Source organism: Eleutherodactylus coqui, chromosome 7 (assembly GCF_035609145.1).
Source record: "Eleutherodactylus coqui strain aEleCoq1 chromosome 7, aEleCoq1.hap1, whole genome shotgun sequence".
NCBI classification, from domain to species: Eukaryota; Metazoa; Chordata; class Amphibia; order Anura; family Eleutherodactylidae; genus Eleutherodactylus; species Eleutherodactylus coqui.
Window position 1 is genome coordinate 53179315 of NC_089843.1, and position 144179 is coordinate 53323493.

The following is a 144179-nucleotide window of genomic DNA, read 5'->3' on the forward strand; positions in this document are numbered from 1 at the left end:
CGAGGCGTTTCAGTTCAAGATTTAATTTATTCCTTGGCCTTAAAAGACACGTAGGACACAAAAAGACCTCTTTTTCTGCAGCTTATTCTATGAACTTCTCAAAATATGCTCTCGGACTCTCGTTGGAAGTACACAGCAGCTGTTCAGCAACACCTCAAGCTTGAAGTCGAATGTTTTGTTCCAACCACAATGATGTTAATTCCCCCTCGAGACTTAAGGCTATCAAGCTTACACAAGAATTACCAATGCACCGAGTGTAGTACCTATTTCAAGGGCCTCTAATAAACATGTAGAACTAAAAACCGGAGCATTTCACAAGAAGGGTTTTTTTTTATTGCCCCGGGGGAGCACCTTCCCTTTTATCCAGCCTCGATTTCCTCTCTCTTTTGCTTTTCCTCTATCCATCTTTGTCTCTCTCCGTACAAAGCTGTAATCTCATCCAATTTAAATGGTAAACAAAAGCTCATGAAGAGAAGCAATTAGGATGCACAGTAATTCCTCATGAAGAGATGGTTGTTACCAGGGGTTAACTACTGGTCCACTGCATCTCTTTACTGGAGACCATTCAGAAGGTGTGCTAACTGGACAATTATCGTTCTTCATTAGAATTACTAACGGCTTTACTGTAGGGGAAAGTTTTTAAGTTACAAAATTTAAACCTGAGTCTTAGACCTGCTTAATGTGACTATATCTGCAGGTTGGAATCGACATCAGAAACACTGCAAAAACTTACAATTTTTTAAAACTTTTTTAGGTTGGACAATTTGCTACTATACAGTATATGGCTAAATTTAATGGCTAAATTTATGGGTCAAAAAAGGACATAAATAGCAGTTCCAACAAATGGAAGTACTACAGATGGAATGGCCAACTTATTAAAGACCCCCATCTAGAGGCGTTGAACATCCTTTGGCCTTCAGTATCACAGCAATTCATTTTGAGATAGATACCAGGTGTCAAAATTGTTCAATAGGAATATCAGCCCATGTGGCCAGAAGAGCTTCATACACTTGACATAAATTATGTGAAGGTACTGACAAGCTCTGAACAGCTGACAGAAGGGTTCAATGATTCAAGTCCTTGCGTCAAATTTTGACCCTCCCATCAACATGATGCAACAGAAATCTGGATACATTTCACCAGTCACGAAAACAGTGTTTGGATGCTCGGCTATTTCCATCCTCCTGACTACCCCTGACCAATGCATTAATTCTGAGGGTATATAAAAGTCTGAAATAGGAATACCCCTTTTAGCTACTAAGCTCCCTCTTGTGATGGCTGCAGGCATCTAGAAGTTTATTAGTTACCTCCATGTCTGTGCAGGGAGTTTGGAGCTCTATCAGAAAAATAGATTTCTGACTACTCTAAAACAACAGATAGTTAAAGAGGAATTCTGGGACTTTTACAATTGATGACCTTTCCTTTGACTAGGTCATCAATAGTTAATCGGCAAGGGTCTTCCGCTGGGGATCCCTGCCAATCAGCTGATCACCTGACCTGCTGTGGGTTGGACGTGGTCATCAGTAATCAGGGCCGGAAGTGTAAAAGCTGCCTTCATACCCATTGAAAGCAACGGGAGTGATGCCTACTATTACACTTCCGGCTCCTCATTGCAGTCAAAGCTAGAAGTATAATAGGAGCCATTGCTCTCATTGATTTCAATGGAAGTGAAGTTGTCTATTACACTTCCAGCCCTGACCAGTCTGTCAGTGCAATGGACCAAACATCGGGTGGTGACGATGTCTGTCTCATTGCACTGACAGCAGGCTGATGATCCCCGTGTGGTGGCCCCCTGCAGAGCAACTATGGATGACCTACCCTAAGTATAGATCATCAATAGTAAAAGCCGAGAATACCACACAACAGATGCCATTGGAAAAGTCAAGATAAAGTGTGCTGCAATTGTACATTTACCAGTGTTAGGTTAACATTTACTACATCTGTAGTTTAGGAAATGACTGACTAAAACATAAATTAATTCCAAAAAGCGCAATAAAAAAAAATCTTTTAGAAACTCTATTCATTATTCACTGTCTTATTGTCCAGAGAAGAAGGCTCCAATCCATTTTTACGAATATTTGATGCTTTTGTTGAGATATAATTTGTAGGCAGCAAATGACCTTGGAGCATGCAAGGTCGCAGGTTTAATGAGCATGACTGAGCGTGGCTTGACTTCTATAACCTCCTATTGATGCCACCATGCCTACAGAGCACCAGCAGACATGAGAGAACATGGCAGCTTGGCCTGGACTTGGTTCTGCAAATTCTCCTTCCAAAACAAAAACTCCCTCTATTGTCTCGGTGGCCTCTCACATATATAATTACATGTGTGGTAACGGTCTTTATTTCCTGTCTTCCTGATTTGATGATGATCCTTCGCCCTCAATACTTTTTTGGAAGCCCTGTCATGTCACAATTGAATTTAGTACAGATGATTACCCTGAGAACGTGGTGACCCCCTCGGCTCATGCTGAGTGTCTTTCTTCACGATGGTGCTGGAAGCAGATCTGGAGGCTTGGGTATTACACAATGCTAATGAGGCGGTGTAGATTGTCGAATTTAACTGCCTGCTGCAGTATGCAAATACACATGTCTGTGGGCTAATGAAGTACACTGGAGATGGGACAGGAAGGAAACCCTGAATGGGCTGTAGCGCTTTGTGTTTGCAGCTCTTGAATTACATCTGGTATTTTTGGAGTATTTCTAATCAATAAAGATATGGAGCCGTTGGATATTTAAACAACATGTGTCCCAGATTCCCATAGCATAATTATTTCATTATTTTCATTTGTGGCCCATCCTGTTACAGAATAAGAACAAGATTTTGCATGTAAGTAAAAAAGTAAATCTAACAGACTATTTTGTTAGGAGAGAGCCCTAAAAGTAGGCTAGTCACACGGTGTTCCACTACTGACACTTTCAATGATTAGCTGTAATTGGTGTTGAAACCTGGAAGTTAATGTTCAATTGTCCTGCAGCTCCCCCACAGGGGAAATAAAGCATTACACAACTTTTCAATTGAGCTCAACGGACTGTGCGTGTAATGCATGGATGTGCGAGGTCCTCCAGTTCAAGGGCCCTATTTGCACCTGCTCTTTTCTCTTTAATAGAATATTGGAAACTAAAGGGGAGATTTACTAAAGACTGGTGATCTTATACCAGTCCATGTCTCAGAAAAGCAAATCTACGCCAGCTATGAGTTGGTGTAGGTTTCTGCTATAGTTTATGCCAGCTTCTGGTGAAATTTATAATAAATCTGTCATCAGGGGGAAACCACATCTTCTTCTAGTAAGCCCCACCCAATTTTCCCAAATGTGGCCTAAAAATTCACAAATCTTTGTACCAAAATTAGCAACTTTTTTCCTATTAAAATGTATTTATTTAACATTTACTGTATGTTATCAGTTCTGAGGGCCTCCCATTTCCCTTAATCATCTTTGACAGATGTCTATGCCCTGATTGGAGTTACTGCGGCAAATTTAGTTGATTGGACATTATTTTAAAAGACTCACCCATCCTATATAAGGTCTCACAGCTCGCAATGAATATCAGAGCCAAAACCAAGGTATGAGGAGCAAAAGAACTGCCTGTAGAGATCAGAGACAGGATTGACACAGATCTGGAGAAGGCTACAAAATGTCTGCGGCACTCAAAGTTCCTAAAAGCACAGTAGTCTCCATAATTCTTAAATGGAAGAAGTTTGGAATAACTAGAAGTCTTCCTAGAGCTGGTCGCTCCATCAAACTAAGTAATCGGGAGAGAAAGGCATTGGTAAGAGAGGTGACCAAGGACCCAATAGCCACTGTTGCTGAGCTGCAAAAATTTTGTGTGCAGATGGGAGAAACTTCCAGAAGGTCAACCATCACTGCAGGACTCCACCAATCTGGGCTTCATGGCAGAGTGGCCAAAAAGAAGTCTCTTCTCAGTAAAAGACACATGAAAGTCCTCCAGGAGTTTGCCATTAAGCATCTAAAGGACTCTTAGACTGTGAGAAACAAGATTCCCTGGTCTGATAAAACTAAGATTAAAATTTTGGCCTCAATGCTATGTGTTATGTCTGCAGCATGGTGGTGGCAGCATCATGATGTGGGGGTGCTTTTCAGTGACTGCGATTAGGAGACTTGTCAGGGTTAATGGAAAACTGAATAGAGCAAAATGCAGATCCAAAGAGCAAATGACCTCAGACTGGGCAGAAGGTTCAGCTTCCAACAAGACAATGACCCTAAGCAAACTGCCAAGACAAGACAGGAGCAGCTTAGGGACAACTTTGTAAATATCCTTGAGTGGCCCAGACGGAGCCCTGACTTAAACCCAATTGAACATCTCTAGAGACCTGATAATGGCTGTCCACAGACGGCCCCCACCCAACCTGACAGAGCTGGAGAGGATCTGCAGAGAGAAATGGCAGGAAATCCCCAAATCCAGATGTGCAAACCTTGTGGCATCATACCCAAGGAAACTGGAGGCTGCCAAAGGGGCTTCAACTAAGTACAAACAATTATTGTTCAAAAGATCATTCAAACTAGTGAAAATGAAGGAAAATCGTTCGGTCTAAACGTGAGTATTTTATTCGTGGCTCATTTCATGCAAGCATCAAAATAATTGTTGGCTGGTTTGTTCATCGTTCGGTTTAAACAGCAATTACTCTGTCCCTGTATCTGGTTATACAGGGACTGAACGATTCTGAACTATTCTCGCTTGAATGAGCCAATGATGTACCTGCTTGTCTAACCAGACTGCACAAGTGCGAAGGAATTAGTGGTGATGTCACTCGCTCGTTTGCTTGTTCAAACGAGAATTGGCTCATCTAAAAGGACCATAAGTGATTGTGTTGTGGGGGTGTCGATGGGCTGATAGCCCGCTTCACAAGACTGCCACACAGAGGAAGATCATCTGGCTGGGTGGACCTAAGGGTGGCGTTTCACTACAGCTTACATCCGCCTGGTGTCCCCCTACAAGCTGGTGGCTGGCACTCTATGCAACTGCATGGGTTACACATAGCAAAAGCTACGTGTGGAGGTCTGACTGTGGACATGGGATAAGTTAAAATCTTAGCACAACCCCTTTATGAAATACAGGATATTTGACCTAAAATTAACACGATAAATAATAAAAGACGGAAATTGAACTAAGACTCGGATAATCTGCCAATATCATTTGAGTCCTGGAAAATAATTCTTCCATGTAGTTTACGTCCACCAGACTTGCTTGTATTCTGCCATTGTATGCCAGTATTGTATATGGTCTGTATAAGACTGAACAAGGCCGATAAGAAGGTATTGTGCGGATGTAATCTAGACTGCTGAGAAACATCACTTTTCTTTGCTTATTGTCATAATTTCTATTCACATTGAACCCAGGGGTGTGGGAGAGGAGCAGAGCTGCTTCTTCATTAAAACATAATTGGTTATATACAGTACATACATGCCAAGCTGAGAAATTTCCATTCCGATAGCTGGTGTCTGAGTTGTCAAGATGTATATCCCTAGACATGGAATACACGCTTTATAGCAAGACAATGAGGCATTGTTATTATAATGTGTTGCCCCATCCCTAACTGCATTAAATACATAACACAGTGATGTCAAGGGGGCCAGGGACACTATATCAGAAGTGAATGGTATTTCTCCATTGTCAGCTCCATTCATTCACTCTATGGCCTGCTCATCTCACAGATGCACGTTGTGAATAATGGATTCTTCTTGCTTAATGGTGATATCAGTCCATCGTATAGACTTGTAAGCACCAGGCTACAAATGTATTGTAATATAAAAAAAAAACAGTAGTGCCCCCTGTAATGTGATCCATTATCACCTACTGTATACCACATCGAACATGACCATATGATATAATGTTACCCTTTTCTTTGTTGGTTTGTGATGGCTGATCATTGTAGCAAAATGAAAACAAATGGAATTCTTTAAACATACCTCTACTTTTCAGATGACTTTTCACAATTAGCTGTCATGTATGTGTACATGAGGAATGAGAATATGTATGTCCATTACATGACCTCTATCCTGCATTTATTACCAATTTTCCCCCTCTGCAGGCTCCATCTCCAATTTTCTATGAGCTGGAAGGTGTAGACCAGTGTAGCGGCCCAGTACATGCTTTCCTGGCCTCCTCCATGATGTCATACATGTCATGTCTTGTCTTGATGCACTGTGCAAAATGTCTTGTCATTCTGTTGTGTGTATTGCACAACTGCAGTGTGTGATGGGTTAATGTCTACAAAATATGAGCTGTCTACCTGTGAATGTAACAATTCTATCCTGTCACATGGTATGAGAGAAGGTATAAATGTGAGTGCTTGACAGCGGGAAAAGGTCTTCCATCTGGTCTTCAATCTGTCTTTCACCTAACACAGAGGCACATAGGGGCACCTTCAGACCTCATGTGTTGAAGATGGAAGAAGAGGAGAGGTGTCTTCAGTTCAACCTGTAAGTGAGCCCCAAAGAGAAAGAGTGAGCAGAAAGTAAGTCTAGTCTGTCAAGGCCTAGTGCAGAGGTATGCAATCATTTGTCTTACACACCCGCGTGTTTTTTTTTTTGTAGTCTGGGACCGTGGGTGGAGGTACTGTTCTGTCAGGGTGTCTGTGGAGTGACCCTTTCCCTTTCCTCCTCTGGAGTGTTCCCAATCCAGGAACGGTACCTAACAGATAATGTGGACTGTAGGGTCGGTGTCATCCTGAGTTTCCTCCCTAATAGAGATGAGCGAGCACCAAAATGCTCGGGTGCTCGTTACTCAAGACGAATTTTTCGCGATGCTCGAGGGTTCGTTTCGAGTAACGAACCCCATTGAAGTCAATGGGCGACTCAAGCATTTTTGTATATCGCCGATGCTCGCTAAGGTTTTCAATTGTGAAAATCGGGGCAATTCAAGAAAGTGATGGGAACGACACAGAAACGGATAGGGCAGGCGAGGGGCTACATGTTGGGCTGCATCTCAAGTTCCCAGGTCCCACTATTAAGCCACAATAGCGGCAAGAGTGGACCCCCCCCCTCCCAACAATTTTTACTTCTGAAAAGCCCTCATTAGCAATGCATACCTTAGCTAAGCACCACACTACCTCCAACAAAGCACAATCACTGCCTGCATGACACTCCGCTGCCATTTCTCCTGGGTTACATGCTGCCCAACCCCCCCACACGACCCAGTGTCCACAGCGCACACCAAACTGTCCCTGCCCAGCCTTCAGCTGCCCTCATGCCACGCCACCCTCATGTCTATTTATAAGTGCGTCTGCCACAGGAAAAGCAGGCACACACTGCAGAGGGTTGGCACGGCTAGGCAGCGACCCTCTTTAAAAGGGGCGGGGCGATAGCCCACAATGCTGTACAGAAGCAATGAGAAATCCAATCCTGTGCCACCTCCATCTGGAGCTGCACACGTGGGCATAGCAATGGGGAACCTATGTGCCACACACTATTCATTCTGTCAAGGTGTCTGCACGCCCCAGTCAGACCGCGGTTTTTTATAAATAGTCACAGGCAGGTACAACTCCGCCATGGGAATTCCGTGTGCACCCACAGCATGGGTGGCTCCCTGGAACCCACCCGCTGTACATAAATGTATCCCATTGCAATGCCCATCACAGCTGAGGTAGTAATGTCATGTTTAATGCAGGTGGGCTTCGGCCCACACTGCATGCCCCAGTCAGACTGGGGTTCTTTACAAGTGGAAACAGATGCATTTACAACTCCCTGTGGACCCACAGCATGGGTGGCTCCCTGGAACCCACCGGCGGTACATAAAAATATCCCATTGCATTGCCCAACACAGCTGAGGTAGTAATGTCGTGCTTAATGCAGGTGGGCTTCGGCCCACACTGCATGCCCCAGTCAGACTGGGGTTCTTTAGAAGTGGAAACAGATGCATTTACAACTCCCTAAAAATTATTTTGATTACACTGTAGGCGAGGGCCCACAAAAATTGCTGTATCAACAGTACTAATGTACATCAGAAAAATTGTCCATGGCCAACCAAGAGGGCAGGTGAAACCCATTAATCGCTTTGGTTAATGTGGCTTAATTGGTAACTAGGCCAGGAGGCAGCCCAGTTAAACTAAAAATTGTTGGAGGTGAAAGTTTCAACGCTTTAATGAGCATTGAAACGTGTAAAAATTGTTTAGAAAAATTATATGACTGAGCCTTGTGGGCCTAAGAAAAATTGCCCGTTCAGCGTGATTATGTGAGGTTTCAGGAGGAGGAGCAGGAGGAGGAGGAGGAATATTATACACAGATTGATGAAGCGAAAAGGTCCCCGTTTTTGATGGGGATACAGAACGATGCTTCCATCCGCGGGTGCAGCCTACGTATTGCTTAGGTATCGCTGCTGTCCGCTGGTGGAGAAGAGAAGTCTGGGGAAATCCAGGCTTTGTTCATCTTGATGAGTGTTAGCCTGTCGGCACTGTCAGTTGACAGGCGGGTACGCTTATCTGTGATGATTCCCCCAGCCGCACTAAACACCCTCTCTGACAAGACGCTAGCCGCAGGACAAGCAAGCACCTCCAGGGCATACAGCGCGAGTTCAGGCCACGTGTCCAGCCTCGACACCCAGTAGTTGTAGGGGGCAGAGGCGTCACGGAGGACGGTCGTGCGATCGGCTATGTACTCCCTCACCATCCTTTTACAGTGCTCCCGCCGACTCAGCCGTGACTGGGGAGCGGTGACACAGTCTTGCTGGGGAGCCATAAAGCTGTCAAGGGCCTTAAAGAGTGTTGGCCTGTCTGTGCTGTACATCCTGCCTGATCTCCGCGCCTCCCCTGCTACCTGGCCCTCGGAACTGCGCCTTCGGCCACCAGCGCTGTCGTATGGGAATTTTACCATCAGTTTGTCCGCCAGGGTCCTGTGGTATAGCAACACTCTCGAACCCCTTTCCTCTTCGGGTATGAGAGTGGAAAGGTTCTCCTTATACCGTGGGTCGAGCAGTGTGTACACCCAGTAATCCGTAGTGGCCAGAATGCGTGTAACGCAAGGGTCACGAGAAAGGCATCCTAACATGAAGTCAGCCATGTGTGCCAGGGTACCTGTACGCAACACATGGCTATCCTCACTAGGAAGATCACTTTCAGGATCCTCCTCCTCCTCCTCCTCCTCCTCCTCAGGCCATACACGCTGAAAGGATGACAGGCCAGCAGCATGTCTACCCTCACCAGTGGGCCAAGCTGTGTCTTCCCCCTCCTCCTCATCTTCCTCCTCCTCCTCCTCCTCACCGCGCTGAGATATAGACAGGAGGGTGCTCTGACTATCCAGCGACATACTGTCTTCCCCCGGCTCTGTTTCCGAGTGAAAAGCGTCTGCCTTTATGCTTTGCAGGGAACTTCTCAAGAGGCATAGCAGAGGAATGGTGACGCTAATGATTGCAGCATCGCCACTCACCACCTGGGTAGACTCCTCAAAGTTTCCAAGGACCTGGCAGTTGTCTGCCAACCAGGCCCACTCTTCTGAAAATAATTGAGGAGGCTGACTCCCACAGCGCCGCCCATGTTGGAGTTGGTATTCCACTATAGCTCTACGCTGCTCATAGAGCCTGGCCAACATGTGGAGCGTAGAGTTCCACCGTGTGGGCACGTCGCACAGCAGTCAGTGCACTGGCAGATTAAACCGATGTTGCAGGGTGCGCAGGGTGGCAGCGTCCGTGTGGGACTTGCGGAAATGTGCGCAGAGCCGGCGCACCTTTCCGAGCAGGTCTGACAAGCGAGGGTAGCTTTTCAGAAAGCGCTGAACCACCAAATTAAAGACGTGGGCCAGGCATTGCACGTGCGTGAGGCTGCCGAGCTGCAGAGCCGCCACCAGGTTACGCCCGTTGTCACACACGACCATGCCCGGTTGTAGGCTCAGCAGCGCAAGCCAGCGGTCGGTCTGCTCTGTCAGACCCTGCAGCAGTTCGTGGGCCGTGTGCCTCTTATCTCCTAAGCTGAGTAGTTTCAGCACGGCCTGCTGACGCTTGCCCACCGCTGTGCTGCCACGCCGCGCGACACCGACTGCTGGCAACGTGCTGCTGCTGACACATCTTGATTGCGAGACAGAGGTTGCGGAGGAGGAGGAGGAGGAGGGTGGTTTAGTGGAGGAAGCATACACCGCCGCAGATACCACCACCGAGCTGTGGCCCGCAATTCTGGGGGTGGGTAGGACGTGAGCGGTCCCAGGCTCTGACTCTGTCCCAGCCTCCACTAAATTCACCCAATGTGCCGTCAGGGAGATATAGTGGCCCTGCCCGCCTGTGCTTGTCCACGTGTCCGTTGTTAAGTGGACCTTGGCAGTAACCGCGTTGGTGAGGGCGCGTACAATGTTGCGGGAGACGTGGTCATGCAGGGCTGGGACGGCACATCGGGAAAAGTAGTGGCGACTGGGAACTGAGTAGCGCGGGGCCGCCGCCGCCATCATACTTTTGAAAGCCTCCGTTTCCACAACCCTATACGGCAGCATCTCCAGGCTGATAAATTTGGCTATGTGCACGTTTAACGCTTGAGCATGCGGGTGCGTGGCGGCGTACTTGCGCTTGCGCTCAAACACTTGCGCTAGCGACGGCTGGACGGTGCGCTGAGAGACATTGGTGGATGGGGCCGAGGACAGCGGAGGTGAGGGTGTGGGTGCAGGCCAGGAGACGGTAGTGCCTGTGTCATCAGAGCGGGGTTGGATCTCAGTGGCAGGTTGGGGCACAGGGGGAGAGGCAGCGGTGCAAACCGGAGGCGGTGAACGGCCTTCGTCCCACCTTGTGGGGTGCTTGGCCATCATATGTCTGCGCATGCTGGTGGTTGTGAGGCTGGTGGTGGTGGCTCCCCGGCTGATCTTGGCGCGACAAAGGTTGCACACCACTGTTCGTCGGTCGTCTGCACTCTCAGTGAAAAACTGCCAGACCTTTGAGCACCTCGGCCTCTGCAGGGTGGCATGGCACGAGGGGGCGCTTTGGGAAACAGTTGGTGGATTATTCGGTCTGGCCCTGCCTCTACCCCTGGCCACCGCACTGCCTCTTGCAACCTTCCCTGCTGCTGCCCTTGCCTCCCCCTCTGAAGACCTGTCCTCAGTAGGCGTAGCAAACCAGGTGGGGTCAGTCACCTCATTGTCCTGCTGCTCTTCCTCTGAATCCTCGGTGCGCACCTCCCTCGGACTTAATGCCCTTACTACTACCTCACTGATAGACAACTGTGTCTCATCGTCATCGGCCTCCTCACCCACTGAAAGTTCTTGAGACAGTTGCCGGAAGTCCCCAGCCTCATCCCCCGGACCCCGGGAACTTTGCAATGGTTGGGCATCAGTGACAATAAACTCCTCTGGTGGGAGAGGAACCACTGCTGCCCAATCTGAGCAGGGGCCCGAGAACAGTTCCTGGGAGTCTGCCCGCTCCTCAGAATGTCTAATTTTCATGGAGTGAGGAGGCTGGGAGGAAGGAGGAGCAGCAGCCAGAGGATTCTGAGTTGCAGCAGTGGACGGCGCAGAACTCTGGGTGGACGATAGGTTGCTGGAAGCACTTTCTGCCATCCACGACAGGACCTGCTCACACTGCTCATTTTCTAATAAGGGTCTACCGCGTGGACCCATTAAATGTGCTATGAATGTGGGGACGCCAGAAACATGCCTCTCTCCTAATCCCGCAGCAGTCGGCTGCGATACACCTGGATCAGGAGCTCGGCCTGTGCCCACACCCGGACTAGGGCCTCCGCGTCCTCGGCCGCGCCCACGTCCTCTAGGCCTACCCCTACCCCTCAGCATGCTGTATTACCAGGAATGCAGAAACACAACACTGTAATTTAATGTGCCGCTTATTGGCCTGTGGTTGGAGGCTGACTTCGCTTACGGAACGCCAGGAAATAATTTTGCGCAAGCCTGCTGTAGCACTTAGCTGGCTGCGTATTTATTAGGAGAACTACAACCCGCAGCAGACACAGACCCAGAACACTGAGCAGAGTGACAGGCAGGCCAAATAGTTTTTTTTCAAATATTTTTTTCTAAAGGACCACTGCGTATATTCAATCTATAATATATGTCTTCTGGCCCTGCCTACACACTTCTATCCCTGGAGTATTACTGCAGGGCGCAATGCTCTGCACGGCCGATATACCAAAAAAAAAAAAATGTGCAACACTGCTAAAAGCAGCCTCCACAGTACTGCACACGGTTAGATGTGGCCCTAAGAAGGACAGTTGGGGTTCTTGAAGCCTACACTAACTCCTAACACTCTCCCTATAGCAGCTCCAACACTATAGCACTGTCCCTCAGCTATCTCACAACGCATCTGAGGCGAGCCGCGGGAGGGGCCGATTTTTATACTCGGGTGACACCTGATCTCCCCAGCCACTCACTGCAGGGGGGTGGTATAGGGCTTGAACGTCGCAGGGGGAAGTTGTAATGCCTTCCCTGTCTTTCAATTGGCCAGAAAAGCGCGCTAACGTCTCAGAGATGAAAGTGAAAGTAACTCGAACATCGCGTGGTACTCGTTACGAGTAACGAGCATCTCGAACACGCTAATACTCGAACGAGTATCAAGCTCGGACGAGTAGGTTCGCTCATCTCTACTCCCTAACCTTAAATTCTCTGTCTTACCTGCACTAGTGTATCATTTGAATTTATGCCTTGTATTGCCTAAGTGAAGCTTACAGTAAAGTTGTTCCTAGGCCCTGACTGTTCCCGAGATCTTGAGGTACTTAAAGGGGTTGTCCCGTGCCGAAACTGGGTTTTTTTTTTTTTTAACCCCCCCCCCCCCCCCCCGTTCGGCGCGAGACAACTCCGATGCAGGGGTTAAAAAAACAAACCGGAGAGTGCTTACCTGAATCCCGGCGGTCCGGCGTCTTCATACTCACCTGCTGAAGATGGCCGCCGGGGTCTACTCCCTCCGTGGACCACAGCTCTTCTGTGCGGTCCATTGCCGATTCCAGCCTCCTGATTGGCTGGAATCGGCACGTGACGGGGCGGAGCTACACGGAGCCGGCATTCTGCACGAGCGGCCCCATTGAAGACAGCAGAAGACCCGGACTGCGCAAGCGCGGCTAATTTGGCCATCGGAGGCCGAAAATTAGTCGGCACCATGGAGACGAGGACGCCAGCAACGGAGCAGGTAAGTATAAAACTTTTGATAACTTCTGTATGGCTCATAATTAATGCACAATGTACATTACAAAGTGCATTAATATGGCCATACAGAAGTGTATAGACCCACTTGCTGCCGCGGGACAACCCCTTTAAACTGTCTGTGGCTCATTTATTTACCCCGCCAATGGCCATGCCGGGGGTATTGGAACGGTGGCGTCACACTTGACATATCCCTCTACACCTGTTACCCTGTTTATTGGGCATCCCCATGCCAAGGGTGTCCGGAAAAGGCCCAGCGCTGCCCTGGCCTTAGCTACGCGGGAGCCTGGTAAGTGCCACCATGACAAGCCAACACTTTACCCTCCCAGCTCCTCAATGTATATCATGTGTCCAGGGTCACCCTACAGGACGCTGCACCAGCTGCTATGACATCTCACATATACTGCACACATGGGGGAGCAATATAGTTTTTTTCCCTATCCCTCTGTAACACACTCTCAAAAGTAACAGCATTATGGAAGACATTATACAGCTGTACTGAGCAGTGTACATGTGATTCCAGTAGCTGTGAGACAGTAAAACACTTACTAATAGCTGCAGCTACATCTATATATGAATCATTTGGCTTCTTTCACCCTCTTCCGCAGCTAGCACGTCAATCACTCCCTCTCCTCTCCATAAACGTTTATAAGCACTATTAGATACCCCCTCCACACTACCTGTTACTGGACTTGTTAAGCACAAGTCTGTTTAGATCATGGTGACCATTTAAGTACTAGCTTATTTAAAAACCATGGGGAAAAATTATTAAAACTGGCATTTCAATTACGGGGCTTAATAATATTTCCACCAGCGCATAATGTGCCTAAAACATAAAACGGCGCACAGCACTTTATGTATTAGGTGCTTCTGAGCTCCTCTGTGCAATTAAGCAGACATGTACACCAATGCTGGCCTAGTATATGTCCTGGTATAATTTATAATAAATTGTATATAAATGTGTCAGTCTGGGGAGGATACACCCCCTCTGACAAGCCACACCCCCCTTTTTTTAATGTGGTGGAAAGTGGCACAGACGGCATAAAGTCAAACATTTTTGCGACAATCCCACTTGCACAGAATATGCAACTTTTTTTTACATCAAAAACTGGCACAAAAATGTTTGGGGATGTTCCCATATTCTTAGAGCTGTAAACTTTTACCCATATAGTTGTACGAAATCTCTTTTGTTGGGACAAAGTGTTTTTTTTTTTTACAATAGTCGGATTTTGGGGAACATATAAGTTAGAGATTCATATTTATTAATTGAGGGAGATGAAGTGAAAAAACTAAAATTCTATGGGATTTTTTAATACCATGGTGTAGATAAAATGATATGTTAATTAACCTGATGGTTATGTTTCACATGACTCTTCTCTTCAAAAAATGTATTTGTTTTTATTTTTCTTTTAGCTTTTTTTTATCCCACTAGGAGGCATGTATAGTTGCCAACAGATGTCAACAGTCCTCTATTCGCCAAGACTGCCCTTATGTTTTGAGGCCCATTTTGGCAAATATTTATCCCAGGCACTACTCTTAAAATGCAGTGGTAGCAGTTTTTTTTTAACTCGGCAATAGGAACACCGCTGTCTATGAGGCAGCGGCGAGAACGGAAACAGTGAATGAAACATAGTAGTGAAGTTATGGAAACAGCATAGTATAACACGTAATTCCCAACCATTTCTGGCCACTGCATACAGCCAGAATATTGGCAGTGGAGACCAACTCAAGATAGGTGTGGGTCCCAGAGGTGAAACCTGTACCTATCAGACTATTATGGACAAATCCTGTGGCCATAAAAGTCAACATGGTAACCCCCTGTAAAATCAGATGAATAGAGCTTCCACCAGAGTCAAGAACATGCAATTGCAGCCCAAATCTGTAATGGAATGGTGGTTGGTCATGCATAATCACTCTGCACTTAGAAATCACTCTGAAATCTCCCTGACAAATATTTCCTACTGCTCTGGATCTATTAAGGATCCTCATTTATTGGCCAGAGCAGAGAGTAATTACAAATAGCGTCTCCTGCCCTGGAGGACCCAGTATGTCTGTGTATTACATGATTTCTGTCACAGTGCCAGCTGCAGATTGAGGATCAATCCAGGGTGACATCACCAGGTCAACCCCAGTCTGTGATGTCATCACACCAGTACATACTGTCATTTCAGCACTGGCACCGACAGTGACCCATGTCCTGTTGTTCAGATTGGTTGGCTGGGATTTGTTACAACCCAGCCAGCCAATCTCTATTAGCCTGCATATATTTATTCTAGCTCCTCCTCTCATAGGGTGCCAGTTATACTCTTACCTTAGTTGGTCTGGTCTGACTTGCTTTCTAATTTCTCTATTGAAAAATCTGTCAATTCCTGTCTAGCTTCTATCAGTCTCCTGCCTGACTCCTGTCGAACTTTTGTCAGACTCCTGACTGGCTCGAAGCTGTGTCACATGGGCGTTTGTACGCGCGTCTGTCAGTTGCGTTTGCGATCCGCATCTATATAGATCCAATGCTTTTCAATGACAGCCGTCACGTGCAAATTTTACATGCGCCAAACGCATGCGGCAAAAATTATATGACACAACCATTCGCAAAACGCTGTTATCTGTGTTCAGCGTTTCAATGTTGCACAAAAACGCATGTTTTGAAGATGCCTGCGATTTTTATTTTTTGACCACGCCGCACTGTACTCCCGTCATGGAGCACGACGAAAAAGTTACGGCCGCTCAAAGATTCATGCGCATTTTGATGTGCACTGCGCATATACTCAGGTCAGACGGGCGTTTTATCAGCGAGGATAAACGCTGCTAGATGCAGATTTTTCGCCGTGACGCCCGCTTTGGTCATGTGATTTTTAAACACATCAGATATGTGCACAATAATTAGTGCGACAAAACGCCCGTGTGACTGAGCCCCGAAGCAGTGTCTGGTTCAGTTTCTTTTTACTGACCCGTAAATTTAACTAGATACTTTATCTGGGGTGCGGTTGTATCTTATTCTTGTTAATCTGTGGGTAATCTAACCTTTGCCACATTCTGTTTCCAACTTGGGAAAGTCAGGTTCACCTAGGTTCCTGACATTCTAGGGTCATCAAGATAAGGTCAGATTTCCCTCTTCTCCACTATTTGGTTTGTTTTTAATACCGTATATTCCGGTGTATAAGGCGACGGGATTATAAGACGACCCCCCAACTGTCGCCTTATACGCCTTGAATATGGTGTAAAAAAAAAAAAAAAAAGTACTTACCTCCCCCGGCGTTCTGCACCGCTGCTGCAGGCTGTCGCTCCCTCCTCGTCCCCGACAGAACATTGCTTACTGGATGCGGGGCTTAAAATCCCCGCCTCCAGAAAGCTAATGCTGTCATTGGCTAACTCACGCGCCATCAGCCAATCACAGCCATTCAGCATTGATTGGCTGACGCAGAACGCCGGGGGAGGTGAGTACTGCTTTTTTTTGACACTTTTTTTTTTGTAAATCCGGCGTATAAGATGACCCCCGACTGCAAAGCAGATTTTTGGGGGTTAAAAGGTCGTCTTATATGCCGGAATATACAGTAGATATATTGTGTTATCCACATTGTGTGTGTATTCTTCCATTAAGGATATCATATTTAAGCCCATGTAGGAAAAGCTTTCATTAGGAAGCATGTTTTTTTTTTTTGTTTTTTTTTTTAAAACTCTTTTATTAGCATTTTAAGGAAAAACATACATGCGCGGGTCGTAAAGATTACACAACATTTTGATCACATAACACACCTGTCTATTGCAGTAGCGTCTCCGCCTTTAGCTGTCAACATAAGCTTTCTTCTTAGCATTTTCTGTGTGTTGAGCAAAGTCTAGCTCACGCATATACCCTCCATTTTTGGGGGGTTCCCCTTGTCCCTCCTCCCTCAACTTCTAATGATTATTATAATACCATGTTATAATATCAATAACAAAACTGATAACTTTCAAACTAAACTACCCACCACCACCACCACCGCGATCACCTTCCCCACATGTCTTGTAGGAAATGTGTTTTATTTCATTCCCTCTGTAGTGACGCTGGGGAGAATTCGATGCTACCACTTGCTTCCAGATTCCCTCACAGATTAGAGCTGATTGCTGTGATCAAATTATTTTTGGCGGACCCATCTACCAAAGAGAAGTTATCTGATGTGGACAACAACTTTAAGCATCTCTCTTCGACCAAAGGAAAAGTAGAGAATAGAGTAGTTGGAGTATTCTCTGGTCTCCCACCATTTTCCATTGAACATAACACATGACCATCTCGAATGGCCCTACAAAAGAGACCATGTCACTTTTTTTCTTACAAACTCCATGGAATAATTAATGTTGAAAGATTTCATTTTGCATGTGTTCTGAAAACCATAGGAATGTGAGATGTGAGTTTAGCTCCCCACGGTGATATAATAATTAAAACCAACAGTTTAATTATTCACCCGATGGATCACCGAAAAACAGATGTTAGGTTCTCTCCAGTTCACACAAAGGAGTGACAGTGGAATATTCTTGCAATTCTCTTGCCTCGGACAAAGTCCCGTCAACCAGAAGGAAAATCTTCCCTTCTTTTCCCAGCTCTAAGTTGTCTGCTCAACACGGTCACGCCAGATTATGTCACTGTGGCTTAAAATATAGCCGAAGAACAATGAGTTGTGCCTATTGTGAGCTTGTCCTGACTGACAACGTGTTGCCATGAGATGTAAAGGAATTAATGCAAGCAAAAAAGCCCCGATTTCCTATTTTGCACATAAATTAGAATTGGCCATGATTAAGGCCACATGGTGCTTTACATACAGTATACAGTATATTGTATATATAGGTGCAGTATATCTGGAACATTAGTATGTTTACTGTTTGTAGTGCTCGATATGTCTTTGACGTTATTATATACAGTCTGTTAGCAGAACCTTTTGAGACCATATGTTCTTGATTTATTCCCCTTCCTGAACCCCATCATTAATGGCAATTGCATCAAAGTACACCTAAAAGGGCTCGGGAGGTCATCCGCAGCAAACCAACAGTAAATACTCACCAGTTAGTACTACAAAGCAAAAATGAGCAATGCTCTATAGAAAATGGGGCCCCTCAAGACTGTTTTTCTAATAAAAGCTCCATATATAAAATAATACTACCTGAATACACACTGACATGCCAAAAGTCATGGCATAGGAACTAATATCGTGTAGGGCCCCCTTTGGCCCGGGAAAGTGTAGCAACTCAGTGTGGCATCATCTCCACCACATCCCATAAATCATTTATTGAGCTTATGTCGGGCGAATGTCGGGCAGGACATGTAATTCGTAGGAACTCTCTAGAATGCTCTCCAAACCTATTTTAGGCAACTTGGGCCCTATGGCGCAGTTCATTATCCTGCTGGAATATCCCATCATTGTGGGGGTACACATAGGCACCAAGCAGTGAAACATAGCAGGCTGGTCAATGATGGGTTTAGGTGGACCAGTGAAACTGACCCATGCCACGAGAACACACTACACACCAGTAAGGAACTAACATCAGCCTGCACAGTGCCTTGTTGTCAACTGGGGTCCATGGCTCCATGGGGTCTGTGCAATACACAAACTCTACTATTAACCCAAAACTATTGGTTCTGTGACTCATTAAATCACACCACATGTAGCCAGTCCTCTAGGGCCCAGTTAGCAATCTCCTGAGCTCAGGCGAGGCGCTGTGTCCCTTGTCATGATGGTAACAGAGGCTTTCTGGTTGGTCTTCTGCTCCCATATCCCATGGAAGCTAAAGAACTCTGTACTGAACTGCAGGATATAAGTGTGTGGGGGGGCCTCCTGCACTGAATGTCGATGTGATTTCTGCTAGAGTCACTTGTCTGTTCATATGGACAATTCTAGCTATATGCCACCAGTTCCGATCCTGAAGCAACCATGGGTAGCCACTGCTCCATCCATTGTGGGTGGTAATGCCTTCAATGACGTATTCCCGGTACATACATGACACTGTGGTTTGAGGAATGTTAAATGCCTGCACAACTTCGGAAGTGGAATGTCCCATCCGTCTGTCACCCTCCATCATGCCTCATTCGAACTCCGATAATTCACATCGCCTTGCCATGAGCATCTTGGCAGTGTTCAACCTCACTCAAAAGATAACACCTAACAATTTATACAGGTGTGGTTATTCCTAAGCCACAAGGTATACTGTATATCTACATTATTAAGTAATACTAGCTGATAATAGTTTGTGGTTTGTGGTTCATTTTAATCTACAGTAGTTCCTGGGGCCTCCTAGACATGATCAGACTGGCCCACCAGAGCACCAGAGGATCTTCTGGTAGGCCCCAGTTTTAAAACAATAATGGGCGTTTACTACTGTCCTGGATGATGGATCACGGCGCAGGTTTCAGGGTGTGATGCAATAGACAGGGTTACAAAAATATACAACTTTTATTTTGGAACAGTTACTGTAAAAGAACAGTAGTATAATGTCAAGAGAACAGCGCAACTTTCACAGTACTGTTATGCAATACTAACTACGACTAGCTAAGGCTTGGAAATATTGCTATATACGCAATAAGAAAGTAGCAATACTTCATACTTCGCATGGAAGAATCGTAGCACTGGCAACATACAGTATGAAGAAGGCAACTGGCACTTTAACACAGGCTCTTAATCCATACAGATTATTAATACGCAATACCCTTCTGTGGCTTGCAAATTCCAGAACCTCCACTAATACTGTCTACAAGAGCACAGGCTTGATTCCAATTACTGTCCCAATAATCATCTGCTACCAACAGTTCGAACCTCCATTAAACCTCTACTGTTCAAATGAATGATGTCCGATCCCTATTACCCTGCAAGCAGACCTGCTGACTAACTAGCAAGTCCTTACTAGTGTGCACACTGATCAGCTTTTGATGAGGCCGGCCTGACTTACGTACATGGCATGCAACACTAGCTGAGACTGCCTTAGGCTGTACCAGAGATGGGAACATTCTTTAATCGCGATCCGCAGAAATCCCGATGGTTGTCCAGGTGTCCTCCTGTAGTCGGAGACCCAGCGTTCAACCACGGACTCTTGCAGACTGTCGCAACTCGAGCAGCAGCTCACTCACAAACTCAGTGGCCCCCAGCATCCTCCAGGTCCCAGGCCACATCATGCCAATCTCTTGTCACTCTGTACTGACTTACAATGTTACAGTCCCAGCACTCCTGCAGCCCTTAATAGCACCTCTGCTCACTTTTTACAGCACCTGCACCCTTTCTAACTCATAGCGCAGCTAAAACTACATTTCCATGGCGCTAGTAGCACCAAGAATGTTCCGTCTGTGGGTGGGGCTTAGTGCTGTATTCTTCCCTATTAGTTTCCAGGTGGTGATGCGCGTCTTTCTTGGGCGAGTCACATGGTCGGAGTGGGAAGGGCCTCTGCATTCTGTAAGGGGGAGAGTGGAGCCATGATTCCCTCTTACATTATAACAGGGCCACCAAATGTGCAACAGAAGACAACGCTACTTGGAGTTGACCTTGGTGTCAAATATTTGTCACTAGAGTCTATTTCATATGGGCTTAAGATTACCACCTTTCTTGCCAAAAAATACCGGGAGTGGTTTTGGGTGTGGCTGAACATAGAGGTGAGTTTGCTCTATATCAGCATATATAGTAGTTCCTCTCTGCACTATCCTAAACACACATTACTTATATTGTAGCAGCTAAACTGTAGAGTATCTGTTCTTTCTTTTCACTGCAGGGTTTTTATTGGCATGGGCCTCCCATTAAAATTACCAGCCAGCTCGATAATTGGCTGTTTATTTTTTTAATTAATAGAATGAAATTATTTTTTAGGTTGTTTATCGATCATCGGTTTATTATATAGGTTGTTACACGGTTAGACTGGGTCGCCATACATCAGTTGTGTTAAGCCAGTGTTTTAATGCCTGAACCAACCAGAAGTTATTACATTTTGGTGCACTTTTTACACCGGTCCAATGTCAATAGGCAGATAGAAAAAAGCTGCATTCTACATTTTTCTGTCCGACGCAGAGAGGCATCGGGAATGAAAGCTGGTGCGTCGGATGCCTTGAACTGTCCCACAGAATGCTATGGGATCACTTCTGGCATCCGTTTCCTTCCACTATTTATCTTACAACACCAGAGGTTAAAAACAACTGAAGGGCTAAACATATTGAAACCAACCTTAGGCTGGATTCACATGAACGTATATCTGCTCGGTTTTCACGCTGAGCCGAAATACGTCGTCCTCATCTGCAGGGGGGGGCTGGAAGAGTCAGGAGCAGTGCTCTGAGCTCCCGCCCCCTCTCTGCGTCTTCTCCACCCCTCTGCACTATTTGCAATGGGGAGAAGCGGGACGGGGTGGGGCTAATTTGAGCAACTTAGCCCCGCCCCGCCTCCTTTCATTGCAAATAGTACAGAGGGGCGGAGAGGGGGGGAGAGGAGGCAGAGAGGGGGCGGGAGCTCAGTTCCTGCTCCTGGCTCTTCCATTCTCCCCCCCCCCCCCCTGCAGAGGAGGACGATGTATATCGGCTCGGCGTGAAAACCAAGCCGATATACTTCCGTGTGAATCCAGCCTTACAGGTTTCGTGCTAAGGATTATGTTTGTTTGTTTTCCATTTCTTTACTGTTTTTATGACTTTTATTTAATATTGTATTAATTGTGATTCTGTTATTGCTTTCTTTAGTCAACTTTCAACTCCTGACAAGTAACAAATACAAATGTTTTGTGATGTAAAGAAAAATATAAGCAACACCAATTATTAACACCTGACTGTAGGATTAGGTCACAGGATTTGTTTAGAGTCTGTTACCATGGAGACACATAGATCTGCATAGGAGCTGTGGACACAAACTGGTAGGATGGTTTCTGTTAAAACTAGTTGTTTCATTTTTGCTTATTTTAGATGCAATAGAGCAAGAAAAAAAATTGCAATAGTATTCATACCCATTTAATGGAGTGTGCATTCCAGGGAATAAAGAATGGATTTGCACGTATAGAAGGCCACCAAGTAACCTTTACTCTAATTATGAAATAAATTCTTCTCCAATTGTGGAAGTACAAATATCTCTGTCTACTCTACTGGACCAATGAGGTTTTTGGTTATTTTTTCAATGTTTTCCTGAATTACGGCATTCATATGGAATTTGTGAAGTTTCTTTGTAAGCAAATAAACAACATGAAATACTTTAAGGTTTGCATCCTGTAAACATCCTCAAAAAAACTCCAGTTGTTGGAAATATTCCCACACACTTATGTTCCTGTTGTGGATGAAGTATGGTAAGTAAACAGTTCTTGACAGAGTTGGCCTTGGATTGCAGGATTCCCTGCAGGGGCGAGCTGGACCGGGGGGCAGGGAGGCAGATGCCCCTAGGGAACCAAGCAGATGTTTTGGGACATTCGGAGTCCTGATTTTTGCTGCGGTCACTTTCTCAGCATGGCACACTGACTTGTGCTGCCAGCTGCTTTCCTCTCAGAGCAACTGAGAACACCAGCAGAGGATGATGACCACAGTGGAACTCAGGATGCCAAGTGACCATGCCACCTACAGCACCTTCATGGTCCTGACGCAAGTGATGCAATGACACCATTCCATAACGTCGCCTGCGCTGCGCCAGAGGAGAACTCTACAATTGCCATGGACAGGTTAATATGGTGATATTTACTTTGCTTCTTTTGTATATGGCACGGTTGGGAATGCTCACAATTAGTATTCAGGGGGCACAGTTACTACTAAGTGGGCAGTTAGGGCCACTACTAATATTAGGGGGCAAAAGGGGGCATAATTACTATTAAGGGGACCCTTGGGTGCACTACTACTATTATAGGGGCACTATTTCTATTAAGGGGGCACTTTTAAGGGACACAACGGTGTACATTATTATGTAAAGGCTTTAAAAAATGCACTTCTGGTGCTGCATGTATGTACTGAGCGTGGTTCTGGTGCTATATTTATGAGTTTGTTTTTGTGCTGTATTCATGTTATGAGCTTGGTTCTGGTGCTGTATTTAGGTCATGAACTACAGCCTCATATCTATATACTAAGCTTGGTTCTGGTACGGTATTTATGTACTGAGCTTGGTAAGTGTTTTATTTATGTTATTAAATTGATTATTGGTTCTATGTACTTAATTTGGTTCTGCTATTGGGTGTCAGAGAGCATGGTATATGTAGTGCACCATGCAGGCTTACAACCTATCAATGACGCCATATTTCAAAGCAGCAGGCACCCTGGGCTCCCCCAGTGTTCAAAGGCACACCGCATGTTACTGATAAATACCAATAAATACAAGGTATTGGTAAATATTTTGGCCAAAATACACAAGCTCACAACCCGCGTCAAGGGTCCTTGAGAATCCCTACACTACCATTAAACAATATGACAGAAAAGGAAAATATAAATAGACCAAAGAAAATCACAGAAAGGGCCATATACTTACTGATATACTACTACAAGAGGGCAGGTAGAAGCACCCTTGGGATGCATGCAGAAAGCTGGTTTCAGAAGATACCACGCTCCCCCTAACTTATGAAGTCTTCACACTCTCGGTGCTTCCTTCATTGGGCACCTGGTGGCCACTAGTGAGGACAGCGCCGCTGGCCACTTCTGCATCACCTGACCAGCGGCGCTGCACTCACTAGAGGCCACTGGTTGCCTGAGGAGGGAAGCACAGTGAAGACTGCAGAGGTGATAGGGAGAGTTCTGTTTTCTGAAATCAGCTGTGAAGAGCAACTGATTTTGAGTCAAAATCTGCACCAATGTGTCTTTTGCAGAATAATAAGAATTTTGCCTCAGAATTTTCCGCTACGTTTGAACATACGCTTAAGTGGTTTTCCAGGCAAATATACTACTGGTGACCTATCCCGAGGATAGGTCATCAATAGTATTTCTGCCTGGAATACCTCTTTAAGTTTGCCATTCATATTAGGTACCCTGTTTCCCTGAAAATAAGACATACCCTGAAAATAAGACATAGCATGATTTTCCAGAATTTTTGAGGATGCAAAATGATTTTTCAGGCTTTTTGAGGATGCTTGAAATATAAGCCTTACTCCAAAATTAAGCCCTGCTAACAGTTAATTTAAAAAGTCAATTTAAATAGTGTCCAGGCAGCTATACATGTAAAAAAGTTAAACCTTTTTGAAAATTAATATAAGACACTGTCTTATTTTTGGGGAAGCACGGTATATGTTAGGTATGTAAATGTCTCTGGGGAGATATCAGTGATCACGGGGGCAGGGGTGTTTTTGAACTTTCTGTAAGAAATGGCTAGCAACAGGCACCAATGTACCTCACTTTTTTAAGTAGATGTAGATTTAGTATCCCTTTAAGGTGAAGGGAGGAATATGAAATTCATCAAAAGAGGATTAGCTTATTTCTCACATGGCTGAACATTGTATCAGTACTGCAGACTCCCAAGAAGACTGTGAGTCATTCTAGAGAGCAGGAATCCTGAGTGTTCTCTAAGATCTGTATCTCGGCCCGAAGACGGATGTCGCCATAATAAACATATAAACATGCTATGAGGACTCGTTTCATCGCTCATAGCTATAGCTCCGTGGACTCAGATAACCTGCAGTCACAAACAACCCACATACACTGTCTGTTTTAGGTAATTAAAGTGTAATCATTGTATAATGAAAAGTTTTGCAACTTTGTAATATACACTTATTGTCAAAAAAAATCCCTCCCCTAGCTGTCGGAGTGGACTGACACTTTCTCTGTGTGATTGTAACATGGATATGAGTAATTACAATATCAGAGCAAAAGGATCGCTTATTGTGGAAAACTGATCCCGGCACCTCCTAACAGTCTGGTCAGAATGGCCTGGTGGGGAACAATTCATGGATATGACCATCCAGCTTCTCACATCCCAATAATGCGCCCCTCTCAGACTCTGGTAACGGGGTGACCTCTCTTCTCTGCGTTGTAGAGGCGTCTAGTGGTCAACAAGCTCTACACGAGCAGAAGAAGTCAACAAGCTCTAGACTACACACAAGGGGCCTCCAGGAGCCTACTTACAGGTCAATGGAGGAACCACTTCTAGGGCCTCCGTTGACAAGATCGTTCATCTAATCACCACAACTCCTACATGCACAAAAATTTGAGGACTTTTCCATGTATCTCTCCCCACTTTCATAAAAAGTGGGTGGTGTTTGTTGGGAGTGGGTGTGGCCGCCCCAGAACGACACTTTTACAGAATGTATAATTTTGCCAGAAACTGGGGTAAATTATACCAGAAATCTACACCAGTTCCTAGCTGGCATAGATTTCTCTGGAAGAGCTCATATACGACTAATATATGAACAGGCATGAAATTAAGATAATAAGAAATTAAGACCAGCGTTGGGAATTCCAGCCTTAGTAAATTTCCTCCTTTGTGCTGTAATTCTTCTATCTTTTCCTGATCTCTGCTTGCTGTCAATAAATGAGAATCCACTTGGTTATGTTCAAAGGCTTAAAACCCTCACACAGCTAATTATATCGCCATTGTATCCAGTTGTTTCCACTTCACACAATCCTCTTCTTTCCTTCGCGAGCTAAAGACATTGGAACTCCAAATTTCTCTCCTCTCCTGATGGTTTGCTGCAATGTATCAGTTCAGATACAATATATCAGCATGGAGTGCAGACTGCTTCAGGAATACAAAAGAGAGAAGCCAGCTTAGAAACATTAAAGGGACTCTGCCATTAATGTACCGTGTGTTGGGTTCTACTGACGACCATTATCACGCTGCCACACAGACTGGATAACATCCAATCTGTTTTTCAAACGCCCCTTGATTGCGCTAGAATCACATTTTTTTCAATCCCACCTAGTATTTAAAGGGCTTTTCGTGGCTGAGATGGGAAAACCCAGAAGTTCTGTTCCGACCCCCTGTCGGAAAGAGTCAAGCGATTAGTGCAACGCTATTTCCATAGCTTTCATTTACTTCTAGGAGAGCTATGGAGACAGCGCTGCCGTAAGCACTCGGCTCTTTCCATAGGCTTTGATTGAGTGGCCATCACTCGGGAGGCGGGGCTACATCTAACATTCGTAGCGCTGTGACTCTTTTCAACCAAGATTTGACTCTTTTCAGCTAATCTGCATATTGCGCGGGAGACTTTCAAACCCTTCCTGCCTAAGGAACCTAAGCCGGACCAAAACTTACATCTAACTAATGAGTATTGCTTGTTTATTTGTTCAACCCATTCTCTGATTCTCTGCCTTGAATTTTTTTTTTATTCTAGGAAAACTCATTTAACTTGTTTTGGGACTGTATGGTGGCCACAGATATCAATAGTTTACCATGTAGCTGAAGAAGCTCCTCAACCACATGGCCTCTTTGGTTAGCATGCAGTCTATGTACCCCAGTTTGTGCAGCCTCTGAATGTAAAGATCATGTTCCCATTCACTGACAGCAAGCAGAGATAGTGGAGAATTGAAAGAGAAAGTATATTGAGAGCTTTTTGCACACATTTTCATAAGATCTCTTCAGGATCTGTCTTAGGGTGCCCATACCTCCCAACAGTTCCAGATTTGCACTGGATTGATCCATGAATAGGGTTGCCACCTTTGTCACAAGAAAATACAGGCCAAGGTAAAAATGGGGCTTGGATTGGGGGTGAGGTAAGGGGCATGTCTCTACGTCTGTTATTCTAGGGGCCCCAGTAATAATAGTGCCTCTTCTCAATGTCCTTTATAGTAAGTGCCCACTCTCACTGGTCTCAATAGTAATAGTGCCCCATCTCAGGGGCCCAAATATTAATAGTGTCCCCTTTAGCGGCTCCAGTAATAATAGAATCCCTCTAATGGCCCCAGTAGTAATAAGGTCCTTTAAATGGCCTTAGCAGTAACAGTGCCCCCTTTTTGTGACCCCAGTAATATTACTGTCCCCTTTAGTGGCCCCAGTAATTATAGTGTCCCCTTTAGTGGCCCCAGTAATTATAGTGTCCCTTTTAGTGGCCCCAGTAATTATAGTGTCCCCTTTAGTGGCCCCAGTAATTATAGTTGTTCCAGTCATAACAGTGCCCACTTTAGTGACCTCAGTAATAACACCCCCTTTATTTACCCCAGTAATAACAGTGCCCCCTTTAGTGGTTTCAGTAATAATAGTGTCCCTTTAATGGCCCAAGTAATAATAGTGTCCACTTTAGTGGCCGCAGTAATAATAGTACCCCCTTTAGTCAGTATGCTAATACTATATGATAAAACTGCTATACTTTTTTATTGAAAATCTTATGTCTTACCTTTCTATTGATAAAGACATATCCCAGTCTACCAACTATTGAAAGTAGTTGCCACAGTGCACTCTAATATGTCAGACAACTATCTGAATTAGTGGGGGCGCTATTGCATTAATGTCTATGGAAAACATTGGCCCCCAGACAATGGTGGAAGCTGGTAATGCAGGTGACTATAAATTTTATTAAACTTTAAAGTAAGTTGCTCCAGATCTTGTTGAGCCTTCATTTCATCCAGCACAAGCTCTTCTACAGCTGATATCATATTACATTACACGGACGGCGATCCATCCTCATTAAGGGTACTTTGCCAGAATCTGTAAGAACAGGAACGTTGTTGTGACCTAGAAAGAGAAAGAGGAGAAAGACAGAAGAGAGGAAATAATTATTCTTTTTCTGCCAGATTCTGTTTATAGAACAGGAGCTAGAACAATGCAGGCAGAAAATGTACAGACGAGGGGGAAGTCAGTCCACGTTTCAGGGAGTCTGCAGTTTACTAAGGAATTACGGCCTTTGAAATAAATGATCTAAGATATAAACAGAACCTCATGTACAATGAGCTCTGCCTCATGGCTGTGGCCTGAAACAGTAAGTGCCGAGGACGGCTTTAGGGCTCACCTATTACTACTTGAGTAGGTGCCGCTGGCTCTGATGGCCTTGGCATCCCCAAGCATGGAGTTTGTATGTTCTGCCTATTGCAGATACATATTACGCAGCACTTTACATCACTTGATACTTTCTGTCCCCACTGGGACTCTATACCTACCAGTATACTTTTGAAGAACGTACAAACTCCGTACAGATGTTGTCCTTCATGAGATTTGAAGACAGGACCCAAGTACTTCAAGACAACAGTGTTAATCACTGAGCCACGTTAGCTATTTCCCCCTCAAAACTCTTGAAACGATGAAAAAACATAATGGTCATTTACTGCATATGAAAACCCCCAAACTATCACATTATTTATCTCACTCAGTGAACGCTGTCAAAGAACAAAAGTACATAATGGCAGAATAGTGTTATTTCAGTCACCCCGACTTCCAATAAAAATAGAGTGATCATAGAATTGCATGCGTGCAAAAATGGTACATAAAAAACTATAGCTTGCCTCGCAACCCCCCCCCCCCCCTCCCCCTTATCAATAGGAAAAAAAATGGGGGGCTCTGAGTATGATGACAAAGAGCATTTTTCTTTTTAATTAAAGAGGTTTTCATTTTTGAAAGTAATTAAACATAAAAAATTTATAAGCAAAGTATAGTTATAATGGTAAAGCCTAGAGTTGAGCGAACATACTCTGTCGAGCTTGATGCTTGTTCGAGCATTAGCGTACTCGATGGTGCTCGTTACTCGAACGAGCATCAAGCCGTGTTCGACACCGCCCCAGTTTTTGGATCCTCCCCGCTGTGACGTGCCTGTTTTGGCCCCTCCCCACCGCGACGCAGCGCGCGTCATTGGCAAATTTTCTGTCGAGAGAGGGAGAGAAACGAACCTAGAAAAAAAATTTTAAAAGCTCGGCCCTCGGCGTCCCACATACAAAAATGCTCGAGTCTCCCATTGTAGCCAATGGAGTTCGTTACTCGAGTAGAGCTCTCGAATTTTACGAAAAGCTCGACTCAAATAACGTGGACCCGAGCATTTGGGTGCTCACTCATTTCTAGTAATGACCCACAGAATAAAATCAAATCAACATATCATTTTTACCGCACCATGAACACCACAATAGCAAAGCCCTTCAAAAAATGGTAAAATGCTGCCTTTTTTTTCCATCACCCCCCCCCCCCCCCCATTTAACATTTTTTAAAAAGTTTTCCAATACATTATATGGTTCACTACGTGGTACCATTAAAAAATGCAACTAAATAGGGCCTGGAAAACAGTTTAAGGCCCTGTACAGCTAAGAGAAGAAGTGGCCAAAGACACTGATTTTGGTCGTTGTTGTTAGCCATTTAGTTGTTCACGACCCACGGCGGCACTAAAGGCTCCCTCCCGCCATGTTTTCGGTTTTGCACTGCTTCAGTTGGTTGATATCCATGCCAATATCAGCTTTGACAGTATCGGCCATTGTGTCCTTTGGCGGCCGGGTCTTCTTTTGCCACTGTCCAAGCATTATAGATTTTTCTAGTCACTTTGCTCACATTACATGGCCAAAATACGTGAGTCTGAGCCCGGTCATCTTGTCCTCCAGTGATATATATTAGCTCTTATAGGATTCAGGACTTCTCTGATTGTTACTCTCGCAGCTTTCTTTAGCACCACAAATCAAAAGTATCAGCTTTTACATCCTTACATGGCTATGGGGAAAACCATGGTTTGCACTATCCTGCATTTAGTTGTGATGCCAATTTCCCTACTTTTCCAAAATGTGTCCATGTTTAGCATTGGTTTTGGTAGAACCAGCTAAATATCTAATGTGTATGAGGGGGTCTCCAATGGATCTGGCATATTGAAATTCACATAACTGATCCTTTTGTTCTCACAAGCACCAAGCAAATGCCAGAGGTGTTTGGCAACAGCTTACTCTCCTCTCCCCATTGAAGACATATGTATGCCCAGCCGAGATGAGCGATCTTGTGTATAGACAGTTGGGAGGTACAGTGGTTGGCTGAACAACAGCGATTAAAGGTGTATGGGGACCATAAGGTGATACAATCACACTTGATATCTCTAGAGTATATACCTACACATGGACAGACTATTAGCTTTACAATATATCCATCACCTTTTGGGACAAGCAGGCCACTCACTTGATACTTCAGCTTTGTAGAAGCACATCAACCATATTATGGAACCTTCTGAATGTCTTCAGGGCAGCAAATGTAGATAACTAAGGCTTTGTCATCACCTCATCCAGAAACCAAAGTAGAGTAGTTCACATGATATCATCCTCCGGAGAACGATTTCATAAGCGTCTACATAGAGCTTCATGGGATGACTTCACTTCTCTATTTTCTTCCCCAATTACATTTCCTCATTCTTTATAGTCTTTATATCAATGGGTAAAAAAGAAAAGGACCGGGCCGCCTCTACACAGTGCATGGGAGGCCTCCATAACAGGGCTGGGGGAAAAGGACAGAGAAAATTCTAGGAAGGGCTAAATTTGATTTGGGATGGGGAGAGCGAAAGGATGTTGGTTAGGCTGCAGGTAGGAATTAGGGACTGAAGCCGGATCAATCCAGCTGTGTGTTTACTCACCCTGTGGACAACACAGTCATCCCCTCCTGCCCACCCAGTTCAAACTTTACAGTTGTTCCCACCTGTGTCCTTGTTCCACTGAGTGTTTTTTCAAATTGGATATTTGGGATTCTGTGGGATGCCTTAGGTTGCTGAGTTTAAAGTTGCTTGGTATGGTTCTTTGGGGGTCTTGTCCTTGTCATATCATCTGAGTGTGTAGTTCTTGGAGTTGGTGGTTTAAAGTTAGTGTGGGGGAAGCATTATGGGTATGCATTCTACTAAGTTAATTAGAGATGAGCGAGCACGCTCGTTAAAGGCTGCTTCTCAATCAAGTAGCAGTCTTATCGAGAAACTGTGTACTCTCTCCCCCCCTCTTTCCCGCCCCCTCTTGCATGCTGCTCGGGCGAGTACGAGTCTTACTCGATAAGCAGCCTTAAACGAGCGTGCTCGCTCATCTTTATTGGAGATGGTTTATATTCCTTGGCTGGATGTTGGGATTCCTTACGGTGTTATCCCATTGGGGTCGTTCATCGTGATTATTGATGACGTCTGTAGGTGGTCTTGGTGTTTCCAAACCAGGTTATGGATAGGGGAAAACAGTATAGTGCAAAATATCACCAGTCTGTAGCTCCAAGGACTTACCCTGTTGTCCAATTCTCGTTCAATCTTTTACGTTTTGTCTGAATTGATGAATGTATAGTTTATGGCAGACAGGAAAGGAGTCAATATCCATAAAATCATGGCTTTTTCGAGACATATTAAAATCCCAACATGGCTAATGCTATGCCTCACAGCTGCTGTGATAGCGTGAAACGTGTCAGTTTGTCGCTCCATTGTATGTACTTCCTGTTTGGGATTTTATTATATGTCTCAATAAAGCCGTGATTTTATGGATGCCGGATCCTTTTCTTGCCATCTTCTACAATTGATACTGGTCAAGTCCGTGCCTCCTGCTGGTGAGCTGCTTCATTTACTCTGTATAGTTTATGGCAAATATTACGGGTATATGTTTCTTATATTGTCATCAATATCTCAGGAATGTTACGGTTTAAAAAGTGTTCTTTATTTCTGTAATAAACGACCGCTGTGGCCATTAAATCCATTTTTGATCTCCTTGGGCCTTGTTGATTGGGTAAAAAGGGTGGGGCGGTAATGAAATTCTGACTTGACTCACCAAATCAACTTACTCTAGTCCCGTTTAATATAAAAATGCAGTCATCGGTATTGTCAACATGACGCCAACTTGCTCACCAAATTTTGGGTCATTTTCTATCTCATCCTAAGAACACGCATGAAGGGATATGTATGAAGGTCAACCAAAGTTACACTTTCCGCTGCTTATGAAGAAATCTCTCAATGAACAACAACTTAAGACAGAAAGGAAGTTGTGGTTTCTAGGTTATAACAGTGATGATGTTTGCTGTAAACATGGTAGATTGCCGACATTCTTCTGCAAAAGTTTTGTTTAAAGTCAGCATATAATAAAAGTAAAATTAATGTAAAAAAGGGAGTTGCTACTGTAATCCACACTTACCTATATAAAAGGTTCTGGATATGCGTGTAGTCATTGCATGAGGAGAAATGTTTTGAGACTTCCCACCTGTAATCCCATAGAAAACCTATTTTCAAAGACCATATTAGGGAATTCTGAGTTCATAGAGGAGGTTCCAATTCTGGCCCCTCACGTACGTGCCAGAGCACTGAGCAGCTAGAAAGAACATCTCTGTCTTGAGCATCTGTAAAGTGGTGAAAATGACCTCCATACATTTTGTAACACCCCACTTTATTGTGTAGGATGCGATGTACAGGTGCAAATGGATAAAACACCATATAGTAAGGTGGTGTAAGGCCAGGGGGAGTGTGGCCAGATTTTCCTGTAGAATTGCCATAGTAGCAGGGGCAATGTGAAGGCATAGTGCCCTGTTCCTGGTGGCACAGTTGAGTAAGGGCACAACAAGTAGAGTGACAGCAAGTACACAAGAGTGACACAAAGGAGACTGCAAAAAAGTATGGAGACTCCCCCGTCTCCCCGAAAATAAGCCCTATCCCAAAAATAATCCCCAGCTGCGTTACATAAAAAAAAACAATACATTACCTAGCTGGCTTGGTCTGCATCCCATCCACTGTTCTCCGGAGCTTCAGTAGGCTTCCTGCAGTCCTCAGCCACTGACAGAAAATCACTTCCTGGTTATGGGATTCACAAATTCCGTCTCCAGGAAAAACAATGGCTCTGATTGGCTGAGCCACGGTCAAGAACCAAGCAGAGCCATCACTTCCTGGAGGCAGGATTTCTGAATCCCGTAACCAGGGAGCGATCTTCTGTGGGCAGCTGAGGACAGCAGCAAGCATGATGGAGCTTCGGAGAGCGTCGGGAAGGACGTGGACCAAGCCTGCTAGGTAACTATAATAAGACACCTCTGAAAATAAGATCTAGTGCCTTTTTGCTTTTGAGGCAAAAATTAATATAAGACAGGGTCTAATTTTTGGGAAAACATGGAAGTGATGAGTGAACTTTTGAAAAGCTTAGTTTGGCCAGTTTGCAGAACTTTTGTAAATAGTTTGATTCAGCCCGAATTGTTTTAAACCAAACCGGAGTTTCCTGAAGTACCTAAAACTGGTGCATTACACTGTCTAAAAGCCATAAAACCCTGTATAACACTCTGAGTGTGTACGTGTTCAGGAATAGTGTTAAGTGAACTGAACCAGTAGAACCCTACTTTGGGTAGAACTTTGCTAAAAGCTTGGTTTGGGTTTTTCTCAACACTAATGGAGACATTGAAGAATGTTGTTCCATAAGACAAACAGCACTGTCCAGTTCTTGTCAGTGAGAATGCCAGAAAAAAGCCAAGCCAAGCCAGTGCTAGAGTAATGGATTAAAGAGTGTTATGGCAGAAGGCCAAGTGAATCTAAACATCAAAACTACCACCATAGTTTTTGTAATCTGCAGACCTGGAGATTAGAGATGGTTTGTTAATTGTGGCACGTTTGTGAAAGAACAAAGGAACCTTTAGTATGGAGTCCAAGTGGTGATAACCTTTGAAGACCTAGGGACCATCACGCTACAGACCCAATATCCACACATGCATTACATGTATAGTATATTTAGTTCAATGAATACCGTGTAATGCAGAATTTCCTTACGGTTGTGTCTCAGGGAAACAAAACATTTGCTGCTGGATACCCTTACAATAACATTTGATTGTGGGAGATCCCAGCAGTAGGACACTCAGCGCAATTCAGCATCGGAGTTTCTAACAAATGGGATTGTCCAAAGTGGACAACCTCTTCAGAGGTCACAAAATATAACAAAGACATTTCATGCAGAGAGCGACCTATCCTATCTAACTAAACAGTATTTTTGGTCGACTAGCTCTTTGGCAACTTGAATATCATCATGCCCCATTGGGTCAAACAATGTGTACAACCTTAAGACAGATACTATGTATTGGGTGTTGTAACATTTGCATGACAAGGCACCCCCTCTAGTAGACTTCACTGCGCAAAATGTTCAATGAGAGAGAAAAGTGGAACAACTAATATCACCCCACCTTCTATACCACCTGGCGTCCTACAGAAGATCACAAAATAGGAGCTAGATCCCACTGGGGCGATGGCGTTTTGAGTAAAGATGCTCCATGCTTGTCAAACTGAGTGTGAACAGAGGTCCCACTGTTATTCTATCCCTTGAGGAAGCCACGTAAATATCAAGTTTGCAGTAGATCAGCACCAAGGCCGAACCTTGAGTCTATATATCCTTTTATAATAGAGAATTAAAGGGAAGCTGGTACATCAAGCATGCTGCTCAATCTGCAGTGCATGTTCTAGAGGATAGATGAGCAGATTGATATATAGTTGTGTGGGAAAAGATTCAGTATAACTTTATTAATCTAAATCCCTGATCATTCTGGGCCTAAGAGTCCAGTGGGCGGCCCTATCAATAATTGACAGATTTCTCTATTTAAATGTACATACAAAAATAACTGCCAATCACTGATAGGACCGCCCACTGGACTCCTAAACCCAGAGCGATCAGGGATTTAGATTAATAAATGCTATTCATTAAACAAGTTATACTGAATCTTTTCTCACACAACTATATATCAATCTGCTCCACTCCTCCCACTCTAAAACATGGTGGCTGAGGACTGGACTGCATCTTCATTGTGACAGGTTCCCTTTAAACAAACTCTCTAATGTAGATGTCTCCTTGATGTTCAGTGTAGCAAAGAGAGAAATAAGACTGGACATGAAAGAGTAGAAGATAATTGTTTCCACTCAAGAAAGCAAAAAAACAGAACTAGCAAAAAAAGGGAAGCAATGGAACTCAAAGCAGATGACTGCCTGACGTGTGGGGGCGAAGCAACATTTATACAGATGATTTCATCTCACTCACAACGCTTCTCAATGCAAACTTTAGATTTTTCCTTCTTTCACAAGGAATCCTATTGGGAGAATTTTTTCCTTATATTTTTTTTTCTGCTAATGATGAGACAATCTGAACTGCAGGAAAATGAAGCTCAAACTAAAAGGACAATTTACTTGGAAGAGAACAAACTGGGCTCACCATTATTATGTCAAGGGTCACTGCCCAAGAGAGTAGGCCCTGGGATTTGTTTCACTCCCTTTCCATGACCTTTAGGCCAATTCCCTACCCACTTATTGCTAATAATGCAGTTCCTCTATAGAGCAGAGTCCAGCACAGGTTCTCACTACCATGATGGGAGCCTCTGTCTCCAAGGGTGGATAGAAGCCTCATGGTCTGCCCTTGCTCTGACCTGAGCATACATTAGACTATGGTGGTTCACAACTGACTTAAATAAAGGCTTAGTGCTGTAAATATACGGCACATGGTCCTGGGCTTTAATCCCCATCCATCATAAATATGTAGCACCAGTTTAAAGCTCCTGCAATCTAGCAGGAGCAGATTGGGTGCTTGGCTGCCAGTGACAGCCAAGGACCCAGACGAGAAGACAAAAGTGGTTTATAACCCCTTTGCTTTCTCTTTTCCAGCCTACATAGCACTCATTGAGCGCTATGTGGTGAATAGTCGAAGCAGCAGTGCACTTTCCTCTATTGGATCCAGCAATAAAAAAAAAAAAAAGAAAAATTGATATCACTGTATCCATAAAAGTCCAATTTAATAAAATATCACATTATCAATCCTGCATGGTGAATGCTGTCAGAAAAAACTGAGATGCCTGAATTGTGCTTCTTTGGTCACCCCATCAGCAGAAAAAATTTGAATAAACAACCATCAAAAAATAATTTGTACCCTAAAATTGTGCTGATAAAAACTACAACTCACCCTGTGCGGCAGCCGAGTGGAGGCGAACCAAGGTGGGGGAGACCATGGGTAAACAAGATGGATGTCACGGGTGGCTCTGTGATCTCTCCCTGCAATGGTGGCAAAGGGCCGGACTCAGTCACGTGCAGTGGCAAAGGATTTACTACAGGTATCAATTATTAACAGTAGTTTGTCGAATGACGCAAGTACCTCTTCCTTAATGGACTCCAGAAATAAAGGACACAAGTCCGTTTAGCTTGGGCTTGCAAACCGGAGGTACACAGTTTACTTCAGCTTTGTGTAACGCTCAAAAACAACATGTACAGTTCATGAGTAATGCAGAGATATTGCTTTGAATTGAAAATAACGTTGCTCCAAGTTGGCTCCACATGGCTACACAATGCACCCTTAAAGGGGTTGTCCCGCGCCGAAACGGGTTTTTTTTTTTCAATAGCCCCCCCGTTCGGGGCGAGACAAACCCGATGCAGGGGTTAAAAAAGAAAACCGGATAGTGCTTACCTGAATCCCCGCGCTCCGGTGACTTCTTACTTACCTGGTGAAGATGGCCGCCGGGATCTTCACCCTCGGTGGACCGCAGGTCTTCTGTGCGGTCCATTGCCGATTCCAGCCTCCTGATTGGCTGGAATCGGCACACGTGACGGGGCGGAGCTACGAGGAGCCGCTCTCCGGCACAAGCGGCCCCATTCAGAAAAGAAGGAGACCGGACTGCGTAAGCGCGTCTAATCCGGTGATTAGACGCTGAAAATTAGACGGCACCATGGAGACGAGGACGCTAGCAACAGAACAGGTAAGTGAATAACTTCTGTATGGCTCATAATTAATGCACGATGTATATTACAAAGTGCATTAATATGGCCATACAGAAGTGTATACCCCCACTTTGTTTCGCGGGACAACCCCTTTAATACTTGTCCTAATATATAGGGGACCCAGACATGACTACACAGTGCACCCTTAATAATTGTCCTAATATATAGGGGACCCAGACATGACTACACAGTGCACTCTTAATACTTGTCCTAATATATAGGGGGCCCAGACATAACTACACAGTGCACCCTTAGTCCTTGTTCTAATATATAGGGGGCCCAGAGATGACTACACAGTGCACCCTTAGTACTTGTCCTAATATATAGGGGACCCAGACATGACTACACAATGCACCCTTAGCACTTGTCCTAATATATTGGGGACCCAGACATGGCTATACAGTGCATCCTTAGTACTTGTTCTAATACATAGGGAACCCAGACATGACTGCACAGGTGCACCCTTAGTACTCGTCCTAATATATAGGGGACCCAGACATGGCTACACAGGGCACCCTTAGTACTTGTCCTAATACATAGGGGACCCAGACATGGCTACACAGGGCACCCTTAGTACTTGTCCTAATATATAGGGGACCCAGACATGGCTATACAGTGCACCCTTAGTACTTGTCCTAATATATAGGGGGACCAGACATGGCTACACAGTGCACCCTTAGTACTTGTCCTAATACATAGGAGACCCAGACATTGCTAAACAGTGTACCTTTAGTACTTGCCCATTCCTGTTAATAATATTCTAATCTTATAAATAACAATCTTTATTTATATAGTGCCAACATATTCAGCAGCACTTACAAAACAGGGGTGGGAGCAGATACAAAAAACAAAAATACAAAAACTACAGTTACATATAGTAATCAGTTGATGGAGACAGTAGAGGTGAGGGTCCTGCTCCAACGAACTTACATACTACAGATAATGGGTATTACAGAAGGTAAAGGGGCTGGAAATGTGCACGGTATGGCGAGGTGGAGAGTGTGGTACACAGACAATGGTCAGGCTGAGCTGTATAGTGGCTGAATTGGTATGACTGCAAAGGGCGGTTGATTGCGGCTAGCAGGGATAGAAGTCAGTAGGACAGGGAGCACGTTATCAGGGGGATACAGAGGGGTTTGGTTTAGGGGATATGTTATGCCTTCCTGAAGAGGTGCGTTTTTAGAGCACGCCTGAAGTTTTGTGTGTCAGTGATTGCCCAAATAGTTTGGGGTAGCAAGTTCCAGAGCACTGGTGCTGCTATGGAGAAGTCTTGGAAGCGGGAAAGAGATATTTGAAATAAAGGGGCGCTCAGTCTGATTTCATTAGCAGAGCGGAGGGCACGAGCTGGGTAGTGGATTGAGATCAGGGAAGCAATGTAGGGTGGTGAGGTGCTGTTGAGATATTTATGTAGTGAGTTTAAATTGAATTCTGTATTTAACAGGCAGCCAGTGCAGTGTCCAGCACAGGGCAGAGGCGTCCGAGTAGCGGCTGGACAGGAAGATGAGCCTGGCTGCCGCATTCAGGATGGTTTGGAGGGGGTGAGTCTGGTGCGGGGTAGGCCAATCAGAAGCAAGTTGCAATAATCGAGCCGAGAGTGGATATGGACAACAGTGAGCGTTTTCAGCATGCCCACGTTGAGAAAGGGGCAGATTCTTGTAATGTTCTTGAGGTACAGTTGACATGTTCGGGTGAGAGATTGGATATAGGGGGTAAAGGAGAGATCAGGGGCGACTATAACCCTAAGACAGTGGGCGTGCTATTGGAGAATTATGGTGGTGCCATATACTGAGATGTCTTACTACTATGTGCCACTCCCCTTCCCCCCGACATGGAAACTACATGTAAGCAGCTGCAGCGTCGAGGAGCAGGCCCTCAGCCGAGGCTGACAACGGGGTAGAGAGATAACCTTGTCACGGGGCTCTACCATCTCCTCCCTTAAGGGTAGCTCAGGACCCAACCTCGTTAGTGCTGGGGGAGATCACAGGGACAGTAACCATGGTTACCTGTAGTCAAACATGTCACTGTTGACGCTAACGTTCTAACCTCTGCAGGGGATCTTTGGAGATGTAAATTCCAGGAAATAAAGTAGTCCGCGCACAAAGTACACTTTTCTGAACAGGAACCGGGAACATTCATCTCTGCTCGTTTACTTAACAAGTATTAATAACAACAGACCAATGATTCTTACAGTGGTGATGCAGCAAGGATTCACAGGGTATTTGTATCTCTACAGTCCCAGTTATCTGGAGGCATTAACTCTCCCAGTCACTCTCTTTCTCTCCTGCCAGTCACTCACATGTCTCTCGCTTGCTAGCAGTTCCGTTCTCTCTCTGGACTCATGCGGTTTCCACACTTTTCTCCCAGTCCGGGTACATTTGCTTCTTTAGAGATGACGGCTAAGGCTAGGCCCAGGCGGGAACAACAAACTACCTCTTGTACTCTTCCATTCTCCAAGCCTCCGGTTCTCTCATTCAGGCAGACGGTCTCTCGCACCGACTTCACCCCACTCTCTTGGTACCACAACGGCTCAACTGCTCCCACTCATGCATCACCTGACCATGCTTTTATACCACAATAGACAAAACGATACATTTTCCAGACATGACCTAGACATTAACCCTTCATACCTGCAGCCATACAATACACATGTACCTGATGCACTCTACAAACAAGACACTGACAAGACAGTGACAGGAGACAGACATAGAACATTCTGGAGAGGACCTCATTAACTCTGGGCGACTACACAGCCAGCATAGTTACTTTTGTGCCCAGATGATTTGGGGTGCACAGAATGGCATTGTGGGCCACATGTTGTGCATCCCTGCTCTAAGCATTTGGAGACCTCCCTGAGATATTGATCACACAGAGCCTGCCTCATGGCACTGTAACAAATATCTCATTGTTGCCTATATATATATATATATATATATATATATATATATATATATGTTGCACATATACCAACTACTCAAGAGTATGGTGTACAATAGAAATAATTGATAAGTGTACACCATTAGGTTTCTTTTCAAAGTCAATGCTGAAACTGATGATCTTACACTTCTGTCCTACCAGAATCATTGGGCAATGATTTGTGACTTCAGCCCCTGCAGCTAAATTGAAGAAGTCCCAGAATAGCATTATATTAGACAATTGCTATTCAAGGGACTATATTATTGATGGCCTATCCATAAGATAGGTCATCAATATCTGATTGGTGGGGGTCTGACTTCTGCCACCACAGCGGAGTGAAGGGCATACAGTGCTGTACATTTGGCAGTGACTGGTACTGCAGCTTAGTTCCTTTCAAGTAAATGGGACTGAGCTGCAGTATCCGGTACAGTCACAACCAAATGTACAGCACTGTGCCTGGGCAAACATTCCAAACTTAGCTACTTGCAACCTGATCGATCACACAGAGTGTTGGGCAGTAGCTCGTAGGCGGCATCGGGCGGATGTAGGCTGGGGGAGATTGTCCCCCCTTAGGTCTACCCAGGAAGTGGGTCTTCTTCTTCCATAGCAGTATCTTTTGGAGCTACATGAATCATCCTTCTCCTGGCTTTATCCTCTCCCTCTAATGTTCCACGGCACCACTATCAGCCCATCAGCACCCCCACAACACAATTGCTTAGTTCTGCTACTCTATTTATGTTATGAGCTTGGCTCTAGTACTGTTTTTATGTACTGACCTAGGTTTTGGTGTTGTTTTATGTACTCAGCTTGCTTATGATATTGTATCTATGTACTGAGCTTAATTCTGGTGCCGTATCTGTGTTATGAGCTTGGCTCTGGTATATTATTTATTGACTGAGCTGTTTTGGTGCTCCATTAATGTTATGAGCTTGGTTCTGGTACTGTATTTGTGTTATGAGCTTGGTTCTGATATAGTATTCACTGAGCTGTCCTGGTGTGGGTATGCTACTATCCTGCTGCTTTCTTCACAAACAGAATACAGGCAGACTGCCTATCAGTGCAATATATATAGTTTTTTTTTCTTATGTCAGGGGGCGCAACAAAAAAAATTCTGCGCAGGATGCAGTTTAACCTAGAGCCAGCACAGAAACCATTCAGCTGATCACTATTTCAGTCTCAGATAACCCCTTTAGGCAATTTACCAAAATATACCATTCCTTCCTTTGGGGTAATATTACTCTAAATGCTAATGCACAAATGCTTTTGTGCTGCTGTATTTAAACCTTTTGCTGTGAGACCTGCAGAAATCTGCAACCTGTGACTTCTCCGCTGAAACTACAACTCCCAGCATGCACTGCCACTTGCAGTACTCTAAAAGCCAATGCTGGGGGTTATAGGTTGACAACAATTGGAGATCAGCAGATGTTCTCAAAAATCCCTGCAATTTAGAAATGCAGATTTTTCATCTGGTGTAATACAAGATGTGTCCCATAGGTGGTGTCTGTGAGGCTGAGAGGAACTCATTACAGTAAATGGACATTTCTGTCTGCTTTCTTTTTTTTTTTTTTTTTTTTAAAAACCCCATTAAAATCAATGTGGCAAAAAAAAAAACCGATTCGCTTTTTTCAGTTTTAGGTCAGTTTCTCTCTTCCAAAAACGGAACAGAAAGACGGAAACCCCGAACTGACTGTAACCGAGGTGTGGAAGCAGCCTAATGCCACTCTCACACATGCCGTTTGCAAAACGCTGCGATTTCGATCACGGCATTTTGCCTCGATTTTACTGCCGTTTTCGGACGCAGGTTATCGCCTCCGACAGCGGTTTTTAGCGCACCCCATCATTGTGATGGGTAATGAGGTGCGCTAAAAACGGCAAAGTAGAGCAGGCAGCGCTCAAAAAGCGCGGTGCTAAAAAGCAATGGGAGTGTTATACCGCAATTATGGGAGCATTTTGAACGCTGTGGTAATCGCAGTAAAAAAACGGATGTGTGAGAGTTGCCTAAAAACGCTAAAACTATGACAGATAGTGTGAATAATCTAATTATTGGTGGTTCTGAATACAGTTATGTCAAAAAGTCAACTATTTACTCCCCATTACATTGCATCCGTACGACCCTGAGACAGTATCGCGGATATTTCATAGGAAACAAATATATTTGTAGATTTGGTCTCTTTACCTTTTGCGCATCTCTGTGTTCGGAATGCAATGCTAGAGCGCAGATATGGAAAAACATAGGCGGAACATCTAAACGCGACTTTATATATACATGCTGAATGGGAGGATGTTATGTTGGCACAAAAAATGGATTTACAGAAGCCCTGGCATAGAAGAAGGAGGGTTTGTAGGCCATGATCTATTTCTGGGACTGCCATCTGCACATACCGATGTAGCAGAGCTGAATTTGTCATTTCGCCCTTTGGCAGTAGCTTCATTGATGAATGCCTTGCCTGCGTGGGGCTGCTTGTCCCAGAGTGAACCCCGCACATTGTACAGAGTACGGCTCCATAGGATCCTTCTATTGTCTTCGATTGTTTTCATACAGAGCACAATGTTCTGTATACATGGAAGATAGATGACATCATCACAACAGGTTCTGTGACCTCACTTGTCTCTGCGCAGGAGACATGTCAGTATATGGACTTCTGCAGATGACCATTTTTGCGCATGTTTTTGCATACATAAAATATACATACTTAATGCCCAGAGAATAGAGCCCATTAATATCAATGGGTTTGTTCTCATGTGTGTGTTTTGCACATACCCATTCATACCAAAGGGATATCTGTGCAATACAGAGAGAAAGAGACGTAATTGTTACCGCTCTGGCCAAGAGATGAGGATCCTGAACAGAGGACCCCCAATATAAACTCAGACAGGCCTCTTAACCGTCCTGGATTCTAGGGGTCAGTCATAGATGCGGGATGCTGTTCTGCAATTCCGGGCAGGTAGGCATGTCCTGTTTTCTTTCCAGTCAAGTTCGTGCCAGCACTTCACCTGCAATGATGTCATGAGGGGCGGAGCCCAGCAGTGGAGAATACACTTAAGGTGACTAGACATCCCAATTTAGGCAAGACAGTCCCACTTTAGGACCCTGTGTCCCGTTTTACACCGGGACCCCAGTGGGACAGCCATTTGTCCCGCTTGTGTCCCCCTTTCAGGACGTCTGGTCACCGTTAAATTGATTACCAGCAGGGGTGCTGCAGCTCCCTGGGCCGGTAATCACTCTTCTGCGCCGTGGCTGAATGCACACACTGATGGCAGCGTGTGCATCCGGGATCTTCCTTCCTTCCACAGGAGAAGAGGTCAGGGGAGGAGGCGCTATTATGGGCGCACACACTTCCACCTGCAGTAGCACTGAGGAGAAGAGCAGTGGCGCTCTGAAGACGAGGAGAAGGTAAGTATATGGGGGGCTGTATTACTACTAATGCTACTGTGGCTGGTCACTGTTACTACTGGGGTCGATATAGCTTAGGAATAATTTTCCACAGCGTGCTATATCACAGGCATTTCACACGCATAATTCAATCACCCAGGTAAGGAACATGTTGTTACAATTTTGAGTCACGCCCCTAAAAGCACCTCCCCCTGATTTGGTGTGGTCAGGTGCAGGTACTGAGTATGGCCGAGGGTGGGTACTGGTTGTGGGCGGGGCTCAGAACTTTTTGCGATTGAAGTGGTGAATTAGGCAATGGTTCAGGATGGTAGCGACTAGAGATAAGCGAACGTACTCGTTTCGAGTAATTACTCGATCGAGCACCGCGATTTTCGAGTACTTCATTACTCGGGTGAAAAGATTCGGGGGGCGCCGGGGGGCGGGGGGAGGCGTGACAGAGTGGGGGGTAGCAGCGGGGAACAGGGGGGAGCCCTCTCTCTCTTCTTCTCCCCCCCACTCCCCGCTGCAACCCCCCACTCACCCACGGCGCCACCCGAATCTTTTCGCCCGAGTACGGAAGTACTCGAAAATGGCGGTACGCGGGCGAAAAAGGGGCGTGGCCGAGTAGGCTCGCTCATTTCTAGTAGCGACCCCTAGCAGATGGGTTATCGCAGCAGACTGCTGGCAATCCAGGCCGTACTTCAGCCTGATGGGGGCGTCCATGGCCTCTGCTGGGGATCTGTATTCCCCAAACACGAGTCTGCTTCAAAATTTGTGCCACGGATGACGAATAGCATTATGCTTGCAAACTCAATAACAGTTATTATCACACAACTGAAATATTGCAGAACCTCTGGTAAGTATCCGGAGCACAGCTCTTATTGGAACTGGTGCAAATACAATGGTAGAGTAAGACGGTGTTTTGAGTGTGAAAGTCTGGATGAAACACAGTCTTTTCTCTCCTGGCTGATGCATCACAGTCTCTTGTGCAGGGTATTTCTGCTCAATGCAGAGGTACTAAGTCCTTGGGAGAGGGAGTGGGGTTCGCCAGTGCAGCACACATTCAGTGCATGTCTTTGTTTTGAGTATTTCTTTCCCCGGTATTTGCAATCCGGTACTGGGCGACTGACTTTCCGCTCAACTAGCTAAGTGCTATGCCCGACTTCCACCAGTTCTTCCTAGGAGGAGAAAAAACACATTCACCAGGAGAAAAAATGCATTCCGTGTAGGAGACGCGCTCAACACACTCTCATTACACTCCTGCTGCTCAAAATGGCATGACTTACTCTTTGGTGCATGTCCGAGTAACTTTTCTTTCAACTTAAAGTGACATACCACATGTAGCTTCTATAGTCCTAAACTCACTGCAACAGGCAACAAACTTGTAAGGGTGGGCCTGAAGAACACCCCCTTGCACCCAAATTCGGCAAAGTGGCCAAACCAAACCTTTGAAAACTTTGCTCATCACTAATTAAAATGTTGGAAGTAATGCAACTGATGCCAAAGGAAACTTAACACACATATGGGAAAGTCATATTGACCAGCCATAGAGTTGCAAATGGGGGAACTGTTGGCTGTACATTTCTTTTGCAGAGGGCACTATATATTACCGATTCAAAATGTATGTAATACATGGTCACTTTGAGTCTTCCAGAGCTGCTCTAGCTCACAAAACAGGGTCCAGAGCACAGGACTGATTCTATAGTCGCCTTTAAGTGAAGAATCGGTTATAGTAATACTTAAAGGATTAAATAGTAATGATACATCTCCTGGTTATCTGCTGTCTCAGATTATTGTTTGCAGGTCCCACCTACACACACATTATCCTCTGTCTGCACACACAGTTAACAATCCTGCTCAGTCTTCCAGGGAGTCACATCTGCTGCTCCAGGAATCATGCTCGGGGTGAAGGCGTGAGAGTTTATTTTTTTTCCAATACATATTCATGTTGCTTCTGAAGGATATAAGGGTAAATGTGTGTTTCTATGAAACACAATACAAAAAAAACCCTGCTTTTGCATACATACGTATATATAGTATATATTGGACAACCCTAGCAGCCACTATAGGAAATGTAGTATTATATAGTGGTGATGAGTTCAAAGTCCGCTTCGGTTTGTAGTCAGCCATTTTTAGTTTCTCACTTCCCCAGCGCATCCCCACTTTTCCCCATCGCTACAAAAACACTCCATCTATAGTTACCCAGATAATAATAGTACCCTCCTTAGTGCCCAACACAGTAATAGTAGTCCCAAAATGTGCCCCACAAAGTAATACCATAGGACTTTCATTGTACCCCATACAGTATTTGTGCCGTCATATGGTTATAGTGCCTTTTATGTGCCTCCTTATAATTATAATACCCCTTTGTGCCTTCATATAATTTTAGTGCTACTTTGTGCCCTCTACAGTAATCATGCCCCCAATTGTGCCACAGAAAGTAATAGTGCCTTCACTATGCCCCATACAGTATTAGTGCCCCTCTTGTGCCCTCATATAGTAATAGTGCAACTGGTCTGTGACCTATAGACGATTCGGAGGGACTGTTCCAGCTCCTCAGTGAACAAGATATTGTGGCCACTGCTGTTCTAAATGAAGTTCGGGTCCTCAAGCATCATCGAGTGGAACCTTCCTCTAGATGCAAGGCAACAGGGCTGGAGCATGAGTAAGCCATGTGGCCACATCTTTGCCCAGAGATTCTTGGTGCTCATGAACTCTAATCCAACACTGGTTACCGATCCCTGTACAACTCCGGAACCGGAGGATGCCATATTGATCCCTGGGCGACCCTTGACCCCTCAGTACTGAAACTCGGCCCTGCTTAAACACCAGCCTGCCATCCCAAGATTACATGTTCAAACCTTAAAAAGGCTAGACCTTGCTAAATGTCGGTTTGGTCACCTTTGCGTGTGGGATGAACACCCAACACCTCCAAATCTTATAGCAAACCATTTTTCTCTTTAAAACAAGTAGAGGATGAGTCATAGTTGTGTGCTAGCAAACGATAGACACATCAGCACCTTTTTCAGTGCGCCATGCTTCTATGTAATCTGCATTGAGGTGATTGTGGTTGACAAGTTTGCAAAGTTTTGTACAACATGCAACAAAAACTTCACACCATTCTAAGCAAGCATATGCAGGGTATGTATGCCGCGGTGGGTGGAACATTGCCAGAAGAATACTACCGTCTGACAGGAAGGCCTTTGGTTATAAGTCAAGGCTTTGCTTTTCTTTGTTACCAAGAATAAAATAAAAGGTGTTAAAAAAGAATTCACATATAAACACTTATCACTCAGTTGTGCGATAAACGTAGAGGAAATGGTCTCGTCAACCAGAAAGGCACCATCATTATATAAGAGGCGCATGAACCATATAGATTGCTTGGTGTGGCTCATGAGCTACAAGATTGGTCTGGAGGATAGTAACCTAGGAAGGTATCGATGGGTTTGGGGTAAATTGGGTCCATTAAAAAAGGTTGCATTGATGGCCTGTCCTTAGCATGGGCACTCCCATCGATTATGGAGACACAACAGTACTTTCTGAAGCGCCACAGCCCCTTCAATACAGTACCCAACGCAAAGACAGTTATACTGCAGCCAGAGACATAACTTGAAGCTTCTGGGCTCTAACGCAAAACCTATAACGGGGCCCCCAACTATAATGCTTTATTCATAGTACTGGGCTCCCTATATGGAGAAGAGAGGCCTTATCGGCTCCCTAAGACTCCTGGGCCCGGGTGCAACTGCATCCCCTATAGTTATGCCCATGACTGCAGCTCAACCAAGGCCATTCCCAGTCATCTAAATGGGCTGAGCTGCAGACTAAGTGCTATTCTTGCCAAATATTTGGTAGTTATGAATGTAGTAAATAGGGTCCATCAGCAGGGCCGGCCCTAGGTTAGATAGCACCTTGTGTGGAATTTATTTGAGACTCACTTTGTCATTAGAAAAAAATGATATGTATTACACTAATGTCTGATTATATTCTGCTTGCACAGAAAGCAGCATAATAGTAGCATACACACGCCAGAACAGCTCAGTGAATAAATATGGCACCAGAACTAAGCCCATGGCATAAATGCAGCCCCAGAACCAAGCTCATACCATAAAAACATCAGCACAATCAAACTCATAACATAAATACAGCCTCAGAACCAAGCTCAGTACATAAATATAGCAACAGAACCAAGTCCATGACATAAATACAGCACCAGGACCAAGCTCATACCATAAATACAGCAGTAAAACCAAGCTCATAACATAAATACACCTCCGGAATGAAACTCAGAACATAAATACAGCCCCAGAACCAAACTCAGTACATGAATATAGCAACAGAACCAAGTTCATGACATTAATACAGCACCAAGCTCATACCATAAATACACCTCCAGAATGAAACTCATAACATAAATACAGTACCAGAATCAAGCTCATACCATAAATACAGTACCAAGAACCAAGCAGATTATGCCTATGGAATAGGGAAATCTACTATGCTATTTCATATAACAAAAAGGTATACCAAGATGTAAGGGTCCAACAGAGGCAGAAAGGATATTCTTTTGGCCTTTCGCTGGTGAATGGAGCACTATGGATACACACAAGTTTGTGGTGTGGCAAGCCAGGGTCACTTGCCTGCGGATCGCCGATCTCTTGGACTGGAATGGGCACCAAAAGACTTGCAGTTCTGTTAAATCTGGTACCTGCCAGCATTTATTTCGCAGCACAGGAATTTCAAAATGTACATAGCAGATAGTCCATTATCCAGGGTTCACAACCCACTGGGGCTCTGTCACCAACCACACCAATAGCATCTAGAGGGCATCCTTCTCTGTTAGACTAGCAACGGCCCAGACTGGCTGCAAGTTCCTGATGTGGCTCCTCTGACCGCCTCTCACTCTGGCTAGCAGCCTGCTTTCTTTCCCCTGAGTGTGGCAGGAACAGCTCATTTTATCTTAGTTCCTGCCACACCCACAGGTGTTCCCTCTCTCTGCAGGTAGCAGACTGTCTAACACCATCTGCAGGCCATTCTGTACACTGCAATCCTACAGTGGCCATCACCCTGTGCGACTGCACATAGTTAAGGCTTGCCATGTCCATCAGGATTTGTTTGGATCAGTCAGTAAATGTCAACAGAACCTGAGTACAGAGAGGCTGCAAAATGTTATTTCACAGATTCCTTCTTAGGTCCTGTATTTTATGGGCTGGATGAGATTTGGATTAACTCTCACTCATTCTTAGATTGTAGGACCATCAGAAATACAGGTTGTAGTAAAAAAGACTGACCCAGCGCTATATCTACTACAATACATGTATTGGACTGTCGCTGGACCGGTGTTCATTCCATGGATTCTAAATGCAGATTTGTATTTTTTTTTTAACCGTCCAAGAAAGCCATTGCTATAACTTCAAAGTAGTCAATAATAAGTCTTGACCCTGTCACTCTAGATGTCTCCTGGACTATGGACAATAAAAACCTTACAGAATTTGAAATGATTAACAAAAGCAAAATGTGAATCCATTACACTGAGGCCATTGAGGTCGAGCTCTGCCCATTGTTTCTACAAAATTTACATAGTTTTTCTTTTAGATATGATGACATTTTTCAATTCTGAACCATGTTTAACCCCTTCTTAACTGCATAACACAAATATACTCATGCGGACATGAAGGGTGTATGGAGCGGGCTTAGGAGCCGAGTCTGCTCTGTACCCGGCGGCTTTCAGCTGTTTTTGAAAGCTGACAGCCACTCGCAACTGTCATAATCAGAGTTAGTTAGGATCGCAGGAGGTAACAGTTTTGATGCCACTGTCAAAGCTGACCGTGGATTTTAAAGAGTCAGCAGGATGGAGAAACCCTTTCCTGCACTCCATCGACACTCTCCACAATGTGATCGCGGCTGCCAATGGGGTAGCATGGTAGCCCAAAGACAACTGAAGACCCTGCATGTGGCAGGGCTTCATAAGCAGCATTAAAAAATGTTATATACTGAAGTAATTGGGGACTGTAACATGTAATATTGTTACACTCAAGAAAGGTGTCCAGGCCCCTCTTAAAATCATTTTTCGAATTCGCCATCACCACGTCCCCAGGCAGAGAGTTCCATAGTCCCACTGCTCTTACAGTAAAGAACTCCCCTCTGTGTTGGTGGAGAAACCTTCTTTCCTCTAGATGTAAAGGGCGCCTCCTTGTGATCGTCATAGTCCTGCGTATAAATAGATGATGTATTGTCCTCTTATATATTTATACATAGTTATTAAGTCGCCCCTCAGACGTCTTTTTTGTAAACCAAATAACCTCAATTTTGTAGTTGGGCATTCCATTTATGGACAATCCCTTTAAGTAGCACTACAGGATCCTTCCTGCCACATTTAGTGGGGTGTACTAGCACTTAAAGGGGTTGTACCAAGATAGACTTTTATCACGTATCTGTAGGTTAGGTGATGAAAGTCAGATCGGTGGAGGTCTCAACGATCCTGAATACCAGGGTCCTGTTTCCCCCATCCTCCCCATGGTGGGCTCACTGCATCCCCGACTTAAATGATGCAGCGGTCACACATGTACAGAGATACTCCATTCATTTCAATGGCGCTTTGTACTCAACTATTTCCATCAGCGCCATTGAAATGAACGGAGCAGCAGCTACACATGCACGAACACTCTGACGTCACTGCAGGTGAGAGAAGTATCCCTGCAGAAGAAAGGTGACATGGGATGTATTCTATGGATAAGTGATAAAAGTCTGTCTTGGTACAACCCCTTTAAAGATTTTGGATCAAGGAGCTGTACCTGGCCTTCAAATAAATGGGTCTTACCTGCAATACCGGACAGAGCCATACACAAGAGTAGCGCTGTTTGTTCTAATCAGTGTGACCCACCCTAGTTCCAGCAGATTATGTCAATTTGTAGAATTCTGAGAGCTTTCACTATTGCCCTGTGTATGTAATACTTTCCATGTAGGCGTGTGCTATGCTAGAACGTTGCCTATTCTGCTTCTCGGTGTAGTTCATGCGGCAGGCCGGGAGAAATGTAATACACCAGTTGTATTTTATTAGTCATTCAGCTTTGTGCAAAGGGTTTTACAATTGTTGTGGGAAATGCCTTTCTACAATACGCAGCCAACACCATGACGCTGGCAGTGAGTTATGTGCTGTACATATTTGTACAGTCGCAAACAAAGGAGTGTTTAGGACAAAACTGTCAATTACAGAGCTGATTCATTGCCGATTTGTTGCTTTCACTCTGCCAGCACATAAACTAAAATGAAGCCGTTAAACATAGCGCTTTCATGTAAAATGTGTCAACTGGATTTGAGCCCCCCCAGAATAATATAAACACTCTGTATAGTCCAACTATAAACAAATGAAAACAATATATACGGTTCTATACGAGCCGCTGTTACATGGAACAATTGTCGTTCAAAAAAACGTTTGTAAACACGGCCAACGATTAAACGATGAACTACATTCATTCGCTTATCGTTCATTTCATGCATGCATCAAAATCATCGTTGGCTCATGCGCTCATATATATACACGCACATATACATATATATACACATGTACACGCACACTCCACACACATATATATGTACACACATATATATTGTAGTGGTGTAGTATACAGAATGACCTGTAGGCATTCTGGTATCAGATGTGAGAGAAAACACATAAAACACCTGTGGGTGTGGCAGGAAGCAACATAAAAGGGTCAGTTCCTACCACACTCAGGGGGAAAGGAAAAAAGACAGAGCAGCTGAGCTGAAAGGGCTGCAAGCCTGAGGTCCAGTGGAGGCCTCGAGTCTGACAGGGAGGACGTCCCTAGGCTCATATCATGGTGAGGTCCGATATGGACCGAGTAAAGGCCCTGAGTCAGACAGGAAGGACGCCCCTAGACTCATACCCTGAGGGCGGGGGACAGATAATGAACTTTGTATTCTGTACGCATGTTTGCTGTGTATCTGGAATAAATGCTGACAGCTGCCAGATTTAAAGAAATACAAGTCTATGGAGCTATGCGATAGGTGAGTGACCTACAAATACACACATATATATGTTCATACCATAATACCTGTCTATAGCTCCCTACAGGTCATTCTGTGTTCTACACTCCTACAATATATGTGTGCGTATGGACATGAAATGATTATCGTTCGCCCGAGCAAGTGGGTAAACTATATATATATATATATATATATATATATATATATATATATATATATATGTTTACACATACATGTAAATACATACATATATATATTATACACATCTTCCTTAAATTGCTAGAAAAATCTGATTACTAAAGCAGCCTGTAGTTGGCATGGTAACTAATCTGTCATTGATTACTTGGGACTTAAGTGTCAGACAAAATAAACAGAGAGTAGAGAGTAAATAGGAAGGCCTGGCCATGTACATGCCATGTATTTCCATTGTTTTATTGGCATATTAATCAGATTTTCTTGCCTATAGCAACCAAAAAAGAAGAGTCCAGCTATTATGTTTTAAAGGAATTATCTGAGGCAAAATTTCCTTACAAAGTGGCACACCGCACTGTAAAAAAGATAAAAGGAGCAATATTCGCATCACCCAATACCCCCTACTCCCAACCCGCCAGTGCTCAGTCCCTACTGGCTGTGACAGTGGCCAGACACAGGAACATGTCACACTGCAGCTACATACCGGTTACCAGATCATCTAAAGTGAAGTCATTAAAGGGGCAGTCCAGTTACTGGATAACATCCCCCAATCTCCCGCTGCTCCCTATCTGCCGGTGCTCAGTCCCCCGCTTGTTGTCACTTCTGGCTGCAGCTGCGATGGTGTCCTGACACGGAAGGCCACGTGCCGGATGAAAATCTGACTCTTTTCAGAGTCCCGCTCACACACTCTCCCATAGACTTGTATAGAAGAGCACAAGTGCAGGACTCCTAAAATGAGTCAGATTTTCGTCCGCCGTATGGCGGTCACTGTGGGAACCAGGAAGTGCGTGAGTATAAAAAATATATTACCAGGCTCCCTGCCACCTCCCCTAACCGCACTGTAAGTAAGGCCAGCCTCACATTAATGTATGGTAAAACTCAGCATGTATAACACAGTGTTTTACCGCTGTGTGAGTCGGTGTATTGCCGCGAATGGTAGCGATTTTTGACTACACATGACAAGGTATATTGCACACGCTGTCATGCACAGTCTCCCTTGTTTCATTTTTTTAAATTTTCATGTCGGTTAGTGATGTTGCGAATAAACGCACGCAAAATGTAATTGCGTATATACAACGTTTATTACACACCAATAGGGATCTATAGCGTGTAAAATACACAGTAAAATAGAACATACGCTTTTTATACTCAATGTATGTACGCAAGTGTGAATGGATCAATGAAAATCAATATACTTTTATTGCCTTCATTCAGCGACTATTATGTGCATGCAATGTACGATGACATTGTGCTCATGTGAGCCAGGCCTTTGGATGGGCTCACACTAGTGTTTTCTGGAAGTGTGCAGGCTGCGAAATAGAACCGCGGATGGTCAATGATTCCCTATGGGAAAATCGGTCTGAGGATTCCACGTACAGGAGACACGCACAGATTTGCTAAATGAATGAAGCCCGCCATGTGGACGAGATTTGTCAAACATCTCGTCCACACGGGGCGGACAACCCGTCGCGACAAAGCTGGCATTAGCCGGCCTTGCAGTGCGGATTCCCAGGACACAGCATGTCCATTCTTTTTTTCGTTGCAGCCTCATTTCTCTCTATGGAGGAGCCGTCTGCAACGGAAAAGCATGCTGCGAAGCCGCTCCAAAACCTAAGTGTGAAAAACTGCGAGATTTCCGCTGGGAATACGTCGCATGTGACCCCCACCCTTATACTGTTAATAATGCAGCCTATGGTTGGCATGGTAACTAATCTGTCATTGATTGCTCGGGTCTTCAGTGCCAGACAAAACAAGCAGATAGCAGAAAGTAACCAATCAGGCCTGGCCATGTTCGGATCAGGCTTTCCCATTGTTTTACTGGCATATTCATCAGATTTCTTCTGCCCATAGCGCTCATGTCTTATGGTCCTTTCAGACGGGACGAGCTGTGGGGCAAATAACGCCCAACACTCGTCCCAATACTGTTACACGCTCAAATCGCAGCCGGCATGGAGACGGAGTGGCCCGGGTAGCGTTCTCTCTACCTCCACCTGCCTCCATTCACAGTAAGCAGATTGTCGTTAGGGGTTAGCCGCGGATAATTTTTTTTTCAAAGTCAATTGAAATGATGAAATCTGCTGCAGATCCGCACCAAAATCCACAACAAAATGGGCAGAAAATCAGCTACCTGTAAACACACCATAAATCCAGATTAACACGCACATATGCGTATTTGCGCACGCATTTGCATCACATTTTTACACATTATACGCGCAACTTCGTTTTTTTCACTGTACTTTCTACGCGCACATACACATCCGCAGCCACGGTTCCGTACATTGAAATTGCTTATTAATAAAAATAATCTTTATTTGTATAGCGCCAACTCATTCCGCAGCGCCTAATTATCTTCATATGTTCTATTTCCCTGTGCAGATGCGCAGGAAAGTAGAACACGCTGCGTATTTTTCTGCACGATGGAATTGTGCACGCAAATTACGCGCTTGTGAATGAACCCATTGCAATCAATGGGTTCTATTCACTGGGTACAGTGTGCAAATTTTGCGTGCAAATACAGTTGAGTGAATCCAGTCTTAAGCTGGTTTTACATGAGCGTAGGCACATTTGGGCGCGCCTGAGCGCTGCATTTTTGCAGACAGAACAATGGTTTTTGGCGCACACAACAGCGGATTTTACTATGCTTTCTGTGCACTGATAGAAATGTCTGATTAGTTTCAGATGTGTGCCAGTGTTTCACGCATCTCCTTGCGTATTGCGCACATTTGCGCAGCCCCTATTGACTTATATGCACTCCTTTTGGTGCACAAACACGCAGAAAATTAGAGCATGCTTAATTTTATTTCCGTGACAGAAATGTGCAAAATACGGAAATGTGAAATAACCCACTATTCTCAGCATATAGCGCGCGCAAATACGCCTGTGCGAAGGCGGTCTTAAACTGCTCTTGAAAACCTAAAGCTGCAGTGTGATTGGTGCTGCGGACAACAAGACCTGTTTTTACAACAACAAAAAAATCGAATTCATACATGTCAGTAAAACTGGAAAAAGTAAGTTTGCATAAAAGAAAGTGCGGGCCATAATCTGATATATCTAGCAAAGCCTGCTGGAATTCTAGCCACATTGCGCAATTCAGTAAAAAAAATTCTGCACGCTGCTTCGTTATGTTCTTTTGATGTATCTTTTTTTTCCATCTGTCATGCAATACATGTTGCAGTAGGAGATTAAAAATGGTGCTTGGCCAGCTGCTTCCACAACTTCCATAGACTAGAATAGAGAAGAGCACATGTGGGTTAGGTGCCCCCTGTTCCCCTGATATATGGAGGACCCCACGTATACTGCATATATTTCATGAATGTCCTTGGTGGGAAAATCTCTTTTAAGAAAAGATAATACGTGGTATAAGTAACGCTGCCCTGGTGCCAAAACATTACAGCTCATCTTTGATCAAAGTTTAGATGTGCTGACAACACTTCCTGTTCTATCCCCGTGTGCTGTTTCCTATCAGACAGTTATGCTCTCGACCTCTTCTTCCTCTTATAGCTGAATTCAGGAAGCATCTAAGTCATGGCGGCTATCATTTATTCAAAGAGTTGCCCAGGCTTCATAGAAATGCACTGTTCCCGGCTCTTTCTTTCCCTATGCTTCCCTACGGGCAGAGACAAGGGAGCACAGCTGGGAACAGCCAGGACCTGGCATAAAGAATGAGAAGAATGGTGGTGACCAACCGTAGCTCTAGAAACAAGTAAACCGTGGAGGCAGTGTGACATCACAAGAACTGCGCATGTGCAGCCGTTTCGGTTCATGCACAGTGACTTCCATTCGTAGTGTGAGAGGGGTGAGCAGTGCCCCACTACCCCTCCTACTAAGTGATCTAACTGGGTACAGGGGAGAGCAGGGCACAGGGGAGACCTAGCTGGGCACAGGGGAGAGCTGTCAGAGGTGTACAGAGTGTCGGAAGATAGAAGCACTTGTCTAGTGACCTCATGTGGAGTATCTTTGTGTGTCAATACATTTTTGTCTGTGTTGTTAAGTGCATATGAGTTACGTGTATTGCCTTTACCCTGTTCATGTAGAGGTTGCCGTCAGTGTCAGTCAACCCATATACGTCTGTACCTCATACACTCTAATCTATTTTGTGTCTTGTCAATCGTTATTGTCTGGCTCTGGATTGGTTAGCGGTACGAGTCGGGTTAGGCGTAGGCGGGAAGAAAGAAAAAGAAGGGTTGAAGAGACGCAAAAGGGAGGACATTAATTTAGGCTCTGCCGTTGATCAAAAACGGAGAGAGAGAGAAAGAAGTAGAGTGGAGAGGGATGTATACCTCCTGCTGCGACTGTCTACAAGTTTGTTAAATCTAATGTCAAGGATTTGTTTGGACATTGTAGTGGCCCAACGGGTCCTACAGAACACTCACAGCACACTTGTCCTGTCACACTTGTCTATATGCCGTCCATAGATGTAGACGGTGACGTCTGTAAGGGGAGACCCTGTGTCTCCCCTTCTTCTTTAAGCCTAGAGCTTAACACTTATGTCAACTGGTCCCTCATTGGCTGACAGTCAGGTTAAATTTCACTGGTGAAGAGTCCAAGGGTGGGAAAGCCATCAAACAAGTCCCTATGCAAGAGTGAGAGGAGTCCAGAAAGTGTGGGAACTGAGCAGAGGGGATAAAAGGAGGAGTCAGTGAGTAGTTAGACAAACTCAGTCAGACGTCAGAGAGCAGAGGTTGCAGTCAGCCGTGTCGGAAGGGAGGAGGTATACGCCCAGAAGCAAGTCAGCAATTCAACCCGTTTCCTGTCAAGGTTGAGCGTGGTGTAAACCTGCTCCCTTGTCATCCCACAGCGGAGGAAAGAAGAACCTTTCTGAGGTCCATCTTCTTCAAATAGTGAGTCATAGCTATTTGGTGAATTCAAAGCCAGGATTATCCTTCCAGCCACCTATCCCTCTGCTTCATATACACTTCACTAAAACTAAATCAATCCTTCATCTAAAGCAGCTAGTGGGGAATAGTTTTGCAAATAAATCCACAGGAAAGGGAATGAGAGAGCGTTGAAGTCAGGTCTTAATCAAGTCAATAATACTGTATGTTGCATCATGTTCAATTGTCTGCTTAAGGCCTCATGCCCACGGCCGTGACGGACTCCGCCAGCGAAATATCGCAGCAGAGTCCGCCACGGCACCCTCCACTCTAAAATCCCCCAACTCACCACTCCGGATCCTCTGTAGGCGTCCTGCCTGGCAGGCCAGCATGCATGCGCAGTACAGTGCTTGACGCGGCCAGCGGTGGGTGGGGATGCGTATTCATGTGATACTTCTGCTGTGCTACAGCAGACGTATAGCGTAACGGCCAACTTCCATTGACTACAATGGAAGCCTGCCGAGCGTATTCCCACAGCAAATAGAGCATGCCGCCGTTTTCTTTCATGCTGCGGAATCTGCAGCGTGAACATTGAGCTATTAGGTTCAATAGAACCTAATAGCTGCAGGACAACACCACGGGTTTCCGCTGCATAAAACGGGCCAGAAATCCATCTGTGGGCATTACCCCTAATACTGCTTCTTCGTGTACCTGTTTCAAGTACTTTTCTAGAGAACTGTAAATTCCCTTTGTATTTCAAAATATCAAAGTGAGTAAATCTGTACACTCCCAGATTTGTAAACTATTACTGGATTCGGTTCTGTTATTTCTTCGGCATACTATCCCGTGGGTCCAGTCAGAGTGTTGGCGTCACCGTGACAAAACTAAGACTGCTGCCATACATGTTGCAGTAAGTTGTTTGGGCCGTTACAACATTATTCATTTTCCTGTCGGATTGTTGGACGACCCGTATTAAATAAACTGTTTGCCTTCAGTTTACCAGTATTTCTCTGGACTAGACTCTTTATTTTATACACTACATCCCATTATCATTAAAAAGGCATTGGCGTCAGATGACATTTAGACTTTGCAATAGAGTACCACCATTTCATTTCTGATTCCCTGGAGCCATCTGCATGCATCATGATCCCGCTGGTTAGAGGAGCCACCACCGTGACAGCAAATCGGAGCTCCAGCTCGGACTCCACAGGCCAACAACGGACAGCAGAGGCTGCATAAAGATGAAAGACCATCCAGACCACTGTGGTGAAGGACCTTCTCCATCCCTACAAGCACCTAAATACAAAGATGCAACGGACGCTGTCAAAGATCTGCATAGTGGATGCTGCTCAGACAAAGACAAAAGCGATCTGCAAAAAGGGGTTCTGTGGAAGTATGAGTGTAATAATTCCCCCCGGATGTAGTTGTGTAAATCCTTGTCAAGGGTGGGGGCCTTGGTTACTGTTGCTTTAGGAGGTGGATAATGACAGCTATGATGCAAGTTTTGAGTATGAGACCCCTTCTATGGAGCGCAAAAAACACATATACTGTTTTCAGAGGGGTAACTTGAAGCTCCTGGGCCCCAATGCAAAACCTGGAACGGGGCCCCCAACTATAATGCTTTATTCATAATACTGGGCTTCCTATATGGAGAATAGAGGCCTAATGGGCCCCCTAAGGCTCCTGGGCCCGGGTGCAACCGCATCCCCTGCATCCTCTATAGTTACGCTCCTGACTGTTTTGTTCAGTAAAGTTTATTTGATTAAAAAATGTACTGCCTTCGCCTCTGTCTATCTTTGTCACGCCATCATGTACCATATATAGATGTGCATTGCTCTTCTCTCCCCCTTACAAAGTGAAGCTGCCCAATGGTTGCATTACGCCCGCCTCTTAGGCATTGTGATATTACCGTTTTAAGTCCTGCCCCCTCCATCATGGTATGGTTATGCTGGAGAGCCCATAAAGGGTTCTGAAGGTTCTAGCGCCATACAAAAGGAGTCACACCCTGGAGGCGAGATATACTGCAGAGGAAGTTGCTGGCTGCACAGTGAGAGGTGCAGTACACTACAGGAACCATGCGGCAAGGGATTGCCTAAAGCTTTCAACATCTGCTATAGAGAAGCAATATCTACTTGCTACTGAAGTTATAAGCAAAGGCAGCAGTCACAAGAGGTCTGGAGACGATCTACCAAACAATGAGAAGGAGATTGGAGCAATAGTCCGGACAGCGAGAACTTTATCCGGAGACCATGGTTGAGGAACACTCCCAACTCAGGAATAGCCCAAGTCAATCAAAGTCGCTACACCCACACTACAGACTCCTGGGGCCAGAAGCCTTAGGGGGCTCATAAGGCCTCTCTTCTCCATAAAGTATTATAGTTAGGGGCCCTCTTACAGGTTTTGCATTGGGCCCCAGGAGCTTCACGTTATGCCTCTATGTTAAGGGTTTAAGTTAAGGGGCCCCAAGATAAATTTTTGCACTTGGGTCCATGAGCCTTTAGCTACGCCCCTGATTGAGGACTTTATCTGTTAGACAACAGACCTGTTGTAGAGTAGGGTGTTGTAGTCAATGGAATGGGATTGTATCAAATAACTTTCTCCTGTGCATTTAAAATGCATTATTATTCAAGCAACGCAGGCCTTTATACGAGGGACATATAATACTGCTATAGGAGTTCATCTGTAAAAAAATATGTGCAGACAACTCCTTCAAGTGCTCTAGCAGAAAAATGTAAAAAAAAAGTTATATAAAGTTTAGTGGAAAAAAAAATTCTAAATGGAAGTGAAAAAATCTATAAAAATAGGTTTCATTTTGCAAGAATGTGACCCCCCCCCCCCATACCTCCAAACAAGGAGGCCACAAATCAAATATTAGTACTAGTACATGAAGTTCTGTCCCTTGTTGTCTTTGTCGGCAGCAAGGTGTTAATATGTGACACATACAGTATAAGTAATGTCTGTATTAAGACATAAAGTCAATAGACTGGCAGCGGAGACCAAGGCTGGTTAATGAGTAATATAAATAAAGCACAAGGAACTGGTATGAATGGCATATTTCTTGTTACTACTTTCCAGCAGAGCTGAGAGGGTATTGGTATGTTTGCCATGTTACTAGACCTCTTCAGGGTTTGGCAAAACTGTTAACTGCTTCACTGCTTATGAGGAATGTCTTATACATTATATGCAATTATAATGTCACTAAAGGAGTACACCTATACCCTTTCAGTAGTTGATTGGCAGGATCTCTAGCTTGGGACCCCCAGCAATCACCTGATCTCAGCCCCCACACTCACTACAGCAATGCTGGACATCAGCATTGGGGTTGGAAATCAAAGGGAGCTATACCTTCTATAGCACTTCTGGCTCTTACTCCAATATAGACAGAGCCGTCAATATCCGGCTCACTGCAGTGAGCGCAAAGCTAAGATCAGATGATTACTGGGGGTCCCAAACAGCAGACCCCCACTGATCAATTAATGATAATAACCTATCTTGAGGATAGATCATCAGTACTAAAAGGGATTAAATTCCTGGAATAGCTCTTTAAAAGGGTTTTCCAGCTTAAAAAAATAGATTATCAGGTTAGATCATCAATAGCTGATCAGTTGGGGTGAGCCACTCAGGATCCACACCAATCAGCTGTTTGGCAGGCTGTTCTCCTGGTGTATGGAGCAAGAAGAAGATAGTTCCATACATTGTGCGGTGGCTGTCATTAACTCGCCCATTTTGTGATGCGAATGAGATGACACTGCTCATTTGTCCAAGCCTGCACAGCAAAGCGTAAAAGTGAACAGAACACAATGTGGGGCCACGTGGGAGGCACTATTATTATGAGGGGATAATGAGAGGTCCATTGAGGGTAGAGCTGGATGAGAAGTGAGCATAGAAAGGAGTTGTGAGTGGAAAAAGTCATCATGAGCTTATAGTCCTCTGGTGACCAGTAAGAAAAGTGTAATATTTTAGGATTGTTTTTTTTTAATAGGTCACATAAAAGAAACACTCAAAATTGAAAAAAAAACAATAGTATAAAAAAAGAAACACTTTTTAAAAATAATATGTTGTTTTCAGATTCACATGTTAAGGGAGTTGTCCATTTTAGAAGACCCGTTTCTGTAGTTCAGATATCTTATCTCTTGGCCCGGGTAGAGAGCATTATTTCCCAGGGGCCTCCACAGACCTTTTTGTTTCTTATGCTCACTTGTAGTCTATGTTTGGTCAGCTGATGTATTCATACTATTTTACATGAAGTTCACCTTGGGTTGCACAAGGTTGCTGCACAGTACTCCAGATGATATGCTATAAAATGACATACCATAATAACAGGTTGCAGGGTAGAAATGCAATAATTAGTAGTGTTGATATTGAAATTAATGTTATGCTCACATTTGTAGTTGCTTTGACTATTTTCCCATTTGGCAGAACATTTAGCAATGTTGAAATCTCTTATTGTAGTATATTTAAAGAGGAGTTGCCAGCTCTTCTGACATATAGATGCAGGAGCATAGCTAGAACTTATGGGGCACCATAGTAAAACTTAGAATTAGGCTCCTTGCACCCAAAAATGATATTAGAGACAGCATATGTATAATGTGTTAGGCTTAGATATAGCAGCTGAGTTCTAGTGTACCTTTAAATAATGCAGTCACCGTATAATAGTCAGATACCATCTCCACACCGTGATGGCAATTACAGTGCAGTTGCCTTCAGTGATCTTTGCTGATTGGTAACATCCATTTTTGTTTTTCTTCTTTAACTGGACCCAGACCACCATGATGACTTTTTCCAGTCACAACTCCATTCTGCGCCCTCTTCCTATTCAGCTGTACTTCCAATGAACCTCTCACTATTCCCACACAGCAATAGTGCTCCTTCAGCGCTACAAAGTAATACTGTCCCTTATGTGGCCCCACAAACTAATTCTGCCCCCTCTGTAGCCACACAAAATAATAGTAATCCATCTGTGGCCCTACAAAGTAATAGTACTCCCTCTGTAGCTCCACAAAATAATTCCCTCTGTGTGGCACCACAAAGTAATAGTGCCCTTTTTGTAGCCCCAGAAAGTAATAGTGGCCTCTCTGTGGCCACTGAAACTTATAGTGCTTCTTCTGTGGCCAGTGAAGCTTAAAGTACCCCCCCTATAGCCCCTGAAACTTTTAGTGCCTCCTTCAAGGCCCCTGAAACTTTTGGTGCCCCATTGTGACCTCTGAAACATATAGTCCTCACTCTGTGTATTGACTGGCGTCTCAGTGGTATAATACTGCCAGAATAATAAGAATAGAGGTTACACAATTATTTTATGGGGAACAGACTTATCAGAAAAGCTGATAGGTCCTTTCCCATTATGTTGCAAAATACAACAGAGACTTCCTATTCTCTGTACACAGGGTGGATCTTACTTCTTGCTTATTGTCTTGACCTACTGATTAAATGGGCACGAGCAGGGGCGTAACTATAGAGGGTGCAGGGGATGCGGTTGCACCCGGGCCCAGGAGCCTTAGGGGACCCATAAGGCCTCTCTTCTCCATATAGGGAGCCCAGTACTATGAATAAAGCATTATAGTTGGGGGCCCTGTTACAGGTTTTGCATTGGGGCCCAGAAGCTTCAAGTTATGTCTCTTTGCAGCATGGTTTAGGTTTGGGTACGGGTACAGATACAGATAGAGGGGGGGGGGGGGCAGCTCACCTTTTGCATCAGGGCCCCTGAGCCTTTAGTTACGCCCCTGGGAACGAGCATTCGCCCCATCATGGAGTCGTGTAAAAGAGAAAACGATAAGCTATTGAACAAGTGAATGCTCATTCATCGGCTGATTGTCTCATTTATGTAAGTATAGAAACACTCGCTGGTTGGCTGCACAATAGTCGATAAGCATGGATCTGCCACTCAGGATCCCTGCCGATCAGCCAATCACTAGACCAGTGTAGTCAGGTTGGAAGCAGGTAGCACTGTCAAGATTGCACTAGCCCATGTTGATACTAGAGGGACAGTTGCCTCTGAATTCAGACGTGCCTGCAGTACCAAACTTTGCAGTTGCAATATGGACAGCACTATCTGCTTCCAGGGTGTCTGCCTTGACAGCAGCCCCAGTCATTAGCTGATCGGCAGGGATAACTTATCTTGAGAATAGGTCATCAAAAAAAATCCCGAACAACCCTTTTAATGGTCATCTGTGCCCATATAGCAGATCACTTGCATGTATGATGTATATAATGAATGAACGCTGACCAATATGCTCATTGACAGTTAGCACTAGTTGCACGAACAGATGGTCTGCCCATATAAAAGAGCTGTAATGCATATTGTATAAGCTACCAAGAGGAATGCGGGAAAGGAAATACATTTTTTGGTGGAAACCACAATTATACTGCCCTCTATAGGTATGTCCAGGCAGGATAATTTCTTATAATTGATTGTCATTGCTCTTTAAGAATATCTTTGTTTTCCTGCTGTGTGCATGGAATTATATGGAAATAGCCTGCTTACAATTTACAAGGCTCAGTGAGTTTACACACCCAATCTAGAGGGAACAAGGTACAACTTGCAATGTGATTCATTCTTTTCGTCTTGGGCCAGATAGAGCTAACATTTTCTTTAATGTATGTACAAGTGAACAACTGATTTCCATCGTTCCCATTCAATGTAAAACATGCATCACCCAAACATTCCCCTGGCAGTATAAGCTAGAAATTCAGGCTCCAGAATAGTATCTTTGCAGAGAGCAGTAAATCATACAAGCCTCAGCTTCCCTGCAGTCATGGACTATATGAAACTTATGTCATCAGAGAAATCTGCAAATTTCCAACCATAGATGGCTAAACAACCGGTTCCTGCATGTTGGACCTCAAGTCTAGCCGCACAAAATACATTGGCTTTGATTTCTATAGAAAGGGACCCACTTAACTAATATCTTTAAGATTCTATGAAGCTTCACTACACCAGGGTCACCATACAGCATGTTCTACCTCTTGATAGATATAGGGTCTACTGATGTCTTCATGTTCATTAAAGGGGTTGTGTAATTTAGAAAACCCATTTTCGTATACCGTATTAGAGAATTCTAAAATGATAGAGTGGGATCGATTTCTTTGGTTAGGGTGGAAAGCGATTTCCAAGAGCATCTCTTTTTCTCTGGAGGACGTGTCTTCTCCAGCATTACCCAGGCAACCCCATTATTTGAATGTGCACTGTGTAATGCCCAACTTGCCCTGTGGGGGGCACTGTAGGGAAACTCAATGCCCAGATTACATCTGATCACTGTGACTCCCAGCAGGAGGCATACTATATTGTCAGTTTATTGTCAAGGGTCCTTTTACACGGAACAATTATTGTTCAAATTCTTGCTGAATTTCGTGAGTCTGACCGAATCGTTCAGTGTGAATTCTGCCAGTGACTGACCAACGAAAGATAATTTGTTTGCTTATCATTTGTCATTCAATTTCAGCAGGCATAAAAATGAAATGACAATCGGCCCGTGTAAACAGGCAGTCATTCATCTTTGAACAACTGCCTGTTTACTGTGAATGGAGGCAGGCGGAGCACTCCACTGCCATTCACTAAGTGATCATTGCTCCTGTGTAAAAGTACAGGAGCGATTAACACTGTAAGAAGATCCTGACGTCTGAAGACATTATGATTTAAGGCTAAACAGCTCCAATGTTGGAAGACATCCATCAGGGTTCTCTTACTGTATATTGCCAGCCTCTCTACTGTTGGAGCCTATCCAACTTGTCACCTCATGCAATACTGGCTTTAGCCAGCAGATAGCGCTGTTGTATAACAGCAGAAAAAGAGTAAGCCCCCTAGTAAAACCAGGATACAAATTTGATTGGAAAGTGTTAAAAGTGGAACTTCACTGGCCAGTAAGGAATGAAAACCCATTTACTTCTAACATCTTCTCTTTTTCTAATGAGGCCATGTACATTCGCATTTAGGTTCCAAAGTTATCCCTCATCATATGCAAATCAGCAGAGAAGAGTCATGGGGATTTATGAGCTGCTGAGTTAACCCTGTCCCATCTCTCTTCATAGACAGCTCTTCGCAACTCACGTTACACAGAAAATCCTGCCTATCAAGAGAAAGGGGGCGTGGTTAGCTCGGCAGCTCATGAATCAGTGTGACTCTTCTCAGCCAGATGACTCTTCTCTGCTGATTTACATAAGGTGAAGGATAATTTTGGAATCTAATTGTAGAAATATATGAGCTCATTAGGAAAAGAAAGGGCATTATAAGTTATTGATTTCCATCCCCTGCCAACCAGTGAAGTTAGTTTCAGGGGTGAGATGGTGATGACAGGTTCCCTTTAAGGCAAGTGTTAGACTTGCCTGTGAGATTCACCCACAGAACCATGCCTAACATATGGTATCAATTAAAGGGATTGTTCAAGACTGTAATATTCATGTAATATACCTAAGATAGGTCATCAAAATAAGACTAAAGGGGTCCAGTTCCCAGCACTTCTGTGGATCAGCTGTTTGAAGGAGTCATGATGTTATCCACCCCCACTGCCTGTTCATGACTTCATCAGTTATATGGCCCTTCTGCAGCTCATCAATATTAAAGTCCTGGGAAACCCCTTTAATCTCAAATTACATTGTAAAGGGCTCAACAAACCATAGGACACCAGCAACTTGAGCCCAAAACTATGGAACACTAAGCCCACCATACACTTACCAGATTATCAAGCAAACTGGAGAAGGCTCTACCAGTGTGCTATTGTGAATGAAGTCCATGGAAGTCTAGACTTCGTTCACATGGGAATCTTGGCTTTTGCAAATCAGTTCCCGCATAATTTTTTTGGCACCTGAGCGTAAATAATGTAGCATTAGTGGTGTCAAAATCATCTTAACACATTTTCTCCCCTTGCATATATACCCCGATTTCCCCCCAAATAAGCCAGGGTCTTATATTAATTTTTGCTCCAAAAGCTTTTACTTTTTTACATGCATAGCTGCCTGGACACTATTAACATTGACTTTTTTATTAATTGTAACTTGGGTGTATTTTTTGGAGTAGGGCATATGTTTCAAGCATCCTCAAAAATCCAGAACAATCATGCTGCATCCTCAAAAATCCTGAAAATTCATGCTAGGTCTTATTTTCAGGGAAACAGGGTTATTACAAATGATCTTCCCAATGTGAACGCATGTTTAGTGACACTCAGATACATAAATTTGATATCAGTGAAAACAGAAACTCAAAATTAGCAAAACTGTCAACCCAGTAAGACGTCCTTCTTGCCCATAACAACCAATCACAACGCAGCTTTCATTTCTGAAGCTGCTGAGGTAACATGAAAGCTGCGCTGTAAATGGTTGCTATGGGCAAGAAGGATCGTGTTACTGTTAGATAGTTGCGTTGTCATCGCTAGGGGTATATAAGGAAAAATGGCTGCCAATGAAGACAAGAGAGCTTTTTGCATCCTTGATTTTAATGTCTACCAGTCTGTTATTAGCAACATCATCTACGAACAAAGTTTGGTGAAGATCCACCCAGCAGGCGCAAAATTCCTAAGTCGTACCCCAATTGTAAGGAAAAAAGTTGCATCCGTAAGCAAAAATCATCCGGCCATCCACCAGTAAGCGTGGAAACAGCGGAGTGAGCTCAACAGGCGACTACAAAACAGAAGGATTGGCCGTGGAGAACCTCTTCTTTGGCTTCCATGTTCCCCGGACCTTACTCCTTGTGATTATTTTCTGACTACTGTTAGAGTCTGCATGCCCCCCTTACCACCCATCATGTATGAGCTGTGAGAATGCATCCCAGAAGCCATTGCATCAATCAGTCGTGATCCGCTGCAACATGTATAGCAGTAACTAAACTACAGGCTCGATGTATGTGGAGTGACAAAGTGGGCTCACATTGAGCACCTCCAATGTGGAAAACATTTTTGATGTTATGCAATAAAACTTAGAGTTTTTGTTTCCATTGATATCAAATTTATGTATCTGAGTGTCATTAAAAGTGAGTTATGAGGGGTTCAAGTTGGGAGGATTATTTGCAATAACCCTGTATAGTAGTCTGGCCCTTGGACCAATTACCTCAATTTTGGATTGGTGACATTGGGCCCTGACTATTATTATAGTAATTGAAAAATATTTCAATATTTCCAAGGAGAATCCCAGTGATCCTGTCTATTCTTTCATATCGCCACCTAAGATTAAAACTGTGAAGTTTAACAAATAGAATTTCCAAAAATTTCCAAAAATGTAATGTGCAAAACAAAAAAAAAGCCACAATAATACTCCACTCCAGTGGCTCTCTTCTTGCAGATCACGTAAGGAAATCATTGTGGGTATCGTTACCAATAGAAATGAGCCAGTATACTCGCTAAGGCACATTACTCAAGCGAGTAGTGCCTTAGCCGAGTATCCTCCCGCTCGTCTGTAAAGATTCGGGGCCGGCGGCGGGGGGCGGGGAGCTGCGGGGTAGAGCGGGGAGGAACGGAGGGGAGATCTCTCTCTCCCTCTCTCTCACCCGCTCCCCCCTGCTCACTCCCGCAACTCACCTGTCACCCGTGTCGGCAGCCGAATCTTTACAGACGAGCAGGAGGATACTCGGCTAAGGCACTACTCGCTCGAGTAGTTAGCCTTAGCGAGTATACTCGCTCATCTTTAGTTACCAATTAATCGGTTAGATGTGCCCCTGATGATAAATTGACCATAAGGAATACAGCTTCTAAGACCTCCAGCAATTCTCCTTATTCTGTGAGGAAACCTAGCAGCAAATGTTCAATTTTCCTACAGTGCCCCTACAGGGGAAATGAAGCATTGCATATTAGCAGTTAAGATTAATGGGCGACCCACGACCCATGTAATGCACAGACATGCTGGGTCCTCCCATGCTTTGCAGTCACATTTTGCTGTAGCTAATAGGGGAATGCCCTGGACGGGACAGCATATGTATTGAACCAATCTGAATGGGACAATATATTACTTGCTGTGATAGCATCATATCACGGTTAGAGATGAGCGAACGTACTCGTCCGAGCTTGATATTCGTGCGAATATTAGGGTGTTCGGGATGCTCGTTACTCTTAACGAGCACCATGCGGTGTTCGGGTTACTTTCACTTTCCTGTCTGAGACGTTAGCGCGCTTTTCTGGCCAATTGAAAGACAGGGAAGGCATTACAACTTCCCCCTGCAACGTTTAAGCCCTATACCACCCCCCTGCTGTGAGTGGCTGGGGAGATAAGGTGTCACCCGAGTATTGAAATCTGCCCTTCCCGCGGCTCGCTACGGATGTATTCTGACATTAGTTCAGGGAAAGTGGTATCGTGTTGGAGCTGCTATAGGGAGAGTGTTAGGTGTATTGTAGGCTTCAAGAACCCCAACGGTCCTTCTAAAGGCCATAAATCGTCTCTATATGCGCTCAGTGGGGCCGGCAGCAGCAGCGCCGACCCCATTGAGAACATATAGAAGACAAATCCTTCTTTTCTGCCACAGCTGTAACAGCTGTGACAGAGAAGAACGATGTTTGCCTATTGAATTCAATGGAGCCAGCAATACAGCAGGTTCCACTGAATGCAATGGGCTGCCGGCGATCGCAGGATGAATGGTCGGGAAGGGGTTAAAAATATAACGCCTTCCCTGCAATTCATCCAGAAATGTGATACACTAAAAATATATACCGGCGTATAAGGCGACGGGGCGTATAAGACGACCCCCCAACTGTCACCTTATACGCCGGCAATACAGTGGAGCAAAGAATAAAAAGCATTTCTCACTTCTTCAGACGATCTGCGCCGCTCCTGTAGACTGTCACTCCTTCCTGGTGTTCTGCGGTGCTCCTGCAGGCTGTCGCTCCCTCCTGGTTCCCGGCAGAGCATTGCTTTCTCTACGAAAGGCTTTAAATCCACGCCTCCAGAAACACACGTGCCTTCAGCCAATCACAGCCAATGACAGTGATGTCATTGAATTGCTGTGATTGGCTGTGTTTCTGGAGGCGGGGATTTCAAGCCTTTCATAGAGAAAGCTTTAGTCCGTGGACCAGGAAGGAGTGACAGTCTGCAGGAGCGGCGCAGATCGTCTGAAGAAGTAAGTAATGCTTTTTATTCTTTGCTCCACTGTATTGCCGGCGTATAAGGTGACAGTTGGGGGGTCGTCTTATACGCCCCGTTGCCTTATACGCCGGTATATATTTTTAGTGTATCACATTTCTGGATGAATTACAGGGAAGGGGTTATATATTTAACCCCTTCCCGACCATTCATCCTGCGATCGCCGGCAGCCCATTGCATTCAGTGGAACCTGCTGTATTGCTGGTTCCATTGAATTCAATGGGCTAACATCGTTCTTCTCTGCTACAGCTGTTACAGCTGTGCCAGAGGAGAACGATCTTTACGCTGACAGTGCGGGGGGGGGCCCACTCTTGCCGGTATTGTGGCTTAATAGTGGGACCTGTGAACTTGAGATGCAGCCCAACATGTAGCCCCTCGCCTGCCCTATCCGTTGCTGTGTCATTCCCATCACTTTCTTGAATTGCCCAGATTTTCACACATGAAAACCTTAGCGAGCATCGGCGAAATACAAAAATGCTCGGGTCACCCATTGACTTCAATGGGGTTCGTTACTCGAAACGAACCCTCGAGCATTGCGAAAATTTCATGCCGAGTAACGAGCACCCGAGCATTTTGGTGTTCGCTCATCTCTAATCATGGTCCATAACATAAGCACGCTATTGCATAGACATTATATTGCATAGGTCTGATTCCTGTAAGTACTGTAAGATGCCTTTGTCTTGATGTGCTCAAAGTACTTTATTTGTATTCTAACTATATTGAGGATCATTGCTTAGAAACCCTGCATGGACTTATTCTGGCAGCCGCATTCCAGATAGGACACACACCCAGTCATTTGTTTGACCTATAAATCACTTATTCTTGAGAAGTGTCAGGTGATATTCCATTACTCCTTACCTGTCTTACTGGTTTGTGCCTGAGATGGAAATATATCCTTATTTTTAGTTTGACTAATATATATTAATTTATTCTGGGGATGTACGCTAAGCTGGAGCCACTTTAATACTAATATATCAGGAATTGCAGTAGAAGGATCAGTAACACCATTCCTTACTGATCAGGAAGGGCGTTCAGTCTCCATGTTACGCACAGCTCCAGATCACGTTCAATTCCATTAAAAAAGTTGCAAACTAATGATGGCCTATTCGCAGGATATGTCATAAATAATAGATCAGCAGGGGTCTGCCGGCCAGGAACCCCTGCTAATCAACTCTTCACTGCGCCAATGGGCTCATGCACTGAGCTGATATGTGCAGGAAGCAGACAGCTCTGTTCCCACTGCAGTGGTCAGTCTTGGTATTACAGACCATTCACTTTCATCGCCTGAAAGCGCTGCGGAATAAGTTGGCGCTATACAAATAAAGATTATTATAATTGTATCTGTAATACTAGGCCGGGCCACTGCAGTGGGAACGGAGCTGTCTGCTTCCAGTAGAAATCAGCTCAGTGCACAAGCACACCAGCCTAGTGAACTGCTAATTGGAAGGAATCCCAGGTGGCAGACTCCTGTTTATCTCCCTGTGGGTAGGAGATCAATAGTTTACAACTGGACAATCTCTTTAAAGTAAATTGGGCTTATATGCAGCATATACACAGCACCAAGTTGGTAGGAAAAAATTTAAAAGGAGCCACTGTGTTGTACCAGAATGATCCACTTTAGCTAATATATTAGAAATTGCAATATAATCCAGGAACAGTTGTATGAACCACTATTTACTGATCAGGTGGGGATGATCGGGTACTTTCATTCTCTAGAACAAAGGAGTAATACACAGTGAATTGGGCTGGGATGCAGAACTCGCACAGACTCAGGATGGCAGTAAAAATGCTAAAGTGGTCATTGTGCTATTCTAGCACCTTCGTGTTATTGATCAGTGACAGTCGTAGTGGTTGAAACTAGAGATGAGCGAACGTACTCGGTAAGGCCGATTTCGCAATCGAGCACCGCGATTTTCGAGTACTTCACTACTCGGGTGAAAAGATTTGGGGGTCGCCGGGGGGCGGGGCGTGGCGTGGTGGAGCGGGGGGTAGCAGCGCGGAACAGGTGGGAGCTCTCTCTCTCTCCCTCTCTCCCCCACTCCCCTCTGCAGCCCCCTGCTCACCCACAGCGCCCCCGAGTACTTTTCACCGGAGTAGTGAAGTACTCGAAAATCGCGGTGCTCGATTGCGAAATCGGCCTTACCGAGTACGTTCGCTCATCTCTAGTTGAAATCCATCCTGTTATTGACAGCATGTCCAATTAATTTGAAGCCACTTCAACGTTTTATAGCAGGGGTGTCAAACTCATTTTCACTGAGGGCCACATCAGCATTACGGTTACCTACAAAGGGCTGTTTGTAATTGTAAGCCTGTATTTTAAAGGATACATTAAAAAGGGGAAAGGAGAACAGATGGACCAGAGCAAGGGTCCAGTCCAGAAAAATTAGAGGAAAGGAAGGAAAAAAATGATTGGAGTTAGCAGAACCTGGTGAAAGGTTCCCTCCCGTCCCATAGTCGTATCAAAGAGCAATGCCAACAAAGACGTCCACATAAAGGTCAACAACAAGGAAATAGATAGTGTTCTTTGGGTCCATCATTGGTCATAGTGACAGCTCGATAGGTGAGATAAAGTATCGGTTAGCACTGGGGCGTACGGCCATGGTGAGCATGGACCCAATACAGAAGTGCAAAGATGTCTCAGTCACCATCAAACAAAGGTTAATCACAGCCATCATCTTCCCGATTGCAACATATGGCTGGGAGACATGGACATTAAGGATAGCAGACAGAAGAATAACTGATGCTTTTGAGCTGTGGTGCTGGTGAAAGGCTCCCTAAAAATTCCCTAGGGCAGAGCCCTTACTCACTGGATTCAGCGTCAGTATAACACAACATCCTCTCTGATCCGTGCAACAGGCTCACAGGATAGGGACACGCAGGATGGACTAGACTGTCCTCTGCAGTATGATAGCGAGGACTAGCTGGGAAATACAAGCCACCTCACGATCTGAGCCCGGGCAAGCAGTGCTGTACTGCAGGATAGGCTCAGCAGTAGAAGCAGACAGGGAATGCACACCAAAAACCCCAGGGGCTGCAGTAACAGCCACAGCGCTCAGTCCACATGAATCCAACGTCGCAGTGTACCACCAAGTTGGCCGCTGAAATCCCAAACGAGGCCATACTGCACCAGAGGGTCTTCCCGGCACAGCTTAGGACCCTCCAATCTAGAAGAAGCTCTTCTGCGTCAGACCTCACGGGCCACATAAAATGACATGGCGGGACAGATTCTGACCGTGGGCCTTGAGTTTGAAACATGCTTTAGAGAAATGAAGTATTAGCAATTCCTTAAGAGATAACTATTATTTGCACTTCCTCCATATGCCTAATGGACTCACCCAAAGGGTTAATGTTGCCTTAGAGATGAAAGAGAGAGCAGCACCAACAATGACGCCATAATCACTCTATGCGCCAAAGTTTGCACCAAAATTTAGCGTAGCAGACCATAGCATGCTGACTGGACGTCACGTGATTAAAGGATGCTCTAATATAAAATGAGACAATTTTAACTGCTTAGTGAGCCGGGTGAGCCCTGTGCTGCGAAGGGACCGGAAAGGTGGCCTGGAGAGCTGCTGTCTGCACTGCCACAGGAGAGAGAAGGATCTTAATGACCCTGAGCTGGAGAGAGTCGTTCAGCACCGATGAGGAAACAGATAAAAGAGTGGGAAGTAACGCTGCCGATCTTGGACAATCCTGCAAGACCGCTTGGGTCGGTAGAAGCTGCAGCTCCCATATTTTAAATCGTAAGTGCAGTCGGCCTCAGTTGAGACTTTAGGAATGTACACCAATAGGAAAGATAGCCAGCAGGCCAGCTGCAGCAATGATATTGTTTTAGGGATAGATAACTTTCTGCTGTTCAAGCTCTTTTTTTCAGGACTGAGGCAATTAACAAGAAAACAGGAGAAAGATGGTGGGTTACATGGCTTAAACATGTTTACTCAAAGAGAGACTGCATACTGTGTCCATACTTTACGTTTCTTTCAGATTTTATTGCTTGTAGCCATGTTATTGGTATTGCTCAGAAAGGTATTACTACGTTATCATTGATAATACATTGTGTTTAGTCAAAGGTGAAAGTTCAGTTGCTTAATTATTACTATTCCACTGATCGCTGTTATTCCTGCACTCTTAAATAACTACTGTATACATTGGTTACTCCATCAACTGCATTGTATCCTAAATCTTGCATACCTCTACCCGCCACATATGTACAGCAGCAGTTTAGGTAATAAAGCTTAGCTGAAAATGTGTTAGCATCTCGATGAAATAGATGCTGACTAGGAATGAGCGAGTATACTCGCTAAGGCACATTACTCGAGCGAGTAGTGCCTTAGCCGAGTATCTCCCCACTCGTCTCTAAAGATTCGGGGGCCGGCGGGGAGCAGGGGGGAGAGCGGGGAGGAACGAAGGGGAGATCTCTCTCTCCCTCTCTCCCCCACGCTCCCTGCCGCAACTCACCTGTCACCCGCGCCAGCCCCCGAATCTTTAGAGACGAGCGGGGAGATACTCGGCTAAGGCACTACTCGCTCGAGTAATGTGCCTTAGCGAGTATACTTGCACATCTCTAATGCTGACTTCAAATAAGAGTAGCTCAATGGCCAATTATGAGTATAGTGTGCAATGCTTAGCAGTCTATAAGGCTGGTTTCACATCTGCGTTGGAATCTCTAGTCGGAGTTTCCGTCACAGATCTGGCTCAAAATATTAGAAGAAAAAGCACTGCATTTGGCCACAGGGATTCCCCTTTCCTGCTCCCCAAATAAAGCAGGAAAGTGGAACCCCAAGCACAGATGTGAAACCAGCCATAGATACATAATTTCCATTTTGTGTTGAGTCTAGACTTTTGGGGGGGGGGGGCATAGTGTTTTTACTGTTCTAATAGCTTGTACAACCTCATACATGTGTTTGAGCCACCAGTTGGCATTACACTCAATGTAGCTCTTCTGTGATAACTTTACATTGTCATTTTTACTCCTTCATCATTAAAGTGAATCCATGGTCTAATTTCTGTTTAATAAAATGGAGATACTACTAATTCTTTCACTCTGGTCCCTAGATGCACATTTTCAAGTTGCTCTGTACACTATGGGTTTTAAATGGCACAAACAATAACAACTCCTGTGTGTTACTGGGCTGTACAAGCAGAAGTTGTCAGCATGATACCTCCCCATGTCTGACATCCCTCCCTGCTCTATAGCAATTGGCTAAAGCTGCGCCTTACATACTTCCTGCTCCACCCACTCCCATGTCTGTGCAGTACTCGGAACACAAGGCTAGTAATAGTAATAAAAGCTCCTGCTCTCTTTAATTTCTCCTGCATTTGTACTAAAAAGTAAATGGAATTACTTGAAATGGAGTGGAGAGCTCTCAACATTAACCCCTTGGTGACGGAGCTTTTTTGCTTTTTTCCATTTTTGTTTTTTCCTACTCCCTTTCAACGTCGCTGTATGAGGGCTTGTTTTTTGCGGGACGAGTTGTATTTTTCAATGGCACTATTTATTGTACTATATAATTTACTGAAAAACTTTTTAAAAATTCTAAGCGGAGAGAAATGGAAAAAAAAAACGACATTCCACCATCTTTCGGTGCGTCCTGTTTCTACAGCGCACAAACTGCAACAAAACGACCTGATATTTTTATTCTATGGGTCAGTACGATTACTACGATACCAAAGTTATATAGTATTTTTTTTTTTGCTGTAGTACTTGTATTTAATTTTAATTTTAAAGTAAGATATTTAATTTTTTTTAATCATTTTCTGTGTCCATTTTCTGCGTACAATAACTTTTTTATTTTTTTGTCTACGTAGTTGTGTGAGGGCTCATTTTCTGCGGTATGTCCTGACGTTTCCGTTTGTACCATTTTCACATACAGTTGACTTTTTGATCGCCTTTTATTACATTTTTTCTCAGAGATAGGGTGACTAAAAAAGTGCATTTTGGGCGTTCATTTTTTTTTTTTTTTGAACCATGTTCATCGTGCGGGGGAAAATAATACATAACTTTAATAGATCGGACTTTTACAGATGCAGCGATACCAAAAACGTATTTTTGGTTTATTATTTTGATTTTTTTATTGCAAAAATGGCAAAAGGGGAGTTTTTTGAACTTTTATTACTTTTTTTTTTTTAATAATAACTAAAACTTTATTGTTCTTTTTTTACACTTTCTTTCAGTCCCCTTGGGGTACTTAAACATGCGATGCTTTGATAGCTCCTGCAGTATGACGTAATGCTATAGCATTACGTCATACTGCTTTTTCACAGGCAGTCTATCAAGCCACCCCATGGGGATAGCTTAAGAGGCAGTCTGCTAAGGCAGCCCTGGGGCCTTTCTAAAGGTCTCCGGCTGCCATGACACCTGCACGACTCCCCCGATCCCACCGGGATTTAAATGCCACTGTCAGCCGTTCGGCCGATCGCGGCTATTGCCCGCGGGTGTCAGCTGTAATAAACAGCTGACGCCCACGCTGTATGGAGGGAGATAGCGGCGCTATCTCCCTCCATACACGTCCTGCAACAGCAGGACGTAGAAAGACGATAGCGCCGTCACTAAGGGGTTAAGGGGGTAGTGCCAACATGCACAACCTCTTTCCGAATGCGCTTGGGTCCTGCTGCTGGCAACCAGCTGATTGTGCTAAGGGAAGATGCAGCCAACCAGACATTTCCCCTGCAAGGAAAATGTAGTATTACAAGGATGACACATGGTCCACCCAGACGGGAGATACTGTTACAAAGCAGATCTCCATCTTGACCATAGAGTGGGGTCCCTAGCGAGCGACCACAATCTATGATGTTAACATGATCTTTAGTGGAATATGAGCAGGGAATGCTATCTTTGCACAATCCCTTTAACCGTAGATCCCTATGGTGCTCTAAATTCTGTGAACTAGAACAGAGTAGTATACAGTACATGGGTACAATAGCCTATTTGAGTAAGATCTTAATCTGGAGGGAAACATAACCATATGTAATTGGTATATTTATATGGAAGATAACTTGGGCGGAATTTTTGGCTCTTTCTTCGTTAGCGTTTGTTTGTTTTTTCTGATTGTTAGCAGAGTGTTTGAATAGTAATTTACTTTATGTTTTGTAAGCCGATGTAATTATCTCTGGTGTTCCTGTTCCTTTCACTGAGTTTTGTACAAACAAACACAATTAATTAATAAGTATGAACATGTATGTGCAAGACAAATATTTTTCATCAACTCATACTGAGAAGTAGTTTGGCCTGGGATGCACCATTGTTAAAGGGCTTTTTATTGGGAAAGGTCTAGGGGCGCATGCGAGAACATTGTTCTTCCTCTTTACCCGTCACTGGTCAGACCACACATGGAATATTGTGGACAGTTTTGGGCGCCGGTACTCAGGAAGGACATATCAAATCTTTGAGCGGGTACAAAGGCAAGTAACTGAAGTAATAGATGGAATGGGCGGACTACAATACCCAGAGAGGTTAGCAAAATTGGGATTGTTTAGTTTAGAAAAAAGACGGCTGACCTAATAACTATGTATAATATATCAGGGCACAATACAGAGATCTCTACATCATCTGTATATACCCAGGAGTGCGACTGTAACAAGGGGGCGCCTTTTACATCTAGAGGAAGGAAGGTTTCTACATCGACATAGAAGGGGGTTCTTTACTGTAAGAGCAGTGAGACTATGGAACTCTCTGCCTGAGGACGTGGTGATGACAAATTCGAAAAAGAGTTCAAGAGGGGCCTGGATGTATTTCTTGAGCGATACAAAATTATATGTTATAATTATTAATAATGTCAAAAGGGTTGTTGATCCAGGGATTATTTCGATTGCCAGATGGGAGTCAGAAAGGAGTTTTTTGGAGTTGAAATGCGTAAAATTGGCTTCTACCTTATCAGGGTTTTTTTGCCTTCCTCTGGATCAACATAATACACTGAACTGGATGGACATATGTCTATTTTTAGCCTTATATACTATGATACTATTGGTGACCTATCCTCAAGGTAGGTCACCAATAGCACATTAGTAGGAATCTGCCACTTGGGATCCCCGACGATCGGCTGATTAGAAGATTGGTGCATCTCTCTCCCATTCACTTCCGTGGAAGAGAGCTGCAATACCTAATCAGGTCACTGCAGTACAGATGGTGTTTTGACAGCTGATCAGTAAGGGTCCCGAGCAGTGAACCCCCATCAATCTGCTTCTGCTGACTTATGAGGGTAAGACACCAATAGTTTTCTTTTGGAAAACTCCTTAACTGTAGTACTCTTTACTGACTGCCAGGGGAAACTATTTTGGCAAGTATGCAATCTGTTGCTGTACTCTGTCATTTGCTATCCAATCCAACAGGCTCGGCAGAAGACAACAGCACAGGAAGAGGAAGTTACATTACCAGTCACTGATAGGCTACTCATTTATAGCTTCCTGGTTGGTGCCAATGAAAGATGGAACAAAGTGGTCACTTGTTCATTTAAAAAGTGTTGTCCAGGATTAGAAAAAAATTGTTTTTTTTCCACAAACAGCTCCACTCCTGTTTTAAGGGCTGAGTCTGGTATTGCAGCCCAATCACATTCACTTGAAGTGCAATTCCAGACACCACTCATGGACAAGAATGTCACTGTTTCTGGAAATAAATAAAAACCTTTTTTTCTAATCCTGAACCACCCCCTGTTAAGTTTTTCTAGATGACACCTTGGACATTACAAGGTGTCTGGTACTGTGGGGACGAATATTAGGTTGACAGTATGGGGACCACCAGGAGTGGTGTAAGAATGGGCTTTCTTTGGCCCACTAGAGGAACTCATTCTAAGGGCCAACTTCCATCTATGTCAAATATGGAGTGCATCTTCTAAGCTGCCACAATGGGGTGTGGAGTCTAAGGAGACTTTCCATTCTTCATCTTCCACCCCACCAAGAGGGTATGGTCTTTCTTGGGCAGATTTCCAGGTCATGGTTCCCAAAATAGTAACAGATTGGCTGTGGGTGCTGTGTAAGCCAAGTAATTGCAGTGAAACCAGGAATATAACTAATGGTCGTCAATTAAACAGTAGTCAGGAAGCAACAAGCCAGAGGACAATTCAGAAAACAAGCCAGCAGTCAATGTCAGGAGAAGAACCAACAGGAACCAGGTGACAAAACTGAAGGGTGATACAGGAGTGTAATCCAGGAATGAGGCTGAGGATTTACTTTAAACTTCAGGAGAGGTGCAGAAGCTGGACCCACCGAAAAATAGGGGATTGATGTTATCTTCGGGCAAAGGTTGATTTAGCAACCTGAAGCTACCATGGGATTAGAACACTGAACCGCAACCTGATCCAGCAGGACCGTGGCAGAAAATCAGAGCCATCACAGGAGCGGAGAAAACGTTAGTTTGCCGAACAACCAGACAGCTGTTGAATGAGCACGACTGCTTGTGGCTCTCACCACAGAAAATGGGTGAGATCTAATCGGTTATGTTTAAATAAAACTATTAGCAATATGACCAGAGCTCAACCAATCAACAGGCATCCATTGAACATGGTTAGTTCCGCCGAGCCAAAATTTGGTGCAAATTTTGACGCACACGGTGCTTTTGGTACAATGTTTGGTGCATTTTAACCCTCACAATGCCCTCAGTGGGGGCAACATAAAATACATGACAGGTTCCCTTTAATAATTGGGACCTCAGATGATGGCTGATACATTCAAAGAAGAACATTCTTGAGTAGATCTGGCGTTCACCTTTCAATAAAAATACTAGTAGCACATAGGGATACGCACCACCAGCATTTAAGTTCTCAGCTCCTGGAAAAAGATGGTGGTCGGCCCATGCGAATGGTCTCTCAGTAGTCACTTCACTTTATTTCAAAGGCGTTCTGACATCTGATATGAATGATGATATCTCAGGCTTTTTTTTTTTTTTCTCATAGGGAAGATGGTCTGAACCAGCTCTGGATGGAATGTAAATTAGTATTTACATACAACATATAAAATCTATTAAATTAGCAGGAACTGTGATTAGGGGACTATTTCCACAACACATGAAGTAGTCCCTTCAGTTACAACCATAGCTAAACTGGATGCTGTGAAGCAACAGGAAACATCTTGATATACATTTGAGGTAGTGGTTTAGTCATGTTCTAAAATAGAGCAACATTTTTTAGAGCCTTGGTATTTTTTATTATTAGATTAAAAACTATATTTTTGTATATTGGCCCCACTTTGAAGGTTATTTGCACCCAGAGCTGAATTCAAAACCTGGTTGGTTCAAGCTGCACAATTTCACAACTTCCTGTAGCCCCCTGGCTATGCTTCATAGGCACTGATGTACATTAGTGTATTAGAAGAGTGATACAATATGCTGATAATCAAGTCCCCCAGTGGGACATAAATAAAAAGGTAACGTATAAAGAAAATAGTTAAAAAAAAATAATATGTCAAAAGCCCACTTTTTCCTGTCACTAAGTAAAATAAATAAATTTTAAAAATGACATATGTGGTATTGTTGTGTTAATAATGACCCAGGAAAAAAGTTAGTACATTATATAACCTGCAGAGTCCATGTCATAATAATAAAATACCAAAACATGGCAAAAATAGCTAATTGTTCCTATCTAGCTGACAAAAAAACTGAAAAAAAAACCTCTTAAGGCCTCATGTCCACGGGGACAGATCCGCAGCGGGTCACCCGAACGCGTGATCCGCGCCCCATAGGGAGGCATTGGACACCTGCAGGTAATTAAATACTTCCAGATGTCATTTTCCCCTGAAGCGCGTATTGCGCGTGCGGGAAAACACCCGCAGCATGCTCCATTTTAGTGCGGGGTTCCCACAGACTTCTATTGAAGCCTATGGAAGCCGTCCGGATCCGCGGCACACCCGCAACTGAATTCCTGCTCTCAGGTGCGGGAGCGCGGGAGAGCAGGAGTTAAAAAAAAAGAGTGCACAGCGCATGCGTGTGGCACGCTGCCAGCGTGCCGAGCACATCGCCGGGTCGAAGAGAAAAGATCCAGCCGCGACGGAGGGAAGATCCGCAGCGTCCGGACAGGTTAGTAAATTCTTATGTTTAGGCCTCATGTCCACGGGAAAAGAGGGACCAGCTGCTTGAAGAATCCGCAGCGGGCCTGATTTCCCTGTGGATATGAGGCCTAAACAACACCGTTGACAAAAAATAAATAAATGTTAGGGGTCTATATATATATATATTATACAAGAGGCCTGTTTTAAGTCTGTGCACACTTGTGATCCGGGTTAGAGTGGGTCTCACTTACAGTTTAGGAAAGTAAATAGTCTAAAAAGAACCTCGCGCTCATAGAAGTGCTGACAATTAAATCTTCAATTCAAGAAGAAGTAGTAGTGATAATCATTGCCACTTACCTAAAAGAAGGGGGGGGGGGGATACGTAAGTGGCAATGATTATCACTGCTACTTCTTCTTGAATTGAAGTTTTAATTGTCAGCTCTTCTATGAGCACGGTGTTCTTTTTACATTATTTACTTGCCTTTTCATCATGTCCTGAAAACTCCGTAGGAGTGTATTTGGATTTCTCCGCCCCTTTCCTATCCTTTGGATGCCTTAGCAAGTCTGGTTACCTATTCAAGCTAGGACTGCAGGTACGGAAGTCTGGTCCCAACGAACCCCTTGGGTTCCAGGCATCCACATCAGGTAAGTCCCCCTATTAATCTAATATCTTTAATACAAGATTTTGTCTCTGTGGCACTACCCCATTTTTACTCACTTACAGTTGGTCACTGAAGAGTACAAGTGTTTCTGTTCCGGTATTTCCCTAACCGGTTTCTGATTCCACAAGCTGTAGCACGTGGGCCTTGTAAAAGCAGCACCAGCACTTGATTTACCTCTCTGCAGATCATAGCTGCATTGCCCCTCCAGGGTTCTAGTGGGTTCAGGGGGACTTCTGGTGTCTCTCCTTCTGTGCTCCCCTCTCACTCAGGAATGTGTCCACAATGTTCTTAAGTCCTCGCAGCACCTTCTCTTCTCAGGCCTGCACCCTCAGACCGTCTCCACATGAGCACTTCGCTCTCGACCTTCCACTCTAGCCCTTGCACCACTTTCTGCTGAGGTCTAATGACTGTAGGACCCGTGAAGAATGGCGGGCTCACACCCATCCACTATCCCCTATGCAAAGAGGCTGCCTCTATACACCCCTTGTAGTTAACCCCTTTAGAAAGATATAATACATGTACATCCTATTGTTCATGGTGACATGAGAAGGAGTGTGGCTGACAAATGCACCAACGTTTCCACACATCTAATCCTTCCTTACCGTACCCCCAAAAAAGAATAGATTCTTTGTAGGGCCCATTAGCCCAGTTCCTTTAAAAGGCCCCTACGAGTGCCATGCATAGTGTCTGTTGTTGGAAATATTATATTTTAGGGAAGTAGGCACTTTAAAAACATGGAACATCATAAATCAGTATGTTAGGTAGGTTACTGTCAGACATGGCACATAACAAACCTACTGTAGTGTTTCCAGAATACTAATTATCTCTTTATTTATGGTATACACACTCATATGAGAATGTTATCACTATTAATATTATCCTTAAGCATGGGCAGATCTCCATAGATCCTTTGAGAGCATGATATTTGGCTATAGTATGGACATACTTAAAAAAAAAAAAAGACGGCAGGGCATCTGCCCCAAGGGCTGGATGACAAGTGGAGGGAGTGGCAATGAACTACTACTTTAGTTGAACTTTGCTAAAAGTTTGGTTAAAAGTTTACCTGAAACAGGGTTCTACTGGATCAGTTCATGCAACACTAGTCCTGAACACTGGTGTATAACACTCTGTGCTCAGTACTCGTTGGGGCTAAACTCATGTTGACTGGACAAAAGTGGAACTGCAATTTTTCTTCCTCTCTCAGACAATACCAGCTTAAGGGCAAATGCTAATCTTCCCATCTCTAAAAATAAGGGTGAGAGCGGGATCAACATACCTGTATCTAGTGAAGTGCAAGATGGAGTTGGCTGACATTGTCCCCATGAACTCTCTGCCAATGGTATTTGCAACCTAGCACTTTGCCTTCCTTGTAACTACTATATATGATACATGATATTGAATTTGGAAGGAAACTACAGTAGAACCTCAACTAACATCCTTAATCCGTCCGGAAGCAATGGACTTTAGTAGAAATCAATGTTAGTTAAGGACATTATTTCCATAGGAATTAATGTAAATCCAATTAATTGGTTCTAGATGTTCCAAAAAAAAACACCAAACCCCATTTAATAGAGAATAACTCTGGTCTTTAATAACAAAAACTGAATGAATATAAAAAACAACTGTAAAGAATAAATTAACATTTAACAGGTTTTTGGACATTTAGCATACAGTGCTTTGACATAGGACTGCAGGGACATCATTATAGCAGTATGTATCACTGTGTTGTCTGTGCTTTGACATAGGACTGCAGTATTTATTTGCAAATGTTTCTTTACTGTATTGTACTCATCTGTACAGTACTTACATTTTGCAGTACAGTCGGGATTCAGGAGGCAGGCAGCGTTCAGCCGGCACTTTGGGGATTCATCTACTGTACTGTGTCAGGAGGCAGGCAGACACAGCAACGTTCAGCCGGCACTGTGGAGAGAGGAAGGGGAGGACTAGGCACGCGCTGATGCAAGAGAAGCAGGAAGTGACCGGCATCAGCTGCGCGCTGGCTTACTGAGCGGCGCCCGGGGTCATGGAGCGGTTGGTGCCCTTATCTGAGGAATGCAACTTTATTTAAGGGACCGCTGCTGCCCTGACACATCGACTTAAAAATTGAAAACAGTGTTACTTAAGAGCAATGCTACTCAAGGGTTTACTGTATTTGAAAGAGGATGTTTAGTATCGAAAGGAGAAGCTGAAGATGAGGTCATTAGCATGGATTCAAGGACAGGAGACAAGCTGAATGTTTCACCTATAGTCATAGATGCATAGTTCAAAAATCATGAAATTAAGGGAAGAAGCTACTAGATCTTACTGATGCCCTTAAAGTTGTATCCTGCAGTCTATTGCTGAGCCTGTAGCGATGCTCATTTGTCGACAATAATTAACCCCAATGCACTTCTATTGAGACCCTCTGCTCCTTCTCTATTACACCCAACTCTTACACTAAAGATATGGATGGGCATTGGGTCCTCTTCCCTTATCACCATCTTTAGCCCTTGATGGGATTTTACTGGAGAGCAGTGTCTCTCCTAGCTTTTGTTTGTGTCTGAGTCTGTTTTTCATGGGATTTTGGGGCATATTTACCCCTATCCCATTTGGTCTAGCCCTTGTGTGTATGTTTTTAGATACTTTTCAATAAAGAATAATCATTTTAAAGAGTCTAGTCTGTGAAGGGCTATTGCTGAGGCACAACCAGAAAGGAGACCACATGGCCCTTTGAAGAATGATGCCAGATAAGCACCCAGCACACCTGGCCCATAAGAAGTAGAAAGACCTGTATTATAATTGCAGATTGTATGTAGAAGGACCTGTTACAGAGTTTGCATTAGAGTCCAGGAGTAATGTTGAGTGAAACAAACCAATAGAACCCCGTTTCAGGTCGAGGCTTGCTAAAAGTTCAGTTCGGCAATAACGTGAACCTCAGGCGGTTCATTTTGGCTAAACCTGCAGTTCATAAAAGCCTCTAAAGCCAGTATTTAGCAATGTCTAAGAGCCTTGAAACAACAGTGGTGGTGATGCAGTACTGGGATCCTAGGTTCAAATCTGACTAAGGACAACATTTGTATGGACTTCGTAAAATTTCATACAGGTGCTGTCCTTGGTCAGATTTGAACCTAGGACTCCAGGACTGTATGGCAACACGTCTAACCATTGAGCAAGCATTCTTCTTCTTCCTTCTCCGTAAAAGAAGAAGAAGAAGAACAAGCAACACAAAGAGAACATACAAACTTCATGTAGATGTTGTCCTTGCTTGATTTGAACCTAGCATCCCAGCGCTACAAGGCAACAATGCTAACCACTGAGTCACATACATTGAAGGACCACCACTGTCGTTTCAGGGCCTTAGACAGTGTTCAATACTAGTTTTAGGGAGTGTTGTGAACTTTCAGTCCAGTTCAAAGTAATTTGAGCCAAAGTTTCTGCCCAAGTACCGCAAACTGATGGAACCGATCTTTTGAAAAGTTCGCTCATATCTATTCAGCAGCTTCAGACACTGCAGAATTTGATGCTTGCAGTAGAGCATCATTGTCCAAGGATCTAGTAATATTTTCATGGATTTCCCTTGGTTTGTGGGCTGATAGATGGTTATTATGTTTTGTTATATGATTATTAGAGTAGACTTGTTGGCACTGAACAACAGACTATGTACTTACATCCATGTTGTTCCTCTTTGGTTGAAAGGGACATTTTGTTTTGAAAGCACTACAGTAAATGCATTTACAAAATTTTGCCTAAATGTACATAGTGAAGCTGAAAGTGGTTTCTATAACTACTTATGTATTCGATGAATATGCAAGCTGTAAAAGTATATAGGAAAAGCACCATACAGGATTTGTAAAGTTTGCCAAAGAACGATGGAAATAGAAGAGCTTTCATCCTACTGGCTCACCAAGGTAACATCGGATTCTCCTATGGGCTCAGTCTTTAACACAACTTTAGCTTCCAAAGGTCCAGCAGGAGACATACCTATTTGGAGATGACTTTAGAGACTTGTCATTAGGGTCTATTTCTTATGGGATGAATCATAAATGACATATTAGATACTACTTGTGATATGTCCTGTGTGTACAATGATATTAAAGCTAACAATGCAATTAAAAGTGGACGTGCACATGTTCTGTATGGATGGAGGTTGGCCAGGACACTGGTTGGGTCATTGAATTGATTTTTGTCGTAAGGGACTTTTACACAGCCCAATAATCGAGCACGAACATTCATTCCATTATTGGGCCATGATAAGCCAACGAATGAGCAAACACTTCCCGGTCAGCTGTATATCTTTTGGGTGATCAGGGTGATGTACAGCTAACCGATGACTGGTCAGTGAGGACGACTGAGCGTAGTAATGATTGTCCATCTCCATAATAGTGATTTTTGGCCTGTGTGTAAGAAAACTAAATGAACAGTGACTGACATGCTTTTGTTGATCACAAATCATTCATCAGGCCATGTAAAAGGAGGCTTGGATACTAGTCACATATTTTTGAGACCTCCTCAACTTTTTAATAGAACACAATACAATCTTAAAGTACTTGAAAAGAGTTTGTACAGGACATATAGTTAGAAATCAGTTAATATAATTGTGTTGGAGACACTTAAGACTAATTAGGTTATAAGGCATAAGTCATAAGTGCCCATCCTATACAGAAGAAATGTTAGTCAGTCATTGCGAAATTTTAGCCTAGACTCTACATGTCAGCATATAATATACTGGTACATGCGTCACTGAATACAAAATCTATGACAAATTTTAGCCCATAATGTAAAAACAATTTTAAGCACTTTGAATTGTGCAAGAACCAACAGATTTCGCTAATATGGCCTATAGAGCAGTAGATTTAAATGACTTTGGAACCAGTAAAGAATGACAGCTCCAACTGAGATTGGCACTTTTGGTCCTTTTTGACCTGTACAGGCATTTCTTGGCCACAATAATTGTAACCTACACTACCACAGTATGATTATGTTTTGCTTCCACTATTACTAAAGGAGGAACCTCATTTTGATTGGGAATATGGAAAGGAGGACAATTGTACATAACAAAAAAAGGAGGTCCCAAGGAAGGTCATCTGCTACCAAAAAAGAAACCTCATTTTTTATTGTGACTTTGTTTCTAAAAAGGAAGTGATGATGCATAATAGAAGAGGAAGTCCAGGGGGAGGAGGTAAACTGTTACCAATGTAGGAACCCCACTACGTTGTGGCTATGGGTCTCGAAAGCAGAGGGTAGTATATAACAGAAGAGGGGGCCCAAAGGGAGGCAGTGAACTGTTAGCAAGAGAGGAACTCCCCTTTTATTGCAGGCATGGATCTCGAAAGTAGAGAATTGCATGTAACAAGTGGGGAATTGCAAGATAGGTTAGTCAACTGTTACCAAATGTGTAATTCTATTCTCATGATGGCAATGGGTCTTTAAAAGAGATGGCAGTACAAAACAAGAGGGTATCCAAGGGGAGGAGATAAACAATTGAGTATCAGTTGATACTACCTTCAGCAATTTATTTCCAGCACTTTTCAGATATCTTGCCACAAAGATTGCTCTATCTCTACAGCCAAATCTAACCCTTCATTTTAGACTCCTCTATTGTAGCTGGAGGAACATAATTCCCCAAAGACTAGCTGAGTTGTAGGACACTTTCTTCCCATGAAGTTTACATAGTTTATAATTTGTGTCTGTTTCTTTTTCGGAGAGAGGATCTGACTTGTTCTCTTCCGTATTTGGATGTTAAGCACTTGATATATTTCCTCATGTGAACATTTACTACTCTTGACTTTCCTTAAGAAGCAGGAGATGTTCTCTGGAGCATCAGGTTTGTTTCAAGGTAAAAAAAAAACATTCCCATATTGCACCGCCATAGTGTTGACAATGTTTGGTCTCTCCACATTCTATCTCACTTCCAAATATCCATCTGTGTTTTCTCCTGTGTCATGTGGCAGTAACAGGACCACGAATGCTCCTCTATAAACCTCTGAATGATACAACAATTACCCACCGCCAGGGCATGCAGCATTTACAACACTGTCAATAGTGATTTAGTGAATTGTTGCTGTCACTGTAAGAGAAAGCTCCACTAGATATCTTATGGCTGTGTCCAGATACAACTGTAATCTATCCACAAGATAAGAGGAAAACTATCTGAATGGTGAGGGTTCTACTGATGGAACCCCTACCAATCATGAGAACATGGCTCCTATGTCCCCTGCACGAATGGAATGATGTCTAAACTTGCACTCTGCGACTCCATTCATCTCTATGGGACTGCTAGAGATAGTAGAATTTAAGCACTCAGCTATCTCTAGTATTCCCAGAAATGAACAGTCTGCATGCTCAACCGCCACTCTATTGGGGGGCACTCGGGACCCCCATTCTCAGGATCGTGAGGGTTCCTACGGCTGTTATTCCACTGATCAAATAGCTTCCAATTTTAGCATAAACCCTTGTAGACTGTATTCACATATAAGAGGGGGGTCTATGTAGCCAGTAGCTTTTACTATGTTTTATGTTATTTTACTTTAACCCTTTCTAATCCCCTGTCTGACCTCTGAAGACATTTATGATTTAAGGCTGTACAGCTCCGATGTTGGAAGACATCCGTCTGGGTTCTCTTACTGTATATTAACAGCCTCTCCGCTGTCAGAGCCTATCCAACGTGTCACCACATGCAGTACTGGCTTTAGCCAGCATATAGCGCCGTTATAGAATGAAAAAATGAAAGGCAGTATATAAGACCTCTGAAGGTGTGAGGTAGGGCTCATATTTCTGCCTTGGATTTGCCCCTTTATGCCATTGACCCACATGAGGATTTAATTTTTGTCAATGGGCAAAATCCACACGCGGGTGCTGCATAGCTGTGCATTAAGACGTGACGTCACTTTTTTTTCATGACATGGATATGAAATCTGCGGCAGAAGATAAAAAAGCTAAAGGTGTTTGAGCAGTGCAAGTCATAATTTGCAAACATTTTATGGTCTCTATGGTCCTCAATATCTTGGACAATGGAGAGAGAGCAATAATGTTTCAATGACCCAGACGCAGCAGTCTGTGGTGCCCATGTGATATTTTGGCACCTTCGAAAACTGTTGACGCTAGAAAAAAGAAGAGGTACAGTGACAATGTGGTGAGTCACATCACTACTTGTACCTCTCGCACTGGTGAGTGGTGTGAAGTTACAGACACATCTCCACCGCGCATCTGTGGCCAACCTGACAAATACGCCTGCACAATCAGAAACACTGCGAAACGAGCCGCCTGCGATTACTTCTACATGTTGAATGTTCTTGTGCAAAGAGCAGATAATCTCAACTCTGAAAAACATTGTCCTTTTAGTGACTCGCTTATGAGTCTGTACAAAATGTTAAGACAGGGGGTATCCCATGAAGCCCTTTCTGATATTATGTTTCCTTAAAGGGGTTGTCCCGAGGCAGCAAGTGGGTCTATACACTTCTGCATGGCCATAATAATGCACTTTGTAATGTACATTGTGCATTAATTATGAGCCATACAGAAGTTATAAAAAGTTTTATACTTACCTGCTCCGTTGCTGGCGTCCTCGTCTCCATGGTGCCGACTAATTTTCGCCCTCCGATGGCCAAATTAGCCGCGCTTGCGCAGTCCGGGCCTTCTTCTTTTCTGAATGGGGCTCCGTGTAGCTCCGTGTAGCTCCGCCCCGTCACGTGCCGATTCCAGCCAATCAGGAGGCTGGAATCGGCAATGGACCGCACAGAAGCCCTGCGGTCCATGAAGACAGAGGATCCCGGCGGCCATCTTCAGCAGGTAAGTATGAAGACGCCGGACCGCCGGGATTCAGGTAAGCGCTGTGCGGGTGGTTTTTTTAACCCCTGCATCGGGGTTGTCTCGCGCCGAACGGGGGGGGGGGGGGTTTAAAAAAAAAAAAACCCGTTTCGGCGCGGGACAACCCCTTTAAGCTTTTTTACAGGAGGCGTTTTGTACTACCTATCAGTAATTTGGAAACATTTCATTCAGTATATCAGCCCTCTTGTTTTAAAAGTGATAAAGTTCTTAAACTTTTCCTTAAATGTTTTTTTTTTGTTTTACAGGCAAAGCATGTCTAACAACTGCGGGATGGATAAAAATGTATGAAAGGACCAAAAATATTGCTGCTTCATTTTTTTAGGATATGTTTTGGGGTGTTTTTTCTCTCCTTCACTATATCTATTTTTATTATTTATATCAGATTTAATTGTTGGGGCCATAAGAGTTCCAATTGTTTTCACTCTCTTGAATACAAGTTTCAGACAGCTGGCAGGAACACTTCTATTGCCTTATCCTCTCTTTAAAAAGGCCAGTATTTTGTTCTATCCCTTAAAAACAGCTCACCTGGCTATTGTATTGTAAAGTACCGTATATACTCGAGTATTAGCCGACCCGAGTATAAGCCGAGACTTATAAGGGAAAACTTATTGACTCGAGTATAAGCCGAGCTATACTCGAGTATATACTAGGTAAAAAAAAACCTCCATACTCGCCTCCCAGCCGGCGTCTGTGTCTGTGCGACAAGCTGCTTGAATTCTCCTTGCCGTCATCCCTTGCTGTCCTCTCTGCTCGGCTCTGTCAGTGCTGTGTAAGTAAGCACTGTGATTGGATTGAGCGTCAGCCAATCACAGCTGGCTCTCGATCCAATCACAGCGCTTACTTACACAGCACTGACGGCAGGGGATTTGAAAGCCGAGCAGGGAGATGACAGCGGTGAGAATTCTAAAGCAGCTTGATTGGCTGTGAACAATCGAGCACCGGCTGTGATTGGCTGACGCTCGATCCAATCACAGCTCTTACTTACAAAGCGCTGATGACGGGGGATAACAGAGCCGAGCAAAGAGGACGGTGGGGGATGACAGCAGAGAGAATTCAAGCAGGCTGCCGCACCGCCACTGGGGACACAGACGCTGGCTGGGAGGTGAGTATGGAGGGTTTTTTTTTAAGCCTTCCCTGACTCAAGTATAAGCCGAGGGGCCTTTTTAAGCACAAAAAAATGTGCTGAAAAACTAAGCTTATACTCGAGTATATACAGTAATTGGAAGCTTACTGATTTGTTCTCCACTGTCACCATTTATCTGCTTTCTTACTCCCTATAGGGATTGTACAAGGAAGATGCTCAACCTGCTCTTTAATTTTTTTTATAAGTAACCAATCTTGCTAAATAAAAAGATCTAAGTAAAGGTGATTTCACATTGTGTGGGAAGATCTATCTGAAAATACTGGAAGAAAAAGTGCTGCATACAGTTCTTTTTCTTCTGTCCAAAAGCTGGACAGCTTGGCAGAAAACAGGCGGAACGCATTAAGGTGGGGTCCGCCCAGCACTGTTCAGTTCCATCTGGAGATGGAACCATTTGGCCGTGGGGATTCCCTTTTACTGCTCCCTGAATGAAGCAGGAAAGCGGAATCCCCAATGCAGGTGCGAAACCACTCCAAATCACCTCTTTCTCATAATCCCCATCATCAGTACAATTACACTGAATGCATAGGAATTCCTAGGAACAGTGAGAAACCAACTTGGAAGATGGCATTTAGATAATTAATTAAAACTATTTGATGCTACATCTTTTCTATAGCTTCTTGTTGCAATTCTATCATCAGAAATTAACACTGAAATATCTAAAACATATATATTACAGTGGCTATATGTTGGGCTAAATTTTAAGAAGTCATTATTAGAGATGAGCGAGCACCCAAATGTTCGGGTCCGCGTTATTCGGGTCGAGCTTTTCGTAAAATTCGAGAGCTCTACTCGAGTAACGAACCCCATTGACTACAATGGGAGAGTCGAGCATTTTTGTATGTGGGACACCGGGTGCCGAGCTGTTTTTGTTTTTCCCTAGGTTTGTCTCTCTCTCTCTCTCTTCCCTGCCTGCCAGACAAAAAATTTGCAAATGTATTTCCAAGATAGATAACCCGCAGCACTCCAGAGTATGCACTTTAGTGCAGAGGTATTTCTTTAATGCAAAGCTACCAAAGGGACCATGGACCTCCAGTCCCCGTATCGTATCCAGAACAGCAAAAATAGTAGCAGCATCAGATGGTGAATTTAAAAAAATCATCCTTTATTGCTCCATAATGTAAAAAACAGGCAACGTTTCGACTGTAGGAAGTCTTTCTCAAGCCTTCAAGGTTTCAAAGCTTGAGAAAGACTTCCTACAGTCGAAACGTTGCCTGTTTTTTACATTATGGAGCAATAAAGAATGATTTGTTTTAAATTCACCATCTGATGCTGTTACTATTTTTGGTGTTCTGAAAAAATTTGTCGTTAACGTGCGCTGCGGGGAGGGGCCAAAACAGGCACGTCACAGCAGGGAGGAGCCAAAAACTGGGGCGGGGTCGAACACGGCATGATGCTCGTTCCAGTAATGAGCACCATTGAGCACGCTAATACTCGAACGAGCATCAAGCTCGGCAGAGAACGTTCGCTCAACTCTAGTCATTATTATTAACCCCCTACACCTCCATAGAAATGTAATATCATAAATAAACTACTTCCATATAACCAGGTTCACCCAAAGTCTACTAGGGAGAACGATGACCTCTTGTTCCCAGGCTCCCATATACAGATTTGCATAAGTTGGGGTGAAACTGGTCCCCTTTGCAAAAAAAATATATACTGTATGTCAATATAAAAACTATTTGTTCACTTTGGTATACAGAGTAGTAAACCTAGTGTTCCTAGAATACAGCTATTGTTCTACACTAGATTTTCCAATAACTGGATAATATGACTAGTATCCTTTAGATAGGCTGGTAGATGTTTCACACATTATTACCCCCATATTATGAGAGATTAGATATTAGACATTCACTTCCTGAAATGATGAGCCATCCTGGCAAATGTTTGGTATCCTTAAGCATAGTAACATAGTAACATAGTTCGTAAGGCCGACTGAAGACAATGTCCATCTAGTCCAGCCTGTTTATCCTCCTGTGTTGTTGATCCAGAGGAAGGCAAAAAAACCTCAAGAGCAGAAGCCAATTAACGCTTTTGGGGACAAAATTCCTTCCCGACTCCCTAATGGCAATCAGACTGTTCCCCGGATCAACCCCTAATAGTTCCAACCTGTCTGTATACCCGGATTAACAATTAACCTAAGATTTATATCCTGTAATATCTTTCCTTTCCAGAAAGACATCAAGTCTAGAGATGAGCGAACACGTTCGGCTCCGCCCCTTTTTCACCCGAACACCGAACTTTGCGAACACTTCAGTGTTCGGGCGAAAAAGTTCGGGGGCCGCCGTGGCAGCGCGGGGGGGTGCGGCGGGGAGTGGGGGGGAGAGGGAGAGAGAGAGGGCTCCCCCCTGTTCCCCGCTACTGCCGCCCGCGCCGCCGCGCATCTCCCCGCCCCCCGGCGGCACCCGGACACTTACGCGCGAACACTGCAGTGTTCGGCAAAGCCGGTGTCCGGGTGCGGATGTGTCCGTAACGGACACGTTCGCTCATCCCTAATCAAGTCCCCTTTTAAACTCCTCTATGGATTTTGCCATCACCACTTCCTCAGGCAGAGAGTTCCACAGTCTAACTGCTCTTACAGTAAAGAACCCCTTTCTATGTTGGTGATGAAACCTGCTTTCCTCTAAACGTAATGGATGCCCTCTTGTTACCGGCGTAGTCCTGGGTGTAACTATGTTACCAGCTGGTTAACCTCTCTACAACTTTGGATGTGGGATCACCTTGCAATTTTGTATACGTTTAGGTATCACATAACAATTGTAGTGATTCCTCATGGTAAGTGAACTTATCCATAACTCTGATTCCTCCCTCTTTATCAGCCGTATGAATAATAACTAAGGATGAGCGAGTATGCTCGCTAAAGCACTACTCATCCGAGTAATGTGCTTTAGACGAGTATCTCACTGCTCGTCCTTAAAGATTCGGCTGCCGCCGCGGGGCGGGGAGCTGCAGGGGAGAGCGGGGAGGAACGGAGGGGAGATTTCTCTCCCGCCCACTCTCTCCACCGCGGCTCACCTGTCAGCTGCGGCGGTCCCCGAATCTTTAAGGACGAGCAGTGAGATACTCCTCTAAGGCACATTACTCGGATGAGTAGTGCCTTAGCGGGTATACTCGCTCATCCTTAATAATAATCATATCCTTATTTTCTTGTAGGATGGCTCCTCCCTCAAGAACAGAGATTTTTGATTCTCTTTAGTTTTTTTATCCTAGACTTTCAAGAGCCATAACCTTTTATTTTTCTGTTGGTATAGTTGTACGGGGGCTTGTTTTTTTTTGCAGAATGGGGATGTATTTTTTAATGGTACCATTTAATGTGCCTTATAATGTACTGAAACACCTGAAAAATAATTTTTAAGTGGGGTAAAATGAAAAAAATGCCACGTCGCCATTTTTGGAGGAGTTTAGTTTTTATGATGTTCTCAATGCAGTAAAACTGACATGTGAGCGTTATTCTGTGGGCCGTTATGATTACAGATTTATTAAATCTATGCTTTTTTGTTTTTCAACTTAAATAAATAAAGCTATTTTTTTCAAACAAAAATTCTTTTCGATTGCTACATTCTTAGATTTTTTTTTGAAGATTGAGTTGGGTGAGCGCTTGGTTTTTGTGGGGCGAGCTGTAGTTTTTATTAATGCCATTTTTGGGTACATACATCTTTTTGATCACGGTTTATTTAATATTTTTGTGACCAAAAAAATCTATTCTGGCATTCTGTTTTGTGGTTTTTTTTACTGTGCTTACTGTACAAGATAAATAGCGCAATATTTTAATAGCTCAGACTTTTACAAGCACGGTGATAGAAAAATGTTGAGGCTTTATCATTGCTTAGATTTTTTATGGGAGAAGTGGAGAGGACCTAATGCAGTCCATGCAGGGAAGCCCTGGCAGCCTTCACTAGGATCTGGGCTACCATGTTAACCCATCGGCCCTCCAGAATCGGAGTGACACCCTTCCATATTTACTTGATCTTGCTCCGTGAAACTTCTTTACGAGTGCTTTGAGCGGTGGAAAAGGAAACAGCAATTCCCAGCTGCTTGTTGTTTACATGAATCAGGCAAAAAACTGAACAACTTCTTGAGAAAATAATCGCTGGAGCCGAATACAACCTTCTAGTACAACGTTAGCTGGCATAGTGCCTCAGAAAGGCTCCGCAGACATTCACCTAGAAACAGAAGCCAGTACTAATAACACCCCCCACCGGAAGAAGATTCCCATTTCTTTTGGGTACTCCCTTGTATAACAGTATGTTAAAATATATCAGTGCATGAGATAAAGGCCGCCTGCAGACGGGCGGGTCGGATCCGGCGGCGAGAATTCTCGCCGCGGGACCCGAACCGAGCGCCTGCAGGGACCAGCGTGTACGGCAGCTGTTTGATGTGCTGGCTTGCCGGGCAGCCGGCGCATGCGCAGACCGGGGCCGGAGCGGGTGAGTGACATTTCTGTGCGAGGCTCTGCGAGCCCCGCACAGAAATACAGCATGCCGCGATTTGTTTGCCACGCGGCCAAAACGTGGCCGTCTGCATAGGATTGCGTTTGTTAACGCAATCCTATGCAAGCTTCCAGCAGCGGAAATTCCGCGGGAAATCCCGCCGCGGAATTTCTGCTCGTGTGCAGGGGGCCAAGCACAGTTTAGGAAAGTAGGGGAAAACAATAGAGATGAGCGAGCACCAAAATGCTCGGGTGCTCGTTACTCGGGACGAATTTATCGCGATGCTCGAGGGTTCGTTTCGAGTAACGAACCCCATTGAAGTCAATGGGCGACCAGAGCATTTTTGTATATCGCCGATGCTCGCTAAGGTTTTCATGTGTGAAAATCTAGGCAATTCAAGAAAGTGATGGGAACGACACAGAAACGGATAGGGCAGGCGAGGGGCTACATGTTGGGCTGCATCTCAAGTTCCCAGGTCCCACTATTAAGCCACAATACCGGCAAGAGTGGGCCCCCCCCCTCCCAACAACTTTTACTTCTGAAAAGCCCTCATTAGCATGGCATACCTTAGCTAAGCACCACACTACCTCCAACAAAGCACAATCACTGCCTGCGTGACACTCCGCTGCCACTTCTCCTGGGTTACATGCTGCCCAACCCCCCTCCCCCCTGCACGACACAGTGTCCACAGCGCACACCAAACTGTCCCTGCGCAGCCTTCAGCTGCCCTCATGCCACACCACCCTCATGTCTATTTATAAGTGCGTCTGCCATGAGGAGGAACTGCAGGCACACACTGCAGAGGGTTGGCACGGCTAGGCAGCGACCCTCTTTAAAAGTGGTGGGGCGATAGCCCACAATGCTGTACAGAAGCAATGAGAAATCCAATCCTGTGCCACCTCCATCAGGAGCTGCACACGTGGGCATAGCAATGGGGAACCTATGTGCCACACACTATTCATTCTGTCAAGGTGTCTGTATGCCCCAGTCAGACTGGTAATATGTACCTTAACAGTAACCGCGTTGGTGGTAATGTGGTGGTGACTGCGGACCTAGTAGCGCGGTTGTATTTTGTTGGTTTTCGGAATGTGGCCAGGATTAAGTGGGCCGTGGCGGGGGGATGGTGGGGGGGCTCTCTTGTTGTGTCGGTAAAGGTGAAATTCTTGGACTGCCACCAGACGAACCAATGCAAAGGCATTTGCCAAGAATATTTTCATTGTTGGAGGAGGAGGGGGATGTTTTTGAGGCACTACGTGTCCTCTCCACGTGTCCGTGGTTATATGCAGCTTAACAGTAACCGCGTTGGTGGTAATGTGGTGGTGACTGCGGACCTAGTAGCGCGGTTTTATTTTGTTGGTTTTCGGAATGTGGCCAGGATTATGTTGGCCGTGGCGGGGAATGTTTTTGAGGCACTACGTGTCCTCTCCACGTGTCCGTGGTTATATGCACCTTAACAGTAACCGCGTTGGTGGTAATGTGGTGGTGACTGCGGACCTAGTAGCGCGGTTGTATTTTGTTGGTTTTCGAATGTGGCCAGGATTAAGTGGGCCGTGGCGGGGGGATGGTGCGGGGGCTCTCTTGTTGTGTCGGTAAAGGTGAAATTCTTGGACTGCCACCAGACGAACCAATGCAAAGGCATTTGCCAAGAATGTTTTCATTGTTGGAGGAGGAGGGGGATGTTTTTGAGGCACTACGTGTCCTCTCCACGTGTCCGTGGTTATATGCACCTTAACAGTAACCGCGTTGGTGGGAAATGGCCTCGCCGCCATCATGTCTTTGTGAAGCCTCTGTTTCCACACCCCAGAGACATACCATTAGCAGCGGTATAGGCAGAGCCCATAATTCGTAACATTTCAGCCGTAGCATTAGGACAGGCCCCACTAACATATCACTAGCAGCATTATAGGGGGAGCACAGTATTAGTTCCATTTCAGTAATAGTAGCACTCAAGAGAGGCCCCAGGAACAATTCCGAAGCAGCAGTATAGTGGGAGCGCAGTCTTCGTTCCATTTCAGTAATAGTAGAACTCAAGACAGGCCCCAGGAACAATTCCGAAGCAGCAGTATAGTGGGAGCGCAGTCTTAGTTTCATTTCAGTAGCTGCAGTATAGCCAAGGCCCAAGGTACATTTATGTAGCTAAAGTGTAGGCCAACCCCACACACCTTTCTGTACCATGAGTGCAGGCGAAGAACATAGAAATTGCTATGATTACACTGTAGGTGAGGGCCCAAAAAAATTGGTGTACCAACAGTACTAATGTACCTCAGTAAAAATTGGCCATGCCCAACCAAGCTGGCAGGTGAAACCCATTAATCGCTTTGGTTAATGTGGCTTAAGTGGTAACTAGGCCTGGAGGCAGCCCAGTTTAACGAAAAATTATTTCAAGTTAAAGTTCCAACGCTTTTAAGAGCATTGAAACGTATAAAAAAAATTTAGAAAAATTATATGAGTGAGCCTTGTGGCCCTAAGAAAAATTGCCCGTTCAGCGTGATTACGTGAGGTTTCAGGAGGAGGAGCAGGAGGAGGAGGAGGAGGAATATTATACACAGATTGATGAAGCAGAAATGTCCCCGTTTTGGATGGTGAGAGAGAACGATGCTTCCATCCGCGGGTGCAGCCTACGTATTGCTTAGGTATCGCTGCTGTCCGCTGGTGGAGAAGAGAAGTCTGGGGAAATCCAGGCTTTGTTCATCTTGATGAGTGTTAGCCTGTCGGCACTGTCGGTTGACAGGCGGGTACGCTTATCCGTGATGATTCCCCCAGCCGCACTAAACACCCTCTCCGACAAGACGCTAGCCGCAGGACAAGCAAGCACCTCCAGGGCATACAGCGCTAGTTCAGGCCACGGTTCCAGCTTCGACACCCAGTAGTTGTAGGTGGCAGAGGCATCACGGAGGACGGTCGTGCGATCGGCTACGTACTCCCTCACCATCCTTTTACAGTGCTCCCGCCGACTCAGCCTTGACTGGGGAGCGGTGACACAGTCTTGCTGGGGAGCCATAAAGCTGTCCAGGCCCTTAAAGACTGTTGCACTGCCTGGGCTGTACATGCTGCTCGATCTCCGCACCTCCCCTGCTACCTTGCCCTCGGAACTGCGCCTTCTGCCACTAGCGCTGTCGTGTGGGAATTTTACCATCAGCTTGTCCGCCAGGGTCCTGTGGTATAGCAACACTCTCGAACCCCTTTCCTCTTCGGGAATGAGAGTGGGAAGGTTCTCCTTATAGCGTGGGTTGAGCAGTGTGTACACCCAGTAATCCGTAGTGGCCAGAATGCGTGTAACGCGAGGGTCACGAGAAAGGCATCCTAACATGAAGTCAGCCATGTGTGCCAGGGTACCTGTACGCAACACATGGCTGTCCGCACTAGGAAGATCACTTTCAGGATCCTCCTCCTCCTCCTCCTCCTCAGGCCATACACGCTGAAATGATGACAGGCAAGCAGCATGGGTACCGTCAGCAGTGGGCCAAGCTGTCTCTTCCCCCTCCTCCTCATCCTCCTCATGCTCCTCCTCCTCCTCCTGAACGCGCTGAGATATAGACAGGAGGGTGCTCTGACTATCCAGCGACATACTGTCTTCCCCCGGCTCTGTTTCCGAGCGCAAAGCAGCTGCCTTTATGGTTTGCAGGGAACTTCTCAAGATGCATAGCAGAGGAATGGTGACGCTAATGATTGCAGCATCGCCGCTCACCACCTGGGTAGACTGCTCAAAGTTTCGAAGGACCTGGCAGATGTCTGCCAACCAGGCCCACTCTTCTGAAAAGAATTGAGGAGGCTGACTCCCACTGCGCCGCCCATGTTGGAGTTGGTATTCCACTATAGCTCTACGCTGCTCATAGAGCCTAGCCAACATGTGGAGCGTAGAGTTCCACCGTGTGGGCACGTCGCACAGCAGTCGGTGCACTGGCAGATTAAACCGATGTTGCAGGGTGCGCAGGGTGGCAGCGTCCGTGTGGGACTTGTGGAAATGTGCGCAGAGCCGACGCACCTTTACGAGCAGGTCTGACAAGCGTGGGTAGCTTTTCAGAAAGCGCTGAACCACCAAATTGAAGATGTGGGCCAGGCATGGCACGTGCGTGAGGCTGCCGAGCTGCAGAGCCGCCACCAGGTTACGGCCGTTGTCACACACGACCATGCCCGGTTGGAGGCTCAGCGGCGCAAGCCAACGGTCGGTCTGCTCTGTCAGACCCTGCAGCAGTTCGTGGGCCGTGTGCCTCCTATCTCCTAAGCTGAGTAGTTTCAGCACGGCCTGCTGACACTTGCCCACCGCTGTGCTGCCACGCCGCGCGACACCGACTGCTGGCGACGTCCTGCTGCTGCTGACACATCTAGATTGCGAGACAGAGGTTGAGGAGGAGGAGGAGGAGGGTGCTTTAATGGAGGAAGCATACACCGCCGAACATACCACCACCGAGCTGGGGCCCGCAATTCTGGGGGTGGGTAGGACGTGAGCGGTCCCAGGCTCTGACTCTGTCCCAGCCTCCACTAAATTCACCCAATGTGCCGTCAGGGAGATGTAGTGGCCCTGCCCGCCTGTGCTTGTCCACGTGTCCGTAGTTAAGTGGACCTTGCCACTAACCGCATTGGTGAGGGCGCGTACAATGTTGCAGGAGACGTGGTCGTGCAGGGCTGGGACGGCACATTGGGAAAAGTAGTGGCGACTGGGAACTGAGTAGCGCGGGGCCGCCATCATAGCTTTGAAAGCCTCCGTTTCCACAACCCTTTACGGCAGCATCTCAAGGCTGATAAATTTGGCTATGTGGACGGTTAACGATTGAGCGTGCTGGTGCGTGGCGGCGTACTTGCGCTTGCGCTCCAACACTTGCGCTAGCGACGGCTGGACTGTGCGGTGCGAGACATTGCTGGATGGGGCCGAGGACAGCGGAGGTAAGGGTGTGGGTGCAGGCCAGGAGACGGTAGTGCCTGTGTCCTGAGAGGGGGGTTGGATCTCAGTGGCAGGTTGGGGCACAGGGGGAGAGGCAGCGGTGCAAACCGGAGGCGGTGAACGGCCTTCGTCCCACCTTGTGGGGTGCTTGGCCATCATATGTCTGTGCATGCTGGTGGTGGTGAGGCTGTTGGTGGTGGCTCCCCGGCTGATCTTGGCGCGACAAAGGTTGCACACCACTGTTCGTCGGTCGTCAGGCGTCTCTGTGAAAAACTGACAGACCTTAGAGCACCTTGGCCTCTGCAGGGTGGCATGGGGCGAGGGTGCGCTTTGGGAAACAGTTGGTGGATTATTCAATCTGGCCCTGCCTCCACCCCTGGCCACCGCACTGCCTCTTGCAACCTGCCCTGCTGCTGCCCTTGCCTGCCCCTCTGAAGACCTGTCCTGAGTAGGCGTTGCACACCAGGTGGGGTCAGTCACCTCATCGTCCTGCTGCTCTTCCTCCGAATCCTCTGTGCGCTCCTCCCTCGGACTTACTGCCCTTACTACTACCTCACTGCAAGACAACTGTGTCTCATCGTCATCGTCCTCCTCACCCACTGAAAGGTCTTGAGACAGTTGCCGGAAGTCCCCAGCCTCATCCCCTGGACCCCGGGAACTTTCCAATGGTTGTGCATCAGTGACGATAAACTCCTCTGGTGGGAGAGGAACCACTGCTGCCCAATCTGAGCAGGGGCCCGAGAACAGTTCCTGGGAGTCTTCCTGCTCCTGAGCATGTGTCATTGTAGTGGAGTGAGGAGGCTGGGAGGAAGGAGGAGCAGCAGACAGAGGATTCGGATTTGCAGCACTGGACGGCGCAGAACTCTGGGTGGATGATAGCTTGCTCGAAGCACTTTCTGCCATCCACGACAGGACCTGCTCACACTGCTCATTTTCTAATAAAGGTCTCCCGCGTGGACCCATTAATTGGGCGATGAATGTGGGGACGCCAGAAACGTGCCTCTCTCCTAATCGCGCAGCAGTCGGCTGCGACACACCTGGATCAGGAGCTCGGCCTGTGCCCACACCCTCACTTGGGCCTACGCGTCCTCGGCCACGTCCACGTCCTCTAGGCCTACCCCTACCCCTCAGCATGCTGTATTACCAGTGATTTCCAAGCCAGGAAAAAAATTGGCGCAAGCCTGCAGCCAAAATAGAATTTTTTCCCTTGTTTTTCAAAGGACAAGCCACACTGCGTGTATTCAATGAATACTACTAGCATAAGGTATGGAAGAGCAGCACTCCAGGGATTTTAAATGAAGTAAAAATCTTTATTGTCCCAAAGAAACAACGTTTCAACTCTCTGCTGAGAGTCTTTGTCAAGTCCTAATACATACAAATACACGCCCTCTTTAAATACCCCCCATGGCTCCACCTTCACCAATCACAATTATCATTGCACAATACATTTAAAAGCAATGCATTAACATTGGGTGTATACAACTCCTACCCCAGGTGCGGAATATCTAATCACAAGGAAAGTGTGGGTGTCATGCTGGGCGTCCCGTCCTCCGTTGCCGGTCCGGTCGCAGCCCTCCTACGTCAACGTTCTCGCTAAGGATCTCGCGAGATAGCCATGGGATTCCCCACTGAGACGTCACAGTCCACCGCTCGAGCCCTCCCGCTAGGGATCTCGCGAGACTATCGCGGGATTCCTCATCGTGGTGACACAATCAGCTGTTTAGAGCGATATACACACAGCGTAAAGCACGCTGTGATCATCACCTGCATTGGCCCAGATGTTACTACTAACCCACACATATTGTCGGTATCGCGCTGTATGCGCATGCGCATGCGCATCCAACCAATTTGTGGTGTAAACACATAATATTAAGCACATATCGCCAGTAGAGCCCAATCACATTACACATCAGGCTCAATATACATACATATAACTGCTGCTAGAGCCTATTTATGGATGCTACCACGTGCCTCCAACTTAAGGTGACATAGATCTATTATAATGAGAGCGCATCGCGAGTAAAGCGTAAACAGATTATGTGACCAACATTCCGCATGCAAATGCAACCGCGGCTATTAAGGTCCATAGGCATAAATTACTACAGCATCCATTCGCCACGATATAACGTAAACCGGGTTAATAGCCAGATCATCTAGAGAGGAATAATATATACTATTTACGTCACCTTTATTCCAAACTACAGGAATATTATCCAGGGTTAATAACCATATCCTACCCATTCACCACGAATAATTACCGATTCTAGATCACACTTGACCGCTAAAGGACAGAAGTATAACAAAGTCCAAACAAAGCATGACATCACACAATTATTCCAAATGCTCAATTCTTTATTGGTTTAATCAATTAATCTTTTATAACGCACGGGATAGGCAGACTGTAACACCCAATGTGATCTGAAAAAAAACAAACACACAACAAAATTAGTGAAATCCTGTGATTAAAAAATAATGCAAGTATGAGTCAAAAAGCACCCAAAAATATCATAATGCCCATTAATTAAGATGTAATAATGGATTGTATTCCACATTTAACCCATTCGGGGTCAGGGAATCCAATCTGTAAATCCATTTAGCCTCCAACAATTTTAATTTCTGTTCCCTATTACCTCCCCTGATATCCTTATCCACCGAGTCTATTACCATGAATCGAAATTGACTGGTGGTGTGATTATGATCATCAAAATGTCTGGGAATAGGTAGGTCCAAATTTTTTGTCCTAATATTGCTTTTGTGATTTGCCATGCGCTTGCGGACCTCCGTGATGGTTTGACCCACATACTGAAGACCGCAAGGGCAGCAAACCAAATATACGACAAACGCCGACCAGCAGCTGTACCATCCACGTATACGGTACCTCTTCCCAGATCTGGGGTGCACAAAACTATCCCCCTTGACCATGTTGTGGCAAGACGCACACCCCAGGCATGGAAAGTTACCCTTCTTAACCGGTGCCAATGTCCTTTGTGTGGAACCGGAAGAGGGAGATGTACGGACCAAACGGTCCCTCAAATTCCGTGCCCGTTTATAGGCCATCATGGGTTGACGTGAAAACTCCACAATTTCAGGATGACAATTTGAAAGAACATGCCAATGTTTTCTCAGTACATACTGAATTTCCTTACTATGTGTCCCATAAGTGGAAACGAATGGAATCCATTTCATTGTGTCTCTGGTCATGATAGGAGGGCCAAGAATAGACGCTCGTTCAATCTGTCTAACCCTGCATGTCTGTTCAACCAACAACTCATGGGGATAACCCCTAGAGACGAATTTATTGTACATCATCTCCAACCTTTCATCAAAAAACTCATCGCTGACCACCCGCCGGACCCTGAGCATCTGGCTCCAGGGTAAGGACTTAATCATGGCCGGCGGGTGGCAGCTAGAGTAATGTAGTAAATTGTTGCGATCAGTTGGCTTGATGTACAAATCCGTCTTCAAGTGGGCCCCCTGTTTTATAACCAGGACGTCCAAAAACTGTAAGGACGTGTCTGATGCGACAAGCGTGAATTTTAATTCAGGAAGGAAATCATTCAATTCCTTGTGGAAGATGTCCAATTGCTCCATTGAGCCATTCCATATGAGGAAGATGTCGTCAATGTACCTCCACCATACCTGGGCAAAGGCCCAGGATGGGGAGGTACAGAGACGCATCTCCTCCATATGCCGCATGTAGATGTTGGCATACGATGGGGCCACATTAGACCCCATCGCAGTCCCTTGCAACTGCCGATAGAATCGGTTCTGATACAGAAAACAATTATTGGATAGAACCAACGTCAGTAATGTAAGGACAAAGTCCACACACTCCACAGACAAAGTGGACCTGGACAAATAATATTCCACAGAGGCTATACCAACATCATGTTTAATAATCGTGTACAAAGAAGACACGTCAAAAGATGCTAGAATGGCCTCCTCCCTGATGGTAACTGAAGCCAATTTACAAAGGAAATCTGAAGTATCCTTGATGTATGATATAGCCTCCATGGCATACCGTCTGAGAACCTTGTCCAGGAAACGAGAGACATTGTTGAATAAGGACCCCCTACCCGACACAATGGGTCGTCCCGGTGGGTGTTGTACATCCTTGTGGATCTTGGGTAATGTGTAAATTTTAGCCATAATCGGATACTCCGGATACAGAAAGTCAAGCAATTGTTGATCTATTAATCCCTGATTTTTAGCCCGATCCAAAACCAATTTCAATCCCTGCCGGGCTTCATTGGTTGGATCTGATGACAATACCTCATAAACCATAGGGTCAGATAGTTGTGTCTCTAGCGCTTGGTGATAATATTGGGTGTCCATGATGACAATAGCTCCTCCCTTATCCGCAGGGCGGATAGTTACCTGATCATCATTACTAAGTGACCTGATTGACTGCCACTCCGTTTTACTCATATTGGACTGTGCCCTACGCATACTCCGTCGAGCTCTTATCTTAGCAATATCATGATTAACCAATCGTGAATATGTATCAACAGAAGAATCCCCCCCTGGTGGTTGGTATTTACTCGGATTCCGCAGACCAATACTTTTAGACGAAAAACACACATCATCATTATCAATTGGCACATTAGAACTTTGACTGCTCTCAGTAGTTGAAAACTGTGTACATAATCTCAAACGTCTCACAAATTGTCTGACGCTAATGTCAATGTCAAACCATTCCGTATCTCCCATAGGAACAAACGAAAGGCCCTTCGACAGGGCACGTTCCTGTATTGCAGAAAGGGGTTTAGCAGAGATATTTACCACAGGTACCTCACTTATCTCCTGTTCTTGGATCCCGACCGGGTTTGTATCGTCCTGGGGTCTCTTCCGGGAGCGGTCATGCTTCCTTTCCCCCCCGTCTCCTTCTCTTGCTCGAAATGTGGTACCGGCCCCTTTCGGGGGTCGTTGCCCTAAAAAAGGCTCCACCGTGGAGGAGGATAGACCCATCTCTTCGGCCGACTCGGATCCCGCTGAGGACCATCCAAAGTGGGATTTACCCCATCTTGGTCTTCTCTGTCTAAACTTTTTTCTTACCGGATTATTGCTTGACTGAGCATTAGGGCCACTTTGCCAATTGTAGATTTTACCAGATGCATAGTCCAGCTCGTCCCTGGACCATTTATTTCGTTTCGTATGCTCAACCTCATTCAATGAATACTACTAAGTTTAATAACTGTGTTGTGGCCCTGCAAATGTGTCAGAGAACTGCAGTGATGCAAAGTTATTCGCTACAGCAGATCAGGGATTTCCCATGCAGGAAAAAAATTGGCGCAAGCCTGCAGCCAAAATAGAATTTTTTCCCTTGTTTTTCAAAGGACAAGCCACACTGCGTGTATTCAATGAATACTACTAAGTTTAATAACTGTGTTGTGGCCCTGCAAATGTGTCAGAGAACTGCAGTGATGCAAAGTTATTGGCTACAGCAGATCAGGGATTTCCCATGCAGGAAAAAAATTGGGGCAAGCCTGCAGTAAAACGTAGCTGGCTGCGTCTGATTGTTTTTTAACGTTCTGCACGCAGCACACACGTACCCAGAGCCCTGAGGACTGTCAGAGGCAGGCGAAATAGAATTTTTTCCCTTGTTTTTCAAAGGAAAAGCCACACTGCGTCTATTCAATGAATAATGTATGTCTTCTGGCCCTGCCTACACAATTCTATCCCTGTAGTATTAATGCCGGGTGCAATGGTCTGCACAGCCGGTTTTGAGGAAAAAAAAAAAATGCAACACTGCTAACAGCAGCCTGGACAGTACTGCACACGGATAGATGTGGCCCTAGAAAGGACCGTTGGGGTTCTTGAAGCCTACACTCACTGCTAACACTCTCCCTGCCTAACCACCACTTCTGTCCCTATTGCAGGGCGCAATGCTCTGCAGATCCAATTTTGAAAAAAAAATAAAAAATACAGTGCTAACACAGTACTGCACACAGGTAGATGTGGCCCTGAGAAGGACTGTTGGGGTTCTTGAAGCCTACACTGACTCCTAACGCTCTCCCTACAGCAGCACCAGCAGCAGCACTTTCCCTCAGCTAACTCACAAGGCATGTGTGGCGAGCCGCGGGAGGGGCCGATTTTTATACTCTGATCGCCCCAGCCACTCACAGCAGGGGGGTGGTATAGGGCTTGAACGTCACAGGGGGAAGTTGTAATGCCTTCCCTGTCTTTCAATTGGCCAGAAAAGCGCGCTAACGTCTCAGAGAGGAAACTGAAAGTAACCAGAACATCGCGTGGTACTCGTTACGAGTAACGAGCATCCCGAACACCCTGATATTCGCACGAATATCAAGCTCGGACGAGTACGTTCGCTCATCTCTAGAAAACAATAACACAATCATAAAAAGTGAAAAAGTGTCAGTAAAGTTATGCCAAAGCATATATGTAATCCAATAAGGATATAGATAAATGTCGAAAAACCAAAAGTATATATGCAAAATACATTATTGATAAAAAAAAATTCATGCCGGACACTCCAGGCACACAATGCAATCTGTTCTTAGGAGAGGTTCATCATCAGTGCCATTTTCACATTCTTTAGGCCAGCTGCTCATAGGTGGATTTGCATTGCGGATTCACTGGATTCACCCGCCACTGGATTCCGCAGCAAATACCACCAATAGCATGCTATCGCAAAACGCTTTTTCCTCTACACAAGCGGAAATCAATCGCAATGTTCTGCTCTCGGAGGAAAAATCACAGCATGCTCTATTTCTGTGCGGACTCCGCAGGGACAGCTTCCATTGAAGTCAATGAAAGCTGCCCGATCCGCGGCTCATCCGCAATAAACATTGCTGACGGGCCAGGAATTGCTGAGATGAAAAAAAACTGTACTGCGCATGTCCTATGGCTCGCCGTGCGAATCATCCACAGTACAGTCCTACATCTTTCCATGGGACCATCAACAGTACAGTCATCGAAGAAGAAAAGCAGGTACACGCGGATGCTGGCTAGGCACAGAGTCAGGCTCACACATGCGGAATCTGACCTGGTCATATGCAGCCGGCCTAAGTTCATGCAAATACAGGAAGAACTACTCATTCGTTCTACAGTACAGAAGCTTCCAATAGATGAATGTTTACATAGACACTAGAGATGAGCGAGTATACTCGCTAAAGACAATTGCTCGAGCGAGCATTGCCTTTAGCGAGTACCTGCCCGCTCGAGACTGCAGGTTCGGGTGCCGGTGCGGGGAAGCGGTGAGTAGCAGCAGTCAGCAGGAGGGAGCGGGGGGAAGAGAGGGAGAGAGAGATCTCCCCTCCGTTCCTCCCTGCTCTCCCCCGCAGCTCCCTGCCCACCGCCGGCACCCGAACCTTTCATCTCGAGCGGGGAGGTACTCGCTAAAGGCAATGCTCGCTCGAGCAATTGCCTTTAGCGAGTATACTCGCTCATCTCTAATAGACACATAAATGCATTAATTAAAAGTATCGAGATGAATGAATCAATAGATGAACAAATACATTACGATGTGATAGGATGCAGAGGATCATGTTGGTGATCGATGAATGCTGCAAATTGTAGAGATAAATGAATAACAGATTAAATAATGCATAAAATAAATTCATGAAAGTACCTAAACAACCTCATAAAATGAGTGAATCGATAATTATATAAACAGAATAAATAAATAGAGATTAGACCTTCGTGTGAAGGTTTGAGTTGCTTCATGCTTCAATTCATAAATGTGACTCAGTTTATAGATATTGTTTGAACTAGACAGATCCAGTTCAAGATCCTTGTAGCTACTTGTGTGTGTATGCTTTAAACTCTATCTAACTTTTCAGACATCTTATGTTAATCTAATAGTTTGTGCGTGTCTCATCAATCTTGTAATATGATTTCATTAAACATTTGTTTATTTTACCACTGTAAATCAAGGCTGAAGTGTAGCCCCTCCGAGATCCACTGCTTGTAGTTAGGCATTCAACTTCTGTAGTAAATGGGACCAATGGATGGAATGAGATAGATAGATAGATAGATAGATAGATAGATAGATAGATAGATAGATAGATAGATAGATAGATAGATAGATAGATAGATATGGGATAGATAGATAGATATGAGAGATATACAGATATGAGATAGATTAGATTAGATTAGATAGAGCAAGGCTACTATAACCATATAACCATTTGGGCATTACAACCAGTAGCCAGATTGAGATACATCAAATGTCCATTAGCACAACTCATATGCCCTATTAGAGCATATCATTGTGGCAACTGCAATAGGTGGTATGTGAAAAAAAAAATCCAATTTTGTTTTATTTTGGCCCTGGTGGCCAATCTAGTGAACTACACCAATGGCAGTATGTTGTATGTCAACAGGCCAATGAGAAACCGTCAAATTCCCTCTCTTTCAGTATGGACGAATCAAGATGATGGGGGCAAAACGGGAATGTTCTTTGTCTCTCCTGTAAGGTTTGATAGATTTGACATACAACCTGTTACAGTTACCACGACGTTGCAGTTGCACATCCTAGAGGGGGTCCCCTGATTTAAAACCCTTTGTGTTTGCCAGAATAGGGAACTTATATATTAGAGTGGCTTCTGCTGTGGTGTGCCCAAGAAGACATTCATTCATCTCAACGGCCGCCCTTCAGTTGAATGGCTAGCATAGTACTTTTCCACTTCTATCCATAGCTTTCACCAACTGGCATAACTGTAGGGGATGTGGTTGCATCTGGGCCCATGAGCCTTAAAGGGCCCATAAGGCCTCTCTTCTCCATATAGTAGGCCTAGTAGGATGAATAAAGCATTATACTTGGGGGCCTCGTTACAGATTTTACATTGGGGCCCAGGAGCTTCAAGTTATGCCTCTGCTCCCCTCAATAAGCGGGTGAGATAAGCCGAACCTGCAGTGATCAGCCGATGACCGTGCCCGCTTCCTTCGGAAGACAGGTTATCTTTATGGGAAAACCTCTTTAAAAGCAACAAGAAGCAGACACAACACACACATATCAGACTTGTCTGGACATGAAGGCTTCAGGTCTTCCCATGTACGACATCCTAGAATCCTGCAGAGGGCGCTGATCCGGTCACTAGTAATCCATTGTTTAATCCCATCTAGTGTTTCTGTATGGCTGTCAGTTACCACTAGTGATTTGTTATCTCTCCAACTATTTGAGGAATGTAACAGCCGGGGATATGGCAACCACTTGTATCAAGTTTATTTATTGTACGGTAATGAAGAAATACGAGGATCTATAGAGCAGGACTGCGTGATCCCAAAGTATAAAGAGGGCAAACTTGGCGTTCCGCAGCCAGGTCTACTGAACTCTGCAGTTGGAAAGCTCTTGCATAGTTCTCGCCGGTAAATATTTATAATTAATATCCGTTTCCACATTGTCTGTGTGGCTTACAGGCGTGGCCCTTGTCTTCACATCCAAATTATATTTGCTTTCAAAGATCTTAATTGTTGTTGGAAACATGCGGTGTTTGAGGTTACCAGGATTGATAAAGCTTGTTAAATTCTTACCTTTAGCTTTTCATTTGCTTTAATGATACTTGTAGCATGCCAAGAAATGTCCGTCCACTCCCTGTATGCGCAGGTACATTACACCTTGCACGGGAGCCCAGGAAGAATGTCTGGAGACACAAAGGGATCTTACTAAGTCGCAATGAAAACTGGGCAAAACATAAAGAAATCTTGTCTATATGCCCCTGGAGATCGGCCGTGTGCCCCTCTTTACTTTTAGCATTCATTTCATGGTTTAGGCCACGGGCAAATTAACATTTACAATCCGCAGCGTTTTTGCCGCAGCGTGATCCGCGCCCCATAGGGATGCATTAGACACCCGCAGGTAGTTAAATACCTGCGGATGTCATTTTTTTTTCGCTGCAGGCGCAGGTCCCGCGTGCAGGAGAAAATCCAGACATACTCCATTTTAGTGCGGGTCTCCCATGAGGACGGCTCCTGCAGGCTTCTATTGAAGCCTATGGAAGCCGTCCGGATCCACGGGAAACCCGCACCAGAATAAACTCGCCTGCTCCGCACGCTCCGGATCTTCCCTTCTTCGCGGCTTGATCTTTTCTCCGTCGTGGCCGCACCTTCTGTCTTCAGGCCGGTGGATGTGCCTAGCGCATGCGTCGGGCCGAAGAAAGAAAGTCCAGCCGCGTCGGAGAAAAGATCAAGCCGCGAAGAAGGGAAGATCTGGAGCGTGCGGAGAGGTGAGTAATTGTTATTTTCAGCCCTTATGTCCGCGGGCAGGAGGGACCCGCTGCGGATTCTCCATGGAGAATCCGTAGCGGGCCTGATTTTCTCCGTGGACATGAGGCTTTAGTGTTCCTTTCGGTAGCACTGAATGACATAAGTGGGAAGGTCTGACCAGTAACCCTGTGTGTGAGAATGATAAACCCTGTTAATACATGTTCACCATTAAACTCAGTATTAGGCCAGGCTCCCACGGATAAGCGCAGCGGAAGATCTCATGGAAACAAATTGAGTATGGTCGTGGTTTTCCACATGTATGGTTAGCATATCGAAGGTGACCAGATTTTCCCAAGGTCAAAGTGGGACAAAGGGGTGTGGTCAGGGGCGGGGCTTATCACAACATATGATTTTACCTCTGTCGTTATAAAGAGTGCAGGGCCATTTGAAAAAGGGCAGGGAGCAAATTCTGGATTTTGGCTGGAAATCAGTTGTGTATCCACAGCTGATTTCATACTATGCGGTGCTCCCCCTCACCTCCTCCAAAGGCTTCCTGCTTTCAGCACTCCCTGGCTTCCTGTTCCCAGTGGTCTGTAGTGGCCTCACCTGACCAGCATTCCCTGACCAGTGGCAATGCACCTGACCAGGCCGCTGGGAACAGGAAGCTGGGGAGCGCTGACAGCGGGAAGCCTTCGGAGGAGGTGAAGGGCAGCGCCGCATATTATGAAATCAGCTGCGGAAACATGACTGATTTCCAGTCAAAATCCGCAACAATGGTACCGATTTTGACTGTTTTTTGGATGCGGAAATGCTGCGGAATTTGCAGTGTAAATTCTGTTAACATCTGTTAGCCCAGGATTTTAATAATATTGTCAATAAAGTTTTGTTATTTTAGTCTATATCTGTGAAGGCACTATTCTACTGGTGGAGTTCCAGTGTGCATACACTACTTATCCTGTACTGATCCATATTTGCATCCTTCATTTTACTACAGAGCTGCATTCACTATTCTGCTGTACCTGCATTACATTACTTATCCTGTACTGATACTGCGTTACATCATGTATTATATTCCAGAGCTGTACCCACTATTCTGCTGGTGGGATCACTGTGTATATACCTTATCTTGTACTTATCCTGAGTATAACAGCCTATATTATATCCCAGAGCTGAATTCACAGTTCTTCTTTATTATTGGAAATACAAAAATAAATCTTGTGGTCAGACACACTCCTAACACCCTGTCTAAGCCAAGATGATTGACTACAGACTGTTCAGGGTCTGCTGTAAAAACAACACTTCTCAGAATGTCAAGCATCAGTGCATACATTGAGCCAGCGAGTAATGCTGGGAGAGTTCAGCTCCAGCATATGCAGAATTGTGAATGCAGCTCTGAAGTCAGTAATGATCTTTAGCCACATGTCTAAAACAAAGTTACTTAACGTTTTACATAGTTTAATGCAGCATCAAAAATTCATCAGAGATGATAGCCACATCCCTGCCCAAAGATCAGCGAGAACACAGAAATGTTGATGGGGTGGATTGGTTTATACTGCATACAAACATGGCGAACAACAGATGCACAGTCCTCCATTTTCATGTATAAATGAACTTATGGGATCAAAGTACGAACAGGTCCCACGATCCCATTAATGTTGGCTGATTGCCACAATCATGGCTTTATAGACCGCCCGTAAGATCACGTTATAATTAAAGATGAGCGAGTATACTCGCTAAGGCACATTACTCGAGTGAGTAGTGCCTTAGCCGAGTATCTCCCCGCTCGTCTCTAAAGATTCGGGAGCCGGCGCGGGTGACAGGTGAGTTGCGGCGGGGAGCGGGGGGGAGAGAGGGAGAGAGAGATCTTCCCTCCGTTCCTCCCCGCTCTCCCCCGCCACTCCCCCGAATCTTTAGAGACGAGCGGGGAGATACTCGGCTAAGGCACTACTCGCTCGAGTAATGTGCCTTAGCGAGTATACTCGCTCATCTCTAATTATAATGTAATACTATGGTATTACATTATACTGCAGGAGCAACCAAACCATCGCAAGTTCAAATCCTTTATGGGGACTTGAAAAGAAATTTAAAACTGAGTTTAAAAAAGTTTTTTTTTAATTATTAGAATAAATAAATAAAAGGTATTAAAAGTTTTTAAAAAACTTTTCATATATTTATAATGAAACAATCCAAACAAAAAACCCCAACATATTTGGTATTGTTGTGTCTGTAAAACTCTGATCTATTAAAAGAACACATTATTTATCCTGTATGGTGAAGGTCGTCCAGAAGAAAACACACAACGCCAGAATTGCGCTATTTTGGTCACCGTGTCTTCAACAAAAAATGTAATCAAAAGTGATCAAAAATTCATATGTACTCGAAAATATAGAACTGTATAGATTAAAGTTGCCGTGCTGTATTTACTGTAGTGTGTACGCCATAAAAACAAGACCCCCCCCCCAACAAAGATGGCAGAATTTTTTATTTTATGCCACTTCAAAATTTGTAAAAACGTTTTTCAGTACATTATTTGCTATACTGAATAGTATCCCCTGTGTGAAAATAAACAGAAAGATACTGACCCCTCAATGGCTGCTGTTATCCAATACTGTAGCTTGATGCTGACCCTGGGTGTGTTGCGACAGCTGATGGCACAGGAAATCATTTGATGGCTGCAGCCATTAAGAAGCTGCAGCGTGACATTTTTGAATTCCTGGTATCATGGCACTGAGGATGTGAGCACTGATGCCAGGAGAATGTGCGGTGACTCTGCAGTCTCTCATTGGCTGCAGTGGTCACCTGATTTCCTGTGACATCATCTGTCACAGCAATCACCAGGACTGCAGCAAGCAGCAGTCCCGGATCCCGGCAGCCGCAGAGTGGTAAGTATATCTCTGTTTATTATTTTCCCACAGGGGGGTTCTATTGAAAAGGGGTTGTTCAGTAACCGGAAAACCCCTTTAACTGGGCCAAATGCCAATGAATCAATGTGATAGAAATAGACTGTCCAATAGGTGGCGCTGCATAGGTATTGTTCCATCGTCCTTATTTGCAGTAATAGGTACAACTGTATAAAGTACTTTTTATAGTTTACAGTAACTTTTCAATATGTTATTAAAGGATGACTTTGCAAGTCACTACAGGTAAGTGACCTAGTGTATAAATGTAATGGATGCAGGAGGACGGGTGACCATATCACTGAAGCACTGGCTGCAATCAACTATTTCCTTACTGTAGGTTATGCAGCAACAAATATGCACAGTAATGTAGACAGAATTTAATAGAATCTGTATACTGCAATTTAGATTATGGCAAAATCTTTAGTAAGGCCAACTTGTCTATATAACAGTAATCTCAGTATTAGTCACTCTTTACACCCGCGGCCCTTTCTCTGTTAGACTCACATTGTCTTTTCGCACTTATGAAGGGCTAGTTTTTCTTTTGAATTGCTGTTCTGTTTTGTTGCTATCTCGGCCAAGGCCTATGGCGAGTCATTCCAAAGCTGACCCTTGTTAAATTGATATGAAATTACACTAATTTATAAGTGCATTAAAGAGATGGTGCTTTTTCGCCTGAAAAGAGGTATAACTGACTGAAAGGTTGGTCCCTACTGAATGAGGGGTTCAGTGGGAGCCACGTTCCTTGGTCAGGGCTAAGGCACTGCATTGAGTATTTGCCGCAGCACCAAAAAGCCGGTAATTGGTCGAGTGTTAACTAGAGATGAGCGAGTATACTCGCTAAGGCACATTACTCGAGCGAGTAGTGCCTTAGCCGAGTATCTCCCCGCTCGTCTCTAAAGATGGATGAGAGGGAGAGAGAGATCTCCCCTCCGTTCCACCCCGCTTTCCCCCGCCGCCCCCCGCCGGCCCCCGAATCTTTAGAGACGAGCGGGGAGATACTCGGCTAAGGCACTACTCGCTCGAGTAGTTAGCCTTAGCAAGTATACTCACTCATCTCTAGTGTTAACCTCAATGCAAAACTTAAAATGTCGGACCAAGGAGATCAACCTATCAGACTTGAACTATGGAGATCAGGTCATCATACTTGGACCATCGAGATTTGGCCATCAGACTTGGACCAAGGAGATCAGGCCATCAGATTTGGACTGAGGAGATCAGACCATCAGACTTGGACGAAGGAGATCAGACCATCAGACTTGGACCAGGAAAATCAGACCATCAGAATTGGAACAAGGAAATCAGACCATCAGACTTGGAACAAGAAAATCAGACCATCGGACTTGGAACAAGGAAATCAGACCATCAGACTTGGACCAAGGAGATCAGACTTGTATGTTTAAGAAAGGTTTCTTTTTGCTTTTCTGAACTATTTTAATCCTTACATGTAGATGCCCAATTCATCGGAAAATCTGATGCATGATGCAAGACCTTTAAAATCATCTTAAAACAACAGCTGAGGCAAAAGTGCACCGTCAGGCTCCAGTTAGCTGGAGATAGGCAGGCCTTGTGGGAATGGAAAAATAATCATTCCTCTTATCGAGCACAGGGCAATGATGATGGGGAAGGGCAGGGTTATCTCCCTGTACAGCCACATATTATATGATCAGCTTGTTTTACTTACAGTGGAAGAAAAAAAAAAAGCTAAATATCTGAATATGCTTTGTATTAGAAGTTATCTGCTGTAAATGGCATCACGACGGGACTACTGTGATAAGGTAATACTTAACGTTTTTGAAGTTTTTCTTTTTCAGTTCTATCCTTATTTCTTCATGCCCAGAATTAAACCCATATGATTTTATCAAAAAAATGGACTTATAATGTCCTGAGGCTACCCCATGTGCAGGGTCATAACTAAGGGGCGGCTGATGAATCAGGTGGATGGTACGTGATGGCGCGGTGATGACGGGGCGGAGATGGAGGCAGCTTGTTTTGCAGCAATAATAAATTAACTAAAACAAATACTATTTACATGGTTTTGCTCCATAGGAGGGTTCATGCACTTAAATGTTTATTAGGGATTATAGCCTCTTTCTTAAAGTGACAGCAACAAATTGCGGGCATAACTCCTCTAAGGTTCTCCACACTGGCAGCAACAAGGCACATGTCAGCTTGGGCTTTACTAAACATGCCCGATACCGGTTTCACTCCAGTGCAGCACAAGCAAATGTTAAACTGAGCTCAATCTGACCTATCCCGCCCCAAAAGAGCTGCGTCCATCCTCCATCGGATACCCAGATTGTTGGCGTAATTTCTTCAGAGGTCTTCCCCCTTGGAACAGCTTCTGTAAGAAGGTATAGCTTGGGGCATGTTTGTTCTCTATAACTTTGTACTATTTTAATAGGAACAGAGTTTGGAGGACCGGAAGGGGAGAGAGGACTGCTGTGCACCGGTGCTCTTCCCACCCTTCCTGCAATATCTGGTCAGTGTCCCACCAGAGAGCAGAGAAGGCAGCCTAAGAGAAGTTCTGCAACTGCGGCCTTGCTCTTACAGGTTACTAGTGCCATTTGCCCTACAGGTAAGATCTGTCGGCACGCCTGTATGGATAACAGGGTGAGCGCGGCGGACACCATCTGTGCTCTCCTTCTGGAACCCGTGGATGGCCAGATAGGCTTTTGAACTGGCTGTAAATAGTTAATTTCCAAAGATTTACGGCCAAGTACGGCTTTGAAATACCATGACTCACCTAGCACTATCGCTATGGTTTCCTTCCCATCTGCCATGTTTTCACTGATGCGATGTTGAGAGCGATACGATTTTAACACTAGCAAGTCCAATCGGCTTTCGCGATAAACATTTGTGCGTTTTTATCGTGTGACTTTATCGCAGGCGGTAGCAATGCGCTGCACAATTATTCTAAAAAAAAACATCCCCTCCGAGCGGTTTGCAAGGGGAGTGGGTGGGTCGGGGGTGGCGCTACGTTCCCACCTCTTGTCCATAGCCAGCAATTGAGTGGGTGGGACAGAGTGGAGCTAAGCTCCGCCCTGACAGCCCCCATTGTAAACCGCTCGAGAGTGCGCTCCGTATAGTCAGGGACGGACTCTGTATAGTAAGTGCTGGATAAGCAGGATTTTGTTTATGCCTGAAGTTAAGGCTGTATTTTGTTTATTTTTATGCTTTCTAATAAACACAGGCCAAGCCTGTATGGACTCTGATTGCCGTCTTGGTCTCTGACTGCCTCTCACACTGCAACCCCGCGCTCTACCTGAGCTAACTCTCTCGTACTGTGTAAAGTTGATATTGTAGTAATCGTACTGACCCACAGAATAAAATAGTCATGTAATTTATGCCACATTCTGTATGCGGTGAAAACAAGCCCTCCTTCCCCCAAAGATGGTGGAATTACATTTTTTTTCATTTCATAAAACTTAGACATTTTTTAAAGTTTTTCAGTGTACATCATATGGTACATTAAATAGTACCTTTAAAAACACAACTCGTCCCGCAAAAAAAAAAAAACAAGCCCTCATACAGCTATGTAGATGGATAAATAAAAGTTATGATTTTTTTGAGAAGGGGAAGGAAAAAGCAGCCAGGTTCTTGGATTCAGGAGTAGGGCAGTACATTGAATCCTAGGTGGGATGGAAAGCCTAGCTACGATTCTGCTGAAGTATCAGACATGGTGGCTACTGCATATGTAGACAAATCCCTGCATTGTGCCTATGGAGGATAACCTTCCCATACTGTAGGTATCTATGGGGTCCTGTCAGGAACACCTTCCCAAGCTAAAAACATTTTTTTGACTTTTGCAAATTTTCCAAATACTAAGGGAATAATACAGACGTAGGAGAGCTGATACTGTCAACTGGAGCAACTCCATGGCCTGGATTTTCCATTGAATTACAATAAACCTATATCATTATGGTAACTCAAATTACTTGAATGACATATTAGTCCCTTCTACATCGAGCATTTATGTATGTGAGTGCTTTCTGCTGGGAAATTCTCTATAACAGAAGATTTAAAGGGTTTCTGTTTCTGGCTAAGTTCATTCTAAATGCCCAATTAGGCTTATGGTCTAAGCTGATGGGAGGCCTTGGGTACCCCTTCAATTTCCTAGAGCCAAAAGTTGCTTACTAGAACTGAGTAACTCATAGTTTTCCCAAAGAATAAAGTGGTTTTCCCACCTCATAAAGTGATGGCATATCGTTAGGATCCTGAAAATGAAGGGGATGCAATGCCGGCTCTAATGGGGTCAACTAAAGTTCCCTGAACAGCTGGTTGGCTGCTATGCAGAGGAAAAACAGTGAAGGGGATCCAATGCTGCACAAAAGTATTGCAACTTTAAGTTGCTGGGTTCCAATGCAAAATCTGGAACAGGGTCGCCAACTACTATCTGCCATTTATAATACAGTTTTTTTGTTAATCCGAAGGAATATTGGCCCACTAATGCAGGATATTGGTGCTGCAAAGAAAAAATGCCCCAGAAGTTGCAACTACAATTTTTACTTGAACAGTATGGTCCAGTCAGGTAATGGAAACTTTATTGGTAGTAAAGATTGCTCTCTCAAGGGTAATAGTACCTCTTTTTTTCACCATCCTCACTGCACACAGCGATATCAATGTCCTTGTACTGCAATCTAGGCCACAAAATCCCTGTGTAATGTACCAAATCTAATTCTCTAACTTCCCGATGTCGTACAAACATGAAATTTGGGATGATCATTCTTTAGGTCCTAAATAGAAAACATAAAGGGGTCACAACTTGATTATTCAATGCTAAGTGCAAAAGTATTGGAGCCCCTGTGTAATGTACCAAATCTAATTTTCCAGCTTCCCGATGTCGTACAGACATGAAATTTGGGGTGATCATTCTTTAGGTCCTAAATAGAAAAAGTTAATCGGTCACAACTCGAAAATTCAATGCTAAGTGCAAAAAGATTGGCGCCCCTGTGTAATGTACCAAATCTAATTCTCTAACTTCCCGATGTCATATAAACATGAAATTTGTAACTCACAGAAAAAGAGGCCAGATACAAGGGATACGCCACAGGAAAGGCTTAATCGCCATTTAACCTGGTGGCATGCAGCAAGCCAGATTAATATGTAGAGGAGCAAAAATGTTCAGGTGCCCGCTGATTGATCAGCCACTCAACTCATCCCAGGGTGGGGGAGGGGTGGCTTCCAACAGACCCAGCTTGCACCATAAGAACTGATGTTTTTATGCATGTGGTTTGCTATAGATGCTGGAGGAGCCCAGGCTGACATGCCTGTGTAGCACACTTTTAATGCAGGACAATCCACTACTTAGTCAGTTTGGGTTGCACCCCTGTTTGTGTGGCACACATATCTATGGTGGTCTTCCTGGTATCGGTTCTTATGGTGCAAGCTCGGTCTGTTGGCAGTCTCCCCTACCCTACCCTGGGTTGACTTGAGTGGCTGATCAATCAGCGGGCACCTGAACATTTTTGCTCCTACATATCAATCTGGCTTTTTGCATGCTACCAGGTTAAATGGCAATCAGGCCTTTCCTGCAGTGTATCCCTTGTATCTGGCCTCTTTTTCTGTGAATTATGTCTTTGAGCATTTTTTCTCACCTCTGTGATTTGAACATGAAATTTGGGAAGATCATTCTTTCAGTCCTAAATAGGAAAAGTAAAGGGGTCACAACTCAAAAATTCAATGCTAAGTGCAAAAGTATTTGCGCTCCTGTGTAATGTAACTTCTCGGTGTCGTACAAGCGTGAAATTTGGCGCAAGCATTCTTTAGGTCCTAAAAGAGGAGAGAGGGAGGGGTGGTGCATTCTGCAGAGGGACATCGGTACATGCAGTCTGAGGAGAATCTAATGCTCCTGTATCTGTACACATATTTTATTCCTCATTACTCTAAAGTAACCACGACTTCATAAAATATTCTGTGCAAAGAACATGTAAACACCTGTATCAAATTAACTTGGGCGAGGGCGGGTATATCAGCTAGTAGTTTATCAATTTACAAACGCATTGTTCAATTGTCTCCAATTCATTACTAACCATCTGAAGAAATATATCAATCATCTGTAAACCAGCCACAACCCTTTATTTTTTCCTCCAGAAGCCCTACAAATCTCTGAAACTTCTCAAATGATTAACTGCAATACCAGGTCACCTGCACTTCTGTTCATCATGTTTCTTAAAGAACTTGTACCATTTAAGACGTCTAAAAATAAATCGAGATCTTAAATCCATGAAGAAGCAGGATATCTTGTTGTTGGAACAAAGGACAATCCCTTGGATAATGCTTGTAATTTAATTTCTGAAAACTCTCATTGAGATAGATTTTATGACCTGAAGCCCATTATTATTATGTACTTGTTCTCTAATTGGCGGCTCCATTCTTGCAAGAGATACGGTGCCACTCTTCCTGACTATAAAAAATAGGAGGAAGAAGAGGAGGGGATGAATGAGGATTGAGAGGCGGGAGTAATCGAGGATTTAACATCTCCGCCCTTTTGAACAATAGACCCACCTTGGTCCCTTATAAAATCTCCCCTCCTGTGTCCCTCCATCTTTGGGGGTAACACCCCTACCACAGCCTCTAAACCCTGATCATAGTCGATTCTTAAAAGGTTTATTATAGACTAATAAGTCCCAGAGGAAATATCGGTATCAGGGCAATCATTAGATACTTCTCTCAGAAACTCAAATGCTTTCCCGCTTTTGCACTCGCCAGATCACGCACAAACTGGTTATGCTTACGCTCTTTTAATTGCTTATAAAATTTATCAACAGAGCCGCCAATTAGAGAACAAGTACATAATAATGATGGGCTGCAGGTCATAAATCTATCTCAACGAGTGCTTTCAGAAATTGAATTACAAGTATTATCCAAGGGATTGTCCTTTGTTCCAACAAGATATCCTGCTTATTCATGGATTAAAGATCTCAATTTATTTTTTAGACGTCTTAAATGGTACAAGTTCTGTAAGGAACATGATGAACAGAAGTGCAGGCGACTGGGTATTGCAGTCAATCATTTGAGTAGTTTCAGAGATCTTGTGGGGCTTCTGGAGGAAGAGGAAAAAATAAAGTCTAATGTAGCTCGTTCACAGACTTAGGCAAAAAGAGTGTTAGGATGCCAACCCCTATGAATGCTCCGGAAATTCATATATGTCTTCAGATGGTTAGTAATGAATTGGAGACAATGGGACAATGTTTTTGTAAATTTTGAAACAATCCGACCAGGGAGGAAAATATTGCCCTAACTACGTTGGAGAAGGATTTATCTATCAGTATTAAACCCGCATATAGGGGGGCCAATATAGTCGTCCTTAATCATAAACAATATGTAACCATTAGAGATGAGCGAGTATACTCGCTAAGGCACATTACTCGAGCGACTAGTGCCTTAGCCGAGTATCTCCCCGCTCGTCTCTAAAGATTTGGGGGTCGGCGGCGGTGGAACGGAGGGGAGATCCCTCTCTCCCTCCCCCCCCCCCCCCCCCCCCTGCCGCAACTCACCTGTCACCCGCGCCGGCCCCCGTATCTTTAGAGATGAGCGGGGAGATACTCGGCTAAGGCACTACTCGCTCGAGTAATGTGCCTTAGCGAGTATACTCGCTCATCTCTAGTAACCATGTGTCATGTCTTATTAAAGAACAAGGACTGTTATGGGGTTCTTCAAAAAATAGGAACTTATCGCAGGTCAGAAAAATATACTTTTGACTTTTATGGATTACCTAAAGTTTATAAGGGTCTCCATACATTGAAAGGGAGACCAGTAGTGTCAGGGGTGAATTCTATCACCCAGAACATTACCATCTATGTCGATAGGATTCTCCGTGATTTGTTCAAGCCTTGCCTTCCTATTGGCGTCATACCCCAGATTTACTCCTTGAACTTAATGGAATATTGGTGGATGATAATGTTTTATTCGCATCCATTGATGTTGAGGCATTGTACAGCAGCATCCCACATGGTCTAAAAGTGAAGGCAGTTAAATACTTCCTGCAGACTTGAGGCACTCAATAGACCTCATACAATTTTATTATTAAATTGCTACAGTTCATTCTTTGCAGTTGATTTATTACAATAATATCTATTTATTTGGTACCACCCTCTTCCACCAGCTCAGGGGAACTGCAATGGGAAGCCCTTGTGGCCCCACATGTGCTAATTTGTTCCTTGGCTAGTGGGAGGACACCTTGGTTTTCATTGACACAGCAGAGTGAACATAACATATTGTTTATTGGGGACGCTTCATCAATGATGTATTTCCCCTCTGGGATTGGACCATAGAATCCTTTGAGGCGTTCATGTCATACCTTAATCACAACAATATAGGCATACGTTTCACTAGTGAGATTCACCCTGTTAAACTGATTTTTGTAGCTCTCTATATTGAACAAGATGGTCAAGAGGGTTCAATCACTAAACCTTTTATAAACCCACTTCCTCTAATACACTTCACAGGTAGAATAGTCATAATTAGGGATGAGCGAGCGTACTCGGAAAAGCACTACTCGCTCGAGTAATTTGCTTTATCCGAGTATCGCTGTGCTCGTCCCTGAAGATTCGGGTGCCGGCACGGAGCGGGGAGCTGCAGGGGAGAGCGGGGAGGAACGGAGGTAAGATCTTTCTCTCCCTCTCTCCCGCCCGCTCTCCCCTGCTCCCCGCTGTGACTCACCTGTCAGCCGCAGCGGCACCCGAATCTTCAGGGATGAGCACAGCAATACTCGGATAAAGCACATTACTTGAGCGAGTAGTGCTTTTCCGAGTACGCTCGCTCATCTCTAGTCATAATTAGAGATGAGCGAGCACCAAAATGCTCGGGTGCTCGTTATTCGGGACGAACTTTTCGCGATGCTCGAGGGTTCGTTTCGAGTAACGAACCCCATTGAAGTCAATGGGCGACCCGAGCATTTTTGCATTTCGCCGATGCTCGCTAAGGTTTCCTTGTGTGAAAATCTGGGCAATTCAAGAAAATGATGGGAACGACACAGCAACGGATAGGGCAGGCGAGGGGCTACATGTTGGGCTGCATCTCAAGTTCACAGGTCCCACTATTAAGCCACAATACCGGCAAGAGTGGGCCCCCCCCTCCCAACAACTTTTATTTCTGAAAAGCCCTCATTAGCAATGCACACCTTAGCTAAGCACCACACTACCTCCAACAAAGCACAATCACTGCCTGCATGACACTCCGCTGCCACTTCTCCTGGGTTACATGCTGCCCAACCCCCCCCCCCCCCCTCCGCACGACCCAGTGTCCACAGCGCACACCAAACTGTCCCTGCCCAGCCTTCAGCTGCCCTCATGCCACACCACCCTCATGTCTATGTATAAGTGCGTCTGCCACAGGAAAAGCAGGCACACACTGCAGAGGGTTGGCATGGCTAGGCAGCGACCCCCCCATAAAAGGGGCGGGCTGATAGTCCACAATGCTGTACAGAAGCAATGAGAAATCCAATCCTGTGCCACCTCCATCTGGAGCTGCACACGTGGGCATAGCAATGGGGAACCTATGTGCCACACACTATTCATTCTGTCAAGGTGTCTGCACGCCGCAGTCAGACCGCGGTTTTTTATAAATAGTCACAGGCAGGTACAACTCCGCAATAGGAATTCCGTGTGCACCCACAGCATGGGTGGGTGCCAGGAAGCCACTGGCGGTACATAGAAATATCCCATTGCATTACCCAACACAGCTGAGGTAGTAATGTCGTGCTTAATGCAGGTGGGCTTCGGCCCACACTGCATGCCCCAGTCTGACTGGGGTTCTTTTCAAGTGTACAGATGTAGTAAAAACTCCGTGTGCACCTACAGCATGGGTGGCTCCCTGGAACCCACCGGCGGTACATAGAAATATCCCATTGCATTGCCCAACACAGCTGAGGTAGTAATGTCGTGCTTAATGCAGGTGGGCTTCGGCCCACACTGCATGCCCCAGTCTGACTGGGGTTCTTTTCAAGTGTACAGATGTAGTAAAAACTTTGTGTGCACCTACAGCATGGGTGGGTGCCAGGAAGCCACCGGCGGTACATAGAAATATCCCATTGCATTGCCCAACACAGCTGAGGTAGTAATGTCGTGCTTAATGCAGGTGGGCTTCGACCCACACTGCATGCCCCAGTCTGACTGGGGTTCTTTTCAAGTGTACAGATGTAGTAAAAACTCCGTGTGCACCTACAGCATGGGTGGCTCCCTGGAACTCACCGGCGGTACATAGAAATATCCCATTGCATTGCCCAACACAGCTGAGGTAGTAATGTCGTGCTTAATGCAGGTGGGCTAAAAATTTATTTGATTACACTGTAGGCGAGGGCCCACAAAAATTGCTGTATCAGCAGTACTAATGTACCTGAAAAAAATTGGCCATGGCCAACCAAGAGGGCAGGTGAAACCCATTAATCGCTTTGGTTAATGTGGCTTAAGTGGTAACTAGGCCTGGAGGCAGCCCAGTTTAACGAAAAATTGGTTCAAGTTAAAGTTCCAACGCTTTTCAGAGCATTGAAACGTATAAAAATTGTTTAGAAAAATTATGAGTGAGCCTTGTGGCCCTAAGAAAAATTGCCCGTTCAGCGTGATTACGTGAGGTTTCAGGAGGAGGAGCAGGAGGAGGAGGAGGAATATTAGACACAGATTGATGAAGCAGAAATGTCCCCGTTTTGGATGGTGAGAGAGAACGTAGCTTCCATCCGTGGGTGCAGCCTACGTATTGCTTACGTATCGCTGCTGTCCGCTGGTGGAGAAGAGAAGTCTGGGGAAATCCAGGCTTTGTTCATCTTGATGAGTGTTAGCCTCTCGGCACTGTCGGTTGACAGGCGGGTACGCTTATCTGTGATGATTCCCCCAGCCGCACTAAACACCCTCTCCGACAAGACACTAGCCGCAGGACAAGCAAGCACCTCCAGGGCATACAGCGCTAGTTCAGGCCACGTGTCCAGCTTCGACACCCAGTAGTTGTAGGGGGCAGAGGCGTCACCGAGGATGGTCGTGCGATCGGCTACGTACTCCCTCACCATCCTTTTACAGTGCTCCCGCCGACTCAGCCTTGACTGGGGAGCGGTGACACAGTCTTGCTGGGGAGCCATAAAGCTGGCCAGGCCCTTAAAGACTGTTGCACTGTCTGGGCTGTACATGCTGCTCGATCTACGCACCTCCCCTGCTACATGGCCCTCGGAACTGCGCCTTCTGCCACTAGCGCTGTCGGATGGGAATTTTACCATCAGCTTGTCCGCCAGGGTCCTGTGGTATAGCAACACTCTCGAACCCCTTTCCTCTTCGGGAATGAGACTGGGAAGGTTCTCCTTATAGCGTGGGTCGAGCAGTGTGTACACCCAGTAATCCGTAGTGGCCAGAATGCGTTGAATGCGAGGGTCACGAGAAAGGCATCCTAACATGAAGTCAGCCATGTGTGCCAGGGTACCTGTACGCAACACATGGCTGTCCGCACTAGTAAGATCACTTTCAGGATCCTCCTCCTCCTCCTCCTCAGGCCATACACGCTGAAATGATGACAGGCAAGCAGCATGGGTACCGTCAGCAGTGGGCCAAGCTGTCTCTTCCCCCTCCTCCTCATCCTCCTCCTCCTCCTCCTGAACGCGCTGAGATATAGACAGGAGGGTGCTCTGACTATCCAGCGACATACTGTCTTCCCCCGGCTCTGTTTCCGAGCGCAAAGTGGCTGCCTTTATGGTTTGCAGGGAACTTCTCAAGATGCATAGCAGAGGAATGGTGACGCTAATGATTGCAGCATCGCCGCTCACCACCTGGGTAGACTGATCAAAGTTTCGAAGGACCTGGCAGATGTCTGCCAACCAGGCCCACTCTTCTGAAAAGAATTGAGGAGGCTGACTCCCACTGCGCCGCCCATGTTGAAGTTGGTATTCCACTATAGCTCTACGCTGCTCATAGAGCCTAGCCAACATGTGGAGCGTAGAGTTCCACCGTGTGGGCACGTCGCACAGCAGTCGGTGCACTGGCAGATTAAAGCGATGTTGCAGGGTGCGCAGGGTGGCAGCGTCCGTGTGGGACTTGCGGAAATGTGCGCAGAGCCGGCGCACCTTTACGAGCAGGTCTGACAAGCGTGGGTAGCTTTTCAGAAAGCGCTGAACCACCAAATTAAAGACGTGGGCCAGGCATGGCACGTGCGTGAGGCTGCCGAGCTGCAGAGCCGCCACCAGGTTACGGCCGTTGTCACACACGACCATGCCCGGTTGGAGGCTCAGCGGCGCAAGCCAGTGGTCGGTCTGCTCTGTCAGACCCTGCAGCAGTTCGTGGGCCGTGTGCCTCCTATCTCCTAAGCTGAGTAGTTTCAGCACGGCCTGCTGACGCTTGCCCACCGCTGTGCTGCCACGCCGCGCGACACCGACTGCTGGCGACGTGCTGCTGCTGACACATCTAGATTGCGAGACAGAGGTTGAGGAGGAGGAGGAGGAGGGTGCTTTAGTGGAAGAAGCATACACCGCCGCAGATACCACCACCGAGCTGGGGCCCGCAATTCTGGGGGTGGGTAGGACGTGAGCGGTCCCAGGCTCTGACTCTGTCCCAGCCTCCACTAAATTCACCCAATGTGCCGTCAGGGAGATGTAGTGGCCCTGCCCGCCTGTGCTTGTCCACGTGTCCGTAGTTAAGTGGACCTTGCCACTAACCGCATTGGTGAGGGCGCGTACAATGTTGCGGGAGACGTGGTCGTGCAGGGCTGGGACGGCACATCGGGAAAAGTAGTGGCGACTGGGAACAGAGTAGCGCGGGGCCGCCGCCGCCATCATAGCTTTGAAGGACTCCGTTTCCACAACCCTATACGGCAGCATCTCAAGGCTGATAAATTTGGCTAAATTTGGTTAACGATTGAGCGTGCGGGTGCGTGGTGGCGTACTTGCGCTTGCGCTCCAACACTTGCGCTAGCGACGGCTGGACTGTGCGGTGCGAGACATTGGTGGATGGGGCCGAGGACAGCGGAGGTGAGGCTGTGGGTGCAGGCCATAAGACGGTTGTGCCTGTGTCCTGAGAGGGAGGTTGGATCTCAGTGGCAGGTTGGGGCACAGGGGGAGAGGCAGCGGTGCAAACCGGAGGCGGTGAACGGCCTTCGTCCCACCTTGTGGGGTGCTTGGCCATCATATGTCTGCGCATGCTGGTGGTGGTCAGGCTGTTGGTGGTGGCTCCCCGGCTGATCTTGGCGCGACAAAGGTTGCACACCACTGTTCGTCGGTCGCCAGGCGTCTCTGTGAAAAACTGCCAGACCTTAGAGCACCTCGGCCTCTGCAGGGTGGCATGGCGCGAGGGTGTGCTTTGGGAAACACTTGGTGGATTATTCGGTCTGGCCCTGCCTCTACCCCTGGCCACCGCACTGCCTCTTGCAACCTGCCCTGCTGATGCCCTTGCCTCCCCCTCTGAAGACCTGTCCTGAGTAGGAGTTGCACACCAGGTGGGGTCAGTCACCTCATCGTCCTGCTGCTCTTCCTCCGAATCCTCTGTGCGCTGCTCCCTTGGACTTACTGCCCTTACTACTACCTCACTGCAAGACAACTGTGTCTCATCGTCATCGTCCTCCTCACCCACAGAAAGTTCTTGAGACAGTTGGCGGAAGTCCCCAGCCTCTTCCCCCGGACCCCGGGAACTTTCGAATGGTTGGGCATCAGTGACGATAAACTCCTCTGGTGGGAGAGGAACCACTGCTGCCCAATCTAAGCAGGGGCCCGAGAACAGTTTCTGGGAATGTTCCCGCTCCTGAGCAGGTGTCATTGTAGTGGAGTGAGGAGGCTGGGAGGAAGGAGGAGCAGCAGACAGAGGATTCGGATTTGCAGCACTGGACGGCGCAGAACTGTGGGTGGATGATAGCTTGCTCGAAGCACTTTCTGCCATCCAGGACAGGACCTGCTCACACTGCTCATTTTCTAATAAAGGTCTCCCGCGTGGACCCATTAATTGGGCGATGAATGTGGGGACGCCAGAAACGTGCCTCTCTCCTAATCGCGCAGCAGTCGGCTGCGACACACCTGGATCAGGAGCTCGGCCTGTGCCCACACCCTCACTTGGCCCTCCGCGTCCTCGGCCACGTCCACGTCCACGTCCTCTAGGCTTACCCCTACCCCTCAGCATGCTGTATTACCAGTGATTTGATTTCCCAGGCAGGAAATAAATTGGCGCAAGCCTGCAGGCCAAATATAATGTTTTCGCTTTTTTGCAAAGGGAAGACCCCACTGCGTATATTCAATGAACAAGAAGTTTAATATCTGTGGTGTGGCCCTCAAAAAGTGTCACACAACTCTAGTGTAGCAGAGTTATTAACTCTAGCAGAGCAGGTATTTGCCAGTCAGGAAAGAAAATGGCGCTAGGCTGCAGTAAAGCGTAGCTGGTTGCGTCTGATTTTTGTACGTTGTACACGCAGCACACACGTACACGGAGACCTTAGGACTGACACAGGCAGGCCAAATATAATTTCTTTTCCTTTTTTGCAAAGGGAAGACCCCACTGCGTATATTCAATGAACAAGAAGTTTAATATCTGTGGTGTGGCCCTCAAAAAGTGTCACACAACTATAGTGTAGCAGAGTTATTAACTCTAGCAGAGCAGGTATTTGCCAGTCAGGAAAGACAATGGCGCTAGGCTGCAGTAAAGCGTAGCTGGTTGCGTCTGATTTTTGTACGTTGTACACGCAGCACACACGTACACGGAGACCTTAGGACTGACACAGGCAGGCAAAATATAATTTTTTTCCTTTTTAGCAAAGGGAAGACCCCACTGCGTGTATTCAATGAATAATGTATGTCTTCTGGCCCTGCCTACACAATTCTATCCCTGTAGTATTAATGCCGGGTGCAATGCTCTGCACAGCCGGTTTTGAGAAAAAAAAAAAATATGCAACACTGCTAACAGCAGCCTGGACAGTACTGCACACGGATAGAAGTGGCCCTAGAAAGGACCGTTGGGGTTCTTGAAGCCTACACTAACTCCTAACACTCTCCCTGCCTAACCCCCACTTCTGTCCCTATTGCAGGGCGCAATGCTCTGCAGATCCAATTTTGGACAAAAAAAAATAAAAAATACTGTGCTAACACAGTACTGCACACTAGTAGATGTGGCCCTGAGAAGGGCCGTTGGGGTTCTTGAAGCCTACACTGACTCCTAGCGCTCTCCCTACAGCAGCTCCAGCATGATACCACTGTCCCTCAGCTAACTCACACGGCATCTGAGGCGAGCCGCGGGAGGGGCCGATTTTTATACTCGGGTGACATCTGATCGCCCCAGCCACTCACAGCAGGGGGGTGGTATAGGGCTTGAACGTCACAGGGGGAAGTTGTAATGCCTTCCCTGTCTTTCAATTGGCCAGAAAAGCGCGCTAACGTCTCAGAGAGGAAACTGAAAGTAACCGGAACACCGCGTGGTGCTCGTTACGAGTAACGAGCATCCCGAACACCCTAATATTCGCACGAATATCAAGCTCGGACGAGTACGTTCGCTCATCTCTAGTCATAATCCATGATCTTCGAGAAAGGGGATACCAAAGGGGCAGTACCTATGTATTCTGCATAATTGCTCAGCTATTAACACATATAGGGAGCAGACCCATGATTTGAAAAATAGGAGCTTCCCCGATAAGGTTCTTCATTCTACCTTTGATAATGTATTAAAGGGGTTGCCCATGCCGAAACGGGTTTTTTTTTTTTTTTTTTTAACCCCCCCGTTCGGCGCGAGACAACCCCGATGCAGGGGTTAAAAAAACAAACGGAGAGTGCTTACCTGAATCCCGGCGGTCCGGCGTCTTCATACTTACCTGCTGAAGATGGCCGCCGGGGTCTGCTCCCTCCGTGGACCGCAGCTCTTCTGTGCGGTCCATTGCCGATTCCAGCCTCCTGATTGGCTGGAATCGGCACGTGACGGGGCGGAGCTACACGGAGCCGGCATTCTGCACGAGTGGCTCCATTGAAGAGAGCAGAAGACCCGGACTGCGCAAGCGCGGCTAATTTGGCCATCGGAGGGCGAAAATTAGTCGGCTCCATGGGAACGAGGACGCTAGCAACGGAGCAGGTAAGTAAAAAACTTTTTATAACTTCTGTATGGCTCATAATTAATGCACAATGTACATTACAAAGTGCATTAATATGGCCATACAGAAGTGTATAGACCCACTTGCTGCCGCGGGACAACCCCTTTAAGGTTGAATCTTTCCACTCTGTTGACCCTGAGGATCATAAGACAATTGCGAAACTTAAAGACTAATTGCAACCTATGATGATAGAACTAAACAGGCTCTGGATATTATTTATAGCTATTAGGGTATTTGGGCCATGGAGCAGGATCTCCATGAAATTATTTCCAATAGACCACAATGCATCTTCCATAAAGAAAGATCGCTTAATGATAGATTGGTCCAATACGTGCAACAAGACAACGCGCCTTGTCCCAAATCCAACAGGTTTTACATTGATTTGATGATATGGATGTTCCATGATTGGACCGGCTGCACAAAGTCCCGACCTGAACCCTACTGAACATCTTTGGGATGAACTACAACATTGGGTCGGGAAGTATGAACAGCATCCAGATGTTTACAGATTGAATAGTGGGAAATACCTGCTGAACAGACGTTAGTATATAGTATGCCACGGAGAGTATCTGATGTCATTAGGACCAAAGGAGCCCCACTAAAGATTGACATATGGAAAAAAATACTACTTTTGATTCTTGCTTTGGCATCCAATTACTTTTGGAATAGTGTACGTTGTTCAGTTTATTCAGTATATTCAGTCTGCTGTCCTTACAACCCTGTATTGGAATATACTGACTACAGCAGAATGCCTTGTTGGAGCCCCATGTGCACTCATTACCTAGTGCACATCACCTGCCAACCCCTCCTCCAGTTACGCCCCTGAGAATGAGCACTGTGCCTTTAACCCTCTCCAATCCACTGTCTGACATCTGAAGACATTCTTATTGAAGGCTGTACAGCTCCGATGTCGGAAGACGTCCGGCAGGGTATTCTTACTGTATATTACTGGCCGCTCTGTTGTCAATGGGCCTCTCCAGCATGTCCCATACTGCAGTACTGGCTCTAGCCAGCAGATGGCACCATTGTAAAATGCCCGAAAGAGAGAGTCCACTAGGAAACCCTGAGTCCAAAATTGGATTGCAAAGGGTTAATACACTTCTAATACTGCAGAGTCTTCTTCTTGCACTTTAAAATATGGAAACCCATTGAAAATATTTATACAAAACAACATCTTAAGATGAATGTTTGAGTTATTTCTCCAAAAGGAACGCAGCTGTTTACTCTGCATATAAACTGCGCATTAAACACCTACTGAAGGTGCATGAAATTATAGCAGCTGCCCCACAACTTTTTATGCAATCGACAAAACCCACTCTGTCCCGAGCACAGCTGAGCGCTCCTAGAAGGAGAAACATGCAAATCGTAATTTTACAACTGCAGATTATATTACAATCCAGTACTGTGAATGGGAACCAGTTTCTGTAACTCTATGATACCTCTTTTACGGCCCTATCCCTGGGCAGCTAGTCAATCATCCTTTCAACATCTAGATTTACTTGCCCAAAGGCATTCGTAATCGTCACCAGTTATTCAAGAAGGGATTAAGATGGTTAACCCTTAATGGCTCTGGAATGTGGGCACGTCTTATCAGGAAGGAAACTTCGAGAGCATGCAAAGATATTTTCCCGTCCTATTTAGATCAGTATAAACCATCTCAGCCAACGTTCGAGAAGGAAGGAAAGGGGACTTTAGGAAGACTCTGACAAGCAATGTATGAAGAAGACAGCGACCAAATGCCCATTATGCTTCACCCACAGATCTAAAACCTACAGCATATAAACCCCTTTGCTGGGGATGCCCATGTGCAGGTGGAATAAGAAAAAAAAAGAGCAAGAAATCCAAAAATGAACAAGCTTCCAGGGCTTTCTGCTTGGTTCTTGGTTTGACCACACACTATCCTGCTCCACTCAATCACCCTCTTTGTAAGAATCTATTTAAATAAAAAATACCAGTGCTCCATAGTGCAATAAGTGTGGGTCAGTGGAAGGTAGGTAGATGGGGTCATGATCATGATGGTGGCACAACCCAGTTGTGAGCCCGACAGAAGTGAGTAGCAGCTTCCCCAAAACCTTACCGGCAAGGAGCCTTCATTAGCCAATGTAACACAAGAGAGGATGAGGGGGTGTAGGCGTGCTATGGCAGGAGACACAGGATAGTAGGCAAAATTTACTTTGACGACACGTTTCAGTATTGGAATGGTACTTTCCTGGCATGCCTACATCTTCTCATCTTCTCTTCTGCCCCTTGTAACATGTTTATAGTGGTTTCCATTATGTTCAGCATTTTAGTGTGGTCTGTCTTGTTAAGAAGGGACCTGAAGAAAGGAAGAGGGCGTGGAGAGATTTAGGTCTAAAGTAGGGAGTGGCTTTAAGGAGTAACCCCTGTGAGCAACATTGAGCTGTGTAAGAAAAGTTGATCTTAGAGATTTTTGGCCACTGAGAAAGCAAGTGAGAGACGTTATAGCGAAACCAGGTCCCTCGAGTAGAGATACGTACCGACTCCTCTGCTTCCACCCTTTGAAGCCTTTCCTGTAAACAGTTAAGTAAAACTGAGACTTTTATCTTAGGACTGTTCTTGTTTAACAGTGGAATAAAACAGTCATTTTGTTATCAGCATAGCTTCCCGATCTTTCTACGAGTCCTTTCCCTGAACCCAATGATGCACCCCATGCAACCAGGACCTGATCCTGATCAGGCACCCAGTGAATCAGTGTGTCCTGAGCTATCTTCTACAGCAGTGCCTACCATGGAGAGAGACTTAAATTACCTAGCTAAGGTAAGCCTAAACAAAAGGCGGTTGAACCAACCTGGCCCAGGTAGGCCTGTATCCACTGAGCCACCTACTTCAGACTCCTCTACACTCTTCACTACCATGACACTCAACAACAACTTCAAAACTCTACTCCAAGCACTGTCACCACAGCAACTGCAACCATTCAACAACACCATTACTATACAACCACAAATTGCATGCCGTACCCCACCTTATATACCTTACTCAACACCGCCACATGGGGCACAACATGTTCTCTTATTCACTCACACAAAGCTTCACCCAGTGAAGTCATATGGTGCAGAGCAGTTTTTTGTGTTCGGTGTATCTTGGTTTGAGACCACACACACATCCATGTAAACCATGGCAGACACAGTTACAATGCCAAATTACACAGCTAAGCTTAAAAATGTACATTTTGGTTACACCATTATACTGCACAGCTCTGTCTTAACTGTCTTTCCCTATAGCAATTGTGCAATAAACATTATTTATCAAAAACATCTGTATAATTACTTTTTGCAACTTGGCATTACTCTAGTATCTTTGCAATACTTATTCTGGACCCAACAGTGGTGCCAACGAACCCCATGACAAACTCTGACTGCTGTGATCACCATCACTAGAATGCCATCTCTTGTTAACGGTCTTCCGAATTGACCATTGACCATAACAGGCCAATTATGTGACCTCGAGAAAAAGCCAAGCAAAGCTAATAGAAGTGGCATGGCCCTTTCTTGTAATCATTCTTTGTCTTTAGTGGTGGTGGTGGGGGGCAGGGTGGAGTTCCTACAGATGAAACATTGATGGTATATCCATATGTCTCAATATGTGTTATGGGGCAACTCCTTTCATTCTATCTCTCTTCTTGCTAATATATAGTAGAAGACAGAAGAGGGAGGAGTAATGCATGAATGCATGATCAGACTACACATAGGATTCATAGTCTGTAACCTTGGAGACATGTACCTCTGCATTAGAGCTGTATACACAAAACGGAAAAGTTTTTTTGCAGGACTACTGATTTTAACTGATATTGAATATGTGTTTCATGGTACAATTGTTTTAAACTTGAATGTACATACAAATCAGTTCTCTGATTGGGAATATATCTTTGGGCTTATGGTTATGTGGAAATATCATACTGATTCTTAAAGGGGATGTTAGGGGCTAGATAAATATGGCTGCTTTCTTGCAAAAACAGCACCACACCTGTCTATGTGTTGTGCCTGGCATTGCAGCTCAGCTCCACGGAAGTGATTAGGGCTGAGCTTCAATAGCACATACAACCTGTGGACCAATGTGGCATTGTTTTTGCATGCAAGCAGTCACGTTTTTGTGATCCTAGACAACAATTTTAGGGTATGTTCACAATTAGCAGATTTGGTGTGGATTTTCCACAAAGTCCTGTCATTTCAGTCCATACCAGGCACAACGCTATACATTGTATAATGGCTATACCTGGTATTGTAGCTTGGTCCCATTCACTTGACTGGAACAGAACTGCTCTTAGGCCATGTGACCAATGTATGTAACAGCCTGAGAAGACCCTGCCAATCAACTGTTGACCTATCCTATGTATAGTTCATCAATAGCATAGTTCCAAAAAAAACTCTTTAAAAAGGATTCCTAGATATAAAAGTTGATTGTCCATTCTTAGGGTACCTTTACAGACAAATGTTGGGCGCATAAGCGCCTTACAGCCGTCCTATGGGCTACCACCTAACTATTACTCCTATGCTTTACACAAGAGCAGTAGTTGCTCAAGTGAATGGAGGAGGAGCGGATGGGGGTCTTTCTAGCCACCCACCTCCATTCACAGTAAACAGGAGTCACTCAAATATTGAGCGGCTCCTGTTTACACGGCCCGATAGTTGCATCGTTTTTCGTTTTGCTAAAAACCAAGCAACTCCAACAATTGAATGGTTTCTCGGTCAGTGCCCTGTTGGTGGCCGATGGTACACCGGACAATTATTGCCCTAATTCGCTGTTTCCAGTGAGAATTTGGGTAATAATCGCCCATGTAAAACTACCTTTAGGGTACGCCACTATTATGTGATTGGTGGGAGTTCAACCCTGGGACCTCCACTGATGAGTAGTAACAAGGGGCTGTGGTCTGTCTGGGACTGCCATGCATTGTACTGATTAGTGAGGGTCGCAGGGGTCAGACCCCCCACCAAGTTCACATTAATGTTTTTTCTTGACTGCCATCAATTCTCTTTTCCCAGAACACCCCTCTAATCTTTCCCTACAGGGGTTGTCACTCAGCTTATGAATAGTAGTGCTTTGGGAAAGCTGGGTCACATTGATCGCTGCACAGGTTTCCTAGATCAAGAAATAAGAAAAAAAACAGATGAGTAAAAGTTTAGGGCAAAGTTTTTATATTTAGGGGGAGCTGCAAACTTTAGTGGTTGCCTTGTGTTCTTGACACAAGACAGTTTCTAGGAGCCGAGGTCAGCATTTATTTTTCTTGGATAATGCAGAGTTTCATGGCAATTATATTGTCTGCACAATTACGTTTCCACTGAATGTATGTAACGTCCGCCTAATGAGTTGCACTTGGAGATGAATGAAGTTTGACAGGTCCCAGTGTGCAGGAACAGCAAATGTTTGCAGCACAGGGAGTGCTTGAGTTTGTTTTAGGACGGATGAAGACAGGAGAGCAAAGGTTATTTTCACTTCTCCTATTGACTGATCGTTCTATGAAGGAAACCACTGACGTACAGTAACCTGAGGTCAATGGGCTCCGAGATGTGAGAGCAGCAACAATGGGACAGCGTTGTACAGAAATCATCCTCTATGGAGGGGACGGTGAAGGTCATATAAATATGGCTAATGGTATACATATAGGACAGGAAGCCCATAGCAAAGATAAAAATGAGGTCTTTCTAGGAGCTGCTTGACACTACTATACGCCTAACCACCCAGGACAGGAGATCCTGGTGCTCCTTAACTGGGGCCTATATCAACATTAAAGGGAGGTAAGGTAAAGTCCCCTGGTGCAAGCACTGACTCCTTGGGTAATGTCACATCGTGACGTTTTCTTGGCAGACCGTTTTTGCAGGGTGGTTTGCCATTGCCTTCCCTAATCATCTTTTACCCCCCAGAAAGCTGGGTACTCCTTTTACCGACTTCAGAAGGATGGAAGGCTGAGTCAACCTTGAGCTGGCTTCCTGAACCACCCAGGACAGTACATCCTAGTGCCCCTTAGCAGGGGTGTAGCTTAGGGGCCAATATCAGCATTAAAGGGCACCTATCACCAACTATAAGTGCCATAAGCTAAGTCATGGTGCTTGTAGTTTAGAGATGAATGTGAATTCTAGCGTACTTCCTTCTGAAAAGATTCAGCCTGGCTGTGCACGTTGACTTAGCTGGGGAACACTGCGGGAACAGCAGACTGGGTAAGTATGAAAAGAGGCTTCCCAGACTCCACGTAATCTAAACTATAAGCACTGTAACTTAGTATAGGGTGCTTATAGTTTGTGACAGATTTCCTCTAAGCAAGTCACTTGTGGTGGGGACTCTATGGGGAAGAAACTTTTAGGCTCACTCACTCCCATGCGCTTCACATATGGTCCGGCGGTCTCTCCTTTTCCTCCATCTTCAGCTGCACAAGGGCTGATGGTGCCCTCATGCGCCTCTGTGGTAGCAAACCCTCAGATGGTAGATGGGTGCTCCTCAGCAGACAAGTAGGATCTCTCCACTGGAACCCAATCACTCCTACTTATAGATTCATTCACACCCCGTCACGTGACACTGTAAGATAGATACATACAACATGCAGCCAAACACACAGGCAATGATTATAAGGTAGTTAACCCTTCAGATGCTGCAGCTGTGCAACACACATACAAAAAATAGACATGACAGTTTTGCAGAGTGCATCCACATACGACAAACATGTATGACAATTATGGAGGGGACCAGGATGATGTTCTGGAACACTACACCTGAGGAGGCCTAAAATAAGAAAACACTGGTGTTTTAATCACTATGATCTATAAGCTTCAAGCTACATCTGTGCTCCCTTCCCATTTTCGTGACTTGAGTACATTTTATAGTTTCTTGTGTTTTATAGAGACCACATCCCTCTGCAGGTCACCACCACTGCCTATTAAAATGCACGTAAGACCAATTTGGAAGGGGTTTCCTGGATCCAGGGCCCTATAGGTCCCCATAGGTCACCCCATGGGTCGCCTTTATAGTGCATAAGCCTTTGTTTTTGACAAACCCTGTTCATGTAGCAGCTCCCATGGAACTTAATCTAGGAGTCCCTCCAAGCGACTGTCATGATAGAGAGTCTATTTTCCATGAGAAGTGTTGCTACTGAAAGTATTGGCTGCCATTGATTTATATGGGCTCTTGTGGATGTCTATATAAACGATGTCCCACCAGCACTTATTATATATACAGTCATGAGAAAAACTAACTACACCCTAGTTTAATTCTGTGGTTTTACTTATCAGGACATAATAAGAAAACATTTGCTTCTTTGACAGTCTTGAAATTAGGTAAATACAATCTCAAATGAACAACAACACATGACAAATTACACCGTGTCATTCTTTATGTAACAAAAACTAGGCTAAAATGCAGAAGTAGTGTGTGAAAAATTAACGACACCTTTACTGGTAAGCCAGGTCTTGCCAATCAAATGCCCTTGGTTAATTGATTATCAGCGAATGTTACCAACACAATAAGAGCTGAAGTTCTGGCAGTTTGCTGGTCTGGAGCATTCAGGCTTGTATTAACACAATGTCAAAAAGGAAAGACATGAGCAATGATTTTAGAGAAGCAACTGCTGCTGCCCATCAATATGGGAAGAGTTATAAAGCTATTTCCGAACAATTTGGAGTCCAGCATTCTACATTGAGAAAAATCATGGAAAACATTTAAGACAATTGACAATCTTCCCAGGAGGGGTTGGCCTCACAAATTCACCCCGAGGTCAGATTGTGCAATGCTCAGAGAAACTGCAAAAAACCCAAGAGCTACATCTCAGACTCGAAAGGCCTCAATTAGCACGTAAAATGTTTAAGTTCATGGCAGAACAATTAGAAAAAGACGGGACAAGTACGGCTTGTTTGGAAGTGGGCCCGGAGATAGCCTCTTCTATTCAAAAAGAACATGGCAGCATGGCTAAAGTTCAAAAAGTTGCATCTAAACAAACCACAAGACTTCTGGAACAATGACCTTTGGAAAGACGAGATGTTTGCCCATAATGCCCCACACCACGTTTGGCAAAAACCAAACATGGAATAGGACTAGCTGTTTTTTTATTATATCCGGATACACAAAACCATAGAATTCAAAGAGAGTATATATAGATTTTCTCATATATATTCTTATAATGCCTGCAATTACGGGTGTCAGCCACTACACAAGGATCAGAGCAATGGCTTCTGCTCCAACCCCGGTGTATCACAGCTGTGACAATGGATGCAGCCTGCAAAACCCATTCAAACATAAAGCTTCTCTTTGCACTCATACTGTAGTATACCAAGCAATGGTACAAAGGGCACTCCAGCTAGTCCTTGATGATAGTACCTTCATTAGTGCCATGCCTTCTTCTAATCACTAATGCCCTTATTTTATAATGTCCTAAACCTCTGCTATCATAAATGTGTCTGCTAGTTTACAGACTGATGATATACTCTCACGGATCCATGCCAACACTTGGCCAAAGAGCCAGTAGGCAAATATGGTTGATGTTGACAATAGGAAGTTGTTATATCAGTGAACACATAGATGTGTAGCCATAGTGACTCCACAGTTGTGTCCTGGCCTAAGCTGATAAATGGGAACATTTGGAGATAACTGAATTGTGCTGAGTGATTAGTTGCTGCATAGATAAAGAGCTCTGATGGAGATATAAAGGAACACCACTCAGATTGGAGACTTCTGCTACCTGTCCATGCACATATTCTTAAAGAGATTATCCCACTTCCATCTGCTTTGCTGCAGGAAGCAAACAGCTCCATACATTGCACAGTGACAGGGCTTGGTACTGCAGGTTGAGTCCCATTCACTTCAATAAAACTCAACCCGCAGTACCATACCAGGCTGCTGCACAAAGTACACAGCTGTCTGCTTCCTGCTGTAAAACAGCTATAGGTGGGACAACCCCTTTAACTATAGGAGACACTATTGGGTTCATGCACCCATTCATATTACAGAACCATCATATAGTCATTTGTAATAAGAGCCCAACCTATACTTCTGTGTGTCACCTATATTATAGGACGGCACCGAATGGTGGAAAATATAGTATCTAAAGATTTGTAGTACTGACCCATAGGGTTTTCCATTTGCCATCTTATAGGGTCTATGCTTTTGGATTTTCCTTAAAGGGGTTGTCCCGCGGCAGCAAGTGGGTCTATACACTTCTGTATGGCCATATTAATGCACTTTGTAATGTACATTGTGCATTAATTATGAGCCATACAGAAGTTATAAGAAGTTTTTCACTTACCTGCTCTGTTGCTAGCGTCCTCGTTCCCATGGAGCCGACTAATTTTCGCCGTCTAATGGCCAAATTAGCCGCGCTTGCGCAGTCCGGGTCTTCTTCTTTTATCAATGGAGCCTCTCGTGCAGGATGCCGGCTCCGTGTAGCTCCGCCCCGTCACGTGCCGATTCCAGCCAATCAGGAGGCTGGAATCGGCAATGGACCGCACAGAAGCCCTGCGGTCCACCGAGTGAGAAGATCCCCGCGGCCATCTTCATCAGGTAAGTAAGAAGTCACCGGAGCGCGGGGATTCAGGTAAGCGCTCTCCGGTGTTCTTTTTTAACCCCTGCATTGGGGTTGTCTCGCGCCGAACGGGGGGCGGGGGGGGGGGGGGTTGAAAAAAAAAAAAAAAACGTTTCGGCGCGGGACAACCCCTTTAAGCATGAGCCCTAGTAGTAGTGATAAAGTAAATACAATCAAGTTTGTAAAGCCTAAGTCTCAATGGGTTTAAAGGATCATTACTTGTTATGGTAAGTCTGCTTTGTTAGCAGTTGCAGTCACAGGTGGTGTGACCACGACTGACCCCGAAGAGTTATGTTGTGTTATTAACTTCACATCTACAAATATTGATATTTTACTGCAGAATCCTTCTACCAGGTCAATAGTAAATATATTAAACAGAATGGGGCTCAATACTGCCCCCTGTGGTACCCCACAAGTAACCCCTCTAATACTGCCCCCTGTGGTACCCCACTAGTAACCCCTCCAATACTGCCCCCTGTGGTACCCCACTAGTAACCCCTCCAATACTGCCCCCTGTGGTACCCCACTAGTAACCCCTCCAATACTGTCCCCTGTGGTACCCCACTAGTCTAGTAACGGTGACCCAATCAGAGTATGTACCATTTCTAACCAGTCTATGCTTTCTATCACTCAGCCGGTTACTTACCTATTTACACACATTTTCACCCAGACCAAGAATTCTTATTTTATATACCAAGCTTTTGTGTGACACAGTATCAAACACTTTGGAAAAGTCCAAATACACAAAATCCAATGACTCTCCCCGTTGCAGTCTAGAACTTACCTCCTCATAGAAGCTGATGAGGCTGGTATGACCCCTCACAAATCCATGCTGATACAGAGTAATGCAGCTATTTTCCTTGAGGTACTCCAGTAGGACTTACCAACTACTGCCCGCCACGGCCCCCCGCATGGTGCTCGGTCGAGTAATCAGTTACTTGACAAGACCGATGCTTGATCGTGCATCAGCCTTAAACGAGCGTGCTCGCTCATCTCTATTACCAACCTGTAATTTCCAGGTTCACTTTTCAATTCCTTTTTAAATATTGTCACCATATTGCCAATGCGCCAATCCAGAGTCCTTAAATATAAGAAAAAATGGTCTATCACATTACCTAATTCCCTTAGAACCCAGGGGTGTATGCCATCAAAATCCGGTGATTTGTCTATTTTAATCTTTTTAAGGCAGCTCAGCACTTCCTCCTGTGGGGGGAAGGGCTGGAGAAAGACATGGTGACCCACTCCACTATATACCACCAAAATACTTCATGGATTTGCTCGAAAACACGTTTGGAGATATGGTGCTGGAAGGTGGGGTCCCCGAGCTGCCAAGCACCTGCAGTATTAGCGGTGAAGGGCAACGGCATGTTTCAGGTAACTCAGGAATTGGCGACGCAGACAGGGAAAACCCATCCAGGTGCTGCTGATGTTACCTGTAGTGAAAGAGATCCCCCGCGCTTTACTAAAATACATAAAACCTGAACATGGAAGGTACGTGTAATGAGCAGTGACAATAAGACATTCTAAAGAACTAAATGCAACGATTAAACATCAACCCTCTGGGGATCAGTGAACTCCACTGGACAGGAAACTGATACTTTACCATCAGCGACTTCACAGTTTACTACTCAGGAAATGAAAACATTCAAAGGAATGGTGCCGCCTTCATCATGAATGAACAAATTAGTAAAGCTGCCTATGGTTTCCATGCCACAAGCAATAGAATCATAACCTTCTGCATCAACGGAAAGCTTTGCACCATATCCATAATACACATGTATGCCCCTACCACTGACACAACGGATGAACAAATCAAAAAATGTTATTCTGGCGTCCAAGAAACCCTGCAGCAAATCCCCAAAAAGCACATTGTTTACATCATTGGTGATTTTAATTTAAAAAAATTAGCGCAGAAGAAGAAATACTAATATCACATTTCCATGAAAATAAGACCCTGTCTAATATAAATTTTTGCCCCGAAAGAGGCACAGGGCCTTATTTTTGGGGATGTCTTACATTTACCTAGCAGGCGGGTCCCTCCTTCTGGTCTCTGCAGTTCCAGGCATGCTTGGTTGCAGTTCTCAGCGCTGATAGAACATCACTTGCTGGGAACAGGGGTTGTAATTGGGCTCAGACAATCATTGTGGTGGTCGATGAACCAATCACAGCCATTCATTGAATAGTTGTGATTGGTTCAAGTGCCGCGGCTAAGCCACTCAGGGCCAGTGCTTGAAGAACCAATCAGAGCAATCGTTTGCTGGAGGCAGAGTTGACAAAGCGGTGTTCTGTCGGTGCTGGGAACTGCAAGCAAGCCTGCCCGGGAACTGTGGAGACCAGCGGAACGGACATGGATGGCGCCTGCTAGGTGAGTATTGCTTTTTTCCCCCCTGTAGTGTAGCTAGGGCATATTTTCAGGGTGGGGCTTATACTTCAAGACCCACCGAAAAAACTGGATAGGGTTCATTTTAGGGGGAGGTCATACTTTTGGGGAAACACAGTAGTAGTGAAATTTGGCTTAAGAGACGAAATGATGCTGATAAACGACTTCTCGAATTCGGCAAGAAAACCGATCAACAATTATGAACACATTGTTTGCACAACTAAAACGTTGCTTGTACGCCTGGATGTCTCCTAAAAGAGTCCACCGCAATCAAATCAATTACATCTTTCCATCAAAAGTGGAAAAGTTCAGTTCTAGCAGCAAAAATGTCCCAAGGCGCAGATTATGGTTCTGACCACCAACTGCTTGTTGCAAAAATTAAACTACATTTCTGTAATCGCAGAAGAACAGCAGCAGCAATGAAGTTCAACACTGACTCTCGCTTATGCAGTAGAAGTAAAGAACTCTTTCGAATTGCTTAATACTTTTGAAAAAGAGCCAGGCGAACTATGGGAGGAAATTAAAAGCATTATAATCGAAATAGCAAACAAAAATATAACATGAAAAACAACCTGGCCATCAGCAGACACCATCCGAATAGCTGACAGGCAACGCCAAGCAAAAGCTACTGGAAACAGGGATGATTTCCAGTGGTTAAATGTCCAGTTTCAGTGCAAAGCAAAGAAAGACAATAAACGGTTTTGGAATGGACGCTGCATGGAATTGGAAGAGGCAAACAAAAAAGGACACACCAGAGAGCTCTTCACTCATGTTAAAAAGACTCGTTCTCGTTTTGCAAAACAACCTCAATTTTTGATCAGAATGGCACGGAATTACATGATCTTGAACAAATGAAGCATAGATGGCGGAAATATATAGAAGAACTGTATGCAAACCATCAACCACAAACAGAAGAACCAACAGAATTAGAGCCTGATATCCTGGAGGATGAAGTTGAGTGGGCACTGAATCAGCTACCGAATTGGAAAGTCTCTAGAATCAATTGCATACCTGCTGAGTTGCTCAAGCTCCTGCCAGTCCAGATGCTAATGTTGCAAGATTTGGGAATCCAGATCGTGGCCAAAACATTAGGCAAGGTCAGTTTTCATGCCGCTTCCCAAAAAAGACCAGTAAAGAGAATGCTCAAACTACCACACAATAGCCCTAATATCGCATGCAAACAAAATCCTACTGAAGATTATACAAAAACACACAATGGCGATAGTGGAACGGGAACTCACTGATGCACAAGTCAGTTTTCATGCAGGAATAGGAACAAAAGACCAAATTGCAAATCTCTAATGGATCATGGAAAAGGCCTAGGAATACCAGAAGGAGGTGTACATATGCTTTATCGATTACAGCAAAGCCTTCAATTGCATTGAACATGGCAAGCTGTAGCCGTGCCTAAGAAAAACAGGAGTCCCGAAACATTTGGGCCAACTCATACAGTCGTTAGATGCAAACCAAAAGCTACGGTGGGACCTCCAACTGTAACATGGAATGGTTCAGAATTGGAAAAAGTGTATTCCAAGGCTGCATCTCATCTGCTGCATTGTTCAACCTATATGCAGAGGCGATCTTGAGGCTATGTAAATTAGACGACTCCAACATCGGAGTCAGGATCGGTGGAAGAAACATCAACAATCTCTGATATGCAGATGATGCAGAAAGTATTACTGGCAGAAAGTTAGGAAGATCTTGAACAACTGATACTAAAAGTTAAAGAAGGAAGTGAAAAAGCAGGCTTATACTTGAATATCAATAAAACTTATAGGCAGCTGATTCATTAGAAACACTGATAATGCTGGGAGTGGTCAGCAGGAAAGAAGACCTGGCCGCCAAAGAAAGAACGCGCTGGCTTGATACTATCAGGCAAATAGCAAATGATCAAACTGGAAGAAGCAGAACAAAACAGAACTGTGTAGAGAAGGCTATAAAGTGTCTGAGAGTCGGCCCCGACTAAACAGATAAAGATAGAGTTAGATCTCATCTGACATTTCATTTTTTTCTGTGAGTACACTGAACGAAAAACTATTTAATAGATTTGCTTTCTGCTCATTGCCATCTACAATTTTTCCTACATAATTTTTTAAAGGGACAACACTTTCAGAATTAATCTTTTCACTATTTATATGGTTAAAGAACAGTTTAGGGTTAGTTTTAGGATTTCCACCGCGTGATACGGGAAATTAGGCCTAATAGATTTTCAGTGCCTTTTTTCATATTTGGTGGTCTACAGAAAACCCCTATGAGTATTTTATTGTTATTTTTCCCTCCATCTATTTCTAGCAATAGAGACTCCACATGTTCCTCTCCCTCCCATATATCCTCCCATAGTGCGGGCTACGGAATTTTACATGATTGTAATTATATAGTAAAGGCTTGTTCACATGACCGTATTTGTGCAGCGTATTATGGGCACTATTTTTGCCCTTGTAATAAGCAGTGCATAAAACCCATTGATTTCAATGGGTTTTTTGTTCACATGAGCATATTTGGTCACGTGATGGTTTTGGTGAGTATTACGCATCACAATAGGCCATTGAAGTGAATAGACGGGTGCAATTACACAGGAAACCCGCGCATTTGTGCACCATTTAAATGACCCTATCTGTGTACTTTTTTGCGTGTGTAGGTGGGTCGAGTACAATTCCTGTTAAGTTTGATGCACGGCCACATAAAACTAGATGGATTCAGCACGCGGGCCTGTGTTTGACATGTGTGACCTAGAAGTCCACAGAGAAAAAGACTTAGCTGGGACTGAGAAACGAGTTCTCAAGATCGCAGAAGATGCTACCAATGCCGTTCAGTGAGTTTTTCCAGGCAGTGCCACCAGGATACACCGGGTTGGAGCAGAAGCTGCTGCTGCGACCCCTGTATAGTGGCCAGTATTTGTAATTGTGGGAGCAGTTCTCATTGAAATCAATAGGTCACCAGCCTGCAATTATGAACGCACCTCCTGTTGACTCCAATGAGAGCTGCGGCAGCAATTACGAGCGCTGGCCACTACATTGGGGTCAGAGCAGTGGCTTCTGGAAAACTTTGTACAGTCAGTCAACGTTCCAGTATGAGAGGCGGGCCAATAGGCCCCCCTAGCTTATGGGCCATGTTGTAATTGCGACCCGTGCGACCCCTATAGTATGCCACCATACCTGCTCAATAGAAAGTAACTCATCTGCCGTAAACATTTGCCCACCTCTGCTCGATATTTAAGAAAACAGTAATTAGCAAAAAAAAGACATTTTTAGTACAACTTTTACTTATTAATAAATGAATATCTCCAAACTCCCTCCCCCCTTCCTCATCATTCTATTGGCCTGCGTTGGATTTTCCATATGAATTATTCCGGATTGATTTAGCCAGGCAGAACAGTTGCTCAAATTATTATATTTTTGGGCCGCTGCCTAAAGTTTTGAAACAAACAGTATCCAGTCTTATCTGGGACATCAGGACGGGCTCCAAATCAGGCTTAGGAGCAGCATATGCCCAAAATATGCCACGTCGATGTAATTAAAAAAAGGGCAAATGTCTAAGTGCCCCCGTGAATGGCGGCCACCTGCTTGTGGAGACAGCCTGCGTCCTCTGGCCACGTGCCCCCATCTGTTTGATAAACGCGCTGCGTATTTAACAGAGGAACAATTATTCAACCTCCTTTCCTGTTAATTAGATCACGGGCCGAGTATTTCAATAAAGCTCTCGGCCAAAGAAGCAAACACCGCTAAGATAATGGAATAGCAAGTCGGGGTCACGGTTCATTGTCAGCTCGCTGCCAACCATTGCTGGATCTGAAGAGCTTAAAGCCATACAGAGGAAACACACAGGTCACAAGACAAAACAAGGATCTCCGGAGCTGTTCCCCTTATTAATTGGACTTTTTTTTTTTGCAACCTGGCCGATTTCCCAGGACAAACACCAAAATCCAAACAGCACAAAGGACAATGCTGTGTATCTTCACTAGGGATCTGAGCTGTCATCATGTAAATTAAGGTGCTACCCACTTATAGAACTTCAGGAGCGCACTTAACTCCTTCACAACTAGAATGCATGGCCTGAAATAACAAAATGAGTTACTCTCCACAGCACTCGGTACCCCGATTTTTGCAATATACATACACCAAAAAGTTGGCAGTCTCTCCTAACGTGTCATTCTGCAAGACTTTCTGCAAACTCCTAAAATAAGCAAATCTCATTTGGGCTGGAAACTGATTGAGTGGTGGATTTAGCCAGGGTGGAGTATAATTTACTAAGGCCCGCTGCACACGACCAGGTCGGATCCGGGATGCGAGATCCTGCAGCAGAATCCGGCTGGTGACCCCGCTTACCTGTTAGTTGTCTTCTTTATCCATGCTGCGTATGGTCTGGACGGCTCGCTGGACATGCGCACTACAGATTTTCCGCTAGGCAACGACGCAGAATTTTTGCAATGTCAAGTTTCAGTAATCTGTTTCTCTTCGCCAGCAATGACTCTGGAACTAGTTGTCTGCCATTATAGCCCATCTTAGTTGGACCACTCGAATGATATTAGGCTGCAATTTGTGTGACCGTGCAGCACCTGTTGGCCCAGAATGATTCTTAATATCCTCCTCTAACCCCTTTCATCTACAGGATCCGCTTTCACTGAATGTTTTTTCTCAGTCACACTCTTCTCAGTATACTTTCCACACCATTGTAGGAGGAAACCCCACAAGGTTGGCACTGAAATCCTGGCCCCAACTAGTCTAGCACCGATGACCGGGCCTCTTTGGAGGTCACTTATATTACTGGATTCTCCCATCTACTGTGGATTCACACTAAAACTGATCCGCAGAAAACTTGCCGATTTGATTCTATGCAGCACTCCGGGATGACAGGTCTAATAAAATGGTCATGCAGTGTATATTTAGTGTCACTTTAAACATACTTCTCTCATTTCCTGTTATCAGGTCATATTTGGGATCTTCTAGCTCTTGCTCGTCACTACGTTTCAAGGAAAACTATATATCCTGTTGAATCCTCTCCAGATACCAGCTAAGAACACAGACAACAATGCCAAGTGAGACCTTCAGTCCTAGTTTCTTTTCCTGGAAGGTTCCTAAAATAAGAGGCAGAAGTAAGATGAATGGACAGTAAAGGACAATGGATGTATGAATAGAATATCCTCCTCAAGACTGGTGGAACCTGAGCGTGCGGGACGTTTATGCTGGAAGTCGAAGTACAGGACAACAACCAAATCACCTGAAATTTTTTAGATAGTTCTTGGAATTTCAGCCCACATTATATTACCATACTTCATGTGGCTACCTAATTGTTGACTGTTCCTTATATGATTATGCTCTACTACCAATACTGATGTCAAGGTATCACTGACTCTCAGAATCAAAACAACTTCCCTA

The 144179-nt window shown here is 44.9% G+C and overlaps 1 long non-coding RNA gene across 1 annotated transcript; it reads right to left on the reverse strand.

The window, feature by feature from the left end:
• Positions 1–27432: 27432 nt before the first annotated feature.
• On the reverse strand, positions 27433–79929 carry LOC136573321 (uncharacterized). The gene is made up of 2 exons (XR_010785869.1): positions 79727–79929; positions 27433–27625 (listed from the first exon to the last, which is right to left on the reverse strand). It is a non-coding gene; the product is annotated as an uncharacterized lncRNA (long non-coding RNA).
• Positions 79930–144179: the final 64250 nt, after the last annotated feature.